We start from the raw sequence: 144,179 nt of genomic DNA on the forward strand, positions 1-144,179 counted from the left end.
CACATATGGGCGGTGAGGCACAGGTTGGAACAAAATAAAATGTTTGGGGGTCGTTTTACTTCTACCGGTGAATGACATCTGTACAATGCATGCTGGGTAGTGTAGTCAAAGAATAACAATGAAAAAAAATGCTATAAAATCTAGAATTGTGTAAAACCAATGAGGTTTACAGAGGCAAAGTGGCACAACAGAAAAGTGCTACACACAACAAATGACATATTATACACTAGTGTGCGACCCGTTTAAGTAGAGGACAATTATTAATTTCGCCTAGTTTAAAGCAATATTTTCTGGCATTATTATTCATATAGTTAAATATTACAAATTAAAACATCATACCACACATTAAAAAATGTAACAAGCACATATTTTAAATGTTGAAGTTTTTGGGTTTTAAGTACTTGGTAATTAAATATAAACAATCAGGAAAACCTGAAAAACACATGAATATGATGCTAAAGCCTGTTTTAAAAAGGACACTCTGGGCAAAATTTTAAAAAGAAATTACACTTCTGATGATGTATCGATGATCAAATGACTAGAAAATGAGAGTGTGTCCAAGCAAGTCCTTGAGGGTAAATGTATCAAAATGCTAATAAAACATCAGTATAGTCTTTCACTCAGGGATGTTTGTTAACACTTCATCTTTGACAGTATAAAATGATTAAATTCAAAATTAGTGCATTTAACAGAATTAGTCTTCAACAGAATACCATTAGTGCATAATTAAACAGTCATCTGAAAGGCACAACTGAAATATGACACAAATGAAACATGCGTACTGGCCTCCTACATTTGTGCTGCAGTAGTCTCGAGATTCAGACTTCCTGATTAAACACTAGAAAAGCCCATTTCTGATGCAGGCAAAAATGGATAATAATGGCTGTTATTTGGGTTTACTAGTCTATTATGCAGTTGCTGGGCCAAGAGTAAAGCTTGATTAAGCAGCACTGGGATTCTCAGTGAGTGTATGACATATTTGCAAAATGCATGCTGGGTACTATAGTAAAAGAACAACAGTGAACAAAAACACTGTAAAATCATGAATTGTGTGAAACCAATGAGGCTGAAAGAAGCAAAGCTGCACAACAGAAAAGTGCTACACACAACTAATGACCTATTATACACTAGTGTGAGACCCGTTCAAGTAGATGACAAAATTACTTATTTTATTACAATCATTATTCTATTGTAAACATATTGTTAACACACTGGCAAAAAGTGGCAACTTTGTAAGTGGGTTTAGGTCCACTGGACTGCGCTGTCGGTAAGGATGACTGAAGAGAGCTGCAGAACGCATGGATCTAATATGATCTTGCTAGTGTGTAAACTGCATTAGTAATCACTAAAAAAACAACAAAACACCATGTTACATTAGCCTAGTTCAAATGAAATATTTTCTGAAATGATCATTTAGAGATTGTTCAAAAGACAATAGTACCATTATTTGTTAAATATTACAAATTAAAAGACATACAGTACATTAGTAAAGATTTAACCATGTAACATATTCTTTTTTGGGAATGTTGAGGCTTGTGTTTAAGTACCTGGTTTCCAAATAGACAAATTAAATAAAAAGAAAACAACCCACAAAACCTTGAAAAACAGGCATGATACTAATGCCTGTTTTAAAGGGACATGCAGGACAAGACTAACCCTTCTGATGATGTATCAAAAAGTTGGAAGGCCACAAAAAAAAAAAAATCAGATTTCTTCCCATCGTGTCAAAAATGGTTAGAAAAAAGCTAGCGGGCGTGCTAAGCAAGCCCTTATTGCATGATGGTGGAGCTAAATGTATAAAAATGCTAATTAAACATTTAATTTGTTTTTACTCAAAAATGTTCTTTCATTTTGTCTAGTAGATGAATATACTACATAATATATTAAATAATACAGTATATACTACATAATAAACAAGAATATGTACCATATTAGTACACAGCAAGCTGATTGGCTGGTGAGCTGATTAGGTCAGTGGTTCTGAAGTCCAGTCCTGTACAGTTTCCACTACTTCCTACCGAACACAACTGATCCAGCTCATGGAGGTCTTGATACTTAGCTGATGAGCTAGATCAAATAAGTTATCTCAGGTGAATTTTTGAAAATGTAGAAGGCAAGGAGTCCCCTGGGATCACTGGAGCGGGTCATTTGCTGTTTGCCCTCACGTGTTAGAAAGTCCTATAATTTTTTATATAGGAAAAATAAATATTTTATGCTGTTCTACAGTTGTTTGTATAAAACCACATTTTTTAAATGTAAAAAAGCTGCATATAAACTCCTTCATTTTGGCTCAGGAGTGCCATCTAGTGTTTGTCCATCCTAAAAGACACGTGTGCCTACACTTCCTTATGTGTCTCCGATATGTGGTAGTTTTGATGCTGCAGGGGAGCTAGAAGGAGTTCAAAAAGCCCATCCTATAACGTCCACCCCATGACCAGTGTAGTTGTAGTGTACTCCCTCCCACCTGTTGATACATCATAAGAAGGGGCTTTTCCAAGTCTGGTTGGAGTCCAGATCATCACAATCACTGTTACAGTAAGTCAGTGGTTTATATTGCTGTACGTCCAGCTGTTCTGTGCTGGATGTCAAGTGTCCATGGAGTCGTCTGTCTCTCTTCTCAGCGTCTGCTCGGACTCTGTCTGTGAGAAGTCTGCAGCTGCGTCGGCCTCTGCGCGAAGTCGTCTGTACTCTGTGTGGAAGAAGATCACGAAGCAGCAGGAAGCCACACAACACAGCCCTGCCATCACCAGCACCGGCACTGTGTGTGTGTGTGTAGGTAGAGATGAAAAAAAGAGAGTGTGAGAAGACAAATCAATGACTGGACCTCAGCCCAACACTATCATTATGAAGACACGTCTGGCCAAATACCACCCAGCAGCAGTCTCAATCTCGGCCTGTTCCCTTTCCCTGTTCACTGCTGCTCTACTCACACACGGTCTCATATTGCAGGGAGGAGAGAAGCGTAAATGACGCACTTACTGCTCTCTTATAGCTGATGAATCTTAACCTGATGCAACCTCTTAACCTTAAACAGGACGCTTCCATATTTCCATATTTTCTGAAAATGCTAAATGTTTCACACATCAACTGATATAAGAGCTGTAGTTTATCTCACAAGTAGTTTGAGGGCCTTGTCCAAAACTGCTTACCAGGAAATCAAGAGTGTTTTTTCATGTATGGTAGTAGTTCGTAATTGTAGAAATCTACATGCTGTAAAATTAAAATTTACATTAATAATAAAACTAAAGATGTTAAAAATGCTATATCTTATTATATTTAGATATTTTATTAGGCCTAAATGCAGTGGTTTTGCCCAGTAACCACAGTGCATTTAGGGGGAACACATAATAACATGGAGAAATGGTGATAGACATGGGTCTGGCCCTGCTAACACTGATGAATAGACTGGACCAGTGTCCTTTTTGTATGTGTTTATTTGATGAGGATCTTTTTGGGCACATGAACTAACCTGTAACCTGAACTGAAACTTTCCAGCCTGCTACCACTGAAAAGTTAAAAGCACTTTTTAATAAACAACATTCTAAGAGGGGTTGAAAAGGTAACCCTGATATCAAGATTACTGGCTCTCTTTTGCAATCTTTTTGTGCATGAACCAGACAAAGATGTGATCTTTATGATCCTAACCAATTAAACAAGACAAGGAATTTATAGAGCAAACTGAGTATGACATGAAAAAGTGGACGATATAGTCTGCTCTACTTAATGCACAGTGGCTACTCAGAGAAACCATCTTAGGAATGATCTTTGACCTTTGAATACATGGCAAATGGGCCAGAGTATAGTTACTTACCATTATTAAAGTGGTAGTTTGTCATTAAATCTAATTTTCACAGTATTTTATCCTACCACAAATGGAGTAAATCAGTCAAGATATGTTTAGTGTCTGATGTTTGCTTTTTTTAACATTTTTACTGGGGCTATAAGGCTAATATAGCTAAAACGGAATGAAAGCCTAGAGTCACCAATTAACGTCATGCAAACTCAATGCCAAGGGCACACTGACTTATACGGTTTCTGATAATATATGACATGCTGTTATGTATAAAAATGGACAAATGTGGATGTGTAGCTTAAAAGGTTTTAGCCAATTAATGTCAGAAGCTGCGTTAGAAACCATATACGATCAAGTTAATTTGAGATTACCTGGCAGCTCAATGTGGTTTGAAACAACTGTGTAATTACTTCAATTCAATTCAGTTGTAATTCGTTTGTATAGCACTTTTCACAACAGGATTAGTCACAAAGCAGCTTTGCAGAGATTCTGACCCAAACCATATTTGAGCCAGCCAAGCCAGAGGCGACAGTGGTAAGGAACAAAACCCTCAGTTCAAGAGGAAGAAACTTAGAGAGGAACTAACACTCAAAAGGGGAACCCCTCCTTCTTTGGTCAACACCAGTTAGCAGAACAAGAAAAGCAAGAATAAAAATGGAGTTACAAGAAAGAAATTGAATGAAAAGAAGACTCAGCTGCTCAGATGAATGAATGTGAAATATTTGAGAACTATGACTAATGAAAGAGCAAGCTATGGGTTATGAGAATGGGAGTAGGTAGCAACACCACCTTTCCAGTGACAGACTAGTTCCATTCCCCAGCCAGGCAAGCATACCACACTTCACCAAGAAGAGTCCTTGGGGAGGCCTAGTGCTCCATTCACCTAGCTGTGTGACATGATTCAAATATAAGCCGCTCTGCATAAGAGCGTGAGCCAAATCACTAAATGTAAATTTGAGGACACATGTTTAGTGCTGTTGTAGAAGGAGAGGAGATGAAACTGGTGTAGAGTCCATGCAAGCTAAACAGTCACAATTATGCAGCTTCATTTTGCTGTGAACAACTCGACCCAAGAATCCGGAGTAAGACGGCATTGAAGCAGGCTGTAGGGAAGCGGATAGCTGGCTTGGCGAAACAACAAGGCAGACAGCAGGAACAGGTCACCTCAGGTCATGTGATAAGGCATACAGTTTGCACAGTTCTATATACTGTGGGGTATAAGTGTCTGTTATTGGTTAGCTACATTGGCTACATTATAGCTCCGGTGCAAACCTAGCAGCTAACTGATCAACTAAATAATTGTTAAATCAGTTTTTTGGGTGAATTACTTTTGCTTTAAAAATGCTGACTGCTGGGCTTGTGTGTAACTAGCTTTCCAGAGTGGCTGAGGTGTGATCTTTTGTACCTTTCATATGCTAATAGGGGCAAATACAAACGAGTGGTGGGTGGGGCTGGTGAGACTAGCGCTGTATTGGGACTATTATTCTGAGGCACTTTGTATTTAACACTGGCCCTGCTGTGGTTTGGGGGCTTCTCTTTAAGACTACTTGCTGAGCCATTGCTTAGGTAACTGCTTCCAAATGAGCCCACACCCTGAACACCCTGAGCTGAGAATTCCACTTATTCGTGGCTTGATGAAGAGGTAGTGAAAGTAGCACACTGATCATTGCTTTCTAAGGCGTACGCTACAGCACGTGATGAGTACAGCAACTCAATATATTGACACTTTCAGTTGCTGTTTTCTTAGCTTTGTGTTTTGCTCACTTTTGCTCAGTTTTTCTCCCATTCTCTCCAAGTCTGTCACATTAAGAGATGCTCTAAGATTAGTGGACCGTGCACTTACCCTTCCAGCTTAGGTTGGCATCCCCACCAGCAGCACACACGGAGACAGGGGAGTCTGCCAGTTTCTTGGTCAGAGCTTGCAAGAGCTCAATGTAGATGATGGACTGGATCTGCCTAATGAATTCATAATAAAGAGTGAATAGCTTTACTGAGCTGGCCAGAAACTTCATTCACTAGAAAGTCTAGACCTGTATCGCATTGTCGCCTTTTATGTTGTGTGAACACTTTATAATGAATGGACTAATAGAAATCTAAAAGTACATTAAGGAAAGTCATATTAGATTACCTTCACACTTAGATAATGTACATTTAGACATAAGTATTGTCAATTATAATATTATTATGATTATTAACTGAATTTGGATCAAGATTGAGCATTAGCGAGCCTTACAATACATTTATACTGATTACTGGAGAGAGTTACAGAACCTCAACTGGTTCTGTAAGGCTCTGGCTTCTGGTAAATGATAAAATAAATTATCAACTCGGCTAGCTTTCAATATCAGTTTATATTTTTAATGGCACAGATGGCATGAAACACTGTTAACATCCAGTGGTTCTTTGCATTCATTGGTTGTAGATCAAAATATTACCAAACCTGGTTATTGGCACCCTTCTTCAGGACTCTACACCACAGAGCAGATCTCATGTACCAGAGATTCATTTTGTTGCTGTTAGCAAAAACACTGTATCCATAAAACGGCCTCTTTATAGGAGGAGGAATAAACTGCTTCATTTTCAATGAAAATTAAAAAACGCTTTGTAGTTAATTGACGAGCATTTCTATTGGTCCATTCATCATATTTCATCATAATATTGTAAAGCACAACTGCCAGATTTGCATTACGCCAAAATAAATACAAGAGATACCAGGTTTTTGCATGACCGTGACAATTTGCCTAATTTGCATGTTTTTTTCTGACAGTGTATTGTGTATAAGGTGTATGATATACCCTGAAATAAAGATCAGACCAGCTGACGTTGCTTCTCCGACTGGATAGGAGCACTCTACTGACAGTTCCATGGCAACCGGATAGATGGAGAATCCAAATAAACCAAAAAGAGCACAAACTACCCCGACTGCAGCTTTCTGCTCCCTCATCTGAGAAACCTGGGAAAAACACAGAGCACACTTAATGAATGGGAAGTATAGAGAATCTAAACCAGGGCTATCAAATCTGCGGCCTGACAGACAAAAATCTGCATTCCTGCCGCCAATTTCACACAGATCTTCTTCTGGCCTTAACGCTGAAATGATTGGACACCCTTGTTTTAAAAGCATCAGGGGTCTGATTGTGCTACTCACCACAGCAAACGCAGTGCAGGCCAGAGATGTAAGGCACATGTTTATTTTGGTAGCCTCCGTGAACCTCTTTGTCTTGTCCACAAAAATGCCAAGTAGAGCAGCACCGATCACCCCAAACACAATGAAGAGAGCTCCACACACTCCGGCAAAATCCTGCCAACACAGCAGATAAAAACGAGGGATTGTAGTATAAAGACACCTGTCTGGAAGGTCCACTGGAAATGGAAGGAATATGGCCCATGTGTAAATCTGCTTAGAGCAGGCCATCCTCACAAATTGAGTGAATATGACAACTGTTGCCCGGTTCTTCACCAGTCAAAGATTTGATGAGTGTGCAGCAAAGAGAATTAAATCTGGACTACAGTTCACCCAGAGGCATGTGGGATACTCCAAGCTCAACTAGAACCCACATGATGATGAAACCAAAATGGAGTTTTTTTGCCCATGAGACTAGACGCTATGTTTGGAGGAATCCGAACAGTGCACATCTCCACAAATACTCCATCTCCACTGTGAAGCATGGTGGTGGCAGAATCAAGTTAACTTTTTCTGAGTGGTCATAGGTGTCTTGCTGGCCTCTCTCACTAGTCCCCTTCTTGCACGGTCAAATTAGATTGACCATGATTCCATTTACAAAAGCAATAAAAGGGAAAAACGTCCAAGGGGGGTGAACACTTCTTATAGGCACTGTAGCCTACAGTGTGCATCATGTCTCATCATTGCTGTTCCTAAGATATGTTTTTTTCAATCCCCATTTTTCTACCAATTTAACCATTTCTAATTCGACTCCCCCGCCACATGATGCTACCAGCACTGTTAGTGTCAAGGCTATTACATACTTCAGAGTCCTATGAGGTTCCACCTTGGAGGAGAACATGAAATGCCAGCTTTAAAAAGGTTCTTCACACTTAAACATCTCATTTACAAAAATGGTCATCTAAAAGACCATCCACTGGTTAGCTGGCTTCCTGTAGCTGCCCGCATCAGATTCAAAACCCTGACGCTGGCCTACAAAGCCAAGAATGGACCAGCCCCTCCATACTTGATGGCAATGGTCAAAAGCCGATCCGCACCTAGAGCCCTTCGAGCTTCGAGTACGGCTTGGCTCGACCCGCCATCCCTCAAAATCCGCGGAAGACAAGTGTCCAGGCTTTTTTCTGTCTTGGCACCAAAGTGGTGGAACGAGCTTCCCCTGGGTGTCCGAACGGCCGAGTCGCTCGCTGTCTTCAAACACAGACTGAAGACCCACCTCTTCTGAGAGTACTTGGACGAATAGAGTTCTATGGTCACCTTATTGTCTTGTGTTTAGTAATGTCTAAGCTTAGAGGTATCCTTTGAATTATTGGTCTATTTTAACTAGCTAAAGTTTTTCTTGGGTAAATAGCAAAGCACTTTGTAAGTCGCTCTGGATAAGAGCATCTGCTAAATGCCGTAAATGTAAATGTAAATGTAAAGCTAGAGACCTTTGTTGGCACCCTTATGTTTGAAAGAGTAAACACTAAAATCATCTTCATATCCAGGCTAAACTACATCCTGCTTCTGCAAAATGGCACACACTAGGTCCCACTGAGTTGAGTAACCTCTACACTGACAGGACATCTGGTACCCTTTCCTTTTCCACAAGCTCCTGTGTCCAGCTTGAGTCAGTACAGTTCAAGACCCTCTACTGACTTCACAGTACAGCTAGACTGGCTAAAACATAACTTCTGGAACAATTTTTTTTTTAATAACTGGGACTCATTTTAGAAAGAACACAAACACAGAGATATACTGGTGTCTGCTGTGCATATGTACATCCTGTAACAGCAGGCATAGGTTTGACATGAGTGCAATGTAATGAGGACAAAGGAAAGTTTATTTATATAACAGAAACAAGCGATTTTACTAGACAAAAGTAAATGTGTTCTGTGTTCAAACTGGCGACCAGATGATGACCTTAAAATCCACGCCGTGTTTCAAAGGGTCATTTAGGCTGCCTGTAATTTTGACTTACATTTGCATAGCCTTTGATACACAGGATCTGCTCCAGCAGTGTGAAGAAGCAGGTGAAGATGGCGATGCCTGAGCCAAAACACACCAGCAGGATTAGATAGGCCTTGTTCTTCATCAGCTGCAAGACAAGCACACAGACCCTTCTCAGTTAGGTGATGGGAGCACTTTCATTTATAGCAATCCTTTGGACAAGACCTCCAACAAACCTATGCACACTGTGTTGGACTCTTACGGCGAATGTAGTCTGTTAGTACAGATATTGTCTGAAGTTTGATTCTTTAGTTTTGAACTGAAGCTAAGAAGCAATGGAAACTAACAGGCACCAAGTAGTGAGTGCGCTAACTTGCAGGCCTAAATCTTTCCACACTTTCCTCAAATCCTTATAGGCTGTTAGGTAATATATTTGACTGAACCTGTGTTACATAAAGGGCCCAGCACATTTCCTTCACCCATATTTTAATCACCCACTAGGTTGCAAGCGCTTCACAGTGATCATCAGGTAGGCACGTCCCCTCCTCAGTGTTTTAAGCCCATGACACCTCCGGAAGGCTCAACAGTGAGGTCTGGCATCCCAAACCTACTCCCTTCCAAGCTCAGTTCACAGAACTATCACTTTACCAACCCCATAACTGTAGAGCTACACTGTACCCACTAGTGCTAGACATACTGTTATCTTGTATTTCATACAGAACATCTACAAGAGAAGCAGACCATCTGGAAATGGAAGTTAATGTTTTTTTTTTTTATTTTAAGTAATTTTAAAGAGTTTATGTTGCTTCATACTTTATACAATTTCAACACCATGCAGATAATTACTCCTCAAAGTTCTCAAACTACGCAGAAAAAGTGAAAAAGGTTATACCAGTTTAATGCCCTGTAGGAATGGCTCAGAGCTGGAGGTCTCTGCACTAGCAGAGGGGGGCGTTGGGGGAACGCTCTCCCGGATCCCCACCGTTGCTAGGAAACAGACTACGATGGCAGGTATGGCGTATATAAGGAGCTGCAACAGTGACAGACAGTGTGGGTATAAGAGCATAGCTACGTACAGCGTGTAAAACAAGCTGAGACATTAATGACAGTTCGTTTACATCTTACCAGTGTAAAAAGACTGCTGGTCTCACTAACGATCAGGGGAGAGAGGACATTAGCAAAGAGCAGTCCAAGAGGGTTTGCTGTAAGAGGAATATTAGTGTCAGCTGTAGCATTTACTCTTACTTTACTTTTCAAGTAAATAAATAAAGACTCACACATGGAGGCGATCATGTTAGCTGTAGCACGTTGGTGCTCAGGGAACCAGAGTGCCGCCAGTTTGGTGGGGGAGAAGATAACCAGAGGCTGGGCCACAGCCCCCAGAGTCTGCCCTGCCATCACCACGGGGAACATGGCCCACTCTGGGACGAAGCTGAGCACTCCCAGCACTCGCATTATACTGCCAATCATGTTGAGCCAGGAACCCAGGACCAGCTGAGTTAATGAGAACATGCACACTTAGAGACCTGCAAACTCTTAAAAAGCAAAAGTTTGTTCAAGGGTTTTTAGTAAAGTAAATAAGTTCTGTACTGAACTAGGACAGCTCAAGGAACCATTTGGGTGTTTTTGTCTGGTTAATGGGTTCTTTAGATGGAAAACATTTCTGACAAAGACATTTTTGCTTAGAGTATTAATGCAGTCCCAATTTCTACATTTTCAAAATGTTTATTTGCTTTTGCTTGGACAGTGACAATGCCTTTGATGTAATTTTAGGTAACTATCCATAATATTAGACCTGTCTATCTTACATCTTGAGTGAATCTTGTCAGGGTTTAGGCCAAATCTTCTATTATTGTAAAGCCCTGAACCATGTGTGTGTAAAATGTCTTGTTTTAGAGGTCTAAAGCTCTGCAGATTAGTGTTTCAGATTAGTTTTTTCTCCTCTAACACTCTGCATTCAGCTCACAGAGAGCTTGCTAATGCGCTAATGAGTTGAATCAGGTGTGTTTAGTGATGTAGAACACTAATCTCTGGAATTTTAATGTCCTCACAAAACATAAAGTATTCATTATTCAAAACACATTCATTATTTTGTATTGGTATTCCTAAAAAATCTTCTATACTCTCTGTTACATTTACTTTCATCAAGCACATTTCACCTTTCAGGAATGTCAAAGAGGTCACATACAGCTTCCTATTTTACAGGTCTACTATGAAGTAATATCCAGGCCAAACGCCCATCATAAAATACATATCCAATTCTAACAACTAATGTCTCTCTGGTGGTTCTCATGGGTCTGTTTTCTGACAGCACCAGATCAGCTGGCGTCAGCTGGAGTTCTTCCTATTAAATCAATCAAAATGCTGTATCGTGAATTTAACAATGTGCCTGCTATTAAACAAAACAGATAGTGTAATTAATCAGCTGTGTGAAAAGAAAGTATGTGCTGCATTTGTGTTATTCTCCATACGGTCAGACGCAGTCCCAGGGTATCCAGCATCCATGTGGAGACAAGGCTGAGAGGAATGGCCACCACCATATAAACCAGAGAGAGCCAGTTGACCTGGTCCAGAGACACTCGCAGGTCCTCTGCTGTCCGATCCGCCACAGGTGCAAAGGTCAGCCATTGCTAGACAGCAACATGCAAACAACACAGCAGCCAGTCATTCAGTATCATGCAGTATATATATACATATATATATATATATATATACACACACACACACACTATGTGACTTGGCCATGCAATCTATGTTTTTTGGTGTGGGTTGTGTATTAAACTTCTTTGTGTGTGACCTAAGAATGCCTATGCTTTTCCACACTATCATTCAGCCCTAGAATTTAGTCATGAAGACAAAAAAAGGGGAAGTCTTATTTCCCCACAACATGTGCAAATTAGGAAAGCACATGTCACACTCACATGACCTGACACCATTCATTTATTTAGAACTGAGGCATCATGACCCATTCGCATGCTCAGCGTTAGTGCTGCACGAGACCTCACACAACAAAAGCTTTTGTTGACATTCCAAAATATTGAATTTCTGCAGCCAAGTGTAGGACTCTGGTCAGCTGATAGGATTCCACAATACCACCACTGTTTCCCTGTACCATCACACTCTCTCCCTCTCTCTCTCTCTCTCTCTCACACACACACACACACACACACACACACAGTCAAATTATATTCCATTTTATTTATATTTACATTTGCAGTTCTGTTAATTATGTTCTCTAATAGCATTTAACCTTAAACTCCAGGCTTATTGCTGAATGAATTACTCAGTGACCACCATGAATAACTATGAGAGTGAGGAAGTTAAGCCTGGACCTGCCTACAGGCCCCTAAAGATTAAGGGGTTAAAACATAAAGGGAGAGATAATCTACTTACACAGGGATAAATATGGATATGGATATGGGTATCAGATGAATATCAGCAAAAAATGTTGAATAAAAATGAATCAGATCCAATTCTGTAAACAACATAGCCCAAAATAGCTCATATTCACACTATGTGACGTAATGTAATCTACTGTGTGTGATTCGTCCTGTGGAGTACTCGCGTTTGGGTAGTTTGAGCATGATGGCCTACTTTTAGATGCTCATCTTAAGGGAAGTAATCTCATTAAAAACAGCTTATTTTAAAGCTTAGTGTACCGCTGTACTTGAACCCTGCCACATAACATTGACATAACCATGTCATATTATGGCAGATGTCATATGCTGTAATAACAACAGATTACATCCACTAATTTAACAGTGTTATGCTACCATTACCGCTAATCATCATGACAATTACCAGTAAAAGAACATAAAACTGCTATATTTCTGGACACTGCATGTCAGCGTGGTTTGGGAACCCTGTATGCAAGATTTGTAAAGCACAGAAAGGTTTGGGCGACGTTTTGTTGGTTCTCTTAAAGTAAATGAGTAAACAAATTCTCTACTGAACCGACTTTTTTAGTAATTCTAGAGCCCAATTTCTACTTATCTGCTAAATTTAACATTTTGGAAAAACATTCATGCACATTTAGCAAAGAAACTGTGCAAAAACCTTGCTGTCCAATGAAAAAGCTGTATTACCATTTCTGTCCGTTTCTAGTTTTCTGAATTGTATGAACCCTGCAGCTGCTTTGTACACTGTGTAAATGAATCTGGATAAATCGACCAATAGAAAAATATCTAAATTACTCTAAATAAACTCCATTCACAGTTAATAACATTTTTGCCTTCTCTTGTAAGGCACCATTTTGGAGATACGTGTTTGGAATGATAGAAACATCAACATATTCATGTAAATCACTTTTTCAGTCACTCCTGTAATGTACTGCTTTAACATGGGATGAACAGGTTTACTCAGTAAATCAGCACAGGTTTACCCAGTAGAACTGAGACAGTCCATGGGTGTCAAACCGAGGTCATAGAAAGCCACAACACTGCAGAGCACAGTGTTTACACTGATCTCGCTCATGAAATGCTTTGAAATTCGCCCTAAAAGGTTGAGGTTTCTGACTGAAAAGCAGTCTGTCGTTTAGCCATGCTTTTAGTTTGAAAAATAAAGCCTTCGTGCACAGAGACGCAGAGATTATCCAGATGTGTAAAGAGAACTGAGAATTGATGGTCTGATGGTCAGAGTGCGTTGTTGGTTTTCTGTTTCATTTAGAATGGGAATGACCTCTGGAGGTACTATGGGTCACACCAAACCTTCAACAGCTAATGTGCCTACTTCACTTTTGTAGTCAATAATGTTAGTTTGACCTCTTGAGATACTCTTGGTATGATATGGGCTGAACTGATTGGTCCTTTAACCCAACGCTGAAAAACAGCTTAAGATGGCCATTCTACCAGCCAGTTTAACCATGGTTGATGCAGGCAACATGAGACATTAGGTGATGGGCCAGTGTGTTAGATATAATGGTAGAATACATACGAAATCACGTTCGATTCCCTAAGGAAGCTTTCGATGGACAGTAGTGTTTGTCAATGTGAAGAACTTTAGGTATGTGTAAAACACTTCCATCCACATAAAGCAGCTAAAGGTTCTGGGAAGAACGATACATTCACACTCATAGTCAAGGAGCTGAGAGTATGATAAAGAAACAGTTGTGACCTATTTATTTTTTATTAACCCAGTATCTGAACCATCCCAGGAGGCACCAGTTGATAATGTGACGTCAGAAAGAGGTCGACTCTACGCCACACAGACATTTTATTTTCACTGAAAATGAAAATCGGGTTGATGTTAAAACCCAGCTCAGTACAGCTGTTGGATTTTGGTGGAAATCGAGGTCAGACGTTCTGGTTAAGTAACACCATGACTTAAAACCAACAACATATCAATATCTAACAACGTTACAATTTTACGTTGTGTAGACGTTTACATTATTAAGTTTAACTGGGTTTTGGTCACCATATCTTAATGACATGCCGGTATTTAACATCAGCATGACGTTGCAATGTTTGGAATTTGGTTTCTTAACATCACAACTTAAAACCAACAAAATATCAACGTCAGCTGCCGTCACTATAGATCAAATTGACTTTGGTATTAGACGTTGTCTTGACGTTGAATTTTGGCTACCCGATGTGACGACCTACATTCAAGAAGATAACAACGTCTAGCCAGCTGGGATAAAGCTTGTCGACACTGTTACTTTTCCCATGTAGGAAAAACACACCATGTTTGCTAAAACTGGACGTAGCATAGACGTTCATATGATGGTCATCGCATCTCACAACGAAATGTTTTTTGTATTTACATCAATAGGACATTGCGAGGTTTGGAAGACGTTGGAATTTGGTTACTTAACATCACAACTTAAGACCAACAAAATATCGACGTCAGCTGTCGTCACTGTACGTCAAATTGACTTTGGCATTAGACGTTGTCTTGACGTTCTTCACTCGACGTCACGACCTACATTCAAGTACGTATCAACGTCTTTCAACGTTGGCGGCCAACTGGGATAAAGCCTGTTGACACTGTCGATTTTCCCATTTAGGAAAACACGCCATGTTCGCTGGACGTTGGACGTTGCGTGGACGTTCATATGATGAAGTTTAGTTGGTTTTGGTCATCACATCTCACAACGAAATGTTGGTATTTTACATCAATAGGACGTTGCGACGTTTGGAAGACGTAACGTCACAATTTAAAACCAACAAAAGAACCGTCACTATATTAGACGGCATTAGACGTTGTCTTGACGTGCTTCCCTCGACGTCACGACCTACATTCAACTATATAGCGACAATAACGTCTATCAACGTTCGCTCAAACTGGAATAAGCAACAGTTTCCTGAGGCTCAGTCCGGGCTGTCGAGTCAAACAACAGACAACAGACCTACCACTGAGTTGGAGCAGTTCAGGAGGCAGAGGACACACAGGATGAACCACCTTCTTCTGTACACTCTGAACTCGCCGGGTTTCCTCAGAGCTGGGCTGCGTTCAGCTCGTGTCTGGGTGTTGAGTGCTCCATCATCCATGAGTCAGGCTGGAGGAACAGTGAGCAGAGCGCGGAGATCTTCTCCCAGTCCCACAGGCAGGTCAACACCGCAGGAGGAAGCATTACTAACCTCTCTCAGCTCCCACACTCTTTATGACCCTGCGTCCGTGCGACCCATGACGAGTCGACTCCCAAGCACCTTCACGTTTCTCTGATTCAGTATATAGAGAGTGTCACTGCGGTTGATGGTCGATGGGGTTACTTGGACTCACGGTGAGGAGTGTGCTCTGTGTCCGGCAGTAGAAGCAGAAAGGCAGGTAAAGAGAGCGCAATGAAAGTTAGAGAGTGGGAGGGGCCTGTGGGTAGCCACGCCCTTGCCCTCGTGACCATTGAGTCAGAGCTGGAGCTGCAAGCACGCCTTACCCAAGGCAGCAGCTTTGGCCTGCTGGGAGCTCTGTCCTGCACCTTCACCTGTAGCAAAGGCCAGGTCTTTAATATATGGGTGACCCAGAGTGAGCAGCAAAGTTAGTTCAGAGTCGAGTTAAGAGGCTTTTAATGACGTTTCATTTGTGCACAAATACACAGTGGAGCCAGCTTACGTTTCTCCAGCGCTTCATAAAGTCCAAAGTGCAAACATAGTGCATACATAGAAAAAGAACGAAACCATGAATGCTATATGTATATATATATGACTGACATATACCACAATAAACAGACAAGATAGATCCAAGTCACTATACGAATACAGGCTTGTACAGTAGTCCTGAGTGCAGAATAAGTGGGACATACAATAGTGCAAGGTCAACAGACAGACAAACACAAGACCAGGTGCATAGACAATAAGTACAAGGTATAGATAGGTAGCTACACTATAGGGACAACAGTATCGTGACACATTCTGATTCATAGCTTCTTCTGAAATCAGAGGTATTAAAAAGACCCCATACTGCTTTAGTTGGAGACATTAAGTAACTGTGGCATTCATAGTTCGTGAGATCAGGATGTTGGATGATCACCGTCCCACCTCCTCCTAAAAGCTCCACAGCTTTATACTCCTCCTTTATACTGGCATTAGGCATGGTGGCAGTACATTCATGTTCATCTGCTCCAGAAAGCCCTATTTTACTGGCAGTACTGCTCTACAGGAATGAGACAAGCTGTGTGTGTATTTGCATATCTGTGTCGGTAATAGGTGCAACTCAGAGTAGCTCCATGCATTCACTAGAGGGGTTGTCCACAAACATTTGGACATTTTTGGCATTAATGATGCCAAAGGACAGTTGTCCAGTAGCATGCTACAACATGGGTGAATACACATTATTTAAAAAGTACTAGTAATAAACTACATAGACCACAGGGCCTATAAATATGGAGATTGTACATTAGTGAATGTGTTAAGAGGCAATGTTGTGCAAAGAGATTATTATTAATTACAATAGATGTGTGGTGAGGACAAGATGACAAGATATGTAACTCCACATGACATAGAAGGGGCCAGGGCTGGGTCAGCTCCAACTGACCTCCTAAACCTGGCAAATAACAGGTAAGTAAAATCAGGTGTGCTTGGGAAGGAATTCAGCCCCCCAGGACCCTTATGTTACACAGTCAGCTGAGGTAGTAGTATACAGTACTTCTGTTCATACAGATACATATTTAGCAGCACTATTTCTTGATAAATGTGAAAGGTGAGTGCATCTATTAAAATCTATTATTACACAAATATTGTCCATGTAAAAGTCCAGTAAGCATAAGGTCTAATAAGGTCACTTTTGATACTCTTGATATGGAATTGTCTGACTAGCATGTCCATGCTGGTTCATGCTGGTCATGTTGGTTGACGAGTGGTCATTCTGGTAGACCATATAAACCATCAAACTCAAATGAGAACATACTCTATGCTGGGCATCAGCGTAACCAGCCTGACCGCCAAGCTGAGTTTTTTTCATCAGGGAAATGAGAGTTGTCTCTGATTGACAAACAACTGGGCCTCTGACTGAAACTGACTTTCAGCACTACACACAGCCTCTGTCCGAGCTGTATTAGCATGGCCCAATAAAAGTGTTAATGAACAGTCAGTGTTTGTTTTGACCCTGCAGGTTCACTGACCACTGTCCATTCAGATAGCTAGTCCTATCTTAGTGAGGTAGCAGTGAGTTCTGACACTGAGTTGGATGTTATGTCTGTTTGTGTCTATAGGTCATAGATATCCATGTTTAGCGGTGCCATATGGGGGGAGGGGGGAGTTAGAACGATTGTAAGGGCATGTTATTGACAGGGGCCCTGAAAAAATGTACTAATAGAGTATTTTGGTTAATTGCTAGAGTTGGAGAGCCCAGTGTAATACATTTTCTCGAGGCCCTAAATGCTCTGGCTGCTCCCCTGGTTAGAGAGAATTTTATTAACAAGTGGCCTGAACTCTGTCTGACAGTAGTGGGGCACTGCCTTTGAGAACATGGGTTATAAAGTGATTTGCCAGGCATTTGTCAGGGGGGTTTAAACTAGATGTTTCTTTTCTACGGTCTGAACAACGCCGGTCTAAAGTAAATGTTAGATTTTTGTTAAGAATGAACAGAGCAAAACTACTGTTGCAGACTTTGAAGTTATTGTCAATGGATCAGTGACCTGTGTAATAGAAAGCATCATTTCTGGGGACAGGGCACATATTAAATATTGAACATTTCATAAGTTTCAAGTTCATAAGCATTTTACTACAGTATTATGCAACAGTAATAAGCTATTCACTCACAATAGATTATTTAAAAGTTATCCAAAAGGTTCCAAACAAATCAGGAGTGAGAACATCTGAATTGTTCGACCAAGAGATGTTGCTGGATATTGTGTTGCAAACACACTATCCTGGACATTAAGGGTGTGATGATGTTTTAATTTCATTCTTGAAGCTGATAAACGTCATCTAATGGTGACCTTTGTTGAGCCTAGGTGAGCTTGACATTAGTATGTAGGTTACTGTATTTGCTAACACTCATTTTAATGCAGTAATGGTCAGGGGCACTGCCAGGAACCTTGGGCCCCATAAAAAAATATAACACTGAGCAGTTCTGCCAAAATACTCATTAATACATTAATATATATGTTTAGGGCCCCTGCCAATACAGTATCGCTGCCATACAGCATCGCTGATAATAATAATAATAATAATAATAATAATAATGTTACAGAACTTCAAACACTGTTTTATTCACTTCGCTGCTGACTGTTAGCATGATTAATGAGTCGGATTAAACAGGAGTGTGTTTGCTCTGTGTAATTTTAACACACACCGGCCCACTTCTCATCATTTTAGCCCTTATCATTAAAGTTTGCTGAAAGACTTTGTAGAAAAGAGGACATGTCCTCCTCCTCCCTTTAGTCCTCAAGTGTTAGCTTTAGCATTAACATCTGGAAAGGCAGCTTTCTGAAAGTCACTTTATCAAGAAACTTTCATATCCTCTTTATTAGAAATGAAATGCTGCCACTTCGATGTCTCGTTGCTAAAAGCTTTCTCAGGTTTGATTAATGAAATAATGTTTTTCTGAAGCCTACAGTTGGCCTACAGTTCTCAAACATGTATGCCTGCACTAAAGTCGGACGGATATAACCATAGGAACTGAACGGAACGGAAGTGGGACTTCACAAATGGGTGATACATTTCCACATGCTCGTTTACAAAGCTCATTTTATCCCTTAGAATTAAACAGTCAGTTTTCTATTACCATGCCTTTGAGGCTTATATATGCAAATGGCCTCTGTTCTGATCGGCTGCCCTCTATAGTGCCTTTTTAAAAATAGCAGTCGTGCCTGAAACACTCCCTATAACTTCAACTTGAGCGGGTGAGCTAAACAGCTGTAGGCCGAATAGGTGGAGATATATGTAAAAGTATAGTTTTTTGTGACATGCACTGAAAATGGTCCGTTTTGGCAGATTAGCTTCCATATAAGCACTAGCAAATGAAATGGTACATTTGATTAAAGTTTGATAATGTTTGCATATTACAATATATCAAAAACATGTAAATCATGCACAATTTGATTTTTCACGAGGGTACTTGATTTATTAAATTAACTTTAGCTAAAAATGCTCTCTTCTATGGTGTTTCTGTTGTAATAGATAAGCTTTCTGACGTCCAGTAATACATCTGTAAAGACCAGTTACTTATTGACTTACTTCATTACATGTTTATACATTTATTAGTTAACACATTCATTCATTTACTTTCATTTTTAACAAATTGTGCTTCTCTTTTTATCAGTTTATGGTGTAGTAAATAAGTATTATGTGACTAGAAATGCATTACAAATTGAAAAAATGAAACTCACAAACCCTATTTACAAGTATTTGCAAAACACTTAATCCAAAGTGACCTTCTAAATAGAAACCCCCTTAAAATGACCACAGTGAGGTGAACGGGGCAGATGATCGCCCCTGCAACTCCCCCTCTTCTCCTATTCAGTCCGCCAGGCCTCCTACCGCTCCGCGCATGCGCAGCACGGCCCGGCGCTTCGGCCTCTATCGGAAGCACTCGGCATATTTCGCCTCTTTGTTTTACTGATAGTGGATTTAACTCGGATTCAAGCCCCGATATCCAACGGAGTGCTCCGCTGAGAAACAGGTTAGTTCGTTTTAACTTGATCGGATCCGCGTCGGTTGTTGCACGAATGCTTCTGCTGACGGGTTTCGAGGCTCTGGCCTCATAGTTTTCATTTTATTCTCCGTAGCTTTTCCGCTTGATGGTAGCTGTGCGGTGCTATACGGGCTTCTTCTATACGTGTGCCTGTGCGGTCGTGCTGTGTATGGCGACGCCGGGCCCTGCACTTCCTCACCGGGCTGCTCTTTTTCACCAACCCGGGGGGAAAAGTAGGCTTTGGAGAGGCAGGAGTTTGGCACAAACGGGTCAAATGTGCCCTTGTGCCTTTTGCAGTATGCGGTTGGTGTCTCTTGGCGTTATGTGGGTTGGGAGGGGGGGAGGCAGTTCTCTTTTTTCTTTAGCCTGGAATGTTCTTGGAGGGGGGAAGCCATCGGTCCACCACCTTCGTCCACCACTTTAGGGCTTTAAAAGTTGGGATTGGGCGGTCTGGGAGGCACCGAAGACCATCGACTCTCCCACACGATGAAATCAAGATGAAAGAAAGTTGAAGCCTGAAGACATGACATGGACTAACCTGTTCCTTGGCCAGGCTCGAAAGCAGCTGGAGCCACAAGTCAGGCTTGATAGAAATGCCTTCATGTAATCGAGCGATTTACAGCAGAGGAACCGGACAGAGCTCGCCAGGCGGTGCATTGATGGCGATATTAAGCTGTCAGCCCTAAAGGTTGGCTGGAAGCCACACCAGTAATCAATCTTTGCTACCGGCTTGTAGATCAAGACCATCAGCTGTGGATGGCTGATGTTCTGTCATTCGCCCTAATCCCATCAGGAGTCTCCATTTTGGCACTCACTCAACTTTTTGGCCCCTTTGTGTGTGAGTGAGTGATAGAGGGAAGTTTTGAGTGTTGTTTGGACTGGATCCATCACCTGAGTCCAAAATGTCCAGGCTTACTAAACGTGCAGGAGTTCCTCCAAGAGAAATGGCTGGCTCGTCTGTCAGATGCTTGCGTGGAGCGTGGAGATGAGCCCTGTTTTCTAATAAAAGGAAATTCTACCTGTTTCTGCATATTTCATCATGAGCAAAGACACTCACAGTGGTTTGACTTGGATATGGTCGGCTTCAGAGAAGCGTACTAACCCCACTTTCCGTACAGAGGTGCTGAAGGGACCCCAGGGGTGTCAACATCTGCAGCTCCAACATATTCATATTCATATCATTTTATTTCTTATTCAAAATAGTCCGTGAACCTGGATGTCCCCTCTGGCTACTGTTGGTAATAGAGTCTTAAATCCCATTGAATTCCAGTTGAGTTTCCATTGGGGTTATTTCGCCTTGTGACACCCTGCATGTACCTCTGTGCCATGAATGTCTTTTAAAACATATGTTTTAGGTCAAAATCTCAAAACTAACGCAGTGTCTCGGGCGTCAGACATCTGGTCTCCAGTATTGTGAGCCTTTCTGACTTGGTGAGTTCCTCTATAAAGTAATATTTCACGTCACACTACTCTAAATGATTTTGCCACTGATTTTAGTGTTCATTAAAAATAACGTACAACGTCAGGTATTGCGTAATTATCAGCGTCAGAGAGAATGTAAGGAGGTTTGACGTTTATATCGTGTCGGAGAACATCATTTCGAAGCAGCCAATCAGCAGTGTTTATTAGCTCACGGTCAAACTGGTCAAACTGGTCACTTGGGTAATACAATTTGGTATTGATTGAAACACATCAGTAGCATTAGAGTAAAGACTGGATAAAACAAGACAACCATATTCACCATTAGTGTTGGACGCAGATGGAATTTGGCTTCTGCCATTAACCCATCCGTACTGTAAACACACACTAACACACCAGTGAAACAGTGGACAGTGGGCAGCCATTGCTGCGGTGCCTGGGGAGCAGAGAGAGCAGGTGAAGGGCCTTGCTCCAGAGCCCGGGTATCAAACCCACAACCCTGTCATCAATAGCCTGGAGCTCAAACCACTGAGCCACCACTGCCAGTACTGTACTGGTCAGTACCGTAAAGGTATTGAGTATCGACACCCCGGCCTACGGAGGGCATATTGCTCTTAATCATCCACTGCTGGAGGTGTTATGAGAAACTGACATCTCAGTAACAGGACAGGAACTGTTCTTCACGGTCTAGCATCAGGCTTTCCCGTTCTTCTCCAAACCGTACGTCTCTTCAGGTGGTTCCTGCATTTTCTGACGTGACGTTGGTTTCCTACATGGAGGAGAGTTTGAAGGAATCAGGACGCGGGTCGGTGTGTGCTAAACACCCTTTAGACAGCACTCTGTAGCCTAATGGTCAAATCAGGGTTGTTTTTCTTCTTTAGGTAAAGGCACACGCTCCTATTTTGAGCTTGACCTACGCGGGGAGAAAAGTTCAAAACCCACTTTGAAAAGGTGGCCTCAGTGGGGCCTGTATTCTGCTGCGACCTCCAGCTTGCTGGCAGCAGCTGAAAGGTTTTCAGTTGAAACAAAGCTGTCCGAGCAGGCTGTTTTCTGGTGCGCGTCCGGAAAAGCAAGTTCTAAAACGGGTACAACCTGTGGTCAGGCGTTAGGCAACGCAGGCTGCTATTCTCGCTGATATAGTACGATGTACAGAATTTCTCCTGTGAAATATAACGTGGTGTTTGCTGACACAGAAGCTTAACGTCTACACTGTTTTCTGTTTTTTTTTCTTTGTGTTTTTTTTTTTCTTCCATCAGTGCATTCACTGCTTTCTTTTTATTTAACCCACATTTATTCACCTCAGTCCAGCACGCCCAATTCACATTCTGCTTGTTGTGAAATCACAGACTGTAGAAAATGACTGCAGTCAGCTCAAATAATTGTGATGAAGAGGTTATGTAATAATTGTCAGGCTTAATCTCACCTTATTTACATTGTTAGCCCAGAATTTGTAATGTTATGGTAGTTTTTTCTCTGAAATCTCAGATGCATTTACCACAGTGTTTGTAATTCAAGCAGTATGGTCCAGTTTTGGTCCAGCTTCTTGCACTCTGAGCCGTTCTGAGTATCGTAATGCTGAATGTTGGCTTTAAAGAGCCGGGCTTATGGAAATACAGCCACCCAGTTTGGATAGGATATGCTGATAATTAATGCTAAAGTAAAATCACATCAGAATCATACATATCTATTGTTCGTTAGCCTACTTTTCTTACAATGATTGATACTTTAGTGTGTTTAATATCATCTAATAGAGTCTGATTATTCATTCATAGTTTAAAATGCTGCAGTGAATCACTTCATGTTCGGTGTGTGTGTGTGTGTGTGTGTATATAGTGTTAAACGCTCTAAACTGATATCGTGTTTTAACTGATTACTATATTTTATATTTTAGAACTATATTCTGGTGTTAAAAACGGCTGTGTTTTGTTTTTGTAGGTGTGAGCATTAGCTTACTACGCTTGTTCTGAACACTCTGTTCAGCGCTGGTGTAAAACCAGAGAATAGTGGGCGGTACTCCCACCGGTAAAACTTCGGCTCAAAATGAGTGTATTTCCTCACATTGGTGGCATGGGCATAAAGTTTCATGTTTGACAGATTTTCTGAGCGTGTTTCTTGCTGCCATGTGTTTTGAATAACGTTGTGGTTCCTGGAGGACACAAGAGGGCGCTCTGCTGTTATGGTAAAAACAAAGGATCAGAACTGGATTGGCCTGGTCCTGATGCACGGTCAGTGTTGGGACATCCCTAATTTCCCCTATGTTTTCTCTGAAATCTCAGATGTAGTTACCTTAATGTTTTTAGTATTAGTCAGATTTATCTGTCAGTATACAGTAGGTGTTGTACCCATAATGCTTGTAGTATTAGTCTGATTCCTCTGCCATAATACAGTAGGTGTAGTTACCATAATGCTTGTAGTATTAGTCTGATTCCTTGGTGACTATACAGTAGATGTGGTTGCCATCATGTTTGTAATATAAGTCTGATTTCTTGGTCAAAATACTACAAATAGTATGGCAACTACATCTACTGTATTGTCACAGAGGAATTAGACTAATACTACAGACATTATGGCAACTACATCTACTGTATTGTCACAGAGGAATCAGACTAATACTACAGACATTATGGCAGCTATATCTACTGTATTGTCACAGAGGAATCAGACTAATACTACAGACATTATGGCAGCTATATCTACTGTATTGCTTTGATTCCTCTGTCAAAATAAGGTAGCTATAGTTGTCATAATGCTTGTAGTATTAATCTGATTCCTCTGTCAAAATATAGTAGGTGTAGTTGCCATAATATTAGTCTGATTCCTCTGTGAAATGAATGTAGTTAGCACAGTGTAATATTGGCAAGATTTGCTCTTGTACCGTGAACTCTCAGCTCTACCACAATGTTTGTAATAGTGGCCTAGTTTTTGTTTTCTCTGAAATCTCAGATTGTCATGAAGCTGTATGCTGAAGTCGAGTCAGCCAGCAGGACAGCATTGAGATGAGGATAAGACGGTGGAAATATCCAGAGCACTACCAGGCAGTACAGTGTAAAATCCCAATATGGTCCTGTATTACATTATTCAGTGTCAATCTTGATATGTGGTTTCCTTTTTTTCCTCCTATATATTTTTATAATTAATTAATTAATTAAGGCATAATAATATTTCATTAAATTGTCAAGCCCAAGTCATGAGACATACCGTGTTTATGGCGTGCTTTGCTGAGCTCCCGTAAAGGGCCTCTTCCTCTGCTGTGTGTCATGTGGGTGCTGCGAAGGCGTATAAAGCATTGATGAAGTTGTTTATTTGCGCTGGCGTGTCAGAAGTAGAGCTGGTTCTAGGGTTGTATGTCAGTTTCTTTATGACGTGAACACACTTGGTGCTGTCAGCCGGTAAATGATGTAATCAGGCATCGTTATTGCCAAAGCTCTGCTTCACATAGTGATTTTCACCAAACGCTCTGATTGTGACATAGCTCCAACCAGCCTGTGTTTAGATACATGCCAGTACTGGTACATGTGCGTAAGGGGTGCGTCCTTTCTTAGCCCAAAGCTCAAAGCTTATGACTGCGGCCTGTCTGACGCCTTTGCACAGGGTTGTTAAAAAAAAAACTGTCTAGGACTACAGTTGCAGGTGGAACTCTTTGAGTACTAGTATGCATGTAAAGTAGAAATGCCTAGTGTGAAACGAGGAAGGCCTGAGGAAGGCCTGTTGAGGAAGGCCTGAGTAATGTGTTTCCAGCTCTGTGAAGGTGTTGTCAAAGTTCAGTTATGCTGTATAGAGCTTATCAGCACAGCAAGTTGGGACTTTATTGTTACGGTTGTGTGATATCTCTGGATTGCCATGAGTGTGCACTTGACTTGGAGCACAGTGTTTGTGTGTTTACTGCACGTTTGTGGGGTAAAAAGGACCGCCCTCAGTGGCAGTCCCTCTGTGTGTTGTTTTTGAAGACTTCTTCATAACACCAGTAATAATAAGTGACAACAGAGAATCTCCCTGTGTTTTCTCTAGGGGGGGGGGGGGGGGTGGTGCTTGATGAGACTGTGAGGGTTTGTAGCATAACAATGCCTGCCTTGTTAAGGGATTTCATAGCCTATTTTAAGATGGTGAATTAAGATTGAGTGTGATTAAGGTATTTTAAGGGATTAGCAGTTGGCACTCTGAGATTTGTCATCTATTAAACAAAATCAGGTTGTATCCCTCATGTGTACTGAAGACCAGCAGGTTCGAGCCACTGGGAGAATCTGGCCGCCTTCACCAAATTACAATATGTCGTTTATGCTGGTTGTTGCATAGTGTTGCTGCAAGAGCGTGGGGGCTAAAACCTCTGCCCTCCAGCTTTCTGTGTTTGCTATTCCTGGGTAAGACTCCTAACACTAGCTGTGTCTTCCAGAGATGCTATAAGGCACAGTAGTTGCTCAGTGGTTGGAGGTTGTGGGTTCAGTACCTCCTCCCTGACCATCAGCTCCTTTACAACACTGCAGTCAAGTCACTTCTCCTCTGTGTGTGTCTCTGTGTGTGTGTGTCTCTGTGTGTGTGTGTCTCTGTGTGTGTGTGTCTCTGTGTGTGTGTGTCTCTGTGTGTGTGTGTCTCTGTGTGTGTGTGGTGGTACACACTCTGGACTGATATCTAATGGGGCAGTGGTGGTTCAGCGGTTAGAGCGCCGGGATATCGATAACAGGGTTGTGGGTTCGATTCCCGGGCTCGGCAAGCTGCCACTGTTGAGCAAGGCCCTTTACCCTCTCTGCTCCCCGGGCGCTGGAGTTGGCTGCCCACCGCTCTGGGTGTGTGTGTGTACTCACTGCCCCTAACACGTGTGTGTGTGTGTGTGTGTGTGTTCACTACTAGATGGGTTAAATGCGGAGGACACATTTCGCTGTACACTGTACAGTGACAAATACGTGCACCTTTACCTTTACCTTTGTTGTTGTTGGTCTACTGGTGTGAAATATCTGGTTTATAGTGTGTGTTAACTAATGTTAGCATTAGTGTTAGCATTAGTGTTAGCTTCCACACGGGTCTAAATGCGCCATTCACTGGTGGTTTAAATACAAAGAAAGTTGTGCGGTTCTCCCGCTGGTAAAACATTCCGATATTATGCTCTGTTTTCATGCTTTATACTGCAGACTCTAAACTCTAGCAGCCGATACACAATCCAAATATGCCTGCATTGTCCCCGATTCCAAACTACATCTATATATCTTTTGTCCTTTAGCCCATCTGCTTTTAAGAACTTAATACACGGATTTATTCATCTACTGGTTGTCAGCTAAAGAAAGCCATACGCTATACTAAACTATAGACTGCTGTACCGGGAATAGAAAACACTGATTTAGGAATATCCTGTTCTGTGACACTCATCGCTTCCCATGTGACACCTGGAAAGAAATCGTTGTCTGTCTGTGGGTTTTTTAAGGGAGTTTTGATAAAATGAACTGGAAAGCATTTTGTTAAACTTATGATTGAACAGTGCAAGAACAGTGGCTTGCAGATCCACTGAATGCAGCAGTTACTCAGGTATAGCATTCATCTTTTGCCGGTGGAAATGGCAACAAAATCTGGGAATTGTGTATTTGCAAGCAGTCTGCACTGCACCATGCCAAGTGCCAAGTGACCCCTAAATACTTTAAAAATGACTTGTCTAGATAATAAATCCGATAATAAATATTTGTAATGACCACCTAAAGGCCATATTAAGATCAGTCAGGATGTGATCGTTAAGCTATCAGTGATGTGCCGTCAAATTATATCACTGTAGATTGCCAGCTATCCAACCCCCATCAGTTTTCACTGACCATTTTCAGTTTCTATTCTCTGGTATGAAAGTCTTTTAGCGCTGCAGTTCCTTTAGAAAGTACCTCAAAAATAACACCCCAATGTGGCAAGAAAATTGTGAATGTGGCAGCCTTGCGGGATCCAGAACCAGTGAGTAAAACGTGCCGTGTTTAGGGCTGCAATAGTGACCATGCAGCTTAAAATCTCATCTGTTTTCCACCTGTTAAAGATGGTTTCGCTATCGCTGCTGTTTTCAGACTGTATAGCAGATTTACAGACCCTGGTCACTTCATGTGGCTGGTATCTGGATTGTATCCTGATAAGAAGTTAACCACATTGTATTTACACTCTGTAGTCAAATGTGTCTCCAGTTAGGCAGACTGAAAGAATGAAGGCGGATATGCAAATTTGCGCGTTATGCAACATATATATATATAATATAGTTGAATGTTTATGCTGCTGTAACGTGGCTCAAATGTCTCAGACCACCTCCTGAAGTGGTTTGAGTGAATAGATTTGTATTCGTTTTTATTAAAGTCTTGAGTGTGTTTAGGCTTGGCCGTATATAACCAGATATTGGCCAGATATAACCCTGATACTCAAGATGCATGAAGTGGCCCAGGTGTAAACTGAGTCATCATCATGGCTTTTCCGATGCTTGGAGGTGGGAGAATGCCCCACTTAATTTCGTTTTGAGGGGCAACTGACCCCAGTGCACCCTCTGTTATTCTAATAAAGTTCAGCATGATGGAACAGCTTGCACTTCGCTGAGTCCGTGTCCACTGACATTTTGGTTAAACTCGATTGAACTACACAGACATAAACTTCATTGAGAACCTAGAAAACCTTTCTAATGCTCTCATGGTGTGAATCGGCAGAGCCTTTCCACTGTTCAGGGAAGACTGAACGTCCTCTCCACTCCACTTATTTGGTCCAGCAGCCCTGCAGGAGCGATCTCCACAAAGGACTGTCTCTATAGTTTTTTTTTACACACTCGCGCTGTTGTGAGCGGAAGCTGGGAGTATAAATGATAGCCAGTGTTATCAGTAAAGGTATTAAGGTCTTGAGCTTTGCTGATATAATAACTGGCAGGGTGACGGAGTAATCAGTTATGACTCCACTACTACAGCCTGCCAGTGAATCCGCCTTGAGTGGCATAAGGAGAGAGAAAAAAAACAGCAGCCTTAAAGCCGGTCTCCTACATTTCTCTGCTTTAACCTTTTTTTTTTTCCTTCTTCTTTTAATTGGGTTTGTGTTTTATTACCATGTCTTTCAAATGCTGTGATGTGAACTAGCAAAGCAGTGCTGAGCTTTTGTGTGAACCATGGCAGTCGTGTGATTTTTGAGCAACAGGCAAGAGAGTGTGTGTGATAGACTCATTTGTGGGTTAGTGTTACAGATCCAGTATGTCACTGTGATGATGGGTGTTGGCCTGGTGTTATCATCACTGTGTGCTAAGGGCCCTGGGCAGAGCCTGTGCGTGTGCTGGTGCTCTAGTGGTAAAGCCAGCAGCTTGGCTAAATTATTTTTGCCCCCACCCAACCAATGATGGACAACTTTTGAATTTTAGTTCCCAGTATGCTTTTCCCCGATGAATGATGATGCTGCTGTTCTGTTCCATGGCTAAAACATCCTCTGTTTAGGGGTTGATATTATGGCTAAAATGAATCCCTGCTGTTTAGTTGTGCTGCATTTTTGCTCAGCAGGTCCATTTAAGGATGTCTTCTAGGAAAGGCTTAAGGAATAACTTATACACGAATGCAGAAATTCCAGGCCAGTGCCGATATTCCAATACCTGTACCTGTTTACATTGATGCCGATGCAATCAACGAATGCGCGTTTATAGCCATTCACAAGGGAGTGCTCATCTTGCTTGTTATTGGCAGTGTGGAGGAACTAAATTACATTCCCCAGCGGTAGTGGGAGCCCTGTAGCAAAAAAAAAGCCAGTTCTCACACTGCAGCTCTAAACAATCCCACCTGTTTGGTGGTGCTGCTTTTCTTTCTAGCAGGGCCTGTTAAGAGTGTCTTCTGAAAAAAACATAAAGGAATGACTTACAGCTAAAGTATACACCGATACAAAAATCACAGGCTAATGTTGATATTCATATTTAATCTATGTACTTTGATGCCCATGTCTGTTTCATGTCCATTTATTAGGAATAGTATATTGGTATTAATGGCTGCTGATACAAATAACTGGCACCGGTTTAGCATTGGGCTAACAGCATGCATTAATCATCACACTTGCACAGGCTAATGCTGTAAGTGACATTTGTCACACTTCTCCCACCGGAGACCACACTGGCCATGCAAAACCTCAGTAACGAGTGGTTTTGAAGAGTGGTGAACCAGTTTTGAAGTGGAACTCAATGCTTACAGAATCATCGGTCTTCGCGCATACTGTATATTCTTCGAATGTCCACGCAGACTGAACTTCGAGGTCCGTAGCATCCATAGTTTTGGTGCACATACAAGTCTAATATTGAGTAGGTCCCCCTTGTTGTTCCACCACAACAGACCATTCAAGGCATGGACTCCATGGACTCCTCTGAAGGTGTCCTGTGGTATCTGGCACCATGATATTAGCAGCAGATCCTGTAAGTTGTCAGGTGGGGCCTCTGTGGATCGCATCAATGAGCCTTGGGTACCATGACCCTGTCGCCAGTTTGCCAGATTTCCTTTGTTTGATTACTTTTTGTAGATACTGACCACTGCATACCAGCTTTGGAGATGCTCAGACAATTGTCTAGCCATCAGAGCTTGCTCATTTCCCCTGCTTTTTACACTTCTCCTTCAAAAACCGACTGTTAACTTGCTGCCTAATATATCCACCTCTTGACAGATGCCTCTGTAGATGAAGGTAATCAATGTATTTCATGTCACCTGTCAGTGGTGATAGTTTTATGGATGATTGGTGTAGAATGCCTTATGCTCTCAGAGAGGCTGTTTACACCTGGCGTTAATGTGTTTTTGGTGATCAGGTCCCATTCGGAGTTCACTTGACCCCATAAAACCACTTGCAGTCTCCCAGAGCCAGTTGACCCTGATGAGAAACGGTTACTCCAGTTATAGGATGTAAAATGGAAATTGTGCATGTGCTTTTATTTTTGTTTTGTTTTTTTAAATGCAGCACAGTAAAAACGGATCTCATCTGGATACACTGGGGATGTATTTCAGTCAAAAGTGTGAACAGAATCCAGCTGAAGTATGTCTAGATACTGCAAACTGGTGTAAACAGGCATGTCATTTTGTCTGTTTTTTGTATAGATCACAGGGTGTCCGAACCCACATACGCAGGTCTGTGTGAAAGTGAATACTTAAGGTTCGTTAGTTGCTTAACTCTTCCCATAACTGTGCATTCAAACCATCCCCCAGCGCTCTGTATATTCTATTCCCGGGGTTACATGCGAACTCAGCATGTCGAAGCCAAAACAGCTTCCCCCTGCGAGGCTGTCTGAACCCAGCTCCCTCATTAGTCAATACCAGAGAGCTCCATGCAGCCTGGCAGTGTGTGTGCCTCTCCACAGCACCCCAACAGGCCCTGCTGGACAACAGTGGGCCCTTTGTAGGCGCCGCTGTGTGAGAATCTGCGTGCAAGGCGTTAAGCGCTAGTTAAGGGAGCGTGGCCATGCACGCCCAATGGAGGGATCATATTCACCTCTGGAATAGGAGCCCGGGGTCATGTAAGGCCGTCCTCCGTGACCCTTTTCTCATGTCTCCCTTAAGAATGAGCCGTGCACATGCGTGACTACTATTTCTGTTAGCGAGCTCTGCATGCATCCTCATCTGAGTCTGTAAGGTCTCTGTGTCTCTCTGAAGCTGTAGCTGCGTGTGAGGGGAAGTGCTATCTGCTCAGCCTGCCATTTATGAAGAGAGATCTGATTATATTGGCTGTTCGAGTGTACTTAGGTTTGTTTGTGCAGGAAACACTTATGCCTGGCATATAAGTAGTGGATGTGATATTGATCCATGGCCTCACTTTAACGGTACTTGATACCTCTCTATATATATCTCAAACGCACCATTCTGGAGTATAAAAGATTTGACAGGACAAACATATGTTAACAGCTTAGACTGAAATGACCATATAGGGCTGAGTTGCGTTTTCACGTACAGCCGATATCTGGTTTGCAGTTTTTGAGGTAAATGTGTTTGTTTGGTTTAACACAAGCGTTCAAATGGTCAGTAGATGACTTGATCTCTACTATTTGCCCATTTTAATGGGCTTTTTTTTAAGGGCAATAATCTATCCACATTTCCTCTAATAAAGCTAAAATATGGACTGAGAACACATCTTTTATTCTTCTTTCTTGCATCTTTACTTCTACACCCCCCTCCCCCTTCATCTATACTCCTTTCCTCCCTTCCATCTGTACTTGCATAATTTTTCATCTTTTTGTCTATACCTGCGTCCTTCCTTCTATACTAGTGCACTTCCATTCTTTCTTTTAACTGTCTTTACCTGCATCCTTCCTTGTGGGGCAGTGGTGGCTCAGCGGTTAGAGCACCGGGTTATCAATAACAGGGTTGTGGGTTCGATTCCCGGGCTTGGCAAGCTGCCACTGTTGGGCCCTTGAGCAAGGCCCTTCACCCTCTCTGCTCCCCGGACGCTGGAGTTGGCTGCCCACCACTCTGGGGGTGTGTGTGTGTGTGTGTGTGTGTGTTCACTACCACAGATGGGTTAAATGCGGAGGACACATTTCGCTGCACAGTGTACACTGTACAGTGACAAATACGTGCAATTTTACCTTTACCTTTTACCTTTACTTGTGTACGTCCTTCCGTGTGTACTTAAGTACTTGCTTGCTTCCTTCCTTCCTTCAGTACATATTTGTGTCCTACCTTCCGTACTCAAGTCCTTCTGTCTGTAAGTACTACTTGCATCCTTCCTTCCTTCCGTATGTATGTGCGTCCTTCATTCCATACGTACGTCCTTCATTCTAGTCGTATGTCCTTCCTTCTATCCTTCCTTCCGGACATACTACCTTCCTTCTGTACATACATGCGTACGTCCTACCTTCCTTCCTTCCATACTTGCGTCCGTCCTTCCTTCCTTCCCGCTGTCTGTACTTATGTCCTGCCTACCTTCCCTTTCTTACTACGGTCTTTGCAAGTAAAAAAAGAAGAGAAGTACACAAGTATAGTGCAATCTGTGTTGGATATTCTTAGTCTTAATCCTGAGATAAGGTTAGACTCAAGGTTGGCAGTAAGAGTGCAGAATTTGCTGTAATGTATCACTGATTATTATTGCTCTGTAACAGTTTCTCTGCAATTACGCAGCATTATATCACAAAAGACTCCTTCATGGTGCGTTCAACAGATCAGCTTTCTGTCCAATCACTGGAATTTCCACTGTATGCAGTCTTTGTAAGCACAATGACTAATTTCACATTTCCCTGATGATTAGTGGGAGTGAATAATCGCAGGCATTGTCTGACAAATGTACATATTTATCGGTCATTGATTCTAATTGAGTATGTTCACTTCAGCCGGGCTTGTGCTGGACCGTTTCAAAAGAACACAAAGAGCCTTGTTGCTCGGCAGTGCAGCACGAGTACAGTGGTCACTGGTTTGCTGGGACCTTTATTCTCCCAGCCAGCATTAGCTCAAAGTGACCTCAGGCATTCCTATAGAGTTGGCGTTCCTCAATGAAAACAAACTGCAGGGGTGACTGGACACTCAGAAGTCCAAGCTGTAGTATTTTGACACTGTAATCGAGCACATGCACCTCCTTTAAGCTTGTATGAGCTGAAAATTCACAAGCCTAGGGGTGGGCAGTGTGAGTGTATATTTTTAATTGTTAATATAATAGATCATTTAAAAGTTACCACAGGTCTCATCACACCTCCACCCCATACAAACACACTCTGCACCCTGCACTTACTTACTTACTGGAACTGTGACCTATGCTCAGTCTCACTGCACCCACAGAGACTTCTCCCCGCTCACACTACAGTGTATTCACACCTGTCCAGTGTCTTTATGTAAATAATTATGAAGAAGTCATGAAAATGTCTTTAAACATTGATATTGTAATGTAAGTTTCTCTAGGTGGACCTAACAGCAGGTGCATGTGAGTGTGTTTAGTTTTAGATTATTTTTTTATAATTATTAGTATCGGGATCAAGTTAATATCTGGAAAAGGCTGGAATCCAATCCGATTCTGTAACGAATCCGTGACGAAAATCTACGCTTGTAGCACCACAGAACATGGTGAAGTGGGTCATGTGATAACTTTACAGTACAACTTTACAGTACCAGTATGTGGTAACAGTGGAAGTGCTTTGGTGGAGTGTTTGAGTAGTTGAGCATGGCATACATGGTGTTTCTTGTAGATTTTTTTTTCAGGCTGGGTGGAAGACTCCAACAATTCTACGAAATGTTAGAAACATTGGGGTTCTGGTCCAGGTTGGCATGACTGGACCATGCAATTCCTGCTGATTTTCCAGGAGCATTAACATGCCACCAATCTCCCAATTTACCACATGCCGCAGGTTTTCTGTTTGATTGAGATATGGTGACCCGGAAGGCCAGTGAAGAACACTGAACTCCTCCTCATGTTCATGAAGTCGGTTTGTGGCCATGAAGGAATGCAACAACTCCACTCAGCTTGGCTGTGGCATTCAAGTGATGATTGATTGGTATTGACTGGTGCCAAGAAAACATTCTCCACATCATTACACCACCTCCAGGAGCTTTGGCTCAGGACACAAGGCAGGTTGGGTCCATGGATTCATGTTGTTTGTGCCAAATTGCGGTAAGCTATGTGCCTCGGCAGAAATTGAGCTTCATTAGGCCGGGCTACATCAACTGTCCGGTTTTGGTGAGCCTGCACCCACAGCTTTGTGTTCTTGGCTGACAGAGGTGATCTTCTGATGTTCTGGTTAATACGGCTGTATTAATGGTCATATCTGTGCCGCACTGGGGATCTGGGTTTTTTGCGTTTTCATGCACCACATAAACACTGAATGCTTGGAGGTAAATATTATTGGGTTTAAGTGTTTGAGTATTATTGGTCTTTCACTTTGCTTAACTTGGTGTTGTGCTGGTGCTGGTTGCTACACCATCTTTGTGAGTCTTGCAAAATGTGTCTCTTGGTGGATCCTGTTCTGGGATATGGGTTAGGGTTCGGGAAGATTGATTACTGGTACTCCTGCTCCAAGTGTAACTATAGAGTTGTTGTGATGGTAATAGCTGTTCTTTCTTTAGTAATATTAATACATTTAATAATAAAAATAAAGATGAAAGCAGTCGCAATTATTGGATCTTCCTGGAAAAGCAGAAACTCGATTATTGACCCAACCTAATGTCAATAATGGCAATCCTTTTACTGTGCGTGAGTAAAAGAGCGTGGTCAATGCTGAGCTTCCACTAACTTTAGTTAAGAGTGGCTCCATCACCAAGGATGTTAAAGTCAACAATGTTGCATGCAGTAAAAAGTGTTATTGAGTATGTAGATAGAAGGGTTGCTGCAGTGATATGAAAAATTGATGATTATTGTACTGTGTATATTTGCTTAATATGGGTACTATCATACCAGTACAATCTTATACCCTTGCAACCCTGGTAGGTTCTATTATGTTAACCCTTAAGAGAAACAGAACTTAGGATAGGCCACCTACTACAAACACTGCACTCCTCTAAGGAATCCTCTTATTTGGACGGATATCCCTTATAAAAAGGTGTAGCATGCTTTAGCCAGTTAAATGAGTGACTAAAAGCATGGTGGGAGGCTTTGGATATTACATCGATTGACCATTTTAGTACCTTCTGGCAGCGTTCTAGGTTTTATAAGAAAGATGGCATACATCCAAGTAGTGTGGGATCAGCGGTGTTCTTGGAGGATGTTAGGAAAACTCTGAATGCATGACCACCCCTTTACAGAAGCTCGAGTCAAGCGCCTGACCTCTGTCCAGCAGTCTCTGTTGAAAGGTGCTCATTCATGTCAATACCTACTTGATGCTCCCCTGGTTGTTCCTGCTGAGCACTCTTCTTCTAGGTACACCAAATCACAGAGTAATACGTGGGGGAGTCAATGAGTGTAAGTTGTGCTGCACTTCACTGGTTCAAGCTGTATGTTGTGATTGTCTTGGTTCTGGAGGAGTAGAACACCCTGAATAACCGTTCTTTAAATAAAGAGGACACTGTTGAATGAGTCAGTAATTAGTGATGGTCAGCTTGAGCTATTGGTCTTCTCCTCCAGGCTTCTCATATCTCAACAAACCATGTCTTTCTGGGCAGGGAGGTGGCCTTGCTGTCATATAAACTGTTTGGACAAAAGTATTGGAACAGCTGCACAATCATTGGGTGATTAAAAATATTTTTTGGTGTCTCTACTGTCCAGGGAAGGCGACAAAAGCTTTAGTGAGGTCAGGATACTGGATGCTCACCCTATCCCCAACTCCCCAGTTCATCCCACAAATACTGGATGGAGCACCAGCCATCATTCCAGAGAAGAATCAGAATCAGAATCTCTTTATTTCACCAAGTATGTTACACATACAAGGAATTTGTCTTGGTGAGAGCAACACGTATGACAAGTAACAAAAAACACAGAACACAGTCTTAAACTAAAGGAAAATGACACTAATCAATAAATAGGGTAGGGGATAAATTAAAAAAGTACTAAAGGTAATAAAGAGCTGATATTTACAGAAAGTAAAGAGCTGATATTTACAGAAAAGAACATCTGTACAGTGTGCAAATAGACATAGTGCAAATAGGCAGAGTACAAAATAGCTGTTCAGTCCGGTTTGGTACAGTTCAGTTGTATGTTTTGAGGTTTACAGTGGGAGGTGTTCACTGTGGTTGAGGAGCGCTACAGCTCTGGGGAAGAAGCTGTTAGCATGACGTGTTGTGCTGGTTTTGATGGACCGCAGTCTTCTACCAGAGGGGAGTGTCTGGAAGAGGAGGCGTCCAGGATTTGAGGGGTCAGATGTAATCTTGCCAGCCCGCTTCCTCACCCTGCTGGTGTAGATCTGCTGAAGTGATGGCAGGTTACATCCAATGATCCTCTCTGCTGTCCTGACCGCTCACAGGTCAATGCTGTGGGGCTTTATACCCCTCTAGCCCACGCCTGCTATTATGTTCATGTGTGTTTGCTCTGGAGGGTCCTATTCTATTGGCAGTACCTCTCTACAGGGACTAAGCAAGCTGTGTGGATGTGTGCATTTGTGTCCACAATAAGCTAAAGTCCTTTAAAGTAGCTGAGTAGCTGGACATCTAGTGGATTCTGTAGATTGGCAAAGCTCCTCACTTCTTACGCTTGGTCTCTCAGCCCTGCATATAGCTGGTGATCGTACCATTCATGTTGAATGTTTCATTGATTTTGTTTTGATCTTATTGAATGGGTTACATTTCCCACTCGCAATAAAGGCCGCATTTCGGGCTTGGTCTGCTCTCTGATTCCGATGTTGAAAACTTGATGGGTCTTGAATGAGCTTCTGTGACCACAAGCTCCTTAAATTGAATTATGCCCGTTTCCTCTTTCCAAGCACAGAGAGTGATCTCCTACAGAGAATGTTTTGATGAACGCTGTTCTTACTGTTCCTTATATGGCTCTGAGGATATACAGTGGCATGCAAAAGTTTGGGCACCCTTGGCTAAATGATCTGATCCTCAGTCGTAAAGTTAAAATGACCCCTCTCTTTTTTTTTATTTTTTTTATTGTGATCTTTTTCATCATTGACAAGTATCAGCTTGATTCTTTTAGTTCTTGATTGGGAAGGCTTCTAGGTCTGTGAGATTCTTTGGACATCTTGATTGCACTGCTCTTTTGAGGCCTGACTACTTTTAGTTTTCCGTTTCCGTTTAGTTTTTTTTTTTTTTTTTTGATGAAGTTTATTTCAGGGTTTTTTTTAGGGCCATGGCAAAACCTGTGCCTCTTTCGTTCAGAATCATTATCCTTTAACGTTTGATGCTGACGAACAATCGTCTGTTCTTACATCTGGTAAATGTAATCTTCAGACAGGCGATGCTCAGATTTTGCCTTCTACACAAGTAGGAACCTTTTTTTTTGTGAGTTGACATTTGACACTAATCAAGCAAATGTCTAAAGCCTTCTTCCATCTTCAGCGTTTAAAGGCTCTGGCGGTTTCTCTCACCTGTGATGCTGAGAAACTGGTGCTTTTATTTCATGCAGGTTGGGCTACTGTAACACCTTTTTTGCTGATTAAGCTGCACAGGTTCTGCAGAAGCTTCAGTATGTGTGTGAAACTGTGCTGCCAGAGTTCTCACTTGCACTTCACCTTGTTTTGATGCCACTCCTGTACTAGCAGAGCTACGCTGGCCTTCCGTCAGTGTGTGTATTGATTCTAAAAGTCTTGGTTTGACATACAGAGCGTTTCTGGGTACAACTCCAGTGTATCTTTGTGACCTGGTGGAGCCTTACACTCCTTCCTCTTTACACTCTGCAGGGTCTCTCACGCTACACAGAGCTTTTTGTTGAAGAGCACATGGATGGATTTCCTTGTGGGACTAGGGCTGTGTATTGGCAAGAACCTGGCCATACTATCTGCATCACAATACAGGGGTTGCGATTCAGTATGTTGCGGTACTGTAAGCTAGATGAAATATCGTGATTTATTTATTACATTACATATATTATATTCTTTATATTATTTATGTATTTTAAATACATTCAGAACCTTGGGATCTGAAGACACAGTACAACACTGCTGGGGTTCGAACCCAACACAGAATGAAGCACTGTCTGCCAGTTATCTTTGCTGGTAAACGATTCATTAAAAATCCATACAGGGTTTTTGAGAATTGATGCATTATTACAAAACTTGGCAACACACAAGTGTATCAATACTGTCTTCGTCCCTGTACGGGATGCAGTTAAAAATACTGTAAATCTCCAACGGACAGACTTTATTGACCTGTAAGAACAGAAACATGCATCTTTGCCAGTGATTCTGTGGTGTTTTTGGCCTTTGATTGTATGGCTGCTCCTGTGTCTTGGGGATGGTACTTGCTCTTGTGCAGGTAGATCGCCACATCAGGGTGGGATTTCTACTCTGGTTTATGTGAACACTTGTGCCTTTATGTTTAAATACCAGTCAACCCCTTGTGTTTTAGGGTGCTTTTGAATAGATCAACCATTTTTCTTTTCATTTTTCTACAATCTTCTGCAATCCACTCCTGATTTCCAAGAATGAACGGTGTAGCCCAGACAGTTTTTTTTTTATTCTGCTCTCTTCCTGCTCTTTCCATAACTTTACATCTGTGTCTTCTAATAAGAAACATCTGTCTTGTTTAAACAAGGACGCCTGATTGTTAACGTGCCTGGTGAACATTGACACAGGTCGGAATTCCAGAGTAGGCTCAAGCAGACCGGCGGTAGGATCAGGAATCGGTGGTAGTTTACATGCATCATGATGGTCATCAGGCTGGATGATATTAAATGTCAGGAAACCGCTTTGAGTCGCTAAAGAAAAGCATGTGGATGTGTTTGGGGTGTTGGGTAAATTTGCTGCAGGTTTCTCAGGCTGTTCGTGACCTTCTTTCCTTCCCTGTCTATTTTTCTTCCTTCTTTTCTTTCTTTCTTTCTGTTCGTCTCCTTTTTGTTTGTTTTATTTATTTTATTATTTATAAAAGACGTTCTGTCTGTCGTTATTTCTGTCTCTGCCTTTCTTTATTTCCCTCTGGTTTTGTTCTTGTTTTGTTTTCATTCTTTCCTTTGGTCTGTTTTTTGCTCTGTCTTTCTTTAATTCTTTTTTTTTTTTTTTTTTTTTAATTTTTTCTTGGTAAGACCCCACCTGCAATGATACTATTGTCTAAGGACCATTTTTGTCATTGCGGTGCACGATCAGACAATCGTACGCTAATGACCGCAGATCATTAAGTGAGTTGAAGGTGTACCAAAATGCATTGTGAGTCTCTTGTTATGTTAAATATAAAATGTATCAAAACCCTGATAAAGCATAATTAAACATATGTAGCTCAGTCAAGTTCTGTACTTCTTTCTCCAGTCCTCTTCACATTTCAAAACCGTTTGTCTACAGCTGTGAATAAAACCCCAGTCTCGGTCTCGCTGCATGAACTTTTGGCTTGTTTGTTATGTACATGTTGACTGTTGATGCCGGTCTGAGACAAGAAGGTGTCTAAATTCATATGTTGATTTGATGTGTATCAGCGCTCTTTAGTGAATCTCCCCCCCTCTATAGCATGATATACATCACACAGAGGTGGTCAAAGCCTCTCTTGACTTTTTTCTGTGAATAAGGAATAGGCTAAAGCTTGCAGTTCTGTAAAATGCTGCTCCCATTAGTGTGACCAAAGTCCTGAAGGATAAGTCACACTCCGTCTAGCTTGCTTCCATAGCTGCTCCTAAAAACTCTAAAAACCCCAACCAGCCCTAGTTCCACTGTTCACCACACTGTTGTGATCGTCTTCTCAGCTAGCCCACGCTGCTTTCTGGAAGGCCCACATTGGCTTAGTAATGTGTCCTTGGTGAACCTGCGCTCATCTCTGTGGGCTAACTGAAGTAATTTCACAGGCCGGTGGGCAGACCAAACCACTAATGGCGGCCTAGTTGTTCTCTCCGTCTGGACACAGTAAGCTGAGCTATAAAAAAATACAAATAAAAAAATAAACAGCAAGCAGAGTCCGTGCATGTGGGGGTATCGTCAGTAACGTCACTGCATGGTATCGCACGAATCGGTGCCCACACCACCGGGGGTGAGCAGTAAGAAACGCACAAAAAGGATAGTTTGAAGGATGTTGGGCTCCTGTATAAATGCTGGAGTTATTACAACAACCTCATAGTATCTTAGCGATGAGTGATTTGGTGGAAAACCACCAGATCCTGATAGATCCACATAATTATATGAGGTTATTTCCTTAAAGGTTATTAATATCTCCTGGTTGCACTCAGCCAGTGCCTGGGTTTGCTCAATTCCATCACCAGCTTACCTGGTTTCACAGCATTAAGCACTGGCTTACCAAACCAGGTGCTGGATGATGATTCTAAATAATAGGTGACTCTCATGAGGAGAGCTTTGAAGCACAGACCTGATACAGCACAGATTGCTTGAAGATTGAACTCCGATAAGTAAAAGTTCTCAAATCTCCAGTGCCAGCTCCACCAGCCCGTTACTTTGCGGCCCTCTTCTTTGCAACCCCTGGTGTGCATAGCAAAGGCCTCACTCCCTCTCTGTTCAGTTAACTACTCTAATAGGATGCAGCGGATGCCTAGTTTGGGTCAATGACAGTGTTTGTTTTCAGCAAATAAGAAGGTGTGTATCTGTGATGGTTGCATTCACTCTTCTACACTTTCAAGTCCCCTTATTCAAATTACCACGTGGTAAATGACATGATTCAGTTCGTGTTTGTCCTGAGCCCTTAAACGGTTTAGTCTGATGCCTGAAACCCGCTGCTGTGCTCCGAAGAAGGCCTAAAATGTTCGGGATGGAGGCGTGACCTCTGCCTGCAACACGCATCTGCTAGGTACAGTAGATGTGGTGTTAAGGTAGATCATGTAATAAAAAGCTTAATATTCAGAGTCTTGCAGTTAGTGATGGACCAATCGGTGTCTTTGGGGTCCATGCTGATCGGCCAATACCGATTAAGGGCGGGACTGAATGTCCTATTAACCTTTCCAACCAAACTGTGTAATGCATCATCGTTCAGGGCTTTTGTAATGATCTGTGCTTCGTTTCTTAATAAGAAATGTACTTTTACTTGTTGGGATCAACTGCGTTTAACACAGCGTCGAACTCCAATCACCACGGAGGAAGCCTGAATTCCTGAAAGTGACATAGTCTTGAGAGGGGGGTATCCGGTAACTGGCTGCACACACTGAGAAGATTTCAACGCCGGCTTGAATGGAGTTCTGCAGTGCTTAAATGAGGAATTGCAGCGTCCTCTGACTACAGCAACTCGCAACATATGGATCATATGATCCAACCACCGTCCAAGGTGGTTTTTTAAACCAGTTAACCAGCATCAGGCACAGGTTTACTTTTAGTAAATGCTTGCCATGTTATTTAATACTGTATGATCTCAACTCCTGTAAGCATATCTGACTTTAGTAAATACTGTGTAGCGTTGCAATGCTCAAAACAGAACAATACTTTAGCAAAGACACTGATTGGCATTTAATCTTGTTCTTGATTATTTGGCTTGGTGATGTTGGCGCACACAGCATGAAAAATGAGTAGTGCAGTGTTGTGCACAGCCTAAAAAGTCCAAAATATGCACTTTAACATCACTTAAATAAAATCGGTTAAATACAAATACTTGAGTCATGACATTACTTGCCTTCTGGTATTTTTGCACCTTTCACACATATTACAGATTCATTTTCTTAGTATTTCCGGATATGGTTTAGATGCCAGATCTTTTTTTAAAATATTTATTTATTGATCGGCTGACAGCAGTGCACTTTCTTTCCCCAGTTATAATGGACTGACTAATTGATTATGGAAATAGCTGAATCCTTAAAACCATGTAAACGCAGCTTCATTCAACACCTTCTACAGTGGGTGAAACCACAGAGCTACAACACAGCATAACATTCATCACCCCATTCAAAACCTTTATACTTTATGTTGAGATATAAGCACAAGGTCACACATTGTCACCTGTGGGTTTTAGATAAGCTAAAGAGCATGTCTCTGCCCAGCTGAGTCATGTGCAGTTTGATTTGCCTAAGGGTAGAATACAGCCCGAGCTTTGTGTGAAGAGCTTAGTTCAGTAAGAAACTGAAGGTACCGGAGATTAAGAGTTTTGAATGGTTGTGATGGTGTTGTATGGACAGTTCAGCGCTGTCTCAGTACATCACTAGTCTGAGAAGTAATGTAAAGCTGTGGTATAAATCAAATCTACAAAATAGCACAATGTGTTTTACGTAACTCAACAGTGTTGACCAAAGATCAGTTCTTGTAAAATCAGGTGCTCTTGATGTTTATCTCTTTTTAAATATAAAAAAGTGCCTCTGTTGTGCCCCAAAGTTCTTTCCCCAACAGTGTGACTAGAGCCAGTCAGTGCCCTCGTGTGGACGGACCTGGTGTCACAACTCACTGAGTGTTATTAGAAACAGGGATAGGTCGCCTGAATCGGTCATGTCTGGAGAGATGGATATTTTATGCTCATATGGAAGTTTAGTTCATCTATATTTTAAGCCCACAAAGAACTTCATGATTTTACACTCATGTGAGCCTTCTTGTGACCGCTTGTCCAAGCATAAGCTGCAGTCATAATTAGTTCAGAGACAAGTCAGAGAGCCCAACACAGCGTCCATCTGTTACTTCCTTCATATGTTTTTCTTTTCAAATTTCATTCACAAATGCTGCACTTGCATCTTTTATCGTATGTGTGTTTACTGTGTTCTGAACCGACGTGAAGATCTGATCTGATGATGGATGCCATAGTTGACTCTCTTCAGCTGAAATGTTGTGGCGTAACTTTGCAGATTTGAACTGAACGCATTTGTCCTGGTTGTTTTCTGTGTAGGTGTGAGAGCAGCAGTCCAGGATGCAGAGTTAGTGCCGGCCTCCATCTTCTAGTAGAAGCCTGGCTGCCCCAATCTCTGCAGTAAACACATGGCGGCATTAGGGGTAAGTGCGTGCACACACACACACAGCCAGCTTGTCTAGTCTCTGTAAAGAAAGAAGTATTGCCAGTAGAATAGGACTCTCTGGAACAGATAAACATGAACCTACTGACACTTTGTCTGATGCCAGCATTGAGTTGTGGAGCAGTGGAACTGGTGCTCCATCCAATACTTTTTGGGATGAGGTGGGGTGGTAAACATGTAAACATCCTGACTTCACTAACTCTCTTGTCACTGAATGCAATTAAATTCTCACCGCAGTGCTCCATAATGTAGTTGAAAGCCTTTTCTGCACAGAAGAGAAAGTTAATCCAAAAAATCAGGGTAGCAGGATAAGCTCTCAACTTTTTTTTTTGTTTTTAAATATAATTGTAATAATTTTGTTTATAAATACACTTGATTTTGGGAGAAGCAATGAATAGGCAAGTGTCCCAATACTTACCTATATAGTGTAGTGTAACCATGTAGTGTTTTTTCTCTTACTGTACAAAATGAACACCATTCTGCCTGTTCTTGCTGGATGCACTGGGGTATTTGAGCACTTCCAGAATAAATTTCACGCCAAGAGCTTGCTGTTGACCGTGTTAATCAGAGTATCAGTAAACATTTACTAAATACGTTTTCATATATATTTAATAGTTTGTTCATATTTTCTGTTGTCTCAGAAATAGATAATATGGCAGAAATAGATGGCAGAATTCTTCAACAATTAAGACCTCAGATATGTTTGAAAATATACAAAAATATTCTGTTTTTTTGTGTAACATTACAGTAGTGGAAAATGATTAAATAGAGATATTTTAGGCCAGTAATCATTACATTACTGTTACTGTACAGGATTAGAAATGGGGCTGGACAGTTAACCGAAAATGAATCTTGCCATGGTGATTATTTTTAATTCTGTTATTCAGTCTTTTTTGTTTTCAATGTGTTCATGTACTGTCCCCTCAAAAACATACTGTGTGTGTCGAAACACATTGGGTGTGTGTGTAGTCTCCACCCAGTCCAGCGTGCGACACAGAAACGACATGGAAAACTGAAACACCCAACCGAGCAACTCGAGCTGCTTATATAATCGCTCATAAATCATAATTGAGAGAAAATGTACTGTTAATGGTGATACTGATTTGAGTTTGGAATATCACTTCTAAACACAGCGATTTTATATATATTTTTAAGCAGGTTCCCACAGATGCTGATATTATTCCAATGATATTGTGATCTCCATTAAAAATTGTAGGCAGTACATTACTGCTGTACTGAAATGTATGTTTACACCCACACACGTCCCCCAGTGATGTAGTGTGTTTTGAGCAGAGGCGTGGAGGGAGCGGCCCACATAATTATCTTGCAGAATAAGTGGAATTCTCACACACGCTGTGATTCCACTGCTGCATGCTTACTGGTAGCCTTGATGCCACGAAATGTGGAGCACACTGGAGTGAGAATTCTGCTTAATCTCACCTCAGTCCACTGGGTCTGAAGAACATTAGTGTTGCCAAGAACTATTCAGGTAAAAGTGTAGAAAGGCAGGGTTTCCCATGAACTCTGCAAAAGTTTTATCCAGCAGTATTTACTGTACGCTAAACCTCCTGTGTGGTATTGTGGAGAACTGAATATTTAAACAGTGACAGTGAAGGAAACGCAGGATGGTGGTGCATCTTAAGTTGTTGCCACTTTCAGGCAGTTGCTAGGGTGTTGCGATGGTTGTTGTTGTTATGGTATACAGGTTGGTTGCTATGGTGTTGCTAGGTGACTCCTATGGTATCCTAGGTAGTTATGGTGCTATGGTGTTACTAGGTGGTTGCTATGGTATCTCTGGAGCTATAGTATTCCTGGGGCACATTAAGTAGCCATTATTGTAATTTAGAGGGCTGCAGGAAACACCAGAGGAGAGAGGCATGTAGTCTGTGTCTTGAATCTTTAAAGTATTTGAAATTGCCTAACACTTTCTCAGGTTGTAAGAATAGTTTATTTTAGGCTTTTCTTGGCTGTTGCCTTTTTTGTTAGTGTGGCTCGTTTACTATTTTCATCTAAAAGGCAAGGCACATGTACTACTTGCTGTTTTACTCGCTATAATAGTGTGGTGGTCTGGAGGGGACCTGGACAGGCTGAGTGCTCGCATGGCTTCATTCTGAATTTAACAATAGCAGAACCTCTATTCTTAAACTGTATTGGGATTAGATTAATTTCTCAGGAGAATATCTGTTAAAAAAATCTATACATGAAACAATAAAATAAAATGCATGTCTCCTCAGTAATAAAACTAATGTCCCCATGGCAATAAAATAAAAAGGTTGAGCAAGTTTAGTGTGCTCGATGCAGGTTGTCACATGACCACCTTCACAACAGCTGCGTTCAGATGGTCAACGAGACGCTGGTTCCAACAACAGTTTGATTTCATTTAGTTTCAGAAAGTTTTAGTTTTGAGATTCTGAAAATATTGATAATACAGTGCAAAAGACAAAAGACAAAAAACACAGTGAAATCCGGATTGGGCGAAAATGATCACACGTTTTATCAAAACACTCAGACCTGGTCGATCCGGAGGGGAATAAAATGAGAGAAGAATTACTCCAGGACCCAATGTAAATGTAATTCTGTCCACATGGAGCTTTAGAGTGACTATAGAGTGACACACATTTTGACCCTTACACCACATGTGTAAAACACAACATTCTGTAGTGTTCTAGTCTAGTGAGTGTAAACAGTATCTGTAGATTTGAGTGTTTTTGTTTATTTCTTTAATTTTATTTCACAGAACCCAGAGATGCTCACAAGAAAGATTAAATTGTGGGACATTAATGCCCACATTACGTGTCGCCTGTGTGAGGGGTACCTGATCGACGCCACTACTGTCACCGAGTGCTTACACACATGTGAGTATTAAACACAGACACACATATCCCATACCTGTGCTCTACTTAGTCTCTGAGGTTAACATCTGTGGCCAGTATTTGTTTATGTGTTGAGTTTGTCAGAAGTTTGAAAACGAATGCATTTATTGGGAATTTTATTAGTTTAGTATTTTTAGTAATAGTAAATAGTAATACTTGTACTTGTAAAAATTCTTTGATTATATGAATAGTATGTATGTAACTAGTTGGGGCAAAAATGAAAAAAAGAAAAACCACTCCGCTTTTATTGGTTGGATTATGTCCCCATGACTCATAACAGTAGCTGTATAGCCTTGCCTAGCATGTATATAGCACTCTTACAAAAACATGTGTGTAAATATGTTTTACGATGTAATTTTTTTTTTACAATGTAAATATTCTATTTAATAGTTTGACATTTTTACTGGGTCTTGCTGGGTAGTTTTGCTGTCTTTACTAGTTTAGCTAGTTGAAGAAACTGTATGTAGCCAGCTGGGTTAGCCTAAAGCCTAGCAAAACAGTAAAGCACTTTTGTAAGTCGCTCTGGATAAGAGCGTCTGCTAAATGCTGTAAATGCAAATGAAAGGGGGCACAACAGTGTTTGGGGTTCATGTTTCAGTTCAGTGTCCTAAACCCTAATTTAACTATGCCAATATAGTTAAAATACCATGGGTACTTTTTACTGGTTACTATATATATATATATATATATATATATATATGATCATCTGAAAGTAATAGCTGCTCAAACCTACTATCCTATATTTCAGGGTAGGGATTATATCGTAATTCATTCTTTAACTTCCTTTTGATATATATTCCTTTGTTTTCTGCTGATATCAGTCTGATATTGATACCTGGTATTAGATCGGTGCCATTTCACCTGTCATCATGAACTGCGGTGATGTAAGAAGCATATTTTACCCACTTTACATCTTCACATGCTGAAGGTGTTTTTACAGCAGTACTAACTGAATTGAACAGCAGATGGAGCTCTCTTGCCACTTTTGGCGTGTGATGTCTGTGTATGACAGAATGGCTTTGATCATAATTTGATCAGCCATTGTTGACTTCTGTTCACTGTAGCTTCAGTCAAAAAGGATGTTTTATGTTGCACCTTCTTTTTCCATCATTGCTTTACTGTGGTCATCAGTCTCAGACAGCTGATGCATAAAAGAAAGCTTCCCATCTATATTTCACCCACTTCACTCCAGGGTACGACTGCGTTGCTGAGCATTTCCAGCAATCTAGCCCGTGTTATGTAAACAATGTACAGCGCAGTGATGTGTGTATCCACGTTAACATGTGTGTTCTCTGTGCACAGTCTGCAGGAGCTGTTTAGTGAAGTATCTGGAAGAAAACAACACGTGCCCCACATGTAGGATTGTCATTCACCAGAGCCACCCACTGCAGTATATCGGGTAAGTGCTCACTGCAGCAGCCGTGCTCGACCCACCCTACACACACACAGACACACACACACAAGCACACATACTCTCATACACGCACGCTTTTTAACACACATCCACACTGACACTCAGACAGCTCTGTCAGTGTACTGCCTATCGCAGCCCTGTAGGGGTCTGCCAAGACACGCTGTTCTTGTTGACACAAGCCAGCCTGAAGCAGGCCTGTCTTCTTTGGGATTCTACATGTTGTGGTTGTGTTGTCTTTACGATGGCCAAGTAATGCTGGACCATTTAAAGGTGTTGATTATAACTTTGTCTATAGTTAAAACATAGTAAAAAAGTACTGAAGAAAACACACGTTGGGTTGCAGGTTGTGTTTTGATGGGAGGACAGCAGTTGCTTTTACATGTTATGGTGTATTTTTATATATATATACTTTATTTTTTTTTTTAAACAGGTGGACAGACAGACATATATATATATATATATCTGTCTGTCCACCTGTTTAAAAAAAAAAAGTTCTGGACATTATTCCATTATTCCAATGTCAGTAAAACACTAATATTAGAATAAATACAAGTACCATTAATACAGAGGAGTAATTTTACATTGCTGTGTTTATTAAATCATCTCCAATGTCATCTCCAACACTGGTTTGGCAAATCAATGCTTTATGATGTTAGCTAGTAATGGGTTTGAGCGAATTCATGTGCTTGCTGGAGAAGTCCAGGAGACCTCTGTAGTTAAGCAGTGTTGTTCTTCTAACTAGCTCACAATATCTCAACCATGTTCTTATTACTTTTTACTAGGGATATGTCTATGCAGTTATTTTGCTTTTCGAACAAATCTCCTCTCTTAATGCTGAGCTTCAGCCAATACTGATCTGATCTGATCTGATCTTTGTGTTTGTATAAATATTACAGACACGCAGTTTAGATAAGATGAGCTGCTGATTAATACCTTCAGTCAACTTCACCTTATTTTTAGTAACCATTTCTATAAGGAGACGTTCTGGACTGATTTACTTAGTTTAGTAGCAGCCTTTTTAAAAAACAAAATGACTTATGGTGTTTACTAACTTCCTTGACCATTCAGCTCCTAGTTCCTTTAACATGCTACAGTCAAGTCAGTGCGCGCGTGTGTGTTGCACACTTGGATTGATATCTGTTGTGCTGAGGGGAATGCGCTATGATTGGTTTTACTGTTTTATTTTTTGCATGGGATTTAGTGGTTTCACAAGCAAAACTACTCTTATTGCAAAAATGAATGGTTTAAATAATGTGCCTGGGTGCCTAAACCCTCTTCACAAGACTGTACTTTAAGGAATCCAGATGTTGGACCATTACAATCTGTCCGTTCATCATTAAATGTAAGGGATATTTTATTTTCAGATTGTTCAAACTCTATAATAACTAAAAATTATTAACAACAATTTAATATTAACCTGCAGTAATAAAAACTGTAGGGCTGTGTGTGGTCTTAATACTCTCTACCTTGCTCATTTTATCTCGCGGTGTGTCTCTCTTACCGTCTGCCATCTTTAGACATGATGCAGAAGGGCCCTGCAGCATTACTAATACCCGCCAGAACTGTGAAAGAATCATATTTCTTTTAGAACCACCATGAGACTTGTTGCTAACTGCTTCATGCTTCCACTGTGGGCAGTGAAGCCAGTGAATCATACTTTATCCTTAGTGAGAGTCCAGGCTGAACTGGGATGCCTGTTTTGTGGTGTAGTTTGATTTACACACACATGCAGTAACCTCACCGATTGGTTTGCAGCACGTTTATGTGGTCTGTTAGGCTGGTGCAGTAGAGGCAACTGTACTTAAGTGAATTGCTACAACTGCATTGTCTGTTGCTGTATTTGTTAATGTATTTTTGGTTTGCATTATATATTCATGGCATCCTGGAGGTCTTTATCATTTACCATAAATATGTAAGCACATGAGAACCTATTTTCTATGAGTAAGACCCCTGTTTGAGTGGATTGGTGGGATGTGTGGCCTGTATGTGCCTTTAGCTTTTTCTGCATGTTATTGTCTGATTAATGTCTGGGCCTTTGGGCCGGGTGCCAGATATTTCATAATTGTCATTTAGTGGCAGCACAGTAGCATTTGCACGCTCATGAAAAACACTTTGCAAACACATTAAATATTCACTGCTGCCTGTGTGTTGTGCTTTGTTTTTGTTTTTTTTTCGCTCTGGGCCTTTCAGATGGCTTGGCAAATGCAGGCCTGAAGCCAGATGAAAGGCGGGCAGCGTGCGGGTGAGGATGGAGTAGGAGATGGTGAGGGTTTTAAAGCCTGTAACAACACTGGATTCCCCCTCAAAGCAAATGCCATCCTCTCTGACTGCACATAATTAACGTGACCTTAGTTTAACATCCACTGTATTTGCCACCTCTGCTGTTTGATCGCTGGCAAGCGGAAGCTGGATTGTCTGTGTGTTATACCAGCATTAGCTCACTAAGCCTAATCAGAACCACACATGCTTGTACACACACACAGTTTGTTGATGATCTCTCTTAATGGCAGTCACCTTCTCATCCCCAGGCCCCTGAGCCCCCGCTATGGTAGCATGGTGGTGGTTAATTGGGCCGCAGTTTCCCCAGTGTGTGGTGGGCCTGGGGGAACAGGTGGCCCTTTTGGCTGGGCGTCAGGGACATGGCCTTTCTCTCGTTCTTACCCAGTGGGGCTGATGATGAGCTAACGCTGGTCTGGACTCTATCACACAGCTCTGGCAAGCTGCTCTAGGCTTAGACTTTGGCCTGTGGGGGCTTTTATCATGAGCGTGCTAATAATCACACATACACTTTAACCCCTTAACACAGAAAGGCTTATTACACTCTATGGTGTATTACTCAGTAACTCAGGGACTTCTACTGCCAAAGAATAGCCCCAGTTTGTAGACCCCACCAGTTTGTACAGACTTTATAGTGTAATAACGTTTTCGGCTTGCCAGCGTGTTAAAAAGCAGGCTTGAGTGTGTGGAGGGCAGTATATAAGTAAAATGGACAGATAAATTAATTAATCCTATGTAAATCCAACTAGAATGTCAGCATTGTGAACTGTTTTTGTCCCGAAGGCTACTGAGTGGTCTCAGCACTGGGACTGTACTCAGCGGTTTGATCTCTGGTGATGGCATAATCGTCACCAGGAGTCCCAGAGAGCGCAATAGGCCTCACTCTCTCCGCGTAGATAGGCTGGCCCTCCCTCTCCCGCCATCACTGCTGTCATTGTATTGCTAACCAGTGACTCATGTGACCTAGAAAAAAAAAAAAACACATGCTAGCCTCCCCCCTCCCAGTACTGGTGGCAACTTGTGATGGGAGACTTTTAGCTACTAAGTGGGAATTGGAAATGACCAGAATTGGAGGTGAAAGAAACTCCAGTTCATACAGTGAGTCCAAGAAGTATTTGATCCCTTGCTGATTTTCTTCGTTGGCCCACTAATAAAGACATGATCATTCTATACTTTTAATGGTAGATGTATTCTTACATGGAGAGACAGAATATTAAAAAGAAAATCCAGAAAATAAATCTAAGGAATATATATTAATTGATTTGTATTTCATGGAGTGAAATAAGTATTTGATCCCTTAGTATTCATTAGCAGTTCTGGCTTTTACAGACCAGTTAGACACTCCCAATCAACTTGTTACCTGACCTGAAGCCACCTGTTCTCACTAATCACTTGTGTGAAAAACACCTGTCCACAGAATCAGACAGATCACACAGATTTCAAGTCTCCAACATGGGTAAAACCAAAGAGCTGTCACAGGACCTCAGAGTCAGAATTGTTGACCTTCACAAAGCTGGAATGGGCTACAAAAAGATTAGTAAGGTGTTGGATGTGAAAGTAACAACTATTGGTGCAATTATCAGAAAGTTTAAAGAGTATAACATGACAATCAACAGACCTCGGCCCGGTGCTCCAAAGAAGATTTCGCCTCGTGGGGTGGCAATGATGCTGAGAACAGTCAGAAATCGTCCTGCAACCACTCGGCAGGAGTTAGCAAATGACCTGAAGGCAGCTGGGACCACAGTTTGCAAGGAAACAATTGGCAACACTTTGCGCAACAATGGATTCACATCCTGCAGTGCCCGAAAGGTACCCCTGCTGAAGAGAGCACATGTGGAGGCGCGCCTCAAGTATGCCAATGATCATTTGAAAGATGAACCAAGTTATTGGGAGAAGGTTTTGTGGTCAGACGAGACCAAAATTGAACTTTTTGGCCTCAACTCCACCGCCATGTGTGGAGGAAGAAAAATGCTGCCTATGACCCCAAGAACACTGTGCCCACCGTCAAGCATGGAGGTGGAAGCATAATGTTTTGGGGGTGTTTCTCTGCCAAGGGTACAGGGCTACTTCACCGCATCACTGGGAAGATGGATGGAGCCATGTACCGCACAATCCTGAGGGACAACCTCCTCCCCTCTGCCAGGGATCTGAAAATGGGCCGTGGTTGGGTCTTCCAACATGATAACGACCCTAAACATACAGCAAAGGCAACAAAGGATTGGCTCAAGAAAAATCACATTAAGGTCATGGAGTGGCCCAGCCAGTCGCCAGACCTCAATCCGATCGAAAATCTATGGAGGGAGCTGAAGGTCAGAGTTGCCAAGCGACAGCCCACCAACCTTCATGATTTAGAGAGGATCTGCAAAGAAGAGTGGGCCAAAATTCCCCCTGGTGTGTGTGCTAAACTTGTGGTTAACTACAACAAACGTCTCACCGCTGTGCTTGCAAACAAAGGCTTTGCCACTAAGTATTGAGTGTGTTTGGCAAGAGGGATCAAATACTTATTTTCCTCATTGAAATACAAATTAATTAAAATATATTCTTTAAAATTATATTCTGGATTTTTGTCTTGATATTCTGTCTCTCCATGTTAGAATATATCTACCATTAAAAGTGCAGAAGGATAGTGTCTTTATTAGTGGGCAAACAAAGAAAATCAGCAAGGGATCAAATACTTCTTGGACTCACTGTATATAGAAATTAAGCTGCAAAGACAACTAGTTTTTACATTTATTAATGTATTAATTTTGTGATGTTACAAAAAACAACTTGCCTGTTCATCTTATAGTGGTTTAGCCCCGCCCATTCATGCATGAGTGTTTCAGTCTGGGCTACTTTTTAAAGAAGTTTTAGGCGATAGCAGCCAGTCACAACCGAGCTAATTTCCATGTACAACTTAAAGGCACAGTAACAAAAGAAGCCTGCTTCATCAGCTTCACTAATTGAAACTGCTTTTGGTGCGTGAACCTACACCGTTGTCATAAGACAATAAGCTCAAGGGGAAATGGAATGCAAGATTTTTTACAACAGGAAACCCATTAACAAAAACAGATCTGTTACTATAGAAAACAACGGGCACCTGCGTAAGCACTAATTTGGTTATTTTGTTTTACCACAGACTTACTATCCCTAGTATCTGACAGATAAAGATTATCTGCAGATAAAGATTATCTTCTACATTCTCAGTCTTGAGATATATATATCAGGGAGGCAGCTTCAACCAGAAAGAAACATTTTTGATATCAGATGTCTCTTGCTTTTAATATGGCATCAGTGGATTGTTGATTGTGTTTGCCAGAGGGACTTGGTGCCCCAAGGCTTTCTGACATGGTAACTGGGTCTCTGAGGCAAACTGCACTATCAGGGGCCAGAGAGATGAACATGTCAACACATGCTTAGTGGCCGTGGCTCTTCCTACAACAATCAACAGCTCAGAATAACCACCGGTTTCAGAAAAGCACAGACGGCTGAAGCCTAAAAAGCTGCTCTGCATAGCAATGAATTGCAAAACATGATGCTTTATTGTCTGTTCATTCTGACATACATGCAAAAACTGAGTAAGCATGTAATTAAGCGCGTCATTAATAAGGCATGTTTCAATCATCAGGAATCATGACTGGGGTCACTGAAACTGTTCTAATTTTGTTCTCAAATGAATGCTTAGTTTAAATAGAAGATCATCAACATAATTATCAGTCATTAATGTTCTAGTTACATGCTATGCCGATTTCTATCACTTCTCCACACTGTTTCCATCTCTTCTTCTCCTTTTCTTCTCAGCCATGACCGAACAATGCAAGACATCGTCTACAAGTTGGTGCCAGGACTGCAAGAAGGTGTGTACATGTTTATTTTATCCTCCAGCATTGCCAGTGACTGGTTTACTGGATGTCCTTTCATTAAAATTGATACTTAAGAGCTTTGGGATATGATGTGAATGGCCTCTAGCAAATGAATGTCAGCACTGAGTGATAACACTGATACTGGAGTTATTTTGCAACACACACACACACACATATGTTGACCAAGGGTGATATTTCAAAGTTAATCTCTGAATATTTCCCCTGTGCAGCGGAGTTGAAAAAGCAGAGAGATTTCTATCAGAAGCTAGGCATGGAGGTACCTGGAGACATCAAAGGAGAGCTGTGTAACATGAAGCCCCACCTAGATGCCCAGCGCAACGGTATGACCATCACACACAATCTTCTCCAGCTGGTAAAATTAGCCTGAAGTAATAGTCTGGCGAAATATCAGATTTACCTAAAGTTTATTTCGGTGGTTTACCCTGATATAGGCTTGCGTTATGAATTTATTAATCAAATCTACACAATTTTACCCTCTAGTAGGACATGAGCTTTCATTACTAGCTTCATTACTCAAATTTACAGTGTCACCCCAGGCTTTCATTACTAGTTTGCCTAGCATACCAGAATCATCTCACACTTGCCTGAAAGAGTTGTTAAAGAGCCCATATGATGGAACAACAGTTATCCCTCATTTTTATTAAACTGCAAAACCGTATGCTTTGAATTCAATGTTTTTTTTACGTCAAGGAGACATATCAACATATCTACATAAATATGTTACATATGTTCACCAATTTAGCATACAGCAGTTTGGCCACGCCCCCTTCAGCTTACACAAGTAAAAAAGTGCTTTTTGAGGTAAGATCCACTTGGTCAGAATAGAGCTCACTTGCGTATCAGGGAAGAAAAATAATGAAAAAAATCATTGTTTTTTTAATCTCGCCACTTAAGCAAGTTGTCTTGTCTGTTATCTGTTTTTACATTTTAGCTACATTAGCTCTGTGGCTCCAATGCAAAACAAACAAGCAAAACTAAAGAAGCTGACTTTTAACCCCAAACATGTCTTGGCTATTAAACTACACTGTGAATCAGAGAATCAGGATCTCTCCATTTATCCTTATATTGCCAAGGAATTCTACTTGGTGAGCGCAACACAAGTATGGCATTTAACAAGCACACAGACGGTTAACAAGAACAAGAAAGTACAAGAAAAAATAAATCAAATTAAGAAGCTGAGGTAGCTAAGAGAGGGAAAATAGATTCAGAATTAGATTTCTGCCAGACTATCACTTTAATAAATGATGAACTTCTCTATCGTAAGTAATCAGTGGCAGCAAATGTGCAACTAAAACTAAAGTAAATATGCTGCCTCTTTGGCAGCTGTCTGACTACAGCTGTGTTTTAGCAGGTGACTTAGCCTAGTAAGAGCAGGGTTCTCTTTATTCTACTGTAAGTGTCCTCTGGTTGGTGCTAATGATTTGTGCGGATGGTTACCCAGAGGCCTGCTAGGCCTGCAGCTTTAATCGCTGGCCTAATGCGCAAGCCTGATTTTGGTAATTAAGGCTCAAATTGAAGTGGAAGTGGTCTCTCATTCCCCACTGTCACAGCACGTTTGGCAGGCCTGAGCCTCACAGTAACAGTTCATTTAAACGCTGTGTGCGCTCCGTCTGCCCTTTCTGTGAAAAAGGGGAGAAAGACAGGGGTGTTGTGGTGAGGGGTGCTGGATCTCCCCATCTTGGGTCTGATTTCCTAAAAGCTAAAAGCAGCGTCAGGTAGTGACATAGTGCTGCTAGTGGGCTCCTAATGCCATCTTGACAAGTGGCCTTGTGCACTTCAGAATGCACGCAGTACATGCGAAGGGGCTTTTGTAGAGCTTTTGGGTGTTTCTCTTTCTCAGTTGCATTTAGTGCTCTTTGTATCAGGATGAGTAGCATGTGCATCTCCAGGAAGACAATTGGGTCCCCTTCCTCCTGAATTAATTCTTAAAAGCTTTGGACTAAAGTTAAAACAATTATTGAGTTAAATTTAGATGTATGTTTATAGCTCTTTTTACAATGGATGTGATCGCAAAGCAGCCCTACAGAGATCTGGGTCTGGGCCTCCTTTAAGCAAGCCAGTGGCGCCAGTGGCAAGGAAAAACTCCCTCCGAGCAAGAGGAATACTTTGAGAGGGACCAAAATTCAAAAGGGAGACCTCGTCCTCCTGTCGAGTCCGGATAGCACATCTAATAAGATGATTAATCTCATTATTCATAGTAATTCAGCAATTGTAATCTCTGGAAACATAGTTTCCTTCAAACTGAAGCACCTTGTAAAGCTATGTAGGCTTTATTGGTTGTAGAAACAATGTGCATTAACTCAGAAATGAATACCGAAATAATCAGCACTTGCAAATTCATTGATTTATAGAAGTAATCGCTAGTTACACAAAAATCACTAACTGGAGAGACATAGATTGTAGCAATAATTGATAACTGCAGATTATTCACTTGTTGAAATGAGTATTAATCGCATATTAATGACCTAGTTCCAGATTAATCGTTCCTAGGAATAATCAGTAGTTCGAGATTATGATTGGTAGGTGCAGATAAATTGTTCAGAAATACTATAAGTTCAGAAATACTAATAGTATGTTCAGATTATAATTATTAGTTCCAAAAAACGTCTTAACATAATCATTAGTTATCATAAAATAATCATTAGTTGCCGATGAATCAGTTATAACAATAATTGGCAGGTTCAGATTAATCGTTTATAGGATATATATATATATATATATATATATATATATATATATATATATAGGCCTTTACGGTAATAACTGCTAGTTGCAGGTTTAATTGTTCATAAGCATAATCGGCAAATACAGATGAATCCGTTAAAGGAACAGCTGCTAGTTGCAGATCAAAGGTTTATAGAATCATTATCGTTAGTTGCAGCCCTACTTCTGACCTAGTTCAGCCACTCCGCTCCAGCGTGTCCAGGAATGGCACTCGCTAGTGTGTCCCAAATCCTATCAGCATGGTAATTAAGAAGGGATGTTTTAGAGTACGAGAGATGATTGGCCGAAGAGCAGGATTAGTCTGTCCTTGTGAAAACCCCAGTCTGCCTGGAAGAGAAACAAGCCACCTCTTTCTTCTCCTCCCCAATAAGAAAACTTAACAGGAAATCCCCCATTTCACAGCTGCACAGCCCCTCTGCTTCAGATTAGCCTACTTTCACTCAACCTGCTTCCCACTACTGGGAGCTTTAGAACGGAGTGAGCGGATGCTCAGAGGGTCTCCAGGAAGTATCGGCACTGTTGCTCCAGGAGCCAAATCTTAAGTTGAGTTCAGTTCATCTGGAGTTTTTTTTCTTCTTCCGCCCTGGCTCCTCGTAGAAGCCGATGCTCTGCGCTCTAGCTTCTCCCGTGACGTCACAATCTTGTGCTGTGCTGTGCCCTCTTGCTCGTCGTCCCTCTTTGAGGAGCGCCCTTAATGAGTTCAGTCCATCTGTGTCTGCCTCTTGTGGTGCGGGACATCCTTCCAGCTGATTACTCCGGCTTCATCCTCGGCTACGGAAGGAAAGTTGCAAATGAGCGCGTTTCCATTGATTAGGTGCAGCCTTGTTTTGTGGGGCTTATAAATAGGATGAGAAATCAGTTTGACATAATTGCATTTTGGGGGGTGGTGGCGGTGGTAGTGGTGGTGTTGCTGTTGATTAATGATCCAGCTCACAGTGTCGGTTTAATGAAGAAACTGTCAAAACGGAGCCGAGAGTATAGTTGTTTATACCGGTCACCTACCGCACTAGCTCAGTGGAAGGTTTCAGGGCTTAACAGGATTTGAATAATGCATGCATAAAAATGTTGGGATGAATTATATATGAATCAAAACATTTATCAAAGGCTTCTGAATTGATTATAAATGCATAGAAACACAAGTCCCGAGCATGCATGCATGCGTCTGAATGTAGATAACAATAATCTGATTCTGATTTGCACTGAACAAGATTGGCTATACTTACCTAGAATTCGAGTATTTCTGCTCTCTCCATCCATATTCAGTCATTCTTTAATGCTGTCATGCTTGTCTTTGCTGAAGGGAAAGAGTGGAGATCAGGGATTACAAATGGTAACAGGATGAAAGCAAAAACCAGACATAAACAATATCTTTGACAGGCTGAAATAGGAACCTTTCAGTGAAAGTGAACACGGAGGTGATTTACTGGCTAAGCCTTTTTGTAATGGAAATTTCTCTGTAGTGGAGTAAAGCTTACATATCTTTACATGTTTAACAACATGCTGGTTTCAACAAAAGGTATTTATTCAGAAAATAATTCACCAGTTGATAATCTAATGGTTAAACTGACTGAAATAAATACAATCCTTTGGTTACCAATAAAAAGTGAGACTATAGATAGCTGTAGATAGTTTAATATAAGGATAGTATAAGCTATAATGTTGGTGAACTAGGTACAGTTAACTTCACATGCTATCCCTACTCACTAATCTTTTTTTCCACAGCTTTGAATTAAAGCAGCATAATGTGAGAATTGGAGTGTAGGAGCGTTTTCACACTAGTTCAGTACATGTAGTCAAGTGTGAAAGCTGTTTTTGAGCCCAGGAGCAGGCCAGGGAACTAATCTCTGGTCCTCCTGAAACTGTTTGTCTGGGGTTCACTTCAAGTGTTCCCAGTGCCGAGTGTGGGGTTGTGTGATTGGTTCATTTTCGGCTTATTGCCAGCATGGCTAAAAACCTTCTCCTACAATAACGTCTCCTTTTGTGCAGGTGCTCCTGCACAGTGAAATGCCATGACTCCAGAAAGCACTTCTCTTGGCGAAGAGCGTGTTGGTTGGCTCCAGCTTTGTCACTGGCCTTTAGTTGACCATCAACCTTAATAAATTGGTGTACTACCCCCTACACTGATCATACCTTCAGATTTCCTTCAGATCAGACGAACCTGAAAAAGCAACACAGTGAGCTGCGTTTAGTCTTGCATGTCAGTCTTCTGACAGTGCATGCTCATGTGGCAGAGCAGAAGACCTTTAAGTGCATTGCAGGCACTTAATGAGTGCAAGATTAGTGTTAAGTGCTATTGAAATGGATGGGTTTTTAGTCTTTGAGGGGAAGTTTGTTACTCCACCTTGGTGCCAGGACTTCTAGGTGCTTGTCTACCATACACCTTGTAGCTTGGTGGGTCAAGCCAAGCCATACTTGATGTTTTGTCCTCAGGTATGGAGGGGCTGGCCCGTTTCTGGCTTTGTAGGCCTATGTCAGAGATGTAGATGATGCAGGCAGCTGCTGGAAGACAATGAAGAGAGCTAGTATTTTTAGAATACCCACTTCCACTCTGACTATAAATTAATTTATTACTATTTAGCATGATTTTTATTCTGAAAAATGAAAAAAAAATCCTACTCTGAACTCTTTCCTTGGTGCTGTTGCATGTGTAAGCATCTTCTGTTCCAGCTTGACCTGTGTAAGTGATTGACCACGCCTCAGGTGTGACCGTGCCAGTACTTATCCCGTCAGTTCACAGTAGATCAGTTTTGACAGAGTTTTGAATAGGGACTGCAACAAACAGGCTCTTCAGGCTGGCTCTCAAATGCACTTCCTCCACTGATGGCTAGAGCAGGGTCATGGCTGTAATGCTCCAACTCATTCAATCGCTCATGGCTCGTGTGTTTTGTTTCTAAAATCAGGCGAAGTGAAACCAGAGGACGGAGCCAATAAGGACGGAGAGGAGAAACCAGAAGAGGATAACGATTATCATCGCAGCGATGAACAAGTAAGACGCCCCTCTAGCTCTCTCTCACTCGCTCTGTTGCTCTCTCTTTCTCTCGCTGTTCTTTCTGCACTAGAGTAAAGAGCGGTGGGCTTTATTCGCTCTGGCTGTCAGTACAGTCTGAGCTGTATGAAGCATGCTGTCGGTGGAGTTACTCTTTGCACAGCAGGTCTTTACAAAACTCGCTTTTGCTTCCCCAGGTCACCGAAGCGTTAGTGTTGTCATCTTTTCTTTTGTAGCGCCGTGTACAAATACACCTGTAAAAGACACGTTCTCTCCTTTACTTTTGCGCCTCTGCTGTGAATGGTAGTGTGATTCCGTTCCTCTTCTAAAGCATAGCGTCTATCAGGGATTCTGCCGCTGCAGTTTTGTATTCTTGCCCACCCTCTGAGCGGCGGGTGGAGGTGGTTAATAATGCAAGACTAGAGATTGGGGCCCAGTCTTATTTTCAAACTCTGTACTGTCCCTCAAAGGGCAGCGTCTGAGACCTCTTCACAGGTTGTGTGTGTAGAATACAGACCAGTTTATATTGCTTTCCTGCGAGTCTGAAGTCTGCACTAGTTGAAACCTTGCTCTTTGTCCTTTTCTGGACTTCAATCAGAAGATCCCCACTGTGTGCTGTTTCGAGTGTAGTGGAATGCTGTTAGAATAATAATAACCCCCCCTCAAGCAATTTATATGTAAATAAAAAAAAATATGTATGTACACTAACCAAGCCACATTTTAGGAAGACATGTACAGTTACTCATTCATGCATTTGTCTAATTAGCTAAACATGTGACAGGAGAGCATTTCAGAAAAACATGTTGAGGGCTAGCAGCTTCAGGGGATTGGATTGAATGGGTAAAAATGTGAGGTCAGTGATTTTCAGTGTGCCATGATTGAGTGTTTCTCAACTGCTGATCTCCTGGGATTTTCATCACATCAGTCTACTCAGAACGGTGCAGTAAGGGAGGGGGCGGGGGCATCCAGTGAGCGTCAGTTTTGTAGACAAAGACGCCTTGTTGATGAGGTCTACAGAAAATGCCCAGACTGGTCTGAGCAGACAGAAAGGCTACGATAGCTCGGAACAATTGTGGCGAGCAGAAAAGCATCTCATAATGCACAGTGCATGGGATTTGGGTGGCTCACTCAAGTCAGTTCCACCTTGCTAACTTAAAGAGTGTAATTTGTATAGTCTCTCCATTCTATCCAGTATATCATTGCCATCACAGAAAAACTTTTTTTTTTTACTTATTTTCTTGTATTTTTGCAGGAGAAGAAAAATTAATTAAATCTTTTTACACTAAAATCCAATACAGAGTCATCTGGAGCATTTTATCATGACCTTTTGACTCAATGTAAAGAAAACCACAAAATAAACAGCAGCAAAAATGTTTTTAAAATGTAAAAAAAATATATATAATTTTTTTTTTTTTACATGACTGCAACAATGTGCGTTTCATTATTACACATACATTATAATAAAAGCCATATCATATAGCACTAAAATATCCTGTGTGTAAAGTCTCCTAAACATTTCATTATACTGGGAAAAACAGATGTTTTTGTTGATGAGGTCTACAGAAAATGCCCAGACAGGTCTGAGCAGACAGAAAGGCTACGATAGCTCGGAACAATTGTGGCGAGCAGAAAAGCATCTCATAATGCACAGTGCATGGGATTTGGGGCAGATGGGCCACAACAGCAGATGACCATGTCTGGTTCAATTTCTGTCAGTCAAGAACAGAAAGCTGAGGCTGCAGAGGGCACAGGCTCTCTGACTGGCAAAAAAACTAGCCAGATGGTAAGGTCAGAAAAAAGATTGAATTAATGAACATGACTGTGAGTTCAGTGTTCTTCAGTGGTGTTCTGAAGACCCAGCCTCTGGATCTGAATCCAGTAGAATACTTTGAAATTTGCAGAATCATATCATATCAGATCATATCATCATATCAGATTGTCATATCAGATCATACATCATATCCATACACACGCATACCAGACTGTGTTGTTTATGTGCATTGGATTGTTGAAGCGTGTGTGCGCTTGTGTGCTGCAGTGCGTGAAAGCTGAGGCAGCCACTTTAGCCTCATTCATAATGTAGCAAATAAATAAGAATTCCCTTTGGAATTCTGCTTGGCTGGAGTTGGAGAATTCTTCCGCTTCGGAGTCTGCAAGACAACCCTGTGCTCCGTGACCTTGAACTGACAACTCAAACTGCACATCGCCGCCAAAAGCCGCCTAGTCAGGGAAAGTGGCTCAGAATTCCACTTCCAATCTGTTTTATTTGCATTGCACTTTATTCCTTACATCAGACATGGTAGCTTCATGGCTTTACAACAGACAATAGAGATTTACTGAAAGTCCTGAATTAATCAGGCTTTAGATTGTCCCTCACTAGTAAATGGAAAATGCTCTGGGTGTAATTCCTTTTCACATTTCCAGTGTCCAGAGATATGTATTTTAAAGAATGTCCCATTCAGAGACTGACAGTAAAGTGGTGTAATAGAACATCAGCTGCACATAGTTTGATTTCTATAGCGCTTTTTAAAGAGAGCAAAACCCTGAATGCAGAAGGCCACATTCACTCATTATCCACTGGCAACAGAGAGAGGAGTGTGTTTCCTATTGAAGGAGCTTCTACACTCTTAAAAATGAAGGTGATACAAAGAGTTCTTTTAGTTCTATAATTTTGAGTGGGAAGCATTAACCTTCACTTGATGTAAAGATTCTTCACACTCCCACATCTCTATTAGAAAAACTCTTCTTTAGGGAACATAAAGTGGTTCTTTGTTAAAAGTTCATGTTTCATTTTCAAGAATGTAGTCGTCTCCTCCATTAAGAGGTAGTTAGTTTTTTTTAATATGTGAAAGTCCTTCAACATGCTAACTGTCATTTAATAAGACATTTAAATAAATCTGTGGGTTCTTCAGGGTCCTCCAGTTTCCAGATATGTAGCAGTATATAAATATTCATATTCATATGCATGCATTAAGCATGTGGGGACTCCCACAGCATATAAATTTGATGCACAACACTATAATAAAGTGTGCGCTGCGACGCCTTTGCAGGATGATCGGTTGGTAATCATGTCAGCATGTAAACCCACTATAATCATTCGATTTCAACCAGTAACGATTAGCGAATCCCAGCCTCCGCTGAAGCGGTTGGTGTTGCTGTTGGAACTGTGCGCCGGCTCTCTTGCTTTGATCCGAAGGTGAAATTGGCTTGACTGAGCACGGCATTAGTCATTTGTGTGACTGTTTGTGTCGATTATAACTGGCCCGGCTGGGCGGTAATGACCCAGTAATCACACACACATGCACAGACAGGCACACACACACACACACATAGATACACAGTCATATTTCACTTTCTCTCGCGCTAATGGTGGAGGCCCCTGCCGCTCGTCTCTGGCTCTCTGGCTCTGTTAGCGCTGGCCTGTTTGTTTTGCGTCTCTCTTCCCTGACCAGCTGCTGCACTCATCTACAATTTACTGTCCAAGGCCTCCACCAGCGGGGCTAGGGATTACGCCACCGCACTTGCGCTGTTTGCCCTTCAAATGGACGTGTGCTTAGTATCCATAAGCATAACCGGGCTGTCCGTGGGAGAGCAGCGTGTTGTTTCAGAGGGATTCTCCATCCTTCTAAAGTAGATTGTCAGCCCAGAAAGCTATTCGGAGAGAAATAGCTTTCCGGACACATGACCACGAAGGGATGTTACCATAGGACATCGGTAGAGTGTTTGGGTGGCTCACTCAAGTCAGTTCCACCTTGCTAACTTAAAGAGTGTAATTTGATAGTCTATCCATTCTATCCAGTATATCATTGCCATCACAGAAAAACTTTTTTTTTTTACTTATTTTCTTGTATTTTTGCAGGAGAAGAAAAATTAATTAAATCTTTTTACACTAAAATCCAATACAGAGTCATCTGGAGCATTTTATCATGACCTTTTGACTCAATGTAAAGAAAACCACAAAATAAACAGCAGCAAAAATGTTTTTAAAATGTAAAAAAAATATATATAATTTTTTTTTTTTACATGACTGCAACAATGTGCGTTTTATTATTACACATACATTATAATAAAAGCCATATCATATAGCACTAAAATATCCTGTGTGTAAAGTCTCCTAAACATTTCATTATACTGGGAAAAACAGATGAAATTGTAATGGATGAAAATGACCTTTTAATGTGTTTGCAATAAAACCCTTCATTTAAACTGTTGCTGTGTTCGGCACCATACATGAGGTAGGCCAAGTCTTAACGACTTGGTTTGGGCAGCAGAGAAAACAAATGCTGATCACTTGAGAAAAAGTCTTTACAGCGTAATTTAATAGACAAACTAGGGCCTGACTGATATTAAAGTTTTGTGGCTGGGCTAAGAAAAATATCGATAACCGAAATCAGCCAGTCAAATTTGATATTTTCACTTTTAAATATAAACAGTTTTAGTTTACTGTGGCTTGCAGCAATACAAATAAACCCACAGCCATATATAATATAATTATTCATCAGGTTTTCATCAGTTATGATCAGTTTACTTCATAAAGTCTGCCTTATAGCATGTTATCATTATTATAACAATACAAGCTTGGATTTGGTTGCATGATTTTACTTTACCCATAAATAGTGTAGGACTTTATCACTCTGTAGTTCCTTTTGTAGTGGGTAAAAAAAAACAAAACAAAAACATAGTAGTTGTAATAACATGACGTCTAGAACAGGTTACCAACATGACCTTTTCAGATGGAATCGCACTCATCACTTGGCTTATAATTACATTACTGCATGTCTCCATTTCATACTAATCCCGTCTGAATAGTCCTTAAGCTGCTGTCCCGGCATGCTGTCTCACCTGTACAAAAGCTGTGAGAGAGGCAAGAAGGCTCTAATGCCTTCTGACTTGTGCTCATGCTGGGCCGTCACAGGCACATACACACACGCTGGGCCTAGCACAATCTGTGGCCCAGCTCTGGACAGTGACTAAGCACCCACTAGCTTTTGATATTTCCTGTGAATTTGTGTATTGAACAACTTTTTGTTTGTAGAAAAACTCTATTTTCCTATTTGGCGTTATGTGTGTACATAGAGCCAGAACTACTCAAATAAGGCTTTCCGTTTGAATGCATGAATGGGCTCATTCTCCATATCATTGTCAGGCTAAAATCTTGCATGTCTCTTTTGCCTTTGTTTATTTCTTTCCATAATTCATTCTTTACATTGTGTCCAAACTTCCATTGAAGGTTAAAACTTTTTTTGTTGTTGTTTTTTTTTTGCATGACAGCGATGGTCTACATATGGTCATATGGTCAGCGATGGTCATCTAATATTCTTTTTCTTGGTGCACATAGGGAGAATATGGAGATACAAGGTTTTTGCATAACAGCGACCTAATATTGAATCCTCTTTAACATTTGTGTTTGTCTGTGTTCTCTCTCATCAATCTTGTTATGGTGTTTTTGCATATGCATCTGTTTCACACGGTCATCTCCTTTTCATTCTCTCAGGTCAGTATCTGTCTGGAGTGTAACAGCAGTAAGCTACGTGGGCTGAAGCGTAAATGGATCCGGTGCTCAGCCCAGGCCACAGTCCTCCACCTGAAGAAATTCATCGCCAAGAAGCTCAACCTGACATCTTTCAATGAGGTAGGTCCCGCCGATGAACAGCCAGCGTTAACATCAGCAGCCTCTCTGTCCTTCTGGAGATATGACCAGATGAGCCCAGAAGCCCATTCCAAGCCCCTTCTTTTGAAATGACGCTGTTGAGTTTTGCTGCTGCAGTGACAATGGGCCATATATCTCTTGGCATGTGCCTTCCCTCTCCGTCAGGGTGCCTCAGTGAGTCACAGTGTGGAGTATTGAAGCTCTTTCGCACTGCCACGCTTTCCCACAAAGCTTTTGCCACTCACCATATGTTCAGTAGAGCAGAAGCTCTTGTAATATCATTTGCTTCCTGTCATGGACCATGCTGCCTGTCAGCAATACTGCGAGCATGATTTTTAGCGCACAAGTTTGGGACGCAACTAGTCATTGTTGGATGCTCCATTATCTCTCTTCACCCATTTTCCTCTTGAAAAGCCTGTGGGTGGGCTTCGTGCCACACCGATTCTTCTGAAACTGGCTTGACACAAAGTAACTGTCAGATGTCTTTTGTTCACTGCTGAGCAGGCATTGTTGTTGGATAGCATTATGAAGTTCCACACATCAGAAATAGCAGATAGTGCTTCCATTTTCCCACCAAGCAGAGGTGGAGGAAAATAAAATGATGGCTACAGTTCAGTGTAGTAGATAAAGAAATGGTATTAAAACAGTGAATTAATGCTAAAATGCACGTTTTATTAGCCTTTCTGTACTTTTAGCTCGTTCTGCAGAGCAGAATGGTGAGACTTCATGTGCCTCTGAGCTGGTTCTAAGATCTTACAGTGTGTAGAGTTTGCCCTGTTGCCAGCAGGGGGTGCTGTGGTGATGCTCCTCTGCATTCTTATCCTGGCATCGCTCATGTACGGTCATACCCGTAACAGACACATGCATGCTTAGACAGACCCCTGCAGTATCAGTGCTTTCCTGTGTTGTCCTGCAAATCAGCCTATCTTGTGGTGTGCTGTTTGTAAACTCCTATTATGCTACATTCTAAAGCTGAAGGGGGTTCTCCACTTAAACGCCTTTTCATCATGGGCTACTCTAAATCCGTGTCCAGAAAAAACGTCTACACGTGCACCCTGCAATTTCTTTATTTCTTTCTTTTTTTTTTTTTTAAGTAGGATTTGATGGTGAGGACGCATAAAGACTTTTCATGTTAGACGTCACCGGGTTTGATTTTAAAGACATTATTAAATGCATGAGATCCCAACGCTGCTCACCCTCGGTTTACATGCACAGTTCATATAATGGTTTCTGTAAATGTACTGGAAGAAGGCTTGCAGCCAGCAATGTCCACAACTAGTCTGGGACTGCTTCTGTTGTGCTTTTGCTCAGCGACCAATTCGTGTGCTCTGTTTTCAGCTGGACATTTTATGCAATGAAGAAATCTTGGGCAAGGACCACACTTTGAAATTTGTTGTCGTGACGAGATGGAGATTTAAGGTAACTATAACTGTTTATTAATAGGGTGGAAATATTAGTTTTTCAGATCGTGAGCTGACGTTAAAAATATTTGACTGGAACACATTTTTGAACGGTTCATGTCTTTATGGCATAGCGTTCTCATTAAAGGTTGAATGTCTGGAGCTTACTGCTTGTTTTGATTTGATTATATTGGAGGGAATCTCAAATATTGTTGCCATCACTTCAAAAACATCTCATAAGTCATTTGGGAGCATTTCTATTGGTTCATTCATTATCGAACTGTCAATGTAAAGAACAAGTGTTAGATTCAAACTGTTTTAAGAAGTGCACAAATGGAGATACAAGGCTTTTTGCATGGCTGCGATGATCCACTGATGTATGCTAGCCATTATAATATACAGAAGAGACTGACAATGTAGTGCAGCGAAAGTAAATATTTCCTTTTTCCATTTGCCCTTTTATGGATGCACAGCTGTAATTAGATGTATAACCTTTAAAGAGCAATGCCAAGAAACGGAGCTGTTGAATGCCAACGCTGCCCGCCCTTGCTGACCTGCCGCTGGCTGCTTTCAATCATGCCTAAAAGTGTGTTGTGTGTTGTCTCTGTTCCAGAAATCCCCCCTACTCCTGCATTACAGACCTAAAATGGATTTGCTGTAGTTGGACAAAACTGGTTGTTTTTGGCCCAGTGGCCCAGGACTGTGCAACACAACGCTATTTATGCAGAGACTATCAATGCCCGCACCAAACAGACCCCTGTCCCAGGAGTCGAACCATACACGAGCCAGCAAACAACGAAAACCAGCTCAGTTACTGCTCCACACTGGCGGCTTAGCCAAACAACTGCAGGCGTTTTTTTCCCCTTTGTCCTGTTCGTCCTCTACGTCCTGGATATGTGAAGACTGAGAGAAAGTGAAAGAGAGAGAGAGCATATATTTATACTTTTGTACAGAAGAGAGAGAGACACACACATGGACTCGAGACACTACTGGTGCTCTGTTTACACACAAAACAACAAACAAAACAACTGGACGAGAGATGACCGAACAGTTTTTATACAGATGGACGGACAGAGGAATGGACACTGCTCCTGCCGGCGAAAGCGCCCCGTCACATTCCTGACGGAGGAGGAGGAGCTTTCTGCTGTCCGCTCTCTTTCAGGTCTAAACAGCTAAACACAACACAGGCTTGGGAGCACACAAAATCTAGAGTATCCAACAAGAGACTTTGTTCGTTTGAGTTGTGAATCGTCTCAGAGCGTTTTTTTTAATTATTATTATTTTTTCCCTCTTTTCTTTTCTTATCGCGTCACTGAAAGTGGAATTGTGAATAGGCAAATTTTGTGTAGTAATTTATGTTCTATTTACGAGTATTGTACATAAAAAAAATTGTTACAACAACGCAAGAGAGATAAGAGTTGATGATAAGTGATTTGTAAGACTGAGCGAGTGCGCGCGCGCGCGTGTGTGTGTATGTGTGTGTGTGTGAGCGTGCGAGAGAGAGAGAGACTGGATGAAAGACTGCTCAGAAGGGTGCATTTTAACCTTGTGTACTTCAGTCTGCAGATATGTGACTATATACAGACACCGAATATATAGATGTATTGAATTGCAGAGTGGGATGCTATATCGTGACGTGGCCCTCAGAGCAGAGGGCAACGTTTTCGCTCTCTAAAAAGACGAACGAACACGTCTCCCCTTGTGTAGCCGAAGGGGATGTTTCGGTGTCGGAGAGTGAAAACGGTAACCATACAAATGACAAAGTGCTTTTAAACCATTCTCCCAAGTTCTAAATTAGCAAGCTGCAGAGTTATTAAAGTCGTGTAATGATGAATTGTGAACTTAAGGCGTATTAGTCGTGTAAAAAATGTAATCACACACTCTTCAAATGAACAAACTGCCTGCGTTCAGAAATGGCGGCCCATCCTGGAGGAAGTGGCCTGTCGATTTCGACGTTTCTATTCATGTGAAGATGAATTTCCTTCGATTTTGTGTCACTGGATAACGGACATAGCGCAGCACAGAAATCAGACTGCATCACTGCATCCGTCCTTGAGGTTTTACTTTTAATTGTTTTCCTTTTTTTTCACCCAGTGTTGGAACCATATATGCAAATTATAGGCTTTATCACTCAATAACAAAATAGATGTTTAAAAGGAGAAAAAAAGAAAGAAATGTTGGCCTACGCAGAAGCTTTAGCCCACTTCTCTACAGAAAGAATGTATCCTACATGGCCATCCATACATACAGTTGCACCTCTCTTATGTTTTTTGCTACCTTTAGTGCCAAAGGCTTAAGAACACCCTTCAGGCTTCATGTTTTATTCTGTATGGCAAGCTGTGTGGAAGGCAAACATGGAAATATCACAATTTTACACCTGGGATTGACCTTAGCAGCACTGAATAAGGAAGAGTATTGAATAATCAGAAAACGTCTGTCATTTGTCTTTTTTTTTTTTTTTTTTTTTTGTTGCAAATTAACAATTTATTAAAATTGTTTGCTTTTATTTTTTTACTTTTAGGCAGAGCCCTTTTTCAAGACATGGACATAATCCATTCGATTTAGACTTTGCTGAACAAGTTCCTTGGCTTTGTCTGGCAGATCTGTCTTGCCTAATACCACAAATCAAGTTCTAAAGGGCTCTATTTGTATTGATACCTGCAGTTCGCTCTCTGTCAGCTCCTCAGTGAAGAAATATCTATAGAATTATATATCTCAATCAAGATAAAGTTTTGATATTGAACTATTGTAACTGAATTTTTACTAAAACCTTGCCTCCTTTTTGGTATTTTGAGAAAAAAACAACAAAAAAACACCTCCTGTAGACAGCAAAAAAGTAGTGAAAACATACGAGGTCTCGTAGCTGCTTGTTATGTCTGTCTACTTTCACACGGGTAAATGCCAAAACCAGCTTGACCAAATCAAATTTTATTTGGTTCTCAAAGTTTTCATACGTTACTACATGAGTCTTCATCTTCTGTGTGTTACATGACCGCGACCTCGCATTAAAAGCCTGTTTTTATCCCCTTGACTTCTGCTACAATGACCGTTTTTGATGTCCTATAATACAAACGATCTCCGTACCTTTTTGAAGAAACCATACGCTTTATTTTTTTTCTTAACCACATCCTTTTCGTCGGTCTTCAGGTGTTGACTCGTTTCTGAGCAGTCCTCAAACATTACTGCAGCTGTTCCTCATTTCCAGTCTCATTCGTGAGCGAGTGCTGGCCATTTTGAACTTGTAAATTACTGAATGAGCTCATGGAAACACTGCAGTGTGTACTCATGAATGGTCCAACAGTCTCAGAACAATGGTTTTATGTCATGCTGTTTTTTTTTTTTGTTTGTTTGTTTGTTTGTTTGTGTGGTTGTTTTTTTTTTTTTGGTTTGTTTGTGCCCATCTAACTTGTATGATGTGAGGATTTCTTGGGGGTGGTTCTAGGGTGGGGTTTTAGATCCCTTAGATCCCTTGCCATGGTGAAGGCTGATGGTTCTCTCTTTCGCTTGAGCTGACAAATGGTGCTAATGTTTTTTACACTTGTTATATATATATAAAGGATAATCCTTACCTTGGTGCAGATCAGCAGTGAACGGTGAAAGGTGTCTGAGTTTGTCGCTTTTTTCGACGTGTTTTGGTGCTCTTGGGTTTTTGTAAAGCTCTTTTTCTCCAGCCTGTCTGAAAGAAAAGATGCGTCTTCGTTTTGTGTTTTTTTTTTTTTTTTTTTTCCCATGTTTGTTTGTTTCTGTTTGTATCAGACTGCTGTCCTGGTAGGGTCTGGAAGCAGAACAGAGAGAATAGTGAAGCACGTCTATCAGGACAGCAGTGTCCCCAGCGACACCCACTCACAAGAAAAGGCAGTTCTTACAAAGCTTGACGATTTGGGAGCTTTTCCAGGTAGCTAGCTCTTCACAAGCTGCTCTGGATCTAATCACAGTTCCACCTGCCTCACTCACACTTCATCTTCTGAGCCCGGTTCACTGTTGAGAAGGCCTGAAGGGAAGAAAGCTCCAGCCATTAAGACACCGGGCCTCGCTTCTGAAATCACTTCTCCAAGTTTAAAAGCTAGCGCTCGTGCTTTCCTTAGTGAGCGTGTTTGCATCTCAGAGGTAGACTTTTTCCTCTTGAGTATTAGAGCGGATCGATGTTTGCTCTGTCTTATCTGGTCTGCATTGAGACGTCAGGGCTGCTCCACTTGACAGGCAGGCTGTAAGAAGCTTACAGAAGCTCCAGGCCGCTGCCCTGGCCTGCATGGACCATGTCCGTGTTTGTATGGTGCCAAGACTGAGACAATAATGGTCGGTCGCTTTATTGCTTTCACTGGTGCGTCTGCCTACTTGGCACTGGACTTGTTTGGAGGCTGTGCTACACATTTAAAAAATTTAAAAAATAAGGGTGCATCTCTTATGGATTCTTTAAGAAACCAAAAGTGGTTATTCTATGGCGTCACTTAAACAACCATTTGTTGCACCTTTATTTGTAAGAGTGTATTCTTAATGCAGCTTAGACGGGACATGCCGGACCACGCCCAGAGCCCGGGCCAGCAGACTGTTTTCATTTCATTAGAGCTCGGTTTTATTTGAGTTTTTCCTATGTGTTCATCTCCCACAGCCAAATCTCAGATTTGGAGCATTTCCACAGTTTAAGGTGCTTTTCGTGTTTGTCATTGACCCTGCATTTCAGTACTGTTCCTAACGTTCCCTTGTCCACTTTTTGCCTTGCAAATCTGAAGTTCATAGGCCATAAAGGAGGATTTTACAATAGGCTAGAATAGCCTCAGTGGCCTAAGCAACCTAATTCAGGCGGTATTTGGAGACATTAGAGCATAATGTTTATAATATTTACGAAAGCCTGTTTAGTTTGGCTTAAACTCCAGGTTTAGAAAGTGTGTGTGTGTGTGTGTGTGTGTGTGTGTGTGTGTGTGTGTGTGTGTGTGTGTGTGTGTGTGTGTGTGTGTGTTTTTTTTTCTCTCTCTCCTCTTTGTTTTTCTTCTTCTTTTCTTGGTTACTAGTTGTGTAGCCTTTAGCTTGCTTAGTTTCCTATCTAGCAAGCTAGCAGACTACTGTAATGGTACTTCAGCAGTCATGTACAACGCGAGGAGTAATTTGCTGCATAGAGCTCAGTTTAAATGTGTGAAATGAAATGTATGAAATATTACAGTTTTAAATATTATATTGCTCAGGCTTATGAATAGTTTTACTATTTTTTTCTGGGTTTGAAAAGGGAATTTGCTTCAGATCGCAGTCATTTCCGAGCTAGTTCTACTGCTGAAGTCTGCATTTATGTCAACTAAATCTCTCACTTCAACAAGGAAGTGATTTTTTCCTAATTTATTTTTGTATTATTATTTTTTTTTTTTAGTACAGGAATGGAGGACACTGAGGATTCTTGTAAGGGCAAGTCGACAAGGGCTTGTTAAACAGTATTGAAATGGAGGGTACCTTTTAGCTTCAGGTTGGTGTGTGTGTGTGTGTGTGTGTGTGTGTGTGTGTGTGTGTGTGTGTGTGTGTGTGTGTGTGTGTGTGTGTGTGTGTGGTGAATGGACAGAGCTTCATGTAATATGTAAGTTAAAGCCAGTCTCCAGCACTACTTTTGTTTTTTCTTAAACTGCACATTTCTCTGCTAAGACTACATCTTCGTGTTTCTACAATTACGCTGATTGAAAGGTGCTAAGGATTGGCCAGTGATTTGCTGGTTGCCAGGTCTCTCAAAACAATTCATCAGCTACTCCCAGCAAGTGGGCAATTGGGTTTAACAGTACACTGAGAGTTGTGAAAAGCAAGAAAGCTCCTAAAGGTGGAGTCCTTCAGATAGCTGTGGTTTGTTTGTTTGTGTGTGTGTGTGTGTGTGTGTGTGTGTGTGTGTGTGTGTGTGTGTGTGTGTGTGTGTGTGTGTGTGTGTGTGTGTGTGTGTGCTTTTTTTAACTGCATTAAAGGGGAATCATTTTCAGGAACCAACCTTCACAGTGGCACCTCCCTATGAGCCATAAATGCTGTTTTTTTGGTTGTTTTTTTTTTTTTTCTTTTTCCAAACTTGTCTTTTTAAACTATTATTTATTGATACTGTAAAGACTCCTGCAGTAGCCTGTTTTGATATGAAATGTCATGAGATTTGCTGTCCTTTTGCATAGTCATTTTTTTTTTGTTGTTCCTTGAACACACAGAAGACTTCAGAGTGGAAAAAGTGTCACAAACAGAATCTCCTCCTCTCCTTCCTGTCCTTTTGCATGTGGTCTTCTCTCCATAACCCTGTTGGAGCAGGTGAAATGATGTCTGCGTTATTGCTCTTTGGCTACAACGCTCCTGTTGTACTCTTGCGATCAGGTCAGGCTGCAAGAATATCTCATTTTGGCTTTGGCAGTTCATCTTGTTGGCAAGGAGGAAAAATGTGCAATATACATCTCTCAGATGGTTCCTGGTCTCAGCTCTAGAAACTCCATTGTTTTTGCTTTTCTTTCTGTCAGGTGCTCAGGTCACTAATAGAGTCCTTTCAGTCCTCACCACATAGATTCTCCTACGGGTGCCTGTGAGGCTCAGATCACACTAATTTGTCATTTTTAACTTTTTTCTTTCATTCTTTCATTTTTGTCTTTTTTTTTTGGAAGATATTTGGTGACTTTTGGGGGTAAAACTTTGGCACTTAATGTCGTGCCATCTTTTTGTCTTCATCATTTGTATTATGATTATTTATTGCACATGTAATAAGAATGGTTTCCATGGCTACACATAAAGGAGTTTTAGTTTCAAACTGGGCTGGAGTTTCTTACAATTTTATGGACGCTTTTGTTGAAAAATCTAAAGTGTGTATTTCATGAATAAATGCCTTAAAAAGAACCTGTTTCAGTTTCCATCATTACCTTCCACTCAGGAGTGTGCTGCACAATAGCTGGGAAAAATGCAAAAAAAACCCCTCAAATAAGTCTGGGAATAATAACCTTAGGTCAGAAAGTCCTTTTGAAGTACACTTAAAATTCACGCCTGTCAGCAGTAAAGGCTCACCTCAACGTTGTGTTGACGAACGTCTGATGCTGTTTTTACACATGAATGTGTTCTCAGCAGTTCTTCACGAGCTGGGAATCAGAGCAGAGGTTCAGGCGTGAAGGACACCTTTTTACCTCCCTCTATACATATATACTGTATTTGACCACACACATCAATTACCTTGCGTATTAATGTAGGCCTACTGGTTTTTGCTCTTCTATAAAATCCCGAGGGCTTGTGTTGCCAGTGATTTCACCTGGCTTGGTGGTGTGGGTAACCATGGTAATCTGTGCCATTGCAGAGTTCTTTTGAATAATGCAAGGCAGAAAATAAGACCCACAAAACCCACAGAAATCTTGGTTTCTATGAACTGTGGCTAAAGCATTAGTTTTGCTTAGTATTTCGTTGAACAAACATAAGACTTTAATTGTTGGTGCATTACTCTGGACTTTGGATCTTGTCTGACTATGTAATAAAGACACACCACGTCATTTCTGGATGAAAACAGATATAGTGAGCTTCAACAAGAATTACATTACAGATAGTTTTCAATTTGTAACCTAGGTTTAAACATTAAAAATGCCAATATGGGAATCAGTGCGGTACCCAGAATGCTAGCATATTTAAAATAAATAAATAAATATATATAACATATATGCTTTAAACCTGTTTGCTGTAGAAAAACTGAAATATGCTGCCAAGTCCTCATTGATAAATGAATCAAATACATTCTTTCACTTTACCAAATTACTGATGAATTCTTCCTGAAATCCTAGAAAAACAACTAAAATTACCATTTTTAGCTTTTTAGCCTTTTAATCCCATTCACCCCAATTCAATAAAGACTTGCTCGAAAGCTCCCTCTAGTATTTATAGTAATTTGTTTGGTTTATATGGGGGAAAAAGGAAGAGGTTTCTACTTTCCAGCTCATCTCCAATCAGCTACACTTAGGGTGTGTGTGAAGGCACTAAGCCTCTGCACACTAAATGTTGTTTACCAGTCAAAATAAACCCCCCTTTATATTTGGCCGCCTCCCTTTTGTGTCAATTTGGTTGTCTCTTGCTATTTTATATTGTTTACTTCAGTTTGCTCCTGAAATGGGCAGGCTTGCAGAATGTCTTCCACAGTTTCAGTGCTCATTTTGCCTTTAGTCCTGGGCTGACTGCTCGGTGTTAATTTCTAGCCCTTGGTTTTGAGTTCATCTTAAAGAGGTGGCTCTTGCCTTTAAATAAATGAACGTTGTTGTTTTTCTAGGTCTCATAGTAATAATGGTAAGGTTTAAACAGTGACAAATAATCTTCTAGCTCTGAAAATAGTCAGCAAGCCACAAGTGTTTTAGTATTTGATTGGGCTTTAAAAGGTTAAGCAAGCCATTTAGTGGATTTTGGAACATTATTTATGGGATAGACTTTGTACATGTGTACTGAGAGCCCAGAATGGCATGCCCTAATTAGAAAAACACAGATTAATGTTCCCTGGCCAGCCACCACCGCTTTTCGAACTGTTGCAGATATACAAAGTCAGTGGCCAACCAGTGCACTCAGAGAAAGGTGCTTGGTACCTAGCTCGGATGCATCAGCTAGCAGATACTCTTGCCAGCCAGCATCACGCTGAAGTGATGTGGGGTAGAGACAGAGAAAAGCCAAGCCTGATGGCAGACTGCAGAACCAGCAAATCCTCAGGTCGTAGTGGCAGCTCCTTAGTCTGCTGGAGGGCCTCTGCAGAATGCCTGTCCTATCAATATAGTATGCTGTTGTAACAAGCTCTCCAGGATTCAGAAACCATACTGAAAATTAAATATTGCAGCTGTGTTTTCTTGCCATAAATCTGACCTTTTATGTCAGCTGAAATGAAAGTCCCTTGAGCAACACTACAGAAATGAGATAAGGGGGCAGGAGTTAGTGTGCCTGCAATCAGTACGATTACCATTGTTTTTTAAAGAAGCCATTCACCACAGTGTCTTTGGTCATTGTGTTGTCTGCAAAAAGGGCTTTCTCTCTGGTATAACAAAACACTAGAGTAACAAACAGCCCCATTGTGTACTGCTGCCGTACCACACGCTGTATGAATGGGCCACTGAGGGGGTTGCCAAAGTGGAAATGAGTGTTTGAGATGCAGAGGGAGGTAATGAGCCTGTGATGCTCTCTTTCTTTCTGCCATTTCACTTCTGACCATTTCATCTGCAGATGCCACAATAGCTCGGGTCTAATGAAGCAGGGAGAACAAATAGTGCTCTTCATTCCCGCTGTTTTATTTGGTTGCTGAGTCTAACAGCCTCGCTGCTTCTCCTACTACAAATAAACTTTAAGATGTTGTTAGAAGCTCAGAGCTTTTGCTAAAGCAAGGTTTTTACGGTAAACATGCAAGTGCACACATGAATGTTAGGGACAAAAGTTCCGTTACATCGAGGCTCTTTTGGTGTGTCTGTTTTTTTTTTTTTTTTACAACTACAGGAACAATGAGACAGCTGGTGAAGAGCATCTTGTAGAGGACCAGAATGAAGCTTTATTGGTTGGGTGGTGATCAGTTTTGCTTGAACAGACGCAAACGGGTGGAAATTTTCAGCAGATCAAGCACTGAGCTGCCCAAGCAGCTGGAACAAAATCCTGGTGAGGCCCACTTACTTGGTAGATCTGCACACAACCTGAATCCACAACAAAAGGGAAGAAAATAACAAGCATACACGTTTCTACACCCACCATACCACCATGAATTTATTATTACCTCATAAGGAGCTTCTTGTGCAGATCATTGGGCCTCGTTCACCAATATCTCCCTACGTAATTTCTTACATTTGTTATTGAGAATAATAAGTTTACATCCTGCAGAACTGTTCACAGCTCTTATAATGATGGATTCTGTTGCCCTCATAAATTGAACAAATGCCAAATATGAAAAATTCTGCTGAATGTCAGACTTTTCATGAAAAGTTTACATTGTTGTTTAACGGATGCAGATTTTATGCCATATGGTCTATTTACATTCTTAATGTCTTAAAAATGTCTTTTGTGTGATCCTTTGGAACATACACTACAGTTGCATGCCTGCCTTGTATCAACAGTCCAGCTGGTGGCGGTGGTGTAATGGTGTGGGAAATGCTGTCTTGGCACACTATTTTAATTCAATCATTGGTTGAATGCCACAACCTACAGCCCCCCTCAGTCTTTACGTTCCCCTGAGCACTACGAGAACCATGCAATACTGTACATTATGTAAAAGTCATGCAAAAGTTAATTTATGTAATTCCAGCTATTACATACAAGTTAGTAATTTTCCGGCAATTTTTCTTGAGGCTACCCTCTCACCGCTCTGGGTGTGTGTGTGCTCCCTGCCCGTAGTTCACTAGTGTATGTGTGTGCGTTCACTACCACAGATGGGTCAAATGCGGAGGACACGTGTCGCTGTACATAGTACAGTGACAAATACTTTCAACTTTACCTCTACCTTTGGACTCTGCGGTGGTAAGTCCATTATTCTGAAACACTTGTGTTTTTTTGAGAGTGAACTCTAAAGTTAACTTTTCTTCTATCCACTTTCCACTGACTTTGTGGTACTATGCTGCTAAATGATAACTAATATACTGTGACGTACAGGTGCTCTCCAGTCCAGTGTCCAGATATGGACACCCAACCTCCCAGGTTTCTCAGGGAAGAAGACATGTAGCCTTGGTGGCGCTATAGAAAAGGCCCAAAGTTCTGTCAACAGACTTAGAGAAAGAGCAGAGTGTGACTGTAGTGTCCAACACAGCGACAGATCTGAGAGTCACTCGTGTCAAAAGCACACAGTGTATTGTGTATCAGGTGGTGCTTTCCTGATGTTTAATCAGTGAGATGCTCGATGATACCGAAAGCAATCGGTTGAGTAGTGTTTCATCATTTCATTTTAGGAATCCTTCATTTCTAAGGTTTACACTGAACAAATCACTGATCAAATATGACTAAGATATGTTGCCAGAATTGGGTTTGATAAAGACATATATTCAGTCCTTTCCTTTGCATGAGACACTGGCTCAGCAGTTGGATTTTTAAGTTTAAGAATTTTAGAAGAGGCCCTAGGCAATAAGGCCCTTACACAAAGAGGGTGAATATTTTTGATCATTTTCAGTATGATCATCTGGACACAGTAAACACAGAAAATCCCCACTCTCAGAACCAACGGCTATAGCAAGTGACCTCTGAATGCTCGAAAAAATAAACAGCATCTTAATGTGCTTCATATCAGCTGTGCTAAATCAGTCTCTGAAGGCCAACACCCCTGTAGAGATGAGTGTTTTACCTTTTTACCACACTGAGTTCATCTTGTAGAGGCCTTGGCCATTAGCTAATGAGCTAAATCAGGTGTATTAGATCAGTAATTCACAAAGTTGTCCCCTGGGCCCCCTAGACATGCTACATTTTTACTTTATGGCTTTGTTTTAGATATTAGGAGCACAATGTGGACCTTCTGGAGGGCCCTGAGGACTGGTGTAAAACTACTGTGTAGGTTGAGGTAGAATGCACATATTAGATTATAGTATTTTTACTGCAGTTCTGAGTTCTCACTCATGCTAGAATTATTATATTATTATTATTTTATTCATGTCTTGGATAAACTTACATTAAAGAAAATTGAGGACTGTGTAAAAAACTGAAATGCTGGATGTTACTTAACTTCCTCCTTCTAAACAGAGACGAAACAGAGGTTCTCCTTTTGGGTTCAAAAGCCAAAAGAAATAAATGATCAGACTTAAAGTTAAATCTGTTATTCCTGATTCAGCAGCAAAAGCTCAGGCATTATATTTAGACCTACAATTTGATCAACTTTAATTGATAGATAACATCACTAGGGTAGCTTTGCTACATCTGCCAAATACATGCCTTTATTAGTGCTTACTAAAACTAGAACATTTACCATATCAGTCCAGTCCATATCAGTTCTATCAGCACTGCACTGACTTCCAGTTAAATTCTGTACTGATTATACAATTTTACTATTGAAGTATGTATAAAGCCCTACAGAGCCTCGCTCTTGAGTACCTGTTAGACCTCATTTCCTATCATGATTACTTAGATCACAGGGTGCTGGCTTCTTACTAGTTCCCAAAATTCAGTGAACCCTCAAAATTCAGGGTGAAGCCAATTCTTATAAAGCCCCCAACTCTGGAATAACCTTCTAAATAATATTCGGTGCTCTTCAATCTTCGAGTCTAGGCTGAAAACTCATCTGTTCAGTTTAATGTTTCCCTTTAGATAAGGGTTGCAGATCCAGGGGGTTCATGGACACAGGGAGTTGTAGTCAACTGAGATGATGGAGCTCTTGTCCCGCCGCTTGCACGTGAACGGTGGAGCGTATAGACGTCAGTGTTCCTTCTGGCTCTCTCCTTTAGTTAGTTAAACTGTTGTGGTCACCTCTGCTGGAGCCACTTGCCACATAATGTTCATGTTCTTTGTACTCCTGAAATCCAAACGGAACCAATCCCATCTTTCCTGCCGCTCATGTCACACCCGCTGACCACTCTCCAGCTACTGCTTCTCTGCCACGGACTAGTTGCCCACCCTCCATTAGACAATGTTAAAGTTCACTTGAACTGTTGTTGTTATTATTATTATTACATCATAGACCATCATCATTCCTTTCATTATTGTTACAGTCTCTACTATGATTATATTAGTCATATTATGATTAGATTAGTTGACTTATTATTAATAATGTAAAAGAGGAGAATCTTGGTTCCTCATATAAACCTGTAAGGTTTCTTCCTCCAACTTCGAGGGGATTTTTCCCTGCCACTGTCGCCTTTGGCTTGCTCACCAGGGTTTTTATGTTTACGTTTTATGATTTGTTGATCTCTTGTTTCATTACTGTATTCATGTGAAGCTGCTTTGCATCAAGTCAGTTGTAAAAATCTGCAATCAGACCCAAAATGCCACGATGAGGGGTTGATTGCATGAGTAACCACCACAGCATACAACATTTATGACTTAACAGAAATCATCTGAAGTATTTTCAGCTTCTGTATCTTTTTCGTCAAGCTAGCTATTAGACATGGCATATGCTTCATCTGGTTGTCATACGCAACCTGTTCAGTGACCCTTTGTCTTTCCCGGCTGTCACCAAGCTCTATGCAGTAATGTATGCATTCTGCCCTGCTGTCAAAGCCGGCACTGCAGCCGTGGCTTCAGCTCCAGACTGTGAGTGTGCCTACAAGCTAAGCAAACAGAGACTAGATGCTAATGCTAGCTGAGGAGTGTTATTTGTTCAGCAGTGGATGCTTATTTGTTATGCTACAAAGGGCAAGTTTAGACGTGCGTGTGTTAGATTATGGAAAATGAGCAGAGCAAGGATTTTCCAGGACCACATTCTTAAAAATGAAGGTGCTGCAAAAGGTTCTTTGAGTGGTGCAAAGGAGATGTAAAGGAGAGGTTTGTGTAAAGAACTATTTAAAGGCTTACAAAGGTCAATGTAAAAGTTCTTGGCTGACCTAAAGGTTCATGACACTCACAGATCTTTTACAAAAATGGATCTTTATGGAACCAAAAGTGATTCCTCTGTCATTACTTTTTAAAAATCCTTTGTAGCACCTTTATTTTTAAAAGTGCATGCAGGGCTGGAAACCACTGTTCTAGGTGGTTCTTTCTATAAGAATTTTTTATAAGGCCATTCCAGAGACTTCCTTGTCCACAGGTACACACACACACCGTCTATGAGACCATGAGAATCTGTTGCCAACGCGCTTTGAGACAAGTGCCAGCAGTTCACACCTTTCTGGTCCCAGTTCACAGTTCTGTGGCAGCCCTATATGCCTTTACCTCAGAACACCACAATGTTGAATGTGTCCTCAGATGTGCACCCCATTGGAGGACATTACCTTCAGATTCTTCTTTTCCTCCTCTCCCCTCTAACATCTACCAGGCCGCTCAAAACTTTGATGGATTCCCAGTGCAATTTACACCTCTGCAGTCCTCTGTGGTGCTGTGTGAGGTTAGACAAGTTTGAGCAAGCCTTCTTTTTCAAAAACAACATCCTATTTTAGTCTTTTGTCTACCTACATTGGAAAAGGCGATGTTGTTTGTTTTAAGACTAATTTCTGGTAGAGGCAGTAGCTATGTAGAAGCTCATATTAAAAAAAAAGATTGAATCGGTTTGATTTGAAGCTTAAAACATTTCAACAGATAGCTTATCTGACAGGTGACCTACTGGTTAGCCAACCGCTCATATGTGCAGTCAGTACGGGTCTCGAAATTTGCTATTGTGCAATTCCACGGTTCCACTCATTGTAAATCAAATCGTGTCACTTTCTAATGTCATCTAGTGGTTATTCCAATGATTCAAGTGTAAGTGAACGTTGCCTGCAGTGAAAGCCAGTTTCCTTCAATAGAAGAGGACACAGGAATGTCAAAGGGTAATTACTAATTGTATTTATTTAGCTCATCTTTGTGTGTGTGTGTGTGTGTTTTATTAATTTGTTGAATTTCCCCCTTTTTTGCCCAATTTGGCACGCCCAGTTGACCCACCCATTCGTACCTCCCCCTAGCACTTGCAGTGCTCCCGACACTAGGTGGCTAAGGATAGATACAGGTCTAAGGAAGAGGTACCACCTCTTTGTGAATTAGCCATTCACCGAACTATACATTCCCTCCATAACCACATCACATCCAAACCGCCAATACTCACCTAAATATCACTTTACTCTGGCAAAGAAAATAGCAAAAACAGTAGTCATTACAAACTCAGCTTTGGATCTTCAGTTCTAATCAAAAGGTGAGAGCTCACTTGGCTGTATCTAACTAGATACCGTGGGCAAAAGATCTGGATTTTTCTATTGGATGTTCATTCTGCTTCTAAATAATAAAAAAATACATTAAAACTACTGCAACATTCGCAGAATGTAATTAAATAAATGTCATAGAAATAATTAGGCCTCATATGAAAGCCAAAAAGCCATGAACATTTCTGCATGTTTTTATTACTATTATTATTTCTATATACGCTTTGTTTCATAGTTGTATTTTTCTTTTTTGTGTTTGAGCTTTTCTGCTTCAGTGACACATATATAAAACCCTTATTATCTATTTGGATCAAATCTATTGACAAGTGCTTCCAGAAAGATAACAGCTAACCTGAAGCATAGGCAGGCTGATTTCAGTTGCAGTTCTTAAGAACCTGTTCCCTTAGGAGCCAAAACTCATTCCATTTCATAGCAAAGCAGCCAAGCCATTCCCTTTCAACTCCCTAATCTTCTCTGGAGCAGTCTTTTAAGAGGCCGCTCTGAAAGAAAAGACATCAGCATTAAGAACCAGCTTCACTGTTTGCAGCCATTGATTCTCCGATCTTAACAACTCTTTATTGATCGGTGTGTTTGTGACCCCTTCCTGTGACCTGTATTTCCTGCCTGTGGTTTTAAAGCAATTTACTCCAGTGACCGGCTTCTGAAACTTCTCTCTCTCTCTCTCCTGCTCTCTCTTGCTCTGTCTCTCTGTCCGTTTTCAGTCTTTCTCTCTCCATCACTCCTTCTGCCATCTAAGATGATGAAGACACTTCGAGGCAATTTATCTGACAGGCTGCCCCTCGACCGTTGGCCAGCATCTGCGACCTACAGAGTGAAAACCCCTGACATTTCACTTCCCTTTTTCTTGGTATGACTGAGGACATTTCATTTTCACCTGCCCTCCTGGGAGACTGTGCAGTTTTGTCTTTGGAACAGAACAGAAACCCCAAGGAGCACCCAAGAGCCAAAGTAAAGAAAGCAGAGAGCAGCTCTATGGGCTACTTTCAAGGCAGAACCACTGAGGGTCTCTTTTTTTGATCTTGGTCCCCAACTGCTTGAATAAAATGCCCCTTTATACTTTCCTCTATTTCTACTGAAACCCTAAAAGCGCTGTGGATAATGACTGAACTGCCGTCCATCTCTTTGTGTGCTGATGTCTTGGATGAATACAAAAGAGCAGTATCAGTCAGTGAGACGAGGCCAGATTCATGAAGCAGCTGGGCATGAAGGTGCCGTTCCTGGGTCAGATTTGCCCGTTTAGTGCACAAAGTAACTACATATAAAAGAGGAGTTCAGATTCCAGAATAGCAGCTCTCTCATTAGAACTCCTGTAAATACAGACTTTGTTCTTCACATTTAATCATTTGTAACCTTTTCAATTTCAAATCCCTTCCCAACAGGCCTGAGGTCATCCTCAAGCTCATTAATTCAGTTGACAAACCTGCAGTGCTGCCCTCTGATCAGCGAACTATTTGCCGTCTGTCTTTTTGTGATTTGTGAATTGGCGAAAAGTTCACAGTCAGGAAAGAGCAAATCTTAAAAGGAAAGTGAACTCGCTGCACGATGAACACACTCCAGACACTTCAAGGCTCTGTAAAGCTCCATCTGACTGACTGCTGCAGAAACTGCTCTAGATGAGGGTGTTCAACAAGATGAAGGAGTTCAAGTTCAGAAGTTTTACAGTTTATTGTAATGTTATCTTTCCCCACCAGAAATATTCCTCACATCAGAAAATCTTTTCAGAGTTTTAGTGCCGCTGTCCAATGATAAACATGGAGCTCCATTTTTTATCTTCTATCAGTTTTTACACTGTACACTGTGTAAATCATTTTGGGGGAATAGATCATTAGAAACACTCTAAATTACATGGGAAATTAAAAAAATACAGGCTTTTAATTGACCAGTCACTTCCAGTAGCTGAGATTCAAAACCCTGACACTGGTCTACAAAGCCAAGACTGGACCAGCCCCTCTGTACTTGATGGCAATGGTCAAAAGCCAGTCTGCACCAAGAGCTGTTCGAGCTTTAAGTACGGCTCGGCTCGATCCGCCATCCTTTAAGATCCACATAAGACAAGCATCCAGGCTTTTTTCTGTCCTGGCACCGAAGTGGTGGAACAAACTTCCCCTGGGTGTCCAAACTGCAGAGTCGCTCACTGTCTTCAAACGCAGACTGAAGACCCTCCTCTTCTGAGAGTATTTGGCAAAGAGTAGAGTACTATGGTCTCCACTTTGACTTTGTCGCTTTGAATTTCTAGTCTATTCAAATTAGCTAAGGATATTCTTGAGTAAACAGTGAAGCACTTTTGTAAGTTGCTCTGGATAAGAACGTCTGCTAAATGCCATAAATGTAAATGTAAATGTATTTACATATGGCAGATTTAGAATAGGCCACAGAAACCATGCACTGGTTTCTCCAAATTGACATTTAGAACATTTAATCGACACAATCTTGCCCATGTCAATTATTTTAATTGTTTTCCAATCATATATTTTATTCTAGATGTTCGGTTAGAACTTTCCGTACTCCCCTACTAATTGTTTTTATATGATAAACCACAAATAATGACTTGGTAGGAAGACAATATTTCCACACTGTTCATGAAGTGATGGAGTTGTTTGAAACATGAGGAAATTCAGGTGATGTCAGAAACAAAACTATCACCTGATTTAAACGCCACTGAGAACTGCAGTGGGAAATGTGTGTAGAAGAAACATTCAACCACAATATGGTTGAATGGTTGAGCGTGGGCATTAGTGAGGAATGTGTGGAAAGCATTTCACTTAGATCCTTTTTAAGAAAAATGAATAAATGATCAAACAAAATGTACCAAAGAGATGTGAGACTATCAAGGCCAAAGAAGAACCTACAGCAGTGGTCATCTCATGGTAATCTACCTTCCTTTAGGGTTCCCCTCCAAACAAAATCAGCTAATTAACCACTTCTCAAGACAGTAATTCCATGAATCATGTGAGATAACTGAAGTCTGCAGTTAGTGACTGCTGTAGGTCCTTGTGTGACCTAGAAACACTGCCTGACATTGCCTCATTATCCACTTTAACAGACCCAATTACTGTACCTTGAAGTTCTACTATCTGCTATATACACTATATGGGCAAACGTATTTGGACTGCCCATTCATTGTTTCTTCCTAAAGCAAGGGTATTAAAAAGCATTTATTCTGCTTTTGCTGGAGTAACTGTCTCTACTGGCCAAGGAAGGCTTTCTACTAGATTTTGGAGCATTGCTGTGAGAATTTGATTGCATTCAGTGATGAGCATTAGTGAAGTCAGGATGTTGGAAAATCACCACCCAACCTCATCCCAAAGGTATTGGATGCAGCACCAACCATGATTCCAGAGAACACAGTTCTACTGCTCCACAGCTCAGTGGAGTGGCATTAGGCATGGTGCCAATAGGTTCATGTTTATCTGCTCCAGAGAGTCCTATTCTATTGGCAATACTTCTTTCTCTACAGGGACTAGACCAGCTCTGTGTGAGCATTTGCATATTTGTGTCCGCAAAGGGCAACCTAAAGTAGCTGTTTGGATTCATTAGAAGGGGTGTCCACAAACATTTGGACATAAAATGTATCTCTCTCTGTACATTCTTTCTCTTCCTCTCCTTCTACTCTCTCTCTCTATCTTCCCACAAACAGTGTAGGTGTGCAGCTGCGCCCTGGGGATACTTATTCTAAACCCCATTCATCATTGGTTAGTTTCTGACCATAGGAACACTTATATGACCAAATCAGTGTCAGCTGCCCACCACCCAACAAAAATATGTCTCTGTGGTCAGAAACTGACCATTGATGAAGGGCTAAAGGATCACCAGCACCAGCAAAGTGGGTCTACCAGATTTTTAATGAAGTGGTTGGTGAGTGCATTGCTAAGAGAACAAGTCTACATTGTAAGGGAAACACCTTCAGCATAGCAGATCCCTAATGAGGTAATACAAGGCTGAATGCATAAATATACACGCATAATGTAAAGGAAAGAGATTAAGTCTAACTATCCTCAGGCGATGTCGGGGTGTCCTGCTTTCACAGCATTGGAGCATCAGTGCTTGTATGCCTGTGGCATATCCATTAAAGATTCTGATCAATTTGTTTCTTGGAAAGCAATCGCATGATTTTCTCACTAAAGGACTCCAGGCAAGCAATGTGGATAGCAAGAAGCAATAGTGTTTCATCTCCTTTGTAGTAATCACCGACCTTCTCCTATCGTGGTGACAGCATTTTATGGTGACAGCTCACAGAATACACATGCGCTAACTGCATTCCCTTGGTTATAAAGTGGACGGGTGATTGCACACTCTTTCATTACCTGCTTTTAAACCTGAAAGCCGCTGCGACTGTAACCTAGATGCTTCTCTCGGACTGCGTGTTAGCTTCTGCGCGTCTCCAAAATGATACAATCAATGCAACACTGATTCCAAATAATGATTGCTCCCCTGCCGGCAAAATAATTCCTGACAGGCAATCCATCTCCATTAAAAACTAGCTTGCTTTTTGGTGATTTCTAAAGCAGTGACACGATGAAAGCATCTTCGAATAAATGGTGTCTTTTCAGTTTGTGTAGAACTAGCTAGTATTGATGTATAGGCTATTTACTGTGATCTGAAGACGGTGTGGACTCAAACAGAATGTGTGGCCTAGTTACTCTTTCATTCTCTCCCTCTCTCCTCTGTTATCCTCTCAAGACAGTAGTTCACCAAAAAAAAAAAAAAAAAAAAAAAAAATCAAACAACCACAACGTTGGACACCAGTACAGATTAAATCCTGGCTGCTAAGTCATTAGCTACACAAACCTTTGTCCATCTTTAATAAGATACTTTAATATTGTGTCTATGTAATATGTCTAAGTAACTGTTCGTCATTAGTAGGGCTGCCCCCTAAAAGTCAATGGGTTGAATCATCAGTCAGAGAACTGTCACTTTGACTGGTCTCTAAAAAAACTTCAAGTTGAGATTCTTCACGTTGAGCAATCAAGTTTCTTTTTCTTTTTTTTTTTATGTATCCAGTTAAGGAAGGTCAGGCATTTATCCACTTTCCTGGGAATTGCGCATACACGGAATGCTAGCATAACTGGGTGAAGGAATCTCTAGCTGGATTGCTAGATAGCTTACTAAGTCCCCATTCACCTCTGGCAGTAACATGCATCCTGGGTGGTGATCCGATCATAAGTGTCCAGCACGAAGTACAAGTGTGAACGGGATACAATACATCAACACAAACGAAACCAGGCAGCTCATCTCGATTAATGAATTATTCATGTGCACCGTGCCCCTCCTCCAGCAGACATCAGCTCAGAAATCAGTTCACAAGCGCTCACAGGAGACGTGTTTAAAATGCCAGGTGTGAACAGCTATGCGGTTTGGCAATGATTTGTAGTCGTATCACCCGAGAGGCATGTTAATACCAGGTGTGGGCATAGCATGAGATAGATTTAGCTCACCAGATTGCTCAGACCCAAGAAAGGGTGGAGCCATGTTAGCTTTGTAATTGGTCAGGGTTATGATGGCGTAAACCTGACCCACTTCAAGAGAAGAGAAATACTGGTGAAGACATTTAGCAGACATTTATTAGGCTTTGGGATGATATTCATAAGACAAGCTTGTACACATTCCAACTAGCTCCAGAAGCTTTAGCACTAGCTGTTATGTCTGTCATGTTAAACCTCTTCCTATGTCCAAGTTTTTAAATATCCTGTAAATCATCCTGTAAATTCAGTTTATTTGCAACTAATGAAATGTGTAAAAATGTTTCTTTGGGCTACTGAGGTTTTGTTTCTTGGTACTAAGGTTTGTTGATCTAAAGGGTTGATGCACATTACAACAGTATCTAAAGGAGTTTGCAGATTTCTGCTAATATTTTTTATCGAACTGTCACTTTAAGTCTGTACGAGTCAGCTGAGTGCATAAGGAGTTTGAACTGCACAGCAGTCTGTCTGCACTGCAGCCTGTGTTAAGGCTGGCTCTCCACATGTCGTCTGATGATTGATGGAGGAGATGTTGTGGAGACACCTCTGCCCTGCCTCCCTCTCCGACATTGTGTTGTGTCTGTGGACAGGAGATGAATTATGATGGCAAACTGAAAGCAGCCTCTTAGGCAGGACTGCATAGTGCTGACACTGCAATCTCCCTTTGTTCTCCCTCTTCCTCTCGGAGCTCCTGACTGGATGCGCTTATCTCTGATTACCACAAGAGATATTTATTCTAAGGTAGGAGAGTGGAGCAGTGAGATTAAATGTAGCCTCCACTCAGGCTTCTGTGTTCCTGTTTTTATCATCGTTTACCTACCTAAAATCTGTTTTTTAATATTTTAATGTCCACTTTATTAGAAACACCAAGCTGGTGCCTCCACTCATTAGTCATTTTATGATCTCCACCTCCACTATGTAGGAATGAATGTCAGGGTTATCTGAGTGGTCAAACGATCCAACCAAACAAAATAGTTTCTTCATAGACAGCTATCTGAAATGGCCTGTCATCTGGGGATAGGTCAGACGGTTCTTGTGTTGGATGCAATAAAATAGGCAGGCATGAAGACCTAAGGGACTCTGAGAAGGGCCAAATTGTTATTATTTGAGCATCTCCAAGCCTGCAATGTTTGTGGGGTGCTCTCAATCAGCAGTGTTCAGTACCTACCAACAAATTATGAACCAGTGACAGAGTGTTGGGCGCTCAAGGCCTTTTAATGCACAAGGGCAATAAAGGCTATTCCATGCAGGCCACACAGACTCCACTGTGACACAAGTTACAGAAATTGTGAAAAACATGTCACAAAACACACTGCATCACACACTCCTGTATACACACTCTCTTCTCTTCTCTTTACCTGAGCAAGTGATGGCATCAGGATGCACTGGGGGAGGAAGACAAGCCGGTGGAGGGAGCGTGATGCTCTGGATCAGTGGTTCCCAACCCTGGTCCTGGAGGAACCCCTGCCCAGCAGATTTAGTGGTCTCCTGCTCTAACACTCTACCCTCAACTAGGAAGAGTTTGTTAATTAGCTAATTAGCTGGAGTAGGTGTGTTGGGAGAAGGGTAAACACTAAAATGTGCAGAGTTGGGAACCACGGCTCTGAGTGATGTTGTCTTGGGAAACCTTGGGTCCTGGCATTCATGAGTACATCAATGTGCCACCTACATAAATGTCATTGTGGAGCAGGTACACATTTTCATGACAACTGTACTCCCCAGTGGCCTATTTCAGCAGAATTATGCGCCCTGTGATACTACACACTTTGTTCGGGTTTGGGGAACATGACAGACAGTTTGAGGTGCTCTGGCCTCCAAATTCCAAGATTGCAGTCTAAACAAGCATCTGTGGGAATTGCTGGAACAAGAAGTCTGATCCGTGGCGGCTCACTTGCAGCTCAGAGAAATGAAAGGATCTGCAGCTAATGTCTTGTTGTCAGGTACCACAGGGCACCTTCGGAGGTCTTCGGAAGTCCATGCCTTGGTGGGTCAGAGCTGCTTTGACAGCATGTGGACGTGGACAGCATATTAGGCAGGCGGTCAATATGTTTTGGCTGAGCAGTGCATATGTTTTATTGCTAAAGGAAAAACTATTATCTAGTTAATTTTTTACTAAATCATCTTAAGTTCGTTTTAGTACTTGAAGCCCTACATCATATTTGTAGTGTTTTTTATGTAATACTTAATTGCTTAATTGCTTAAACCTGCTTCTTGCATCCAATGGCCCTTTTAAACATACCTTCTTTTTGTAGATATTTACTGGTGATCAAATGGAAAGAGGGAACAATAAAATGACCATATTGTAGTTTTAAAAAAAGTGGACACTGGGGACAAATGTGCATCCACCATGATTAGGATGTTGTAACCAGGGGCCCCTTAAGGGCTAATTGTGTGTGACACTGATTTGAGAATTGTTTTTTAAATATTTGGTCCACTTGGTTGCACCAAGGTAAAATCGCTGGATTTTGGATTTGCTTGTCCTCTATAAATTCTTTCTGGCTGTGGGCATGTCGTTTGACCAGTGGTTGCATCTAAATGGAAGTACATATAGACCAGGTGCAGGACTTTTGCAGGGGCATGTTTAAAGCTGTAAAAAAAAAAGCAAGCCTCATGTGTGGAGACTGTAGAAGCAAACGCAGATGCGAACCCGGACATTTTACACAATTTAGACATCCTGGCCAGATGCATTGTTTCAGACAACAAACAAGAGAAAGATGACATATGGTCACATATTCCTGGTAAATTTGACCTGGCATTTAAGGCCCAAGCACAAGACCCAGGAAATGACTCTAGGAGCTTGTGTGATCAGCCACTACATTATTGAGAAAAACAGTAATGTCTGAAATACAGATGGAAAAATGGAGCGTTTCTAGAACAGCTTAGTTTACCAGTTTAATGTGTTTAGTTCTGTAAAACTCGATTACTAGAGAGTAGCAACAAAAATCGATCCTGTTTGTGTGCATGAAAACGCTGCAGCATGGCCAGCAAAGTAAAGCGTCTGTGCAGCAGGTTTATTTTTACAGTTGAGTTGTCAGGATTTATGGGAGACAAAGGCGCGGGAGTGTATTTTGCACGTGATTCTGAAATGAAGGTGCTTTTCGGCACTCGTGCTGAGGATGTCACTTCTTGTTTACTGTGAATTTCATGGCAAGTATGAATGCATGCACCACAGTAAGTGACCACTCAAGGACTGTGTGTGAATGATGCAAAAACCAAACATTATCGCTAAACAAAAGCCTGATAATGTCACTGGTTTTAGGTGTGAAAAGGTCTCAAGATGCCAATAATAGTCGTCATGCAGTTTTTATCTTTGACTGATCTTCCAGTAAGTTGGTAAGTAAGTAAGTAAGTAAGAGAGCAGGCATGTGCACAGATGACATACAGCTTCCTATATGCTGGAGGTGGGCAAAAAAATGCATAGTTCTGAAATCCTGCAGCGTTGATGCCCAGGGAGCCCAGGGGCCCAAACAGCATCAAAAACACACGGATTCCAAAAATAATCCTGACGCCCTGATTTGCATAGCATGCGGGTGGTGTCAGTTGCCCCAGGATCGTGGAGCTTTTGGAGATTCATGCAGACACATGCATGAAACATAAGCTTCAGTCCCACCTCGCACTCTCACTGCTGATAGAGTGGAACATGCAATGATAATTATGACACCACAGCTCCTGTGGGGGGGAATCTGTGCCATGTTTAGGAGTTCATTAGAGAGACATGTTAAAAGTAGTTTAATCAACAATCTGATTATTTCATTTTTAAAGGTAACCATCCATCAAGTAGCAAACATGCTAATTAATGCCTACTATCTTTACTGCCCGCTCTTATGGGACAGCATTTAGGTTTCAGAGCGGAAAAGAGAGGGGGGCTTGATTTTCTCCTCTCAAAGATGACAGCTTTAAGTGCTGCTTATCTGATGGGTTTTGGGGGCCTACTAGGTCCTCAGTTTTGTCTTTAAATCGTTTGGCAACTGTTGTTTTAAATGTCTAGTCCCTTCTGATGGTGACACATGATGACTTTCCTTGATTGTCAAAAGACAAAGGTCTACTGACATTTATTAATTAATTGATAAGCTGTTCATTGCAACTTAAATGTAAATGTAAATAAAATAAAAAACAACAACAAACACCCTAAAATAATTGAATGCAAAATTTTTAATGTTTTGATGAAGTATTTTTGTTTCTGGTCATAAAAATTAGAGGACAAAGCACTTTCCAGTGGTTATCATCTTAAGCGAGGGCATCCATGTCTCCATCAGAAGAGAAACCATTGTTTTGGTTTACACGACCTGCCAGATTTGGACAGAGCATAAACAAACCTTAACATACATGCAAGTTAAGTTTTACAATGCTACCTGATTTGCTACCTGCATGTGTGTGTCAACAGTGTGCGATTAGTAAAAGTCAGAGCAAAGTTTTTTGTAGATGCCCTTTCAAGATGTATTTTAAATATATTTTTAATATTTATTTACTTATTGTGATGGGCCACTAAGGTCCCCACACATTATAAGAAACATGGGTTGGAGTTTGTTGTGGTTTTAAACAGGGTTTACTTTGTTCAGCACAAGTCTGATTACCTTTAAATTGTAGCTGTGTTATGTATACTGCAGTAATAGCTCTATTCCATGATTGCAACAGAAGGGATACATTGGTTATATTCACTCATTTTAGGCTCAGCATTGGTTCACTGGAACCCTGAGTAAATAAGCTTATTAAGGTTTACCTTAATTGAATGTCTACTTTTCTGCACTGGCAGTGCACTCTAGTAAAAAAGAGTCAGACCATAGGATGAGACAATTTTAACAGTTGTATTGATCTCATCATAGTGTCTTTAAAGATATGCTTGGAATTCTAGGTAAGGTGGACTGTACTATCTGGAACCTTTCTAGTGGGTAAACCAGTGTTGTGCAGACAGCTAAATAGGTATTCATAACAAATTTATTTAGAATGTGAAGAAGTTGTGTTCACTTAACTGGAATTCTTCACATTCACTGTTCATGGTGAATGGACCCTGCGATTACAAATAGTTTGATCTTGGATTTGCTTGTTTTCTATAAATTCTTTCTGGCTGTGGGCATGTAGTTTAATCAATGGTCTAATAATCTAAATGGAAGTACATATAGACCAGTTGCAGGACCTTTGCAGGGGCATGTTTAAAGCTGTAAAAAGCAATCCTCATGTGTGGAGACTGTAGAAGCAAACGCACATGCGAACCCGGACATTTTACACAATTTAGACATCCTGGTCGGATGCATTTTTTCAGACAAACAAACAAGAGAAAGATGATGTATGGTCACATAATCCTGGTAAATTTGACCTGGCATTTAACGTGCACAAGACCCAGTACAGTACCCAGTAAATTACCCTAGGAGCTTGTGTGATCAGCCGCTACATTATTGAGAAAAACAGTGATGTCTGAAATATAGATGGAAAAATTGAGCGTTTCTAGAACAGCTTAGTTTACCAGTTTAATGTGTTTAACCTAGTTCTGTAAAACTCGATTACTAGAGAGTAGCACTGTTAATGGTGAATGGACCCTGCGATTACAAATAGTTTGATCTAGAGGACTGATTGTGCTGTTCTTTGTTTAATCTGTTTTTCTTTTCCACCAGCTCAGAGGCCTGGCTGGAATTCTTTTGTACAAAGTTCAAGAGTCTAAGTTTGTATGAGTCAATAAATGTCCTGATTGACTTCACAATGTGCCTCCTTGCCTAGCCTTTGGTCACACCCTGACACTTATAAATAAAGCGTATCCATTGGGCAGTGCATTCAACCATAAGTTTGTTTGAAAATTTCCCAAAACTGCACTAAAAATGATATGGGAATGTTAATTTTCAGTTTCTCACACTGAATGACCTGGTGACAGTTCATGCATTTCTATGGGTAAGTGTGATTATTGGACATTTTAATACAGTTGCAGTAGTTGAATCGTCCATATAATTAACCATATTTCTACATTTATGTTTGAATGTACCTAGTAATACACAGCTAGGCAGCTTTTGAGCCACTGTTTTGAGCAGAATTTATTAAAGTGTGTCACTTTTTGTGATGTTTACCCATGAACACTGTGAATTAGTAAGAACACATAACACACAAACTATTACACATAACAGTGAACACATACCATGCACACAGGTTTTAATATCAAAGCATTTGAATAATTCTAATATCACATAAAAGCATAAAAGTCATGCCACATATCATGCGTCTATGGCTGCCACCGTAAAGTGACACACATATGCAGTCCTAATCGAGTAGCATCATAAAGCGCAACCTACATGTACGCATATGTGAAGGTTTGCCCCTGCACAGTCTAAATCAGGCAGGTCGCGCAAGTTGGACAGCGAGGACTTTCAGGAGAGGTTTTATTTACATTTACAGTACATTTACATTTACGACATTTAGCAGACGCTCTTACCCAGAGCGACTTACAAAGTGCTTTACTCTTTACTTAAGAATAACCTCAGCTGGTTTGAATAGACTAAAATTCAAAGATACCTCTAATCTTAGAGGTAGCTGTTCGGACACCCAGGGGAAGTTCATTCCACCACTTCGGTGCCAGGTCAGAAAAAAGTCTGGATGCTTATCTTCCGTGGATTTTAAGAGATGGTGGGTCGAGCCGAGCCATACTTGAAGCTCGAAGGGCTCTAGGTGCGGATTGGCTTTTGACCATTGCCATCGAGTACGGAGGGGCTGGTCCTTTCCAGGCTTTGTAGGCCAGCATCAGGGTTTTGAATCTGATGCGGGCAGCTACGGGAAGCCAGTAAAGAGAACGCAGCAGTGGAGTGACATGGCTAAATTTAGAAATGTTGAAGACGACCTGTGCCGCTGCATTCTGGATAAGTTGCAGGGGCCTGATGGTGTGCAGAGGGAGACCAGCCAGAAGAGAGTTGCAGTAGTCAATTCTTGAAGTGATGAGAGACTGAACGAGCACCTTGGTGGCCTCTCTAGAAAGGAAGGGTCGAATTCTCCGGATGTTGTACAGGAGAAATCTGCATGACTGAGTTAGAACTGCAATATGACTTGAGAACGATAACTGATCATCCATGACTACACCAAGGCTTCAAACTTCTGTAGATGGAGTGACCAGAGAGTTCTCAAAGGAGATGGCAAGATCACTGTGAAGTCCAGCAGTTCCCGTGATGTATAGCAGCTCTGTCTTGCCCATAGACATAGGCTATGCTATGGCATAGGCATAGCTAGGCTATGTTTGTAAGCAGTTGGAGTCATAAATGTACATTTAGCACATTTAATTTTTCCTTGGAGCACGGGGCTTCAAAAAGTACTCCTCTCTGCAGCCAGAAGCATTATTTTAGCATTATCAATTACAATGGTTTGTCTGTTTGTGTCTGAAAGTCAGCAGTCTGTGCAGTTTAGGGAAAACTGGGATGCTTTTGTGGCCTGAACTCGGTCAAGAAGTGGCATGTCAAATTCTGCTTACCCTTGTTTTGCCGGTGGCCATGCATTTAGCTAATGCTAATTCATGCACATCTACATAACGTTAGCTAGATAGCCAGCTACTGGTCACAAAAGTGCACCGTTTTATGTCAGAAATAACTCTTAAACATCCAAACAAATGCAGAGAACTGGCAAAGTCAGCCACTGAGAGATGGCTACAGATGTATGTTAGTGAGAGTATGTGCTGCCTTTTTAGTAAAAAACATTTTTTGTCATCTGAAAGGTCAACTGAAAGTAATCACTGCTATCAAAATAAACACTCTTCTCAAGTCACAGAGCATGCACAGAGATCACAACAGAAATCAGATGGCTTACAAGTGCCTGTACTTGCGTCTCTATCCTTGCAGTTCAATATCTTTTAAATGAACGTATTCATACTTTTCAAAATGTTCCCTATGTGCTTGTTCACTTCAAAGATGCATCATGATAATGCGCAAAGTGGATGTTCATTGCACAGCAGCTAGAAATGGGAACGGGCCTCTTGAACCTTATAAGCAATCTACTCGCTTACGTATTTATGTGTAATTAAGAGGCTGTCGGTGCTCTCCTCCATAGGGTCATGAGTTCTTATCAATTTAAACATAGACTGCAGCAGATGGAACTCAAGGTAATATGGGCTAATTTGAGCAAAAGAGCAGTTAAGAAGTTGGGGACTCATTTGTCTTATATTATTTTTAATGAGGTTAAGCTTGTTTAAAGCAACTAAGTAAAGAAAATCATAATATTCTGGGGAAGATTTATCTTGTATGCTTTCAGTTGGCTCCTCAGTTGGTTCCTCAATAAGAGCTTTTAGAAGTGGTGGCCCTTGCTGTGAACGTTTTACAGCACTCACTGTAAGAAGTTACTGGAACCTACTGGAACCAGCGGTAAATCTAATGCCCAAATATCCAAATGTAAACATTTTAAAGGGTTATCAAAGGCTTATGGCTTGTTGCTCACCCTTTCCCCTTCTGTTTGGACAAAGGCCTCTAGTTGTGAGAGAACAGGCACCAGATTTCACCAGAAGACAATGATTTTTCTACTAACATACAGTACCTTTACTGATTGTGGCCAAAGAGTTGCGCTCTGACTTCATCAGTCAATGGCACTTGTTTCCAAATCTGGTCTGGCTTCTTTACATACTGTGAATCGAATTGGAACAGGATTTTAAGGGCACTGTAATCTCCCACAATGCACTGGTAATTTATAGTAAACATCGTAGCTCACTAAATCAGCTGAATGTGGACCAAAATGCACTGCAAATCTCTTATTAGATATTTTCCTATGAAGTTCGTTAATGGTGGGCCAATGTTTCTTAGCAACATAAACTTTTTTATTAATAACAGCGTAATGCTTTTACTGATTCAGAATTCAGTGTGTTCAGTTTGTAAACACTCACGTGTGTATGACGCTGATGCACGTTGATGATGAAGTGTCCGGATTTGCTTGTGTTTCTAGAGCTACTTAGTAAACTAAACAGTCTCTCCTGCAATCGCAATACTAAAGAGATAGTAGGGATCCATTTCGGCCACAGCCAGAGTATCTGAGCTTTACAAATTGTGGCATTCTTGCTGAACTGTTTGATTAGCTACAGAGGCTGTCTTTATTATTTCAGCATATTTTTTATAATATATTTAAATTATAGAAAACAGTAATTTTGTAAATGATATGATGACAAACTAGGGAGGTAAAGAAGGTCCATTCTGACTGCGGCTAGACACAGAGGTGATTCTCCAAAGGGAGGCCAACCTTATTTAAACAGAGGAAATTCTTCATATTGACTTGCATTCTGACTCAGTTTGCTGTAAGATCCTCTGGGCAATAACCATGTTGACTATAACAGCGTCTGATATAGTGCCTGCCTGGCCGTGTCAGTGTAGGTGTGATTGGGGCTCAGCCTGCTGCTGGTGGTCTGTGGGTGTGGATGAGTTTACAGCAGGGAGCTCTTTGTGTGAGAAAAAGAAAAGGCGTGATTAAAGAGAGTTGAGTAGAGAGTGTCAGCATGATGACAGGGTTGCATCACTGAAGGCAGTGTGAGTCTGCGGGCTTCCCTGTCTAACTGTGAGATCTTTCTGCTACCAGCTTCCCTTGCTTTGATCACCTGATTCTAAATAAGGACTTAATGCATACAATGCAGACCACCTTTACTACAGGCCTCTCTCTACTTCTCTCCATCTGCTTCTCTCCTTCACGCTCCGTCCTATCTTCTCCACTCCTGGTCTCACTCTGTCTCTCTCTTTCACTCTCTATGTATATACACATACACGCCATAAGGACAAAAGTATTGGGAAACTCATTTGTGTTTTTTTCCAAAGTCATGAGTACTGAAACAACATCCTGCTTGTGTTGGAGTAACTGTCTCTACTGTCCAGGGAAGTCTTTCTGCTAGATTATGAAGCTTTGCTGTGAGAATTTGATTGCGATGAGTGTTAGTCACCACCCCACCTCATCCCAAAAGTGGTGGATGGAGCAACATAATTTCAGAGAACACTGCTTCCCCAGCTCGAGCCCTTTACCCCTCTAGTTCCATTGGCAATGCTTCTCTACAGGGACTAGACAAGCTGTGTATGTGCATTTGCAATGGGTGCAACTTAAAGTAGCTGATCAGTCATTAGAAGGGGTGTCCACAAACATTTGGACATATTGTGTCTGTCTCGCTTGCTTGATCTCTTTGCTTGTCTCTCTCTCCATGTTTTTCTCAAGCTGCCCCCTTCTCTCTTTTTCCCTTGTCTGCCTTCTTCTTCTCTCCATCCCTCTCCTTTTCTTCTTCTCTCCATCCCTCTCCTTTTCTTCTTCTCTCCATCCCTCTCCTTTTCTTCTTCTCTCCATCCCTCTCCTTTTCTTCTTCTCTCCTTTTTTTCTCAATCTCTGTTCCACTCTCTCTTTTTGTCTGTCTGCCTCTCTTCCTTCCTGTTTTTGAGGATGCCTATACGGAGGAACATACGGCCTGAATGTTTATTTACGGACACACACACACACACACACACACACACACACACACACACACACACACACAGGAGGATCTTAGCGCCTTGCTGACACGTCGCTCCTTTGATCTTGTGGCTCTGCTCCAGAAGTAAAGGCGTATCCTTTGAAATAATACATTCTGTGAGCAACACTGTTATCAGCTCTCCTTCACCACATCAGTGTGTACATCACAGATTTTCTTATGGTGCGCACCAGCTAATGCCACACTGCCGCAGAGCGCCGCAGAGCACAGCACAGGCTTTACAAGTGACGGCTTTACAGCAGCTAAGAAAAAGGAACTGAGATGTATGGCAGTTAGTCATGCAGCCCACAGTGTCTCGGGCTGTTTTGTAGGATTTGGCTGCAGCGCTGGGTTGTGTGTTCAGTTTGAGCACGTGCAGTATTGGTAGATAAAGTTTAAACACACGTGAGCGTAAACAGCCTGTGGCAATGCAAGATGTGTCTATGTGGCCGCTCAGACTCAAGTCACGTCCACCGAACGCAAAGGGCCTCCTGTCTGGCGCAGGAGAACAATCAGTCAATCAGTCATCCGTCATTTTTGACACTCTGTCTGACTCTAAAAATGGATGGTAAAGAGAGGTGACTGATTGGTCTGACGGAGTGTGATACACACACACACACACACACACACACACACACACACACACACAGCCCTGCTGCAGCACTTCTCTTTTTAAAGGAAAGAGGCCACCGACTGAATGAAGAACTCTGGCGGGAAGGATTTGTGACTCAGCGTCGTGGGCTTGTATTTACATTTTGTTTACTTGTTTATTCTTTCTTGTTTTGATGCTTCTTGAAATATTACAATATTTTCTCTTTTTTTAACAAAAGTTATAAATATTTTAGAAAACAATCACAGTCTGCTGTGCATTTCTCATGGATTTCATATTCCATAAATACAATTACTGACTATGTGTAATTAATGACTTAGCAACAATTGGCTCCTCTAAGCAACTCTCTAATGTAATCAATTATTACAGGGAAAGGCTATGAGAAGTGTTTAGTATCCAAGTGTTTTCAGCTCTACAAAAGTATCTGTGCAGATCAAGATGAGATCATGAAAACTTGTCAATCCATATGCTGGTGAGAAAGGCAAATCAAAACTAAATGAGTTCGCCGGAACCTGCAGGACGTCAAGAATTGTGGTGCATTCCGTTCCACTGTGCATTGCTGCAATCTTCATGGAAGAGTCATAAGAAGAAAATCTTAATGGACAGTTTTTTCAGTTTGAGAAATAGTGAACACAGCTTCTGTAGCTAGGCAAACAATATTTTCAGTAAATCGTAATCCATAATTACTAATAATATTACATAATGACTTTTGGTGCACTGGGTGACGAGTTGTCTTTAGCAAGTTTGATCACTCGAGTTCGGCCTTGTCCCAACTGATTCAGAGTGCTCATAACAGCTTTTAGTAGACATGTTGGATGTTGTCGGAAGATATGCCCAGCGAACCATTAGCAGTGCTCAGTCACGATGGCATTGAGAGGGTGAGCAGCTATCATAGTCAGCATCTCCATTGCCTGCTAGGCCACTTCCCAAGTAAGTGTATCTGTCTACTTCCTTGATTTGGTGCTGGCCAATTGCCAGGGAGGTGTTGTTCACTGAGGCATACCCAACTCGCCTGACCTTTGTCTTGTTCCCGGAGTCCCACTTTGGCCAATTCTGGCAATCTTAAGACTCAAATGTCATATCTGTCAGATTACTCATTTGCCATATCTTGTGTGCCTTTCTTTGTGGCTCCGGGGAGTGCAGTATCATCAGGTAAAATGAAGTCTGTCAGCTAGTATGGTACTCGCAAAGATATGCAGAAATCGTCTTGATTCATGGCCCTTTGCATCACATCAAGGCTAGAAGAAATAAGAAGGGGGAGAGGATGTCCATTCTTGTCTTTCATAAGATCAAAAACAAAGGGAAAACACACCAAAATCATCAATGAGGTAAAAAATGTCTCAGACCAGGGTTAGCAAATCAGGCCTAAGCATGTTACCCATTGTAATTAGGAAATGTCAATAATCAAATCTTAGCTCGCAACTCTTCAGCCCTTGTGGGAACAGTTATCAGCTATGAGCTCCTCTAAGCAACTCTCTACAGATCTCAAAACAGATAATGCTATTGTGTTACATCCTAGCTTTAGGAATGATGCTCTTCAGTGAAGTATTACCCAACACTATCACCCACACCATCATATGAAAGATGACTGTCAATGGCTTGGAATAAACTAGCATCACAGTAAGATATATTTAAGCAGCATTATGTGAGAGTTAGTATTTCTGGCTCCAGGGCCCCCATTACAGTCAAGAAGAGCAATTTGCACCATTAAAGGTCACATGTTTCATAACAAGCTGAGAGATACAGAACCATCATCTGAAGTGAAAGAATCATGTGGACTGATGTGGTAGAGTCATTTTACACAATTGTAATTTACACAGCTTTACCAATTTTACATAGTGCACTTTCTGTCTTGCTGAGTCAGGACTAGCAACAATAGTGGCACTATACCAACACCAGAACATCCTTACCCAGGGAAATGGCTCGTTTATAAGACTCCAGTGAAATGGACGTGCTTGTGAGGCTCTTAGGTTAGGTTAGTGCTTAGTGTAACGTAAACCTGATAGCAAACAACCCCCCCCCACCATAATGGTAAGAGCAGAAGCATGAACATTTGATTGCTTGTTTGTTTTTAATTTAGTGCCTTCATCCAGAGATGCAGCTCCTCTTCTTTGGATATGGTGCCCTGCAGCACTCCGATCTTTTTGCTCAACAGGCAATGGCCTGTTGGGTTCGCACAGTGAGCTACTTTATGATCAGTGTCCACAGCAGTAGCCTACTTCAGTCACTTTGACTGTGATATGAATATAAACCATTTCATATAAAATAACTGGAAATTCCACAAAGTGGAAGAAACAGAAAGCTGCAACTTTGGAGATACAAGCTTCTGTCTTGACAGCAGTAAAATAAATATATTCAACATCACTCAAGGTTTACATGCTGCTCTGTGAAAAGCAATATTTCTCCTACAACAGAGATCTCTGCCTTTTTCTTCCCTTCTTCTCCTTACAGATTCCTCAGTTTGACTGCTGGTCAGTGTTGTATCTCCATAACACTAACAGATTAATATTGGGTGCGTAAAGATGGATAGTGCAGCCCATCTCTGGTTAACACCTGTGTCCCCCTGCTCTGGCGGTGCAGGCTCACGCTCCCTCACCCACACACTGCTCCTCTCTCAGAATAGAAAAACACAGCCCCCAATTATTGGCGGCAGCATCCAATTGATCTGGAATGAGTCTCTATAATGAGGCTCGGGATTACTTCACTTCCAGCACCACCCACGCACCCCCACCGCTCTGTCTGTCTGTCTCTCTCTGTCTGTCTGTCTCTCTGTCTGTTTCTTTTCTCTGTTTCTCTTTCCTTTCCTGTGCCTTCGGACATGCCTCTGGTTTCTCCTTTCCATCTATCCTGCTTTTCGTTCTCTTTCACAGTACAGACAGACAGAGGATCATGAGGGACTCTGAAAGTGTCATTTCTCGTAATTGTGACAAATTTGCACAGCAGCTTGCTGGAGAGCCTAACTGTTTGTTTGAACGAAGCGTTTCGCTACCGCAGAACATGTTGTTGATGCTGTTCTCAAGGGAGTTTTTTAGAGCACAAGAGCTACTGTGAGTTACTCTTAGTCACGTATTTGATAATGATGCCATCATTTATTCATATTACCCATGTCATGCACCACACCTGAAGGGCTCTACAGCAAATGACTAAAACAAAGCCAACTAATGTTCAGTTTCATGAATAAAGGTGCTAAGATGGGCTCTTTGGATTGACTTTTGTTTTCTTAAAGAACCACCTTAAATTAAATGTAAATGAGATGTGTAAAGTACATTTATTTAAGCTTAAAGAGCTCCTACAGATTTTCTATAGGTCCACTTAACCCTGTACCCATACCTTGTATGTCAGCCCACACTTCATTTCTTTCCTCCCAAGTACATTACTCTTATAATTTCATAGGCCCTAAAACAGAACCCTGTGAGATTTTACAAAATATGGTAACCTAAACGACTACAAACTAATTCCTACTGGTTTCTGCAATAAAATAATAATTATTAAATGGTAAATTAAGAGGTTCAAGAGGTTTAAGCCCTTACCAAGAACCTATGGAACCTTTATTTGCAAGTAGGTAGTAGATGACTTGTATTACACTTCATACTTTTGAACACCAACTATAAGAACACTAAATTAGAGCAGATGTTCTCTACATGGCAGATTAATCAGATTCATTTGCAACTGTAGCGCCACACTGTGAAAGTCATTTGTTCCGATTTCAGCATATTTTTCTTTTTGCATCTTCATAACAGATGCCTCAACTTTCAGAAATGATTTATTACGATTAGGCAGTGTAATCTCCTTAAATGGAGCCGTCAAGCAGCTGAAGAATATCTAGTACCATTTTATGGTTCTTTAAAGTTTACTGAGCTAGATCTTTTCACTGATTATCATTTAGCATGTCTTCACTAAGAATATGAGCAGCCTTTGCATTTTGGTGTATTACACAAACAGTTATTAATGAAAACAAATAAACCAGCATACAAATCTACATGTTTACCTGTTAGCTTGTTAGCCTGCACATACAAGTAACATCTGTACCATATGGACCTGGCATTTCTCTCTCTCTCTCTCTCTCTCTCTCTCTCTCTCTCTCTCTTATTCTCTTTCTCTCTGACATTCTCTTGAGACCCCCCAGTCACTCACAGGGCCAGATGGCTCAGTCATCTGTGCTTTCTTCTCAGCTAAATATTAATGTGCTTGTCTCCATTCAATTTCCTTTGTCGCCCCTAATACCTCCCTGGGTTTCCATCGGTTGGCGCCAGCTGGATCAAAAGGAATATGTGCATGCTGATGTACAGAAGTGGATGTCAGTGGGCAGTACAGTGGGCTTCAAAAAGAGCCTGCTCTACCTTGGGCCATCTCCTCCTCTTTCCCCATCAAACATAGAAACGGCCCAATTGTTAGAAGCCCGATTACGATAAAGGAGAGCTGGCAAAGAATGAAAACGACAGTAAGACAAATGCAGTTTTCTTTTTTACATTTCTGAATAATTGACCTATACATGCTCCACTCACACATTTCAGAGCAACTGTTGCCAGATTGGACAAGCGTCACAGAACTCAAAATAGTACAAACACTGAGTACCACTGGTAGGGAAAAAGCATACACATTCAAGGTGCTCTATGAAATGGAGTCCGAAAATGTTTCAGCGTATGGCTGCCTGAGTCATTGTTCAAATACAAAACACAGATGCTGTAAATTCCAACACTCGAGTTCAAACTCTCTAGAGTTCAACACTCTATTCAAAATAGCTGTTTGGTTATCTGCTTAGTTTTAGTTAGCTCAGCAGCATAGCATTTTAAATGGCAAACTCCATTTGAATATTGAAAATTAGTGCTGTTACAGATATAACAGTGAAAAGATGGAACAATGCATTGTAATAAACAGACATTTTATTCATTATGATATCTAATGCAGTTGCCATATGTAAACATCCACTGTAAACAACCATTGCAGACTATCCACTCCAGCACAGTCAGGCAAGTCATTCGCCGCACTCCTCCCTCCTTCCAGCTCTAGTCTCATTAATAGATTATACAACAGCATTCACATTTGTGGGCCCAGATAGGTCAATTAGTGTAACCGCCAATTAGGACCTCCCCAATACAACCAGACACTGTGTATCCAAGCAAGGTCCATGGATGTCACCATGCAGTTGTTTTTGTTCCTCTCCAGTGCTTACCATTTAGCTGGAGGCCACTAACTTTGGATCTACGGTAATAGGCCTTAAAGGAACACCATTCACTGGAAGGTGCATTCATTGAACGCAACTAATGAGGAAAACATATTATGACAAGGAAATAAAGCTCATTTGTGATGACACGGATTCTGTCTGCGCTGTCAGTTCCCTGGGGAGTCGCAATGAACCCTAACCAACACGACAGGAGCTACTATGCAGAAACGATAAGCAGCAGCTTCGTTTTTTAGAACTCAAGGACAATTTGTTGCTCACTGCACTACAGCGGATCATGTGATGAAAGGCATCCATAATTATGAAGTAGCCTCGGAATACCTGTGAATAGAACATAATGAGAAAAAAGGAAAAGAGTTCAAAGGTGACGGTAAAAGGTCTTTAATCCTCTGGCATGTGTCTGGCTCTTGAGGGCTGAACCTTCGAACAAGTCTTCTCTGCCCACACTAACATTTGGAACAGAGTTCTGGAATAAATACATTTTAAAATCCTCCAGGTACATGTACGCATGTTTTTTGCACACCTCATCCCCATCAGTCCTCAGAGCCATTAGAGTAAGTGTCACATTTGAATATTCACAGTTAAATATGCAAAGATATGCACGGTGAATTCACACCTGCAGAAAGTGCGCTATGCCCCAAGCAATCAGTGAAGCACACTGGAAACCTCCTAGAAAAAAAGCCCAAAACCCTACTGGCACCTACAGGGCAAGCTCTGCGAGCAGCATTCCAGATGCATGCTGATCATTTGATCTGTTTTCACAACCTCCGCTGAAGTTCATTTTTTAAGATGTTTAGGAATGTGCAAATGCATCATTGCTAATTCTGTTAGAACAGCTAGTGCTGGCTTTAGTCGCTGCTGTCGTTTAGATCAAAGCAGGAACATCTTCAACAAAACATGGTAATGGGAAGAGCCACCACTGTGGAACTGTTGACAAAAGCTGGAGATCACACTAACTGCAAGTGAACTACTCTGTTACTGGAATAAAACAACTGCACGAAGAGGTGGTCTCGATCCGGTCCCAAATGCACTCTGAAGCAGTTCGTTTGTGGTGAGAATGTGATCTGACCTCGATCAGACCCAACTATCAGGTGCACGTTTGAGCTAAACTGTTCCCATAGTCGGGTATACTGCCCAGATAATTACTACAGCTATGAATAAAGGCTATCCCTGCCAGAGCTTAGCCCTCCTTGCTGGATTTACTTCCTTGCTCTCGCACCAGACAGGGGACAGAACACTGTAATGTGATTTGCTGTGATGCATCTTGATGAGCTTGAAATTTTGTTTCTTGTGTGAAAACAAACCAAATCAAGGAGTAAACTTGCTTTGCTTACAGACTTGTCAACTGATTTAGACCAAAGCAAACCAACTACAGGTATCAAAGCGCCCTTGAATTCAGTTCATCCACAGTAAATCACACTGTTATTCTGACTGCCATTGCCCTGATTGGCATGGTTCCCTGTAAACCTTTTCCAAAAATAAATGCCACTACATGATTGTTTTTATAGGCTGATGTAACAGCAGAGCTTTTAGCTTTTAGCAGCTTTTAGCTATATCAAAACAGTATAAACAAAGTATAAAGAAACTTTGCATAATTGTAGGAACAGTAAATTATTGTCTTTTCAACTGCCTGTTTAGTTATGATTTTGTGCAACATTTTCAAGAACGGAAGCAGCTCAAACTAACTTGAAAAAGTCCTATTTGGCTGTAAGGAAGTCATGTCTAATGTTTTGAGTGATTTAACTGGAGAACAGAGCCTTGCTTTCAAAAAGACAGGAAGGCTGAATGTTTTCTCTTTTTTTTTTTTTTTTACATGGATCTACTGTCAGTTTGTTGAGATATGTAATCATTTTTGATATATTAAAAACACTGTCTTCCATTTTTAGAAATAAATCTTAAATATGTAGTCTATTTGTTAACATTGTCTATTCGTGAAAAGGAATAGTTGTTAATACTTTGTTGATTTCTAAAGAGAAAGGAAGCAAACACAAGCTCTTTTTTGGTTGTTGTTAATGCACAGTTAACATTTGGACACTATTATCTTCTGAATTGAATTCAAAATTATTAAGCAACACCCTCTTTGGAAGTTAATACAGCTTGCAAATGGCCTTTGTAGTCTTTCTATTCTTGTTCCATGCATAGCATACATGCAAACATTCCTTTGATGATAGAGGAGTTCCAGTCCACAACAGAGAGTCTAGCCCATAGCACTTATTTCCAAAATGCCTTTAGCTGATGTAGGGTTTTTTGCAGACTCCAGATGAAATTTTGTGATGAGGTAAGGTATGTTTTCCTTTTGATGACTCTTCAGTGCAAGACATGTTGGAATGGTGAACCTCCACTTCACACAAGGTCATTTTCTTGGTCTTTTAGATTGTGTCTTAAATAAAGTGCCTTGGTAGTGTTTTTATAGCCTTTCACTAACTTTGTAGTGATCAGAAAAAGGGAACTTTGAACCACTGAGCAACAGTCCAGTTATTTTTCTCCTTAGCCCAGGTGGGGCTTCTGACAACCCCTCTGGTCCAGTATTGGTTTGATATTACAAATGCAGCAGTTGTAGTCCCTTTTCTGGAAACATCTGTGTGTGGTGGCTCTTGTTGCACTGACATCAGCCTCAGTCAAAGTTCTTGAAACAACTTTTCTTGACAATCCTCTCAATGCTGTGGTCATCCCTTTTCCTACTACATTTCCCCCTTTCAGATAACTTTCCATTTGATACAGCAGTCTGTGATCAGCCAGCCCTTTACAGTAATGACCTTCTGTGGCTACACTCTACACACAATCATGGGGAACTAGATTGAGAACTGGATTAAAAAAAACCCATTGTATTTCTATTGCATTCATATGAAATGAAGTATTCTAATGTACTGATATACTGGATTTCATGAACTATAAGCCATACTGATCAAAAGGAAAACAAAATAAGTCTTGAAATATGTCAGTTAACGTAGTTCTCGTGAGGTAGTTCTGTGTATGAGGAACCAAGACGCAGAAAATGATTAGCAATAATTTACATAATCAATGCAATATTTATCATCTAGGCTTATTTCAGAATGGCTAATCTGGTGTGCTCTGTTCCTGATGGTCTCACTTGTGTGTCACAGTGGAAGTCTTCATCTTGCTCATAAGGACGTGTGATTTTGGGTAATGATCGGATCAAGCCCCTTCTTCCCCACAATCAATGAAGATGTTGCAAGTAAGCATACTGTGTCCTGTCATTGCCATGCCAACTGCTAATTAGTCCCATAGAGGTGGGATTAAAGGTATCAATGTGAGAAGAAGCTTTAGAGCTATGAAGGTTTCAGTCATGCACAGAATTCATAACCCCTTCAGAGCAAATGGGCCGAGGTGTAGTTTAGATTCTGGTTGGCAGCAGCCTGCAATAAACACAGACGTAAAATGACGGCCTACTTAGCAATGCTCTGCTGAACAAGTATGGCCGTTATTACTTGGGTTTGCTTTGGCTAATGAGGCCTGCAGTGCAACCTCTGACCCCTGTGGTTACTGAACACTAAAGCAAACACCCCACTGATTTGTGCACCAGTGTGTAGGCTATGTTTAGATAGTGGGTGTGTGTTTTTAAAGCAGAAGGTGTGGGCATATTTCCACTTTATCTTAGTAGGAAGGGATCCTAACTGATGACCACAAGGGAGGCTAATGCAAATCCAAGCTATTCACTTTGAGAAAATGTCTGAATTTGTAAACGGTTCTGTGTCTCTGCTTTTGTAAGGGATATGGGTGCAGGTTCTAAGGATTCTATTAGTATACTTAGCATTGATGTGATATCTGTTACAATACTGTGTGTCATTCCTACTTTACTTAAGTGACATCTTGCAGCACAAGGACACATCAAGAGACAGAGTTTTTGGACTGTGTTCACCCTTGGCTACGTTTACCTCAGTATGTTATAACTTTTTAAATAATACATAAAAGTTCATAAATCTTGTGAATTATTGCTTTATCTGTCCAGAATCTTAGTTTATTAATGTACTGTATTGCCTTTATTTTGTAGTTAGTTAGCTGTGTAATGTAACTTGGTAATAGCCCTTCGTTTGTCAAGTATGGCCTGGCTTGACCCACCATCCTTTAAGATCCATAGAAGACAAGCATCCAGATTTTTTCTGTGCTGGCAACAAAGTGGTGGAACAAACTTCCCCTGGGTGTCCAAACAGCAGTGTCACTGGCTGAAGTGTGGTGCAGAGTATTGTAGTCTCCATATTGACTTTTATATTTTGTAGTATCTAAGCTTAGAGGTATCTTTTGAATCCTAGCCTGGGGATTCTCTGAGGTCCTAAGGTCTCCAATAATCAACCTCACTTCAGTTAATAAACTAATGAAACAACCCTTAAAAAGGCATCAGGAGTTCCCCCAAAGGGAAAATGGCCAAGTAAACACGGGCTTGTCAACTGGTATTGAAATGGGCAGATTGCCCTGAACAGGATAATTAACTCAGAATTTTTCCAGGTCCACCCCTGCAACACAACTTTCTAGGTTATGAATAAATAGCTGTTGTAAGTCACATAATTGACAGAACATTTTTAAAGAATTTTAAGTTCAAGCTGAAAATCCATTAAATTAAGTCAGCTCAGAGACGAACTAGAGGAGTGCCATTTGGCTAAATGGAATTCATTCACATTTTGAAAAGCTAATTTGTTAGGAGAATAAACCATGAACTTAAAAAGCCCAAAAGGCTTGAACACAACAAAGGTTGAACAAAAGTGTTCCTTTTCAAATAATGAATCTGTTGTCAGCTTGTTGAACAGCACATTCAGCATGTACTCATTTTTTGCCATGCGTTAGTAAGTCCACACAGTCCAGGTATTTCTGCTGAATAAATCTTTCATATTGTTGCTTAAAGAAGGCTCAACTCCTGTCTACATCCCCACATATGGTAAATGATTATTGATTAAATAATGAAGAAATTGCCATAGTGTCTGAATGAATTACAGCCACCATGTAATTATATGATTTCACAATTTCACAAACACAATTCACCGCATAAAAGTAAAACCACAGGCAGAACTCAGTTGTCACTGTGTATAAAATACACAAAAGCGTGACAGTAGCTCATCATCAGAATCATCCTCTCCCTGTTTAAACAGTCGCATTTTAAATATGAGTTTGTAAGATGCATATAAAGTGGGTATTTTCCCATCTTATCTGGTAGGTAGCTCAGTAAGTACTTCTAACTAAAGACTGTAGGGGTGGTTAATTCATGGCCCTGGCTCCATGCTGGGGGAAACTGGCCTTGTACCGAATGTGGTGCAGGTTCTAAGGCTGTTACTGGTCCACTGAACATGGACATGGTTTCCCATTATCAGGATAATTAACCCTACATCTCCAGCAGCTTTCCACACCTCCTACTGCAACAGAAATGATCTCTGAATAAACACTTATTATAAGCACAATAAAAATACAAGTGCTAGAAAAAATATTAGTTGAAACATTTTTTTTCCACATTTTGAAGGTACATCATTGCTGTTTTTTACAACACCAAACTAAAGAAGCCTGTGTATAATTGAACCGCTCTGGTTGTGGATTTTAGAACAATGCTTTAATTTCACAATGTTTATGTGTATCTTTATCTGTAATCACTGTACTTGCCCAATTTTAAGGTAATCGTCAATCATTAGTCTGCTGACTAGAAGGTTATTTCTTAGCCCTCTGTATGATACCATGCACTTAAATGTTGATGGCTTAATGCCTTTATGTTAATGCTGTAGCTACAAGGATTCATTAAGCAACTCCCAACGTTCACACTAGCAGGCAACAGAGCAACAAACCGTCATTTCCTATGGAAGTACGGAATTTGTAGCCACAATTTAGCAGCAAATGAGATGACAAGCAATAAATCAAGTTGAGAATTGAAACATTATCACTTGGCTTCTGTGGAAAAAAGAAGTAACATAACAGTGAATATCATAATTTTTACAGTTAACCACATCATTTTTTTGGTAATTGTGAATTTTGTTATTAGATACACATATTTAATATTTTAGAAAAACGTAGTGACACCAGTGGTTGGTGTGGCGCAACAGATAATACCACTATCTGCCAGTGAGCTATTACACCATGTGGGAGATGGCGGGTTCGATTCCCAGTGTGGGTGACTGTGCTGTACACTAATAAGAGTCCTTGGGCAGGACTCCTAACACTACATTGATCCACATCTGTAATATGAGTAACCTTGTAAGTCACTCTGGATAAGAGCGTCAGCTAAATGCCATAAATTTAAATATACATATATAGAAGCTATACCTAGATCCATGCATATATGCGACAATGTGAGTGGCCTCAAACAAACCCACAAAAGACTAACTTGGGGCACTGTAAGTGACTCAACAGCTGTACAGTGTCCAGCAGTCTTTGGTCACTAGTTAACTAATAACTACTTATGAAATACTAGGAAAGTCAATGGGATATGAAAGTCGTGGCTTATTGTGATCGCTTTGCAGTATTGTGGTGTCTTCAGATAAATAGAAAAAACAACTACATTAATTAGTCCCTTTGAACATGTTGTACTGGATTTAATGAAATGATAGTGCTATTACCTAGAATAAGTACAATTCTTACTCCTAACAATAGAAATACAAAATGAACTCATCTAAACCTTACATTTTAGTGGAACAAGAGGTTATGACAGCAAAAAGCAAATTCTGGCATCCACAGAACAGTGCAGCTTTTTCAGCTGTCTCTGCCTCTGTCTTTGGTTAAAGTCCCTATTAGTTCATGCACAACAGGGCTAACAAAATGTCTAATTCCAGTTCATTTTAAGAGGTGCATTTGCATCTAAAGTCTATTGCTCTTGTCTCTGAACAGAATGTCTGAAGAAAGATCCATTTCATTACTTCATCATGAAGCCATGAGACAAATTCACATAAATTGATCAGAGCCATTGCCAATTTAATTCCTTTTTGACAAAATCAATAAAAGCTTAAAGGACCCATGTGTAAACACTGCGAAATTGAATGAACATAGATATCACCTCCTAGTCCACTTTATACACATATGGACACATATGGTTTCAAATTCGCTGTTTTTGTGGTGCCTTTATGAATATCAGTTTTAAAGGCACAATACCAAAAACCTGTTCAATTCTAATGAATGAATAGAAGTTGTAAACCGGTCATGTAAAAAGGAATCCTGACAGCTTTTGGTACATTACCTGTTAAAATGGTTATATGTGCACCTCATGGAAAAAGATAAAGTACAAGAAAATGTAAGATATGGGCCCTTTAAGTTTTAAGTAATAGTGCTTTATGGGTTTTATGTCATAAGCTATTTCATTTTGCCATTTTTATTCTGATTCTTGTATTTGCATTGTTGATTAGTATATGTCACCTCTCTTCACTGGACAGCCTAATTGATTTACAAACTATGTGTTACCACTAACTAAACACTAATGGTCCTCTGAGGAGGGATTGGCAGACAATAATACAATACAATAAAAATGAATATAAATGAAGCAAGTGTTCTCTAATTCAGTCTGAAAAGAGAAAGCATCACATGAAGCCACAGCACAGCGGTGGACCAGCTGCGTCCTGCTGGAGCAATTTCAGCAGTCCTTAATTATGTCCTGAATTTTAATGCATCTCTGAAATGCTGAGGAACATACATGCAGATGAAATCCACTTTTCAGTCTCGCTCATTAAAAACAGCAGGGGCCAATAGGACCCATGGGCCCCATCTCCCTGCCAGTGAATGCTTAAACCTGCTGGTTAAAAAGGCCCATGGTGGAAACTCACTGGACAGCACTGTCCTCACTATGAAGCAGAGCTAGAAGTGTGTCACAGAACACATTTCTCACATACTGTAATATACACTATAGGCCCAAAGATTCGAAGACATCTGGTTATCCAGCATTTCTTTGGAAATCATGGGTGTCAATATGGAGTTTGACCCCCATTTGCTGCAATAACAGCGGCTGCTCTTCTGGGAAGACTTTACACTGGATGTTAAAACACCTCTGTAAGGATCTGATTGCGTTCAGTCACACAAGCGTTTGTGAGGGCAGGTACTGATGTTAGATAATTAGTTCAAGATCTCAAACACCACTCCAACATAGTGTCATGCTGCCCAAATCATGCTAGAAATCATTATGAAATGCTTTAAAGCAGACACTTGACATTGGGCACAGTGACCTTAGGCTCTCTTGCAGCTGCTCCACAGCATCCCATTCTATTGGCAGTGCTTTTACTGTATATTGAATATAATAGCAAATTATAAGGGGTGCCTGAATGCTTCTGGATATATAGTGTATCATGACATGATTCTGTACATACTACATTTGGACAATTTCCCTGATTCAGTTCAGCACACAGAGGAAAAAGAGTCATCTTCTTTAATAAGCTGCCTCACTCAAGACACCTCTCTGTACTTCCTGCCTGCAGCACCAGCTTTAATTAAAGTGTTAACTCTCTCATTTTGCTGTATTTTGGCAATGTGACACCTTGAGCACTCCCTGTTTTTTCCTTTTACACAATGAAATGAGTTTTTCCTTGATTTCCTGAAGAAATCACATGAGTACTTTATGGATTTAGTCCTTAGAGGGTTGATAGCAGTTTCATAATATATTGACGACTAATTGCTTTCCTTAAGCAAAAATATTCAGCAGAGCACATCACTGAAAATAAAAGTGATGGTTATTTCATATTGTGAGTCAGTGATTCAAACCAAGTGTCAGTGGATCACACTCAGTATGTTCATTATGGGTGGCGAATGATGCTAGATTCAGATACATTGTTTTTCTCATTCTGCACTGATGCACAAAACAAAAGCTCATACAGTATGTTTGGCTAGGCCAAATGCCATGGCCTAGCCAGAGGGGTGGCAGGGGTGGCCAAATCTGGTTCACCTCCCTGAGTGTCTCTCAAATTAAATAGAATGTATTCAGCGCTTTATGTAACTCAGCAAAGAAGGGTCATTGTTTTTTGTTGTGGCATCCTTTGGACTGTTAAGTTCCATTGGACAATGACTGACCATCACACTTCCACAGGCCTAGGATTGACAGTTGTGTGCTATGTTGTGTAAAAGGGTTACATTTAAAAAATTTGTTTTCTTTTAATGTTTATATTCTTATGCTGTTTAGTTCTACCTCTTTGTGCAGCTTCGCTCTTGATCATCATAGGGTATGTTTGATGGTTACAAATGAACAAGCTGACTAACTGCATTAACAACTTGTATAAACCAATCCAATAAACAGCATGACTAAGCTGATTGACCACCATGACCAGCCTGACCTGCATAACCAGCTCGGTCAAGTTAGCTGTGCTGATTGACCACCTAAACCATCCAACTCAAAATAAAACATAATCTATGGTAGTCAAAAGCTACGCTGCACAATCAGCCTAACCAGCGTGCTTCCCACCATATTCCCAGGGCAACCAGCTTGTCAACTACCATTACCATCAAGGATCAGCTTAGACCATCTGATACCAGTTACTAGAACAGGATTTTTCAGCAGGGATGCAAATCTGCACATGTAACATATGCACTGTATAGGCTACCACTAAGGTAACAGTACATGTAAAGATTGACAAATATAGAAAAATAATCATGAAGTAAAAAAAATCATAACAATGTGTTTTGTAATCTCATCCTGGCACCTAGTCAAAATTTAATCATGACGTACCTTAAGATTCCCGAACCACCTTCCCCTGCCCATATCATTGTAAGGTGACTGGCACAAAGGGTTTTATGATATTAAATCCAAGAGAATAAAAATGCCACTACTCTGAGCCATGTAGGCGTAGATTTAACTCATTTAGCAGTTGCTTGAACAGTAGTAATTCTGCTATGCGACGCCAGTGAAAAAAGCTTCCCTTAATCACCTCAACGCAGGTCCCTTCCATTCATCTGGCCAGAAACGGAGTGTGAAAGCCCTAAACTACCTCATTCTGCCGGATCTCTGTACTGGCACTCCACCAGAGGCTGACTAACACTTACACTGCCTAATTAAGCCACAGCCAGCAGCTCTCCCCACAAAGTGGCCTCACAGCTCAGCATGCCGTTGGCGCCTGAGTGAGAGGTTAGGGGAACGCTCGCTGGCCCCGAAGCAAAGCCATTCATCTGCTCACACACGTCCGCTCTGCCCAAATGCCCACTGGATTTATGACCTTTCTAGCTATGCTTTTGCTTTGTTATATATTGTTACAAAGATATATTGTTACAGAAGGAAGAGATGGATGGCTTGCTTGTGGGGCGAGAAAAAAATTGATGTTTGTTCATTTTGGTTAGAGTAGGGCGAAAGAATACAACTAACTGACTCCTGGTTAACAGTAAATTTACTTTGCTGAGCACTGCAATGATATTATAATTCATTTAGTTCATGAACCAGATTCTGGTCTTCGTTATGAATAATAAAGTTATGTGATAGGTCAACTACGGGGAAGAAACAGCGTCTGAAGACCTTCCTCCTTCTTATCCAAAATTGGGTTTCACATCCCACCACTACCCCTTCTCCTCCCTGTTCCTCAGTCTTCTCCCAGTCCTACTTCTTTACTAAGGGAGACCCTGCCTTCCAGCTTAAAGCAGAAGTGTCCTAGAACTCCTAGCCATATTCTCAATGCTCTCACCCCTCTTATCAGTGGGCAGTGATGGCTAGTGGACAGTGGTGCAATTGGCTGTGCACTGCTCCGGGTGTGTGTGTGCTCACGGCCTCTAGTTTACTAGTGTGTGTGCGTGCACTGTCACGGATGGGTCAAATGCAAAGGACACATTTCGCTGTACATAGTACAGTGACAAGTACTTGCACCTTTCTCACACAGTCTGTTCTCACAGTACATTCTGAAAGCACATTAGAACATTGCTAAGTTGTCTTTTAGGCTAATATGAGATGCAGTACAGTATGACTGCACATTAAAAGTAGTGCTCATGTGTGCATATGTCTGTTTTAAAAGGATATCACTGGTCTGTGTATGTCGTATTGCAGCCTGTTGGACAGTGGCCCGGTTTTTGTTGTTTTGGCTCTGTACTCTGGGCAGCATATTGGATTAAAAATGAAAAGATGACTAAGTTACACAGCTACATATCAGAGATGACTACAAAGAGAAAAATGTTCCATTGCAGTACGCGAACCACTGCCAAGCTTTAGGAATGGAAAGACCACATTTTGAGAAGTACTAGAAAGTACTTCAAAAAGCCTGTTAAATGACTGAGACAATGGATTATGGGTAGATGAGATGAAGATGGTCAGAGTTGCAATAAATTAATTAATGAATAAATAAACGTGAAATATGAAAGCATTTGTAATTCCAACAGTGTTCTAAGAGAAGTGGTGCATTTTCTGAAAGAAGTGTAGGGGTGCCAATATTTGTTTTTGCCATGACAAGTGTACAGCTAGTAGTAAAAATAGAAATTTCAGAGGCATATAAACCCAGATGCCTCTAAAGCTCAAATGTAGCTTTGGTGGCTGTCACCTCACTTCACCCAGCAGCAGGACAATGACCTGAAGCATACAGCCATGAAGGTTTTCTGGGCCAAAAGTGGAATGTTTTTAAGCAGGCAAGTCAGTCACTAAAGGATGGCTGCATCATAGTCAAAAATAACTTAGCAGATGTACATATCGTCACTTTCCAATGAAAAACATGTATCTCCATAATGGTACCTTTACGGGAGAAGGCACAAAAGATCTTAACTTTGAATGTAAGTCAATGTAATTTTTTCAGTTACACAGTGTACAGGGTTCAAAGCATGGAGAAAACTAAAATTGGACAAAAATGAGGACAGTATATAATATGCCATGCAGCCATTTTTTGGGAGAAATTTAAAGAAAAACAATTATTAATTAAGACTTACTTTTAATTTTTATTGATTTGTAATTTCATAGCAGGTTGGGTCTTTGCAAGGAACACTGATCTTTGAGACCCCCTTGAGAAATATTTAAGCTTTCTATCTCTGCCTTGTTTCCCCCTTAACACACAAACCAAACTGCCAAGTAAACTAAGCTCCTTAACCGTCTTTGTAGTGAGGAGCTTTGGGGAATACTAGACTTTGCTTGTTGAACTCAAAAGCATCTTTTTAAGGTATTACAGCAACCAAATAGCCTGCTCTCATGAGGAGAAACACCACCGTCTTTTTCTTCAGTGGTTTGGCAGGCCAGCACAAAGGCAGCTGATTATGGAGGTGTTTCACTTCTGATTGAAAGCTTTTGTCTCGAGGTCACACTCTTTATGTTGAAGTGAAAAACCGCTGCTTATCCCCTCGAAGTAAATTACGCTCTCTGCATGTTTTTTTTGTCAAGGGTGAGCAATAACAATGTCTTTGAATAGCCAAATCAAAACATTTGTTTTGGATTTCTCTTTCGGACGCTGAGTGCATCAGATGTTCTTATTATGGCATGTTCATATTTTTCAGGAGTGAGTATTAGATGGTTTCAGGAATGATGGTTTCAAAGTAAAACATTTCTTTAGAACATTATCTATTTATTTAACACATTAAATACAAGTAACTACAAGTTAGGATCCAGACTTTCATTTTCCAGCCCTATAGCCTAAGTGGACTGTTAAAATGATTCAGTATAAAAAAATCTAAAATTTGTCTGACCTTATTGCCTCATTACAAAGTAATATTTGTGGAATAAAAAATGACAAATTCCTATTTGTTCCTATTTTGGACTGTGCAGGGCTGGTGTTAGCTACAGCAATGTAAACAACCCCACAACAGTAGGCTTCCTAAACTTTTATTTTCTTAATCTGTGTGAGATACTGATTTTAAAGTTGTATTCACAGGACTTGTTATGTATCTACTGTGGTGAGAGTTGCTGGCCAATGCGAGTAGGAATCAAGTTAATCATTCAAACACCAGGTGGCTATGAGGTGGCAAATGCTAACTATGTAGAAAAGACTTCTTTATTTACTTGCTCTGCTTAAAGCTCAGACATCCAGTCACACCAGACACGGAGAGACAGAACTCATTTCTCTATCAAAAAAGTGCTCTCCAAAGCTTGTGTGAAACCTTAACTGATCTTTTATAAAGAAGGCACTGCCAAATAAGACATTTATTTTGAGCTGTGTGTTACAGTGATTTAACCACAGAAATTCCAAGGGGTATTTTTGAAATGCTAACTCTTTAATTAACTCATTAACATGCTCTGTCGGCCACAACTAAAGAAACTTTGGTTTAGTGAGGAGAAGGGCCTGGTTTAAGAAAACGTGTAAAATCTGCTGTTATTCTGATTTGGATCGATATAAGGATCTATTGACTTTAGTAGCTTCCCATGTCCCATCCATTGCAAATGTAACAAAAGAAACGCAACAGGGCAAAAATCGTGCAATTAAAACAACCAAGACTGTTCTTCATTTCACAATGAATATAGGAGCCTGTTGCTAAGAGCAAAAAAAACTTGAAACCCCTATTAAGAATAACACCGTCAGTTTGAATTGTTTTCATGTAGTTGCTGTATAAAAAGCCTTAAAATGCAGTAGGGGTTTGACAATTTGAGACAATTTATTCAACTAATCCACACAATGCTGACCTTCCCCGAAAATCAGAAAATTAAACACAGAACTTGTCATCAGTGTCCAGAGAAATGAGATCTTCTGAGATCTTAGCAGAATGTCCAGCACCGGATCTTATCAAATAAGGCATGGCCTCTTATTGTAACTTGAATACTTTTCATTTACACTAACTATACAGATGAGCCCTCCAATCTAATTAAGGCAAATCACTACTGCAGCAGTTCCTGGCTCGCCATTAGGTGTCTTTGCTCTGTCTTCCATAAACTACTGCGGCAGCGTAGGTCTACAGAGAGTTCTTTCATAATTGTAGCCCCATGGAACATTTCAGTATTAGAAGTAATAATTACAGCCGTGCAGCTTGTGTTTTTCCCTGAATGATCATTATCACCTGCAACCGCAAGTATAAAAGGTGTGTTCAGTACATGGGTAATTATATGTGAAGTGCGACGGGTGCTTCTAAAATAGCCCAGTAGTTGTCCTGGTGGATGTGAGCTTGCTTGCATACAGCCCACTGCAGATGATTTTAATGAGGCGTTGTCATCGCTGCACAACAAAAAAATTTAGTAGAATTTCACCCAGCAGCGAGAGTCTGGCTAAGAAAGTTTACATGGGGTCAGAAGTGCAGCAGGTTTCAAACCTGTCGTCGGAAGAGAACTGTACATACTTGTTCCAGCCTTTTGCTTCTGTAGAAATAGTGGTGAAGATGTCTGTTCTTGCCAGAAACATATGGTTCTTCTCAAAGATCTACAAAGTAAAAGATGAGTGATCACTGTTCATCATCTACAAACCCTACTGTGGTTCTGACTTCATTAGTCTTCATCAAAGTTACTGAGGCCCATCCTATCCAGATGGTCTACAGCTCTGTGCTCTGTTCTCTTATGAGTGGTAAAATGGCTGCAGCAGAAGACCAAACTGATTCTTTAGCACCATGTATAGATTAGAGAAGGCATGAACCCTCATTTCAGCTCCATCTGCTGCATCTTTCAGCCTGAGCTTTCAGCCGAGTCTGGAGTGTGTGCGCAGGTGAGCTGGGGTGATGGCTTCCCTGAAAGGAATCGGGTTGTTCTATTGTGACTAGACGTCTGGGGAGCCTGGGGAGTCCTGCATCTGCACCCCAGACCCACTTTGTGTTTGTGTTTATCTCTGTCAGCTGTTTGATTTGAAGCTACACGCTTTGCAGCAGTGCTATAATCAGTCCTCTAGTCCGTATTTGCTTTTCTTGTGGCGAGCATGGCGTAGTAGAGTACAGCTATTCAGTTGTGCCTCATGCAGGCATTTGAAAGAGCAGAGAGGATCTATTAAATATAGATGAGATGATTAATGTGTGTGCTCATTATTCTACATGCAAGGGTTTCATTAATTAACCCACACCCTCACAGCTGAATGTGGGTGGGTGGGTTACAGATGGCACTGGAACTCTTGTAATCCAACTCTGTAGTTGGAGCTTCATGTCAGTGGGATGCACTCCCAGAGTTCCAATCCATTAACAAACTTTCAGTTTGCAAGGGAAGGCAATAAAGAAACGCGGTTATAAAAATATGGATGAAACTGACGTGAATGCAAATGGGCTCCTTTTCTTTGTCCAAATCGCGGGCGACGTGTGAAATTCTAATGCACTCTGTGATTCAGCCGCAGCTGCAGTGAGAGTTTTTCAGCTCGAGTATGAACTGTGTCCAAAGGTCCAGATGGCTGGCTCAGGTTGTGCTGATCCCACTTCTCTACAGAGAGCAGAAAGTTCAGCTGCACATTAGTTTGGGGATGTTTAGCGCTCAGAGAAGAACATTCTGTGGGTAGATGTTGCCCTTTTATAGTGTTCAACTCCTACTGATCAAACCCTTTATTATACCCATTACATAAAGGGGTATACTGGCCTAAAACCCAAAACCTTTCATTTCCTATTTGTTGCATCATCTAATACAATGCAATGCAGCCTCCTTGGTTTGATAGAATTCACAATTTTACATCCTTTTTCTTTTTGTCCATCAATATTCTGTCACTTCAATGTGCAGCATGCATTACGCTAATACGTCATACGCCCATTGGGAATCCCTCTAGGCGGTGAAGAATCCTAATTGCTAGCGTACCCATCAATTTAGAGGCTAATAAATACAGATGTGATGTTTGGCTTTCAATTAGAAACATTAGCTAGCTGGCTTCTATCTGGAATAGCCAGCCTGAAGGGAAAATAAAAATCTAACATCCTCATATGTCCACCACCAAGTACTTGTAGCTCCTCCCATCCTTTAAATACATAGAAGGGGGGGGGGGGGGGTTTCTAGTTGTTAAAGGAGCATTATGGAAAATTGGTATTTCTGGGCCCCCCAACAGTCAGGAAGTGAAAACGCTGCCGTTGACATGCTCTACATGTACATTTTTGGACAAGCTGTGAGATACAGAACTCTGTACAGAATCATAATGATTAAGGGAATATACTATTATATAAGATTACAGGAATATGACCAGAGTTATGCAGCATTATGCAATTCACTTTGCAAAAGTTATATGGTGCAATTACTGGCCCAGAGTGGCAATGATAGAGACACTGTTCTCCTTATTTACACCAAACAGACTGCTGTTAAATATTTTATTCAGTCCAGAGTGTCCCTTTAAATCCTATTTGCCTTTTAAACAAGGGATGCACCATTCCGAATTCTTCTGTTACAATACAGATACCGATATCGTCTGATACCTGATCTGATATCATTATTGAATTAATAAATCATATACCCCACCATGTGGGAGAGAGTTAATGCATCAGGGATTCACTTATATGTACATTACTTATAAACTAATAAATAATTGTGGAACATAGTTGTCTGGGCTCAGGACTTTTATTCTGGAACTGAGCTAGCAGCACTTCTGTCAAAACAGTGTTCGGCTATGTCTGCCTGTATGTGTGCCCGTGTGTGTGTGATGGATCTTCTGCTCGCCCGTCCTTGCAGCACTGCTCTTGAGTAAACAGAGCAGGCTGCTGAAGGCTCTATGTGTGGATTGTAGCTGTTTTTCCATCCTGGATTACAGGCTGATAGTTGCTGGCAGGGAAAAGGGCACAGGTCAGATAGGGTAAGTCTTGCTGTTCGCTGTGATATGTGTATTATGTCTGTTATTATGTTATTGTGATGCTGAGGTATGAAGCCGGTCCCATGGATCGGCGTAATTATCAGATCCTCGTATCGGATTGGTACATCCCTATTTTTTAAACAACTGTACTATTACAAATAAGAATGCAAAAGGCTAGTCCTCAAACCCTGGACGAATTGTTCATAAACCCAACTTGACACCAGCAGTTTAGCACTGTTAGCCTGTTATAGGTTTCAGAGTTGCAATGCATTGGTATTGGGACCAGAGCAAATTATTGCATTGGGCATCATCTGGGCCAGTTTAACCACTTCTTTAATATTACTAATATTACTACTATAGTAATTTCAGACTGATGCAGACAAATATTATTGGCCCCTACATTAACCACTATATTTGGCTAACAACTAATGTTTGCCACTAAAGTCCAACACACTGCCTCCCAGGCAACAGCTATTTTTCACATGTTGGGCAATAGAGTGTCCTAAGACTATAACACATTTAACATACTTCATTGCGGGTGCTTTGCTGAGCAGTGCTGAGAATGTTTTCTGGTGGGTTAGCTTAAGCATTCCCTTTGAACACACCAGCACCAGCATGTGGTCTGTAAAAGCAATCAATGATGGTTAATATGCAAAAGCAAAATATTAGCTAAACAGAGACAAATATATAAGCCAGAAAGAGAAGTCTCTAAACACAATAGGCTGCTAAGCAACTCAGCAACAGGTACTGCAGAGCATTGAGCAGGAGCACTGAGCCTTAATGAGTTCTTAAAAGAGATAAAGCACCCTTTAAAATGAAAAAGGTTTTTTATTGATCCTAAACTAGATCCTCCAAGAGCTTCCAATGCTGCTCTCTGGTTAATACAGTTACTTTTGCAAACAGCAAAGGAGACATAGATGCATTGGAACTCATGCATAATTTCAGTAATGCATATTGTGACTTCAAAAAGAGCCACATGGTCAGCAGTTATTACTAGTGAGACTGCAGAAAAATGGTTGTATAAAACAACACACCTTACAGCACCTTCCCTTATGTATATGTATGAATGGCATGTCAAAGAAGACCAGATTGCTCCTACATATTGCAAGCCTGCTGTGCTAGCATTGTAATGCAGTTTCACACTGTGGCTTTATGCAAAGCTGGGAGCGCTGCAGCATACGGTGGACATCACAATCATGTGCAGGACAAGAGCACATAAATATGTCCATGTATGACTTGTATGATTTATGTACATACTGTGTTACAAGTTATTTTGAAACTGTATTATTTCCGAACTGTGTGAAGTGAAATATTTGATCACTCAAATCTATTGATCATGGTAATGGTGTTCTAAAACATGTATACTTGTATTTATACTTTTCAGCTTAGGTTTGATGAAAACAACCCCTGGTATTATTGCTTTGTTCGTTAGAGTGAGTGTGAATGCTAGCTTTTATACTCTGGTGTGCACCAAACAAGTGAGCGGGTGGTTCTCGGACCTTTTCAAAACAAATTCTTGTGCATATATGAACACATTACAAACCAAAGGCACCTAAACAAACCAAACGAGTTGAGCACGGGAATGGATTCACTCCTGCCTGCAAAATCTTTTTCGTACATCAAAAAAAAATGTTTAATACTGATATAACATTATTGAATATGACTTTAAATTACAGTTAGGTTTTAAATCGATAATTTTCTTTATTGCAAGAATCGTGCAGGACCAGCGGACACACCTGCCTTATGCAGGACGCTACTTGCAGGCCTCTGTCACATGTATCATGCATCACCTTCTTTTTCTTTTTGGTTGGGTTGCAAATATGTCAGAATGAACGGAAAGGAAACCAGGACTAAAATGTAATAAAGTGTGATTTTCTTGCTGGGTATGGACCAGGGAAATCGAACGTCAAGTATAAACACACCCCAAGAAGACCTAAATACAGTTGAGGGAGCCATGAAAGACATTTAAGTGCTATTGAATATGTTTAAAACAGTGGGGGAATATGGAATATGTGAACATTGTAGGGAACAGTGTTTGCACCATAATAAACATTATGTTGAGATGTAGGAAATGATGGTGTTATTATGGTGCCTCATACACCTTAAAGAAAAAAACTAATTTACAGAATTCCCCCTTATCCCAACTATAGTCAATATAGTCAGACATATTTAGTGTTCAACATACAGTTTTGCACTGGAGCTTTAGTGTAATATAACTCATCAGTCATGTAAACTAGCCACTCCTTTAACACAAACTACATGTCTAAATCACACACTTGTCTCAAATCACGTTTTTACAATCATTTAAAATAGACTTGTATCTGTGGTTTCCGGCACTACAACTTCTGCTCTCTCCTTCACTCTTTAAATATTATTTAAGCCAAGATATTCATTCACAGTTAGGCCCAATTTATCGATTTTACCAAACAGTCGGATGTGCAGCAGCTGAATAAGTAGCTTCCACTCAATGCCACTGTGGGATTAACAACCTAAGACAATACTGAAAAAAAACTGTCTTTGTTTATTGCTTTGGTGATGTATACTGGTTCCGACTAAAATAAATATAGAATATTCATCTAATTAGCCTGCTTTAGCCTACAACCTTACTATTGGAGAGCGATATTATTGAAGTGGTATTGTCTAGCGATCAAGCAATATTTAATCTTACTACACGTTATGTAGGGCATGGTCTTTATGCAGATTCTGTGTGTGTGGGGGGAAGAAACTTTTAAAGTTTTAAAAGAAACTCTTTATCACCACAAAAGAACCTTTTATAATATAAGACAAGTTAGGTGACTCAGAGTACCTCACCTGGTCCACAAACACTACGTCCTTGCTGAAGAAGGCAAAAAAACCCCACAAAAAAACCCAAACCTTCCTTCAAGAACCAATCACCACTTCTCCAACAGCAACTGTAGAAAGAATCCCCTCGATCAGCACTTTTAGCATTTAGCATGGGAAATGTATTAGTGATATCATGATTGATGAGTATTTTGATCACCACTCCTACCATTACAGCAGGTAAAGACATATTTTGTAAGAGAAAGGTGCCCAGTATCAAAGAACACACCTACCTGAACCTAGACCTCTTCTCACTGTTGTAATTTGGTCAGTGGTATCAGAGGTCTAGTCCAGCTACTACTAAAAGACAGTTCCTACCCCAAGCCATCAAGCCTCTCAACCTGTCTTCAACCTCCTAAACTAATTAACCACCTCAGCACCCCTAAAAGGCTCAGTATATCTCTCTTTGTTACCCTCATTATTGTCCATTAATGTCTTGTCACCATTCTTTATAGTCTGTTACAGTCTGACCTACTCAAAACATTTTCTTTCATTTAGCACACGCCTGCCTGACTCCACATCACTAATTCAGACTCAGACACACTTATTTGTCTTGGTTGAATAATGTTTCACAAATCAAACCTTTCTTTTAGTGCTTTCTTTTCATGACTGCTTAATTATCCAAGGTGTTTATTTGGCTCTGTATGTTTTTCTATGCCAGCACAGCCAGCAGTGCTATGCAAACGGATTTAGTGAACAACATACAGTATACAATAAGAGTTAATGAAAGGACATTGTCTAATTGATGTTAACAACCAATTTATCCCAGACAACCTGAAATCATCATGTACTCATTTTATCTTCCTAATTCATGCAAGGCCCTTTACCCTCTCTGCTCCCCGGGCGCTGGAGTTGGCTGCCCACCGCTCTGGGTGTGTGTACTCACTGCCCCTAGTGCACTAGTGTGTGTGTGTTCACTACCACAGATGGGTTAAATGCGGAGGACACATTTCGCTGTACAGTGTACACTGTACAGTGACAAATACGTGCACCTTTACCTTATGACCCTGGTCACATAAAGCATCATTCATAAAAGGGCTGTGTTCCACTTATGTTGTTTACGTTAAAAAAATGGCCTCAAAATGATTTACAGTTATGGCATTCAGCTGACGCTCTCATCCAGAGTGACATACAAGGTACTCGTAGTACAGAGGTGGGACGATGTAGATTTAGGAGTCTTGTCCAATGACTATTATTGGTGTAGCGCAGCAACACAGACTGGGAATCAAACCCCAGTCTCCCACTCACTGGCAGGTAGTTGAGCTATCCGTTATATATCCGCCATGAGTCATATTCATGTAAAATCTGCTAATATTACTCTCCCGCCTCTCTCAAATACTCTGCAGTCCACATGATTCTTTCGCTTTCACTGATGACTCAGGCAGGCTTTTGTAGACTTTAGTAGAGAGTCTGAGTACAAATACTATTAATAGAAAAAACATGAAGTCTGCAGCATTCGTTCATAATATTACACTAAATAAGAGAGAAAATGTTTTTCCCCATGTTTCTTAATCTTGCATCAAAATACAATGCTTTTTAATAATGTCATCACACCTCTTTAATAAAGGAAAAATAATATTGAGAGAAAACATCAGTTACAACATCTCTCATTCTGTTTCACAGCTAATAATGTGCTATGATGTACTTTGACATTACTAGCAAATGATCAGTACTTATAGTAAAGCTGTACCATTTGACTCAAGGCAGTCCTTAGTTTATTCTTAATAAAAAAGTGATTGGATGCTATAGTCCACCACATCATCTCCAGAATATAGTATATATATATATATATATATATATATATATATATATATATATATATATGTATATATATATATATATATATATATATATATACTATATTCTGGAGATGATGTATATATATAAAGAGAGAGAGAGAGAGAGAGAGAGGTTGTATGAAATTTTAGCTTGTCTCAAATAGTAGCAGAGCCATAGCATTTTGCTATCAGTATGTCCATCTCTGTGTCTCTCTAATGGGATGGACAGCTTTGTTGTCAGGTTAAAATGAGCAACTTTACAGAAGGAGTAAAAAATAACTTCTATATTTTTAATTGAAGTCTATGTTAAAAGGCTTCAGCCCGATTAATATTGGTCCATCAATCATGAAAATTACACAATAAAAAGAATACCTACCAAATTAAAATAGTCAAAAAGTAAAAAGGCACAAAAATTAAGATTTTTGTGTGATCGCGATTATATACTGAAATACCTGATCCAGTGCTCGGCACATTTTGTGAAATATCACAAAATCAAACTTAAAACTAATTACACATAGTTACTGAATTGCAAAAATACTATTCAGTTGGATTGTGAATTTCAATGAAGCCAATGATAGGGAGTGGGGCATGTTGTCTGACATCTTTTGTCATCTATCATTCAGAGCGTTAACATTAGAATAAGTTAAAGTTGAAACCTGCAGGAATGTAGCTCCCCAGAAGACTAGTTAAAAAACATTACATTAAACAAAAGGATTAGCTTTGTGCAATGGTACAGTCTACATTAGTCTTCACTCTTTGAGAATTCAGTTTATTACAGTTATGTTAAAGGTGCTGTATACAATTTCAGCAAATGTTTCCTCACAGTTCACTAGCTCTCCGCTCTTCTGTTTGCGTGCAGGAAAAAGTCTGATGTTCCTACTCAGCCCTGGCTCTGTAAATGGGAAACGAACAATGGCTTGGTTTGAGCCACACGACACTATACCAGCCAATCAGCAACAAGGGGCATTTGTGCACAAGACAGGGAAAATGAGGGCCAAGGGAGACTGTGTATCTGGCACTTGCTAGCTAGCTACGTGTTGAACTACACGTATTGTCAAGGAAAGATGGCTGAGAGACAGCCAAAAAGGAAAACATCTGACAAACAGAAGATGGACAGAAAGTTCTTACATCAGGCAAGGGAGGAAGACACGTGTAAACACATGTGAGGTGTCTGGAAGGTGGAAAGACCTATGAGAGCAGAGAGGAATGAAAAGGGATGAGGATGGTCTATTCCTGCTCAATAGGTGGGTAACATTCATTTTTGATGTTAAAAGGACAAGAGGGAAGATTGGAGAGAGGACGCTAGTCTCCCGACTAAGTAACAAGAGCCAGTAGAGAGGACCTAGCCTAGCCTCTCAGCCATGAACTGAGACCCACCACAGAGACTTATACTACTGAGGTTTAGAAAAAGTAGCATTTTGGGCATGTTTGGTTCACTTACATGTAAATAAAACATGTTTGGGTTAACTGGCATCATTGTCTGTCTGTACCTCTGAGCTTTGCAGAATCCTCCAGACTCTGTGACTTAGCTTCTTCCAGGGCTGAGATCAAAATATATAGGGGGACAAGAAGAATAGCCTTTAGGTAGTTCTGAAACGTACAAGATCAAAGTAGATTATATAAACCCAGCACTTCAGTTAATACACGATGAAACACAGAAGGATTAAACACTCTTGACGATAAAACACTCTCAATGACAAAGCACTCTTTAGGTTGATGATTTATGCTGTACGATGTCTGAGGTAAAGAAAAGAACAGCAGATGACCTGGCCATTGAGGTTAGCAACAAGCATCTTCCGAGTTTCTGGAGAGTTACATAATCAAGAGGGCCCACAATAGTAGGGGTTGGTCAACTTCCCCACACTGACCTTCCCACAGACGTTGTGGGACATTGTGAGGAGAGAGAAATCTCTACTGGTCAACCATATGGGATCAATGTGGAACCTATACTGTGATTGATGATGATGAGCACTAATCCATTCTACTCAACTGCTGATTTGATGCTCCTTGACAACATGGATACATTTACTGTTTTTGTTTTGTTACTGTCATGTTTATTTATTCTATTTATTGCCCTGTGTATTTATTGTCTTCTGTTTGTATGTGATGAATGATTCAGTTTGCAGTGCAATGTGTTTGTTAGGATTGAGGAATGACAAAGATATCTTGACTTAACTTATCATCGGATCAATATTAATATGTTAAAAGGAAATCATACATATCCGAAAAAAAGACCACGTCAGGATTTGTACAATGTGTAGCAAAAATAATTTGACACTTGTACAACCTACTAAACCTAAACCTAATAATTTCAACCTACCCTGTTCTCTTTAGTGGTATATGTACATAATTGTTTGAGATCTTGTTGTGCATGTGCCCTGCACACTTGCGTATTTAATATGTAGATGTATAAACATGTAGATATTGAATACAGGTACACAGGTGTGAGGGGCAAAAACCGAACATGGGAAAAAAGAACACGCCTGAATCGAGTAGAGCATCACTGTCTTCTAGCAATGTTATAGCAGAATTTGGACTGTTGTCTGATCAGCATTCCTTGCCATTTGTCCTAAAGACTGTTCACCCTGTTTTTGTATTGGGTAAAATGGTATTAGGACACATAACATAAGCTTCTAAAAGTAAGAAATGAATGAAGTCAATAGGTCCCAATAGAAGTTCTAATGTATTTTATGTAGCCCAAGAAAGATAATTTTTTTATGTCATGAAAAAAGTATATGTTTAAAAATTGTATGATATTTAAAGTTCTGATTTGTATTGTTTCTTTTTAAATGACACACTAACTAAGCATATTTATTTTTATGTAATTTATGCATGTAGGTTGGAAAGCTCATTTGCTTCAAACAACATAAAACTATATATATATAATATATATATATATACACACACACACACATTTTGCTGTAATTGTCCTTTACTGTAAAAACTTACCATGTGGGGATCCCTCCATTGTTCACAGATGGTTGGTTGAACCAGCATTTGTGTTTTGAATTTTATCAGAGGTTCGTAGGTTGCTTGTATAAAGTGATTTATCTTTCTGAAACAGTATCAAATGTATTAAGCAAAAAACTAAACATGTCAGGCAGTGCAGGCAAAGACACATGAACACATGAAATGTAGATATAGTGCATTGTTACAGGCATATTAAGTTCCAGTAAATAGCATTTCAAAAGTAGTGTGAACAGTTTACTTTAGCGTGGCTGTTCACAGCTCTTACAAAAAAACAAGTCTAATCTGGTACTGGGCTGAAATTTCTGGGCCACAGGTGATTTCCTGCTAGCGTGAGCATGTGTCTGATCAGGTTTCAGTAGAATAGGAAGAAGTCAGGCTGGATAGAAACATTCCCCAGCAGTGTCGACAGGCAGGAACATAATTAGAGACAAAAAGGCTAATGATAATGGGCTACGACACTTGCTAATGGATTCTCATTAGGACTATTTCTGTTCATGTCTGTAACAGTGGAAAAAAATTATAATGTTGCCTTGAAGCCAATCCTTTCGGTCAAAGTCAAGCAGTCCTGTTGTTTTCCACTCGCACTGAAACTCTGAAATAGCTACATGAGCTTTATGACATACAGTACGCTGCATGGAATATGTGTCCTTCCTTGCATGTTTGTTTTGATGCAGCCCTTTTGTTCGAAAGGCCTCATTTCATTATGTCTTCTTGTGTGCTTGCCTTTGAAGAGCGTTTGGAAAATGTGCTAAAAGGTTCAGTGACTCATCGGAGCAAAACAACGTTGCCTCAATTTGAGCTTGGAGTCTACAGTGGTGACGATGCTGGCTGCAACACTGTGCTGCTGCTAAAGCAGTGGTTAGATAGGTAGATCAATGGAAAATAGAAGGAACTGTGGAGAACCAGATTATAGAAGCGAGGAAACAGAAAACCAATCCTGAGCACATGCCCTGCTTGCTATCTTGTGTGTGTGTGTGTGTGTGTGTGTGTGTGTGTATGTGTGTGTGTGTGTGTGTGTGTGTGCGTGTGCAGAAGACTGCAGGAAGGAGAAGACTGCTGGGTCTGGAGGTGAGCTCTGCTGTTTTGGATTCAGCACAGGTTCTCTCCAAGCCTGTCATGCTGGGCGGTGGAATTATGTGTTTTCTTACCTGTTGGGCAGACTACACAGAGGTACGGGCTAGTCTTGTCCGTGGCTGGGTTTGTAGAATGGGGTTTCCATTGACTGTGGGGTGCCGGAGTAGGCCAGTGCGGGCTTGACGACTTTGGTGCTTTAAAAATGTAGGTGTTTTTTTTTTGTGAAAGTCTTCTTCACCTCATGCACGACAAGTCTGAGGATGCTTATTTTTTGAAAAAGGGCAAAATACTGTACATCCAAAAAGAGTGAAAGCCTTGTACATCTTTAATGCATCTTTTATCCAGAGTGACTTACATTTGAATCATGTTACACAGGTGGGTGGACGTTGTGTTTGGAGTCTTGTTGTTAGGACTCTTTATTGGTAAAGCATGGTTCACTTGACAGGAATCAAACCATGCCACAGGGAAGGTGGTGTTTTCAACCAAACCCACTACATGATAGCATGCTGATCTATTTTACTTTACTTTATCTTTTTTATATTTTACTATCTACTTTACTTTACGACTCCTCACATATGTAAAACAATTCCAAAACCCTAACAATGTTGACTTCCAAAATGTTCATACACTTAGCCCACAAGCGAAAGCCTTACAAGGCTAAATGCAAAGGCTACTTAAGGGAAGTATGAAAGCAAGGCTATAAAGCCCAAACGCTAACCACTATCTGCACTACAGCAGATAGCAAACCCTAAAAACCCTTATTCTGCTTCATTCCTTATTCTTTATAACTGCACTGCCTTTCATCTCTGGTTGCTTTCAAATGCATATTGTTTACATTTATTCAGTTTATTGTAATAATTGTTGTATTCTATTACTGTGCTGTATTGTGCAGTTGCTGCTGGCTGTCAAATTTCCTTTAGGATCATCCATCCATCCATCTATCCGACCCTACTACAATCTCTTCAGCTAGTGAACTTAAACACTGTGCTGATTGCAACACTGCAAGAATAATGACTAAAAATAAGTCCAAAGTTCTTGTTACTAAAATCAATGCTATGCTATGCTAAGCTTTTTCTATGTGGCTCCTGTGAGCCCTCACCATTACGTAAAGCAACCAATCAGAGCAGGGTTCATCATTTTTTTCCCCACAAGCCCATCATAAAAGGAAAATCAGCATGTTTCATTCTAGGTTGTAAATAGGCTTGAAAACCATGAAATAACAACTTTTAAATGCTAAATAAATGCTTTATATGGCACAGCAGCAGTCATCCACTGGCAATTATTTATGCATTATGTTGTGTTTTTTGTTCAGCGAAGGTTGTCCCACCTCGCAAGGGTAGCTACAAAAGAATTTGTTAATAGGTGGTGCTTGAAAAGCGCAAATTATAAGCACTTGACTCTGTCATCTTGAGGTGGAAATGAGTCTGTGAAAACAGTGGTAAAGTAGTATTTTTCATCGTGAAAACACATTTCCTTTACCAAGTGTGTTGCTTGGTTACTCTAAGCTAATGTGATGTAACAGCCTTCCTGTCACACTTCACAGACATGCAGTTTCCTTTTGGCAACCCCCGCCCCCCTCCAAAAAAAACCCCAAAAAACCCAGAGACTTGTCCCAGTATTTTGACCATCTTTCTTTGATTAACCCATTATTGCACTGCTTGTTCTCTTTGATTTTCTCACCTCCTCTGTTTTTGTTTGGTGTACAGCGGCAGACCAGAACCTTTCTAATTATCACCACACACAGCATGGGCTCTCCATTCACGCTGGCTGACATTTTGATTCAGGAGCCGGAGAGGGAAAGCAATCAGCAACCAGCCTGGAGCATCCAGCAGTGATCGCCGTCCATTTGTGACATGTTTATGCCACTTCTCCACCACCTCCATCACCATGCAGGAGCCGCTGTTCCATAGAAAGCGAGTCTCTGTCTTTGTGTGCTTTGTGCTGTGACTTAAAGCATGTTTTAGACCTCAGCAGCGCAGCAGGCCGCTGCTCTTTGTGTACTTCTGTCCTTCGAAAGGTGCATGACATCAAATGAAAGACTGTGACTGAAGATGTCATGTTAGCTGATATACCATATATAAGACTGGTGACCGTCTTCTGCAAGTAAGAGAAAAGTTTGCAATTTAGCTTTGTGGGAGAATGGATGCTTACTATAACAGCTCCCCCGGGAGGACTTGACAAATATTTGTTTACTTCACCGAGAGTGTGAAATTTGTTCGCAAAGCCTTTCTGTCTCGTGTTGGCTGAGAAAGCAATTTGAACTGCATGGCTATAAAAGCTTGATTTAATTTGCATATCAATTTGCCTGTTATTGCTTTGATAGGGGAGATTTTTGGCACACTTTTTGTCTGTGTTAAGTAATTGCAGGCTATTACACATAGAAAAATGATTTACAAAAATGGTTCTAATACTTAAGCCACATTCAGAGTCCATATACGCACATACAATATGTGGCCACACAAATTCAATTCTCTGTTAATGCAGCTGGGCCAGTCATGGCGCTACACCACTCAATTTTTTTTACATGTGCCACCTGGGGCAGGTTCACCACTATGAAGCCACCTGCGTGTCCAGCTGACCCCTCCTGCTGAGCCAGTAAGCATCAGCAGCATACCCAATCGTCCCCTTAGTGCTTTTGTCTTGTTTTTTGTTTTGCCAATATGTAGACCAGAGGAGGATAGGTTCCACTTTCGGGGAACCTTCCTCTCAAGGTTTGTTTCTCTTGCTCTAAAGAGTTTGAGTTTTTTTGCCACTGTTGCCATTGGTTTGCTCACTAGTGGCTCGGACCTATACATATATTGTGCCAAGCACTACATAAATAAACTTAATAAACTAATGAATCATTTTAAACTTAAACATTTCTCCCCATTTCTCAATACCTCCCCACCTGCCTGTAACAGTTTTACTTAGTTAGCTAGTCTATATTTATGTTTAGTTGTTTTATTCATTTGTTTATTTATTATTATTCATGTCAATTTTATTTTGTGTTTTAATTTTCAGTTTTTTATTACTTATTAAAATAGTATTTGAATTCTGATTATTATTGTATTATTATTTCAGTCAATTGTATTGTTTTAGCCTAATTTTACTGTAGTTTTTGTTATTCTCTGTGTGGTTTCAATCTTAGCATTTTTCTGGTTATTTAAAAATCTTGCTTTGGTCTTTTTTATTCTAAATGATAGTTTTTAATTTTTTAAAAGGTTACTTATGTTCTCAGATTTCTTTACCTTTAACATTTAAGGCATTTAGCAGACATTCTTCTCTTATCTTAGTGCTTCACTGTTTACTCATTAAATATCTTTAGCTAGTTTGTATAGTCTAGAATACAAAAGATATACAAATACAAAAATTAGAATATATTTTCTAATTTATATATTGATCTCCTAATTCTGGTTTTATTTGTGTTATTTTGGCTCATTAACTTCTGTTCATTTTATACTTTTTATTATATTTTATATTATATCATGCTTTATGCTTTAGGTATTTTTATTAAATTAAATTTAATTTTATTTTCTCTTTATTCTCTGTCCATTGTAAATACTTGGCTACATTGAAAATGAGGTGCTCCCTCAATGTATTTTCCAAATGTGAAAATAAAGGTTGATTGATAAACATAACATGTTGATGAGCTAATGCATGTTAATGACCTTAGCACATTCTTAGGTGCCAAAATAGACCAAAAATCTTAGACTCAGAGCAACAGATTCTAATAAAAAAGCAGAAGCATTGTTTGGTGAAATGCAGCAACAACAGAACAAACACAACACTGTAGTAAATCTGTTGATATCTGATGTAAATCTGCTATCTGATGTTTTATGAATCTGACTCATTGTGCTCTTCATAGAATAATGGTTGGTTATGTTGCTTGGCCTACTGTACTGTACTGTACTGTAGGTACACTCAGAAACAGTCCTGTAAATAAACTATACTCTACTCTTAGACTTACAGAGCACTGCTTTTCACATACTATCTGTCTTCTCAATAAGCTGGTTAGTCCTGCAGTCAAAAACTGTGAACACTAATGGTGTTGTCTTTTATGTGTTGGACAAAGACTTCAGTCACGCCATGCTACAAGTCTGGATATTGCCCTGAAAATAAATCACATCCTATTAGATGCAGGGCCTGATACGAGCCTGCCTGTTCACTCTGACAGCAAGGAAGCAGAATGTGACTGCTGTTTCTGAGGTGTCCAGAATCACAGGCTGGCTGAGAAGAAAATACATCATCGGATGTGATATTGCTCCAAGGAAGAGATTGAATTCATAGATAGGTGCTTCTCCAGCTCTGAAAATATGGCATGAGTGACAAGCTATGGCATTGTTCATAGGTGCGTGTCGCAATATTGCAAAATAAAATAGAATAACTGAGCTTACATATATATTGTTGCTGTCACAACAAGACCTTGTGTCTGGAGACAAAACAGTACCTTTATAGGTTGGAGGAGAAAATGAATTTCAAAAGTATGGTGTTATACTATTACACCATTTTATTGGTTCATTTGTCCTGACATATTTGCATGTAAAGAGCAGCTGGCATTTACAAAGGGTTTAAAGAAATAACTAACCTGATGGAGTTATTAGGCTTTGATATGACATGATGATAGATTTTCATAGGAGGATTTCCCATATTTGTGGAAATGTTTAGGAATACCATTACCATTGTATAAAAGACATCAAATGCTTGTCCCACATAAATACACTATGTATGACCTTACTTGTGGCCTAAACGAGTGCTTGCACACTTACTTTTTATGATTAAAAATCTTGCTAGTGTGAACAAAATCACATGACCTGAAGTCACTCACAGCAATCAGCCATATGATTAATATCAGATGCCTAATATTAAGCAGGTTACAACAGATCTAATCATTCGAGGCACAATTTCACAAGACCTCTGAAGGCATCCTTTGGTAACTAGCAACAAGACATTAGCAGCAGAGCTTTTACGTTATGTAAGATGTGAGGTGGGGCCTCCATGAATCACATCAATGAGCTGTAGGTGCCCATGACCCTGTTGGCAGTTTACCGGTTTTCCTTTCCTTTGGACCACTTTTGGTAAGTACTGACCCTGCACACCAGATAAAAAACACTAGACCTGCCGGATGTTTTGGAGATGACACAGTTGAGGCCATTGTAGATGAATATGATCTGTGATTATATCGGTGTAGACATATAAGGTGCACGTATTTGTCACTGTACAGTGTACACTGTACAGCGAAATGTGTCCTCCGCATTTAACCCATCTGTGGTAGTGAACACCATATATATATATATATTATGGCAGGCGTGGTTTTACAGTGCTTTGCTTTGATACTAAGTGAATATACTCCACTCAAATTCATTTTACACATATTGTACATGGCTATACTGTACCAAGCTAAACAGTAAAACCAAAAAACAAAGCTACTTAAGTTTAAAACCTGGGATTCCTCCCATTAAAATATATTACATTGGGCCCACAACTCTAACGAATCTGCCAAAATACTTCATTAATACATTTTTAGGACACCTGTCAGTCACAGGCTCATAGAATCACTCTAACTTTACCCCTCCATATTGCGCCCTTTTTATCATTAATGTTTAAAACAGTCTGGCCAGAGGAGGATGGGTCCCCCTTGTGAGTCTTGGTTCCTCCCAAGGTTTCTTCCTCCAGCTCTGAGGGAGTTTTTCCTTGCCACTGTCGCCGTTGGCTTGCTCACGGGGGTCTTTGACGCTTCATGTTATTTCTTCTTTCTTCTCTGTCTCTGTTCTTTATTAAGTAATAATTATGTAAAGCTGCTTTGTGACGACAACAGTTGTAAAAAGCGCTATACAAATAAATTTGACTTGACTTGACTTGACTAGCATTATGCTAATAAGTATCACAATACAGGGCCTACAATTTGACCCCTTTAGAAAGGGGTGCTTGCAGAAAGGCTTATTACACACTGAGGAGTATTATTCAATAACTACAGAAACGTCAGTACAAACTGGTGGAGCTACTGGAAGTTTGTAATTACACTTTTAGGCTGGGGTTGATATATTATGACACTGTCAGCCAATGATATATTGCATTTTTAAAATAATAATAATAGGAAAAGTATCAAACAAACATCTGAGTAAAGGTTTAGTTTTTATGCAATCAGTGGGCCACCAATCTTTATGTTATCTATCCAATGAATGTCTGTGTTGAGAATCATTCACTATGTCATTTTAGTGAAGTGACACAAGTTGTAAAGTTATATTTTTGCAAAATCTTGTATTATTACTCTACTGCACCTGTCCACATGCTTCTTTCACGTCAGATGCTGGTTCTGTATCTCAGCTTGTCCAGAAATGCATGTGTACAGCTGTCCGTGAGGGTAAGCGCTGCACAATTTGTATTTATGACAGTGGAGTAAATGTGAATTACACATTATTGTTTATAAAGAGATAAATCCATCTGATAATTAATTCTGCACAACAGTCACTGGAGAAGGAAAACCAAAACATCTTGAAACATGTATTGACACAAAAACTGTTTGGTGCATCTAGAAAACACCCAAAACATATCTAACAGGCATCTCATGTGCTTTTGTGTGAATTTTGTGTGAATTTCAAGCAAACATTATGCAGTTGGGACAAGGCTTTTATACAGGCTAGAGGCAAATGCTTGAGTAGCTTACAGATATTATCTGTAAGATCCATCATTCAAGATAAAACTCTTGCATCATGTTGGATCATCTTTCAAACTTACTGCATAAGTAGAGTGAGCAGACGCTAGATTGAGGCCTTTACTTTTCTCCATATTTCATCATCAGCTATACGGTGGCATTAAGTAGTACAGATCACTTTTGATTTAAGAGGGACCTCATTTTCTCTTTAGTTCTGTCAGCGATAGCAAGCAGAGAAGGTTTCCTGTATTGATAATAACCAGAACTTTGGAATTATTGTGTCAGAAAAGACCATCAGTAAAGATCAAAAGAGTTGCTGTTCAGTGTCATAACATGAACTCATGATATCATATCAATAACAGTGTGCTATAACACTGTGTTCCCAAGTCTGGAGGACTGTCTCCAAACATATGGCACACACAGGCTGCATGCTCTCCAGGGGCCACACTAAACCAGAACGCCTCTGTTGCATTAACCCAAATACAGTTCTTGTAAAGTCACCAAGTGCAGTGCCTGTTCACTTTTACAGAACGTGTTTTCTAAACATTAACTGTCATTTGCCGCAAGTTCCAAGTCGCAAGTCGCTGTGCACACGGATAGGGCAGTATCAAGCTGTGTGCTTCAATGAAAAGAGGTCACTTGAGGTTTCTGCTGTGTATATAAACAGGTCTGTGAACATCTCAGCACCTTCAGTTTTTAGGTTATGCTCTTACTGGCAATATGTGTTGCCCTAAGTGGAATCTCGCCTGAAACATAAACATGCTACTAAAAAGTATGCGCTTCCGCATGCTAAAGCAAATACATGGAAAATGTATTTCACATACAAGTTCCCCTAAACACATTATCATTACTTACAGCGCCAAACTGTGAGACGCTAGCTAGCATATTAGTTAACTAAGGCTAGCTCAACTACTACAACCACTACGAAACACAGGCAACTTATAACTAGAATAAGAATGGAAGAAAAGGTGTTGTTTGCTTTATCGATCGATTTAAGATGTCCACGTCAGTTTACTACGTAATGTTTCAGGTGTGATACCTGGTAGGTTACTACTGTACACAGGGGTGTCATATGGGGGGAACGTTAGAGCTATTCTAATGGCCTGTGACTGAAAGGGCCCATAAAAATGTATTCATTGAGTTTTTTGCAGAATTTAGAATTGTGAATTGTGAGGCCCAGTATAATATATTTTCATGCTACCCAGAATCCCTGGCAGCTCCCCTGACTGTACATACATAGAGTTTTGTCTTTTATTGGCTGCCCTTCAAAAGCATTTATCGTTGTTCAGCCTCCACCCTGAAGAAAATCTTGTTTTTCAAAGGTCTAAACTGAAATGTTGGGAGATTATACTGGAAAACCACTGGAATGAGCTAATGCTTAGCTATGTCAGCAGTCATGGTTTATGATGCCGTATTTAAATCTCTGACGGGACTGGTAGAAAAGTTAAATGGAAAAAAGTGGTTGGGTACTGTACTTTTTTATGTATGGACAGTGTGGTGGCTAAGCTAATGGCTAAGCATTACATATGGCTCTGCAGATGTAGTGTAGATCCGTTCTGGAATATTGCACACGGTCAACTGTGACTACTTATTATGTGAGATGGTTGGTCCCATGGATTCATGAACATTTGCACAAATGTTAGTAGTTTTGCTCTTTATGTGGTCTTGTGTTGCCTTGTGTTGCTCTGTGTTGCACCATGGTCCTGGAGGAATGTATTTTTGCTGCACTGTTTACTTGGACACAGTTGAACTAACAATAAGTCTCTTCACTTGCCTCCTCTTGATGTGACTTGACTTCATGCTGTTGGTGCCAAATTCTGACCCTGCTTTAATGGGAAATGGACCTTCCAATGTGGACATTGTTCACTATGCTCCATTTAAAGCAACACCATGTAGCAATCATACTGTGCTCATGATTATAGCAGCAACACAATTATTTTAATGCTACACTAACTGTCATAGGGAGAAGGGCGTCTCTTTCATTGTCACTCCGGGTCAGAACACTGCTACTGCAGTATGTAACTTTGGTGAAGCGTCACGAGAGTAATCATATTTGTCATATTTGTGTAAAATCCTGTTATATTATTATACATTGTTAGTCTATATTCATCTATAATGTCAGATTCTAGTTCTGCATCTCTCTGCTTGTCAACAAATGACTCTTCGATATCACAGGGAAATACCACACACAGTATACACACTTTGCATATTGCCAGAAAGCTCCACTTCTCTAGTAAAATGTTTAAAGTGTGTTGATTTCTTAAAAAGGCTGCTCATTTTAGTAAGTGTAGGTGTAAACACCTCCAGAACATGTTGCAAGTGCAGAAATCAACCTCAAAGGTTAACTCTGTAAAACACGATTCCCTACACTCTCCATTAAAACATCTTTAAAGATCCATCCACTAAAAACACATCTAGAGAATCTTCCACAGAAGTGGTTCTTCTATGGCAACGCACCTTAGAACCCTTATTGACACAAGTGTGGACACGGTCAGCATTACAAAACTCAATCCCTGCTTTAATAATTAGGAACCTCTTTGATGCAAAGGGGAATCAGCTTGTTGCTTTCATCTCAGAAACATGAAAAAGATCTAAAGCAATGTGCCCTCAAGAAGTTAACCAGCTTTCAGGAGGATTTCAATGTTATGTTAATATGTACAGTACAGTATACAGTAGTGGATGTGAGTAGGTTAACTGCTCTCAGTTTTTAATAGGGAAGATAATGGCATCTCTGAGAGTTAGCTGAGAGGAAGAAAAGGAGTGAAGATGAAACATACAGGTCAAGGTCACCCACTTATGATAGACAGCTCAAGTGACAAAATGACCCATTAAATCCCAGCTTCAAGACAATTTGTGTACAAATAATTTGTCTCCAGTATACCAAATGATTATGTTAATGACTGTAATTAACTAAATTAATGTTAATTAGGGTGCTGACAAACAGATAATTCAGAAGCAACATATTAGGTCTCAAATTGTGTGTCCAGGCTTTGTCTGGAGGGGTGTAATGGAAAGCAACTAAAGGTGGGGTTGTGGTATCACTAATGTAGAATTTCTATATTGAAAAGAATTACACAGCTAACTGTGACTAATTATCATGTGATTTGGTTGGTCCCATGGATTCATGCACATTTGCACAAATGTTAGTAGTTTTGCTCTTTATGTAGTCTTGTGTTGGTTGTGTTGCACCATGGTCCTGGTGAAATTAACTTTTGCTCCACTGTTTACTTGTACACAGTTGAAATAACAAAGAATCGACTTTACTTACCTCATCTTGGCATGATTCTTTGCTGTTAGCGCCAAAATCTGACTGATGTAATGGATAATCGACCTTCCAATCTTCCTTGTGTGTGACATTGTCCACTATGCTTCATTTTAAAGCAACAATATGTAGCAATCTAGCAGCTTCAAAGTTATTTTGGCGGTACACTGAATGTAATAGGGATAATGGCGTCTCTTTCATTTGCGCTCCAGGCCGGATCACTGCTACTGCAGTAAGTAACTATGGTTAAGCTGCATGAGACCTCTCGCGAGAACACTGTTACCATATTTTTATATTTGTGTAAAATCCTGTTATAATACTATACATTGTTAGTCTACAGGCATCTATAACTTCAGATTCCTGTTCTGTATCTCTCCAATTGTCAACAAATGCATGTGTACAGCTGACCAAGAAGAGGAGCTGATTTGGATTGACGACAGTGGTGTAAAAGTGAATTACACTCTCTAACTATAAGGGGAGCCCAGGAGCAAAACATACAGATTGTTATATAATGCTGCTTTAAGTAAATTAAAATAATAAGAAAATATATATAAATATGCAGAACTAGTGATTTAGTGTGTGTGCAAGTTAAAAAAATGTGCTTTTTTTAGTTGTGATTATCAACTATAATGAATATATTTGAATAATATTTTGGCCACTGATTTACACTTATTAGCCGTAAAATTTGTGCCACTGACAGGTCAAGTAAAATACATGGATTGACAAGTGACCAGTCAGTTAGTTAAAAGCGTTAAAAGCAGGACAGATGGGCAAGCATAAGAATCTGGGCCACTTTGACGAGAACCAGATTGTATTGGCTGGACAACCAGGTCAGAGTATCCCTTAAAACATATGGCAGGTCTTGTGGGAATTTTCTGGTATGCAGTAGTTAATACCTACCAAATGTGGTCCAAGGCAGGACAACCAATAAACTAGCGACAGGGTCATGGGCACCTAGGGCTCACTGATGCGATCCATGGAGGCCCCACCTCACAACTTATAGGACCTGCTGCTAACACCTTGGTGCCAGTTATCACAGGCACCTTTATAAGTCTTGTGGAGTCCATGCCTCAATCGGTCAGATCAGCTGTGGCGGCACAAGGAGGTCCTACACAATATTAGACAGATGGTACTAATGTTATGGCTGATCAGTGTTTTGTGCCTCACTTGTTGTATGATCGAATGATATGTAAAAAAGAAGAAGTTGTTTGGTGGGTTTCCAGATTGACGGAGCCCTCAATGACGAAATCCAGATGCAGAGTATCATAAATACTGCTGTGAGGGGTCCGCAGAGCAGGTGCAGCTAAAAGCAGATGAATGAGCAGATGAATGGCTCTGGTTGTAGAGCGTAGTTGGAGAAGCACTGATGGCATCACAAACATCTATCAACTCCCCATTCCCACATGACAGGATGATTACATAAAATGCAGCTTGCGAACAATATCTTCGTCTGATGTTCTGTTTTAATTGGTGACAGACAGCACTGGTGAAAGTAAATGACTTTGTTGTGCTAATGGAATTTTCATATGGCTGCAAATGGTGATGATGGAGACTAGGATAACACACAGACACAAGAGACATAAAAAGTCCCTTTAAATATACTGGATTTTTTATTTTTCCTAACATACTCTGAGCATGTTTTTGGAAATTAAGATTAGAGTGTGCAAATGGGACATGAGTGGCTCTTTCTTTGATGGGAACTTCAAAGCACATTGTAGTAGTGGCCATTTGTCTTTCCCAGTGATGTGATTTAGATATCCTGCGACATTGGTTTAAAGTGCACTGAAGCAACCTCTCTTTCTGTATGCATGGCATGAAGGATTGCAGTGATAGACATTACATTAGTATTCTGTCCACCTCTGCCTGCTGTGTATTGGTAGGTTTAGGTCCAGATATGCTGTGTATAACCCTGGTACACAATCACTTTCAGGAGTTCCTAGTAAATATGTTTGGTTAATCAGGCCTCGGTACGTTCCTTTTTTTTAATAGTTCTGTTGCCTTATGTTAGATTATTACCTTATATTACTTACAACAAACTAGTTCATTTAGATTAGTGGTACCAATTGCAGAAATACAGAAATGGACACATACAATTCGTATGTTGGAGCCATGATAGCCTTGGCCAAATTGTTGATGAGCACAGCCATATCAACCCTATAACAGTTATTTATCCATTACTCACAAAGTACAGCAAGTAGTACCTGAGCATTATTTCCATCTTGTTTATGACACTGACTCATCTACATCTTTTGTTGGAAAAAGAAAAAAAAAATCTCAGCTCATGATGACCCACATTTTTTCATTTCCTGATGAGATATTATTTCTTTGTTGGGATGATACAATTGACAATTTTGCATCAAAGAAGGCCAGATAGGTCAGGTTTTAGATGGCAGCTGCTCAACTATTTGGTGTGTTTCTTTTCTTAAGGGCAATAGTTTAATAATTAGGTTCCCTTAGGTAGAATGTTTTTGTATTTGTGTGATACAGAATTTGTGCAACTGAGTTTTATGTGTGTTTGTGTGTTTTGTTAGTGTTGAAATTTGATTCTCTCTTTTGTATTTATATGCTAGAATTTGTTTCTGATTGTCCCTGGGACTTCTTTGTAGTGTTATAAATATCTTAATTGGTTAAGGGGTATGGAGGAATCCTGGATTTAAAGTGGTGGGGACAGGGGGCTGGTTTTCCACTGCTTGCAACCAAACAGAATTAGATACGTTTTAACAGATTTACATTTACATTTATGGCATTTAGCTGACGCCCTTATCCAGAGCAACTTACAAGGTTACTCATATTACAGAGGTGGGCCAATGTAGTGTTAGGAGTCTTGCCCAAGGACTCTTGTTGGTGTAGCACAGCATAGTTACCCAGAAAGGGAATCAAACCCCAGCCTCCCACATGGTGTGGTAGGGCCGTGGCAGGTAGTGGTGTTATCTGTTGCGCCACACCAACCACCACACAGATGCTAGCATTGTGTGAATGATTTGTTGTCATAGCCTTAGTACTGCTTACAATGTGGCAAAATTATTCACCATGGTTTCTACCAAAGTCTCTCATGGTTAACTTCACCTGAGTCTTGTGGCAGAAAATAAAAGCTTGAAAAAAAACCAAAAAATTGTGTTGTGGGGATGTTTACGTTGCCATGGCTACACCACCGTCAATTGCTGTGCGGTCTGAAACACCCACACTGTCCTTTTTTCACTCTGTTTTAAATACTGCTTACAATATTTGTTTTTTTACTATCAAGTCACAAGTTTTTAGAGCTGCTGCGATCATATTTGCAATTCAATTGACAACCCCTTTAATACATGGTCGTCAGGATTCACAAACTGAGGTTAAATTACATCGTCCACCTCAACACACTGGATGGATCTTGAATTGACTGATTTTGAAAAGCTTCAGGCTCTGCAGTTGTTCTCTTCCTTCCACCTTCTCCTTTCCCTGCTTGGATTATTCACAGTTGATATAGCAACTAACAGGACAGAAAAGCTTTCACATGGCATGTGCTGTCTATCCTGAGAAAGTATGTGTGTGTGTTGGTTAGTGGACACAGTGGTGGAATTACTGAAAGGTCAGGTTAACAGCAAGTGCTAGAGATTCTCCTGGATACCCTGAGGCTGTGACTAGTGTGCTAAATGCCCTTTCACTTCTAGTTTATCCTGCTGGTTGTCATGAGGGAGAACTTCATCAGACCACACCTTCATGAGGGCCATGAACAAGTCTGCAGTAAAGCGATAGCGGTAGGAATTAGGTATTTTTCTGCCTGTGTTTGTACAGAAGTAATTAGTGAGTAATGTATTTATAAAGCACATTTAAAACCTGTACTGTGCTGTACACATATGATCCAAAAAAACAAAGAAACAAAAACACACCAACCAAAGCACAGAAATTACACACATTCAAATAGATAAAAAAGCTAAATGATACAAATATTTAAATAGAAATGATAAAAAAATATATTGGTGCTACAATTGCAAAGGCTTGATCATACTCACGACTCCTCCCAGTCCCAGGTTTTGTGTTCGCCATTTCGTTTGTCACGTTTGGGTTTTGTTTTATTACCATTGCTCACTGTTTGCTGCTTATTCTGCCTCACTTGCCCCTTTGTTTACCTTGGTTTTGTCAATAAATCTGCTTGCTTTGATACCATCTCTGCAAGTGTTCATCCCATGTTGGTCTGGTCCTAACACGCCATGACACTTTTAGCCTGTCCGAATACCCTACCTGCTCCTTTAATCAGGCAACAGATCAATTAGTGTTTATATACTATACATAAGCATTTTTTTTACAATATTTAAAATTTGACTAAAATATAAATAAATATACAGTGTTCTTACTCACTCAAGTAAAACCTAAAGCACATTCTTTCCAAATGATGTAGGCTGTCAGTGAGCTAGCTGAGCATTTTATCCTGATGAAACTTGCTAGTTTGGACCATGCCTTCAGCATATGATGATTTGAGATTGTAACAGAAGGGGAGTTTGGTTGGCTTCTGCTTTGTGGTAGGAAGACACAATTAAGAATTAAGGTGAGCAGCTGATGTGCAATGTAAGATATAAAGATGATTCAGAGTGTAACATGAAAAGTACATTGTGCAAATGTGCAAAAAGTGATCATGCCAAACAATCCTTTGCAGTTTAAGCAGTAGGTACAATAATCATTTTATTTTTATTACTAAAATAATATTAATCTTATATTGGCATACACGCAATATGGTTAGTAGAATTGTCTAGGAATTGGCAAAATAGTATTATAGTAATCCTGCATTGAACAGTCACTAGTTTTAAGATTTAAGATATTTGCTTAGAATGATTAATTGACTACATATCACATACACGTCTGATCTTAGACCAGTCTTCTTACCCTGAGATGCTTGATAGATGTAAACTCTGGTCTGATTCAATGTCAGACTTTGACATTTAGTCGTTTCACTGCTGTGACATTTTCTGGAACCTTCTCTAAAAGTTTTTGAGCGTCTGTTGATGCAACAAGCAGTTCATGAAAGATTCAGCAGAAAAGAGAGTTCAAAAACACACACTGAGTCAAAACTTGAGCCGAGCTACAAATACACAGCTGAAGTTTGAACAAAAGTGGCCTATTCAGATTGAAGCTGTGCACTTGAAGGATGAGAGGTGGTTACAGCAGTGCATCATGGGAAACCTTAAACATATAGTTGGGGGTTGGAGAGACGAACACAGACAATAAAAAGCTCATCCTTTTCTCCAATTCTTGCTCTTGGAGAATCGATTTCTTCTCAGGCAGATATGGGTGTTCTTCTGCTGGGCATCATTCAGGAGAAATGTTTAGGGATTAAAGAAACTCTACTTTTGCAGCTTCATTTACAATGTATGTAAGAGTTAGCACTAACTGTTGTGAGTTGTGAGCCACTTCTGCAGTAGATGAGACGAAAAACTCCAGCACCTTAGGCAACCTAAGAATACCAGCAACAGAGATAAAGATCACAGCAGAGGAGGAGGAAGGATATTTGGGTGAATATGAAAGTACAGCCTAAATGTGAAATAAATGGCAAGAAATATTCAAAGTAGCTCAGGGTTATTTATAGAGTTTGCAATTGCACTGAAGCAGCACCAAAACATAAGATCCATAACTTGATTTTATGACCCAAATTTATTGATATATACTGACTTGCTATAAAGTTTGTCAAGAATGAAATTCTCACACATTGAATACCTCCTACCGGCATAACATCGGTGCCCCATGGGCCATTAATTCCAGACGGGGAATGACGACTTTGGCGAGTGGTCGAAAACAAACGCACAAGCAGTTAACCTCTACAATAAATACCTTCCATACAGTCCATGCCACAAAGTCTCACTAATGTCATCCAAGCCAATATTAGGTAAAGTTAAGCTTATTAGGCATAATTATTTATTAGATAAAGCTCATGTTTGGTGTGAGCATGTGTGTAGATAGAGAGAGACAGTGAGATGTTAGCAGAGAGTGGGTTGTTAGTAAAGCTCTGCCTACATTCAGTGTAAATGTGGCTGAAGTGTCCCTGCTGAAAAATCCAGCACAAGACAAGCTGGTTTCAGAGGTTCTAAGCTGGTCTTTGAGGTTCATGGTGTTTAAAAAGCTGGTCTTCCAGACGAAAACATACCCTGTGCATGTAAGCTGTCTGGTTAACTAGCTCTTAACCAGCGTAGTGTATGCTGCATTTGATTTTTCTTCATGCTTGGTCATGCTGGTTGACCTGCATGGTCTTGCTGGTCATGCTGGTCGATCACTATAGTCAAGCTTGGTTATAGTGGGTGTCTGGTTTGGTCAGGTTGATCATGTTTGTAGACCAGCTAAATCATCAAACTCAAACAAAAACATACTCTATGCTGGTCAAAAGGTAAGCTGGTTAACCAGCTCAAGCTGGTCATGCTGTTTTTTCAGACCCGCTGGTTGAGAGCTTGCCTTTACTGACCATAATGTCGAGTTTGCTAAGTAGTGAGCGGGTTTGTTTAAATTAGGTGGATGCAAAAACAGACCAGGGTCTTTGGGGAGTGAGCTTGTGTGTGCTGGCCTACCTGTTGCTAGCACCAATGTGGTGCTAAGTGTGCTATTTGTGACGCGTCTAAATTGTCATCAGCACTTTTTTGTTGCATAACAGTATTTAATGTATGTAAAAAATGCAGGACATGAAATGGCATACCGCCCAGCATCGAACATCACCGCATGAAACTCCAGTGAAAGCCCTGTGAAACAGACTGTTGTTACTAGGATAGTGGCTAATTTATGACTGAAAG

General features: G+C 40.6%; 2 protein-coding genes across 2 annotated transcripts; one reads left to right on the forward strand and one right to left on the reverse strand.

Annotated features, from left to right (window-relative positions):
* Positions 1 to 1,142: 1,142 nt before the first annotated feature.
* LOC140545840 (solute carrier family 49 member A3-like) lies at positions 1,143 to 15,644 on the reverse strand. The gene is made up of 10 exons (XM_072668844.1): positions 15,254 to 15,644; positions 11,375 to 11,533; positions 10,181 to 10,397; positions 10,029 to 10,105; positions 9,796 to 9,933; positions 8,935 to 9,051; positions 6,942 to 7,094; positions 6,589 to 6,746; positions 5,637 to 5,749; positions 1,143 to 2,758 (listed from the first exon to the last, which is right to left on the reverse strand). The coding sequence occupies exons 1-10, from the start codon at positions 15,389 to 15,391 to the stop codon at positions 2,586 to 2,588; spliced, it is 1,443 nt and encodes a 480-aa protein (XP_072524945.1). The 5' UTR covers positions 15,392 to 15,644; the 3' UTR covers positions 1,143 to 2,585.
* A 4,227-nt stretch (positions 15,645 to 19,871) lies between these two features.
* On the forward strand, positions 19,872 to 67,377 carry LOC140549860 (polycomb group RING finger protein 3). Its single transcript, XM_072673608.1, has 10 exons — positions 19,872 to 19,961; positions 42,626 to 42,729; positions 45,487 to 45,604; positions 46,925 to 47,021; positions 53,094 to 53,149; positions 53,386 to 53,496; positions 58,801 to 58,886; positions 64,381 to 64,518; positions 65,875 to 65,955; positions 66,550 to 67,377. The coding sequence occupies exons 2-10, from the start codon at positions 42,715 to 42,717 to the stop codon at positions 66,595 to 66,597; spliced, it is 750 nt and encodes a 249-aa protein (XP_072529709.1). The 5' UTR covers positions 19,872 to 19,961; positions 42,626 to 42,714; the 3' UTR covers positions 66,598 to 67,377.
* Positions 67,378 to 144,179: the final 76,802 nt, after the last annotated feature.

The sequence above is a fragment of the Salminus brasiliensis genome, chromosome 2, assembly GCF_030463535.1.
Source record: "Salminus brasiliensis chromosome 2, fSalBra1.hap2, whole genome shotgun sequence".
NCBI classification, from domain to species: Eukaryota; Metazoa; Chordata; class Actinopteri; order Characiformes; family Bryconidae; genus Salminus; species Salminus brasiliensis.

Bases quoted from the DNA above. Each gene is read 5' to 3' on its own strand.
- LOC140549860 (XM_072673608.1), top strand. The intron at 53,497-58,800 runs GTATGACCATCA...TTCTAAAATCAG, and splicing joins CCTAGATGCCCAGCGCAACG to GCGAAGTGAAACCAGAGGAC. The intron at 58,887-64,380 runs GTAAGACGCCCC...TCATTCTCTCAG, and splicing joins ATCATCGCAGCGATGAACAA to GTCAGTATCTGTCTGGAGTG.
- LOC140545840 (XM_072668844.1), bottom strand. From the start codon at position 15,391: ATGGATGATGGAGCACTCAACACCCAGACACGAGCTGAACGCAGCCCA. The intron at 10,106-10,180 runs GTGAGTCTTTAT...TTCCTCTTACAG, and splicing joins TAACATGATCGCCTCCATGT to CAAACCCTCTTGGACTGCTC. The intron at 5,750-6,588 runs GTATATCATACA...TGAATTCATTAG, and splicing joins GGTCTGATCTTTATTTCAGG to GCAGATCCAGTCCATCATCT.